General features: G+C 53.3%; 5 protein-coding genes and 1 long non-coding RNA gene across 19 annotated transcripts in view; 5 read left to right on the forward strand and 1 right to left on the reverse strand.

The window, feature by feature from the left end:
• Positions 1-15,351: 15,351 nt before the first annotated feature.
• On the forward strand, positions 15,352-47,291 carry SPIRE2 (spire type actin nucleation factor 2). 11 transcript variants are annotated; one of them, XR_011499103.1, is made up of 16 exons: positions 15,352-15,721; positions 26,907-26,950; positions 31,466-31,822; positions 34,350-34,430; positions 34,535-34,699; positions 35,202-35,288; positions 35,547-35,670; positions 35,779-35,948; positions 36,581-36,770; positions 38,226-38,365; positions 39,337-39,436; positions 40,730-40,864; positions 40,976-41,043; positions 44,565-44,860; positions 45,854-45,969; positions 46,242-47,291. XR_011499103.1 is itself a non-coding variant. In XM_070500701.1 (15 exons), the coding sequence occupies exons 1-15, from the start codon at positions 15,451-15,453 to the stop codon at positions 46,437-46,439; spliced, it is 2,211 nt and encodes a 736-aa protein (XP_070356802.1). In that variant the 5' UTR covers positions 15,353-15,450; the 3' UTR covers positions 46,440-47,291. The 11 variants fall into 11 exon arrangements, 7 of the variants coding, with proteins under 7 accessions (XP_070356805.1, XP_070356804.1, XP_070356802.1 ...); XR_011499105.1 differs by having other exon boundaries at positions 15,353-15,721; positions 44,833-44,860; positions 45,854-46,006; XR_011499104.1 differs by having other exon boundaries at positions 15,353-15,721; positions 44,833-44,860.
• Positions 39,109-50,188, reverse strand: LOC139042393 (uncharacterized). Of its 2 annotated transcripts, XR_011499107.1 has the most exons (3): positions 50,049-50,186; positions 44,712-44,847; positions 39,109-39,399 (listed from the first exon to the last, which is right to left on the reverse strand). It is a non-coding gene; the product is annotated as an uncharacterized lncRNA (long non-coding RNA). The 2 variants fall into 2 exon arrangements; XR_011499108.1 differs by lacking the exon at positions 44,712-44,847 and having other exon boundaries at positions 50,049-50,188.
• A 21-nt stretch (positions 50,189-50,209) lies between these two features.
• On the forward strand, positions 50,210-80,227 carry TCF25 (TCF25 ribosome quality control complex subunit). Of its 2 annotated transcripts, none has more exons than XM_044761470.2 (18): positions 50,210-50,401; positions 62,243-62,407; positions 63,401-63,475; positions 64,211-64,329; positions 64,917-64,982; positions 67,664-67,746; positions 68,919-69,049; positions 69,506-69,605; positions 70,431-70,524; positions 71,669-71,761; positions 71,881-71,986; positions 73,609-73,768; positions 75,634-75,721; positions 76,451-76,609; positions 76,737-76,827; positions 77,395-77,520; positions 79,515-79,587; positions 79,916-80,227. In XM_044761470.2, the coding sequence occupies exons 1-17, from the start codon at positions 50,210-50,212 to the stop codon at positions 79,557-79,559; spliced, it is 1,893 nt and encodes a 630-aa protein (XP_044617405.1). In that variant the 3' UTR covers positions 79,560-79,587; positions 79,916-80,227. The 2 variants fall into 2 exon arrangements, with proteins under 2 accessions (XP_044617405.1, XP_044617404.1); XM_044761469.2 differs by having other exon boundaries at positions 77,395-77,474.
• Positions 80,228-84,756: 4,529 nt separating this feature from the next.
• MC1R (melanocortin 1 receptor) lies at positions 84,757-86,617 on the forward strand. The gene has a single exon (XM_014836533.3). It carries the CDS (start codon positions 84,904-84,906, stop codon positions 85,855-85,857), a length of 954 nt encoding a protein of 317 aa, XP_014692019.1. The 5' UTR covers positions 84,757-84,903; the 3' UTR covers positions 85,858-86,617.
• A 2,332-nt stretch (positions 86,618-88,949) lies between these two features.
• Positions 88,950-97,858, forward strand: TUBB3 (tubulin beta 3 class III). Its single transcript, XM_014836532.3, has 4 exons — positions 88,950-89,241; positions 94,970-95,078; positions 95,545-95,655; positions 96,452-97,858. Exons 1-4 carry the CDS (start codon positions 89,185-89,187, stop codon positions 97,525-97,527), a joined length of 1,353 nt encoding a protein of 450 aa, XP_014692018.2. The 5' UTR covers positions 88,950-89,184; the 3' UTR covers positions 97,528-97,858.
• A 7,469-nt stretch (positions 97,859-105,327) lies between these two features.
• The window catches only part of DEF8 (differentially expressed in FDCP 8 homolog), a 15,777-nt gene continuing 11,400 nt past the window's right edge, over positions 105,328-109,704 (forward strand). Inside the window, exons 1-2 of one of the 2 annotated variants that reach the window (XM_014836522.3) lie at positions 105,328-105,506; positions 105,644-105,842. In XM_014836522.3, the coding sequence (XP_014692008.2) occupies positions 105,748-105,842 (95 nt within the window). In that variant the 5' untranslated portion in view covers positions 105,328-105,506; positions 105,644-105,747. Of the gene's footprint in view, positions 105,507-105,643; positions 105,843-108,309; positions 108,418-109,704 lie in introns of those variants that run through there. The other variant, XM_014836521.3, reaches the window with a different exon arrangement.

The following is a 109,704-nucleotide window of genomic DNA, read 5'->3' on the forward strand; positions in this document are numbered from 1 at the left end:
AAGACTCTTCAATAAATGGTGCTGGGAAAACTGGACAACCACATGTAAAAGAATGAAAGTAGATCGTTATCTTTCTCCATACACAAAAATAGACTCAAAATGGACCAAAGACTTGAAAGTAAGACCTGAAACCATAAAACTTCTGGAAGAAAATATAGGCAGTACACTCTTTGACATCGAGCTTAAAAGGATCTTTACAAATACGATGTCCACTCCGACAAGGGAAACAAAAGAAAAAATAAACAAGTGGTACTTCATCAGAAGAAAGAGCTTCTAGAAGGCAAAGGAAACCAAGATCAAAATGAAAAAACAACCCACCAACTGGGAGAAAATATTTGCAAATCATGTATCTGATAAGGGGTTAATCTCCCTAATATATAAAGAGCTCACACAACTGAACTACAAAAAAATAAACAACTCAATCAAAAACTGGGATATGAACAGACATTTTTCCAAAGAAGATATACAGATGATGAACAGGCACATGAAAAGATGCTCAACATCACTAATCATCAGGGAGACGCAAATCAGAAATACACTTAGATATCATCTTACACCTGTTAGAATGGCTATAATCACCAAGACAAAAATAATAAATGTTGGAGAGGTTGTGGAGAAAAGGGAATCCTCATCCACTGCTGGTGGGAATGCAAACTGATGCAGCCACTTTGGAAAACAGTATGCAGATTTCTTAAAAAATTAAAAATAGAAATACCGTATGACCCAGCCATCCCACGACTGGGTAACTATCCAAAGAACTTGAAATCAACAATACAAAGAGACTTATGCACGCCTATGTTCATTGCAGCATTATTCACAACAGCCAAGACGTGGAAGAAACTCAAGTGCCCATCGACTGATGAATGGATAAAGAAGATATGGTACATCTATACAATGTAACACTACTCAGCCATAAAAAAAAAGACATAATTGTCCCATTCACAGCTACATGGATGGACCTTGAGGGCATCCTGTTAAGCGAAATAAGCCAGACGGAGAAAGACAAAGACCATATGATTTCACTCATATGTGGAATATAAACAAACTTACAGACACAGAGAATAATTTAGTGGTTACCAGGGGGAAGCGGGGGAGGGTGGGCACAAGGGGTGCAGGGGCACATTTATAAGGCGTCTGACAAATATTAATGTACAGCTGAAATTTCACAATGTTATAACCTATTTAGACCACAATTTAAAAATTTAAGCAAACAAATAAAAAGGAAAAGCTTGGGGTGGGAGCTAGGGCCTGCTAGGAACCTTGTTCCAGGCAGCTGTGCCCTGCCCCTCCCGCCCCAGCCAAGCCTCTGACAGGGACCAGAGACCACACCAAGAGCTGCCTGTTTTAAGCACCTCATAGATTATTTGAGGGGAGTTTATGAAGCTTTGGAAAATTGTATCTGCTTGGCCATGAGTCACCCTGAGAAAAGCTTTCCTCTCTTAATTTCCCCAAGCTGCTGACTGGGATGGAGCCCTGATTATTTTAATTACTTTAATTGGCAGTGAAGCCGGACTTGCTCATGTTCTCCTAATGCTTGCCAGACTCCAAAGTGCAGACACAGCAGGGCCATATTCTTGGAAATCACTGAAGAAGTGATAAAAGAGCTCTGTAGAAATCGCCAGCACAGGGAGCAGCATCCATCTAGCAGGTGGGAAGGACACTGTGCTCAAACCCTCAAGCAAGTTTCGGACCCCAAGGCCACCACGCCTGCCAGCCCGAGGCATGCATCTTGCCGGCCCAGGTTTCATGCTGTGGATTACATCATTTCCGGTCATGCAGCAGGGCCAGCGTGTGGAGTCAGTGCCCACTTTCAGTTTCCCGTGATAACACCAATATTCTGCATTTCCGTCCTTAGAGGTTGTTGTGTAGGAGAAGAGCTGGTGGAAGGTGTTTGTGCTGCAGTGTGACTCTTAATCAGGAAGTCTAAGGCATTAGAGTTGGAGAAGTAGAATTCGTAAGATCCTCTCCTGTGAGCACCCAGACCACTCAGGAGGGAAAACGAGAGAAAGAAAGCCTTCGAGCCTCAGTTTCTCATTCGTAAAACTGGCCTGACAGATGCTCGCAAGTGTCTGTGGGAAGGACCAGGGGTCCTGCTGTTGTCTGCACGGGCAGAGGTGTGTGTGTGAAAGTCCAGAGCCCGTGCCCAGGTTAACAGTGACCTCTAGTGCCTGATCTGGACCTGAGGGCTGACTGAGACCTGCCAGGGAGATGCGAACTGAGGAGACCTCTATTCACCCAAAATACTCCTCCACAAGGGGAAGAGCTGGGTTGGGATTTCCTCACGTCTCCACAGCCCAGCCTTTGGCAAAAGGCAACATCTGTGCTTCCACATATTCTTCCTAGAAGGATCCGTCTCTAGGAATGGTGTGGGTGGGTCCCACGTCACAGCCACATTCAGGAGCTGCGTTGCTCCAAATTCCTGGAGTACGACAGATGAGAGGGGAGATGGAGCTGGGAATTGGGAGAGTCTGTGCTGAAATCCACGCAGCTCAACTAGAGAAAGCCACACCACAGAGCTTGGCATGTCTGTACACATACACACCGTTTCAGCTAAATCCTGCTGTTCTCTCCTCCTCTCAGCAAAAGTATTCATCAATGGCAGCAGCAAACAGGAGGACAGGGGACCTGAATTAGCAGCAAGGCAGTAACACAGAAATGCTGGATTCCCCAAAACCAACTGCTCGACAGACAGATGCTCAGAAACTGTCTGCGAAAGGAGGCAGAGAGCCCAGGAAAGGCTTGAAATGGCCAAGGTGGGTGCCTTGCTCTGAATAAAGCTAACCAAATGGGAAGTGAGCCACGGAGGGAGAGCTTGTTCTTCTCTCCCTTCCTTTTCTGAGTCCTACAGAAGCAGCTGTGTGTGAGAGAGAAAGGAAGCCCCGCTTGACCTTGAACTTTTAGAGGGACCAGTGCTACCCACCTCGCCCAGAAGGTAGGACTGTTGTTGCTGGTAGCCAAGGGACCATTTTGCACTTCAAAGACACAGAGTTTAGCAGCAACACCGAATGCTGCATCAGGCCCTGTGTTGAGGATGGGGTCACAGCCCACCTCGGTTATCAGAAGTGCTGCCTGGAAATGGGAAGGTCTGGCTGTAAGTCTGAGCCTCACTCACAGCAGCCGGGAAGGTGGAACCCCCCCACCTCTCAACATAAATCCAGAGCACTCAAACTCTGACCCCACAGTGCCCTGTTCTTGCTCCACACCTGCGTCTTCTCAGGTGCAGCACAGCAAGGAGATGCGAGATCCTTGTTTCAAACATGGAAAGGACGTTTCCTCCATTACAAAAGTAGTGACACATGCTTATTGACAAATAAAGTTAAAGGTACAGAAAAGTACTGATATTCCCACAATCACACCCAAAGACCCCGGCAGTATTTTACTGTCCATCTTTCAGGCTTTCTCCTTTGCAAACACTCTTTTTTTAACTGCTGCTTTATAGTCTGTGTTTCACCCACAATAATTCATGGCTATCCCTGGCAATGGAGTTATCACATCCTCTTAACTCCTTTTCAATTGCTTCATGGTATTGTAAGGCGATGCCCAAGGTGATGCAGCCGACCCTTAGTGCCGGAATGTCAGTCGGATCCCTTTTTATTTTCCTTGGGAAGCGAGCCTCTTGTAAAATGTTAGTCCTTCCTTGAGGACTGCAGATCTGTCTTTATCTCCTTACAATAAATTCCAAGTAGTGAAATTGCTGGCTCAAGACCACACACACACATTAATATTTGCGTTTTACTTTTTGGCCGTACAGGATACTTCCTAGTGAGAACTCAGGCATGCAGTTTGAGAAGTGCCGCGTCACAAACCCAGTCTCTTGTTTTCCCTGCTGAGGCCCTTAGTCATGGGGTCGCAGACTCCCTCACAAAATCCTGGGATTCAAGGATACAGAATATTAAAAATATGTGTATTCAAGAGATTCAAGGGTCAAGGTTTGATAAAAGTAATGTTTTTTTATTGGTTCATCCAGGAAACTCTTGAGTAGATTGGCTTTTCCGTCTTTTTCTCTCGTTTCTTTCTTTACTTTGAGCGCATGGTGGTGAGGAACACAACAATTACTGAGACAGTTTGGGGGCACAGCCCTGATCCACACTAAGGCACCAGCAGCTGTACCCACTATAGGGTTGAATGGGGGCCCCCAAAAGACACGTTCACGTGCTAACCCGGAACGTGTGAAGGCGACCTTATTTGGAAACAGGGTCTTTGCAGATGCAGTTAGCTAAGGCTCTTGAGATCATCATGGATGATCTAGATGGGCCCTAAATCCAATGACAAGTGTCCTCATAAGAGATGGAATAGAAGATGACACAGAAGAGAAGGGACCATGTGATGATGGAGACAGACTGGAGCCATGCAGTCCCACGCCAAGGAATTTCCAGAGGCTGGCAGAGGCAGGAAGGAGCCTCCTCTAGAGGGAGTGTGGTCCTGCGACACCTGGATTCCAGCCTTCTGACCTTCAGAACCAGGAGAGAATAATGTCTGTTGTTTCAAGCCACCAAGTTTGTGCTCATTTGTTTTAGCGGCCCTGGGAAGTTAATGCCCCACCATTGCTCTGTAATGTTAACATAGTGAAAAGGACAACAACACAGTATTATCGTGAAAATGACTTTGACATGACAGATGTCCTGGGTGGGTCTCAGCACCTCGAGGAGTCTGTGGCCACGTGCGGAGGCTGCTGTCCCAGCACAGGGTCAGCACTCTTTTCTCTAAAGGGCCAGAGGGTAGACAGTTCAGGCGTGTGACGCATACAGCCTGTCACAGCTCCTCCACTCTGCTCCAGCAGTGTGAAACAGTCACAGATAATACGCAAATGAGTGAGTGTGGCTGTGTTCCAGTAAAATTTGTTTACAAAACAGGCAGTAGGCGAGATGTGGCCATGGCCCACGGTTTCCTGACCCCTAGTCTCATGAAAGATCCTTCTACCAGGAATCAGGAAAACTAGACCCCATCCTGGCTCTGCTGTGAATTCACAAAGGGTCATGTGGTCAGTCTGTACCTCACTTCTTCACTTATCAAATAGATAAATTATAATACATATTCTTCCTCCTCACAGGGCTGCTGTGAGAATAAAATGAAAGGATAGCTGTGAAGTTATTGTGAATATTTTAAAGCATTAACCACATGGTAGGTCAAATGCACATGGGAACAGTTGCACACGCAAATGCACCTTATGCTCATTCGGCACCTTGTGAATGACTCCTCTTAGGTGCAATCCCTGCTCTAGGTCCTGGCGATGCACCAGTGAAAAAAGCAGGCAAAAGTTCCTGCCCTCGGCAGGTTTACAGTGTAGTGGGAGGAGAGAGACAATGAGTAAGAAGAAAATATGTCAGATGACATATGGAGAGTGCTATGAGAAAAATAAAGAGGGTCTGGCTATTAAGATACGGGGTGGGAAGCAGGAAGGAAGGCCAGCATCCACCTGTGCCTTATAAGCATTGAGAAGACCTTGGCTTCCATGCCACATGAATGGGGCCACTGCGGGGTGCATGCCCTGAGTGATGCAGCTTGTTGAATGTAAGCGATTGTAAGGAGGCAAAGTCAGGACATAGAGGCCAGTCAAATAGACTCTGATGATTATTAGGCACAGGATAGGGGTTTGGACCAGAGTGGTGGTCATGCAGATGGAGATAAGTGGTCAGATCTGTTCCTACTTTGAAGGCTTGTGTGCCAGGTGACAAAGAAGTCCAGAGTTTTTGAACCTATCCCATTGGAAGGGTGGAGATGCCATCAACTGAGAGGAGAAGACACTGGAAAGGGGACTTGAGAGACAAGAACAGGAGAAGACCAGGGTTTGAATCTGGGCGTGTCAAATTCAAGATGGAGCTGCCAATGGGCAGTTGGTTATAGGAGAGGGACGTGCACATGCACACAAACACACACACACCCAGAGCTATCCCTCATTATCCATTATTGCAATCCTTAATCCTTCTGCTCAAAAAAAAGATGAAGAGAGGATACCCAATTATTTGAAGCACACCAAACATGTCACTGTGATGCACCCAAGTGACCCCGTGCTGGGTGAGCCCTTCTGGTGGAAACAGGCTGTAAGTCAGGATTTCCAGAACATCAGTCATTCATGCGCCTTCCCAATGTCCACTGAGAGTCGGCATTATTTAGGGACTATTTCTCTTTAAATTAACTCACTTCTTAAAAACCAAAATCTAAAAGAAAACTTTATATACCAATATAAACAGAAAGCCAATATTCTCATGGATCATAAATGCCAGCAATTTAAAGAAATGTGTTAAAAATTTGTCTTTGTTTTGGAATACTACTCAGCCATAAAAAAGGACAAAATCATCCCATTCGCAGCAACATGGATGGACCTTGAGGGTATTATGTTAAGCAAAATAAGCCAGACAGAGAAAGACGAACTCTGTATGACTCCACTCATAGGTGGAAGTTAACATATAGACAAGGAGAACTGATCGGTGGTTACCAGGGGAAAGGGGGAGATGGGGGGAGGGCACAAATGGTGAAGTGGTATACCTACAACACGACTAACAATAATGTACAACTGAAATTTCACAAGGTTGTAAACTGTCATAATCTTAATAAAAAAATATCCAAATGAAACATGGAAAAAAAAATTTGTCTTTGTTTCACTTGCAATCACCTTGTGAGTTTCACTTGCATCTAGGATGTGGAAAGCTGGAAAGAGCGTAGCTCCTCCGTAAAAACAAGAGAAGAACAGAGAAAATGCAAAATAACATCTTTGCCTGAATCCCTTAAAAGCGAATAGCCTAACATCTACGGAAAGACAATGCCTCCAAGAAGTGGGGTAGGAAGCACTGGCCCACCTGCAGCTCCGCGTGGTCTTCACAAATTGCTAAAGGCCAGGTGTGGCCTAAGGTGGGCATACAGAATCCCTGGGAGCTTCAGAGGCACACCTCCACTAGGAGCTCATGAGAAAGGCCATGACAGGAGCGCCTGAGAAGGTCTCCCACAGAACTCACACCTGCAGAAGGGGAGCAGTCCCCTCCACCAGAAAGTCATGAAGCCCACTGGGACCCTTCTCTCCTGTGAAGCAAAAGCCTTAAGACACTGAGGGTGGGGGGACCCTGCTGCCCTCGGAGTGAAGGTGCAAACCCATTGTACTAGGCGGTTACAGGAAAAAACGCTGTCCCCTGGGGGATGAGAGGACACCCACACTGTGCCCAGACCATTTGGGGTCTCCTACCACCAGGGCCAGAAACTCTCTCCATACAAGAACCACCAAAGATGCAAGGCTGCCAAGATGCAAGTTTGGCTGCCAAAAGGAGGACCACTGAGAGAGCTCCACCCCCAAGATCCAGAACAAAGAGTTTGTCTAAGACTGAGGCTGAATTAGGACAACAGGAAACACCCCCTCCCACCACCACCAAGCTAACAAGTACCTAGTGAGAGCAACAGCAGCTACCGTGGGAGCTGAAGTGAAAGTGTGGAGAGAGATTTCCAAGGAAGGCTGTAAGCTGAGAGTGAGCATGTGCACTGAGAAAATCCCTGAGGCAAGCCAGTCCCCCCCACAGGCACAAGGTGATGCTGGAGGAATTTGCAGATGGTGTACAGAAGGCAACCACAGCAAGACTGAAACCCAAATCCAGCTCAACTTCTGACTAGATTGACTCAACCTCCCCCACTAATGACAGAGCAGAAGATGAGGCATAAACACTGTTGACTTCAGACTCTCCCGGCCTGCACAAAGTGCTTGGCATTCAATGAAAAATTATGAGACAGACAAAAAAAGTGAGAAAAAAAGTCAATCACTCTTAGACAAGGCAAGTAACAGAACCAGACCCAGACGTTGGAATTATCAGGGAATTTAAAATAACTAATTAATGTGCTAAAGTCTCTGATGGAAAAGGTGAACAACATGTATGAAGAGATGAGGAAATTCAGCAGATGGAGGAAAACTATGAAAGACATAAAGAACATGGCACAGAGATAAAGAATGGCTTCAATGGGGCCATCAGCAGGCTCGACAGAGCTGAGGGAAGACAGGAATTACCCAAACTGAAAAGCAAAGAGGAAGAAAAGTTTAGAAAACAAAAAAGAAGCATCCAGGAGCTGTGGGATAGTATCAAATGGTGTAACACACATGTAATAGAACCCCCAAAGGAAGAAAAAGGAGAAAATAGTGCAGAAAAAAGATCCGAAGAGATAACGGCCAAGAATTTTCCGAAAATAATGAAAAACAGCAAATTCCAGCTCCAATAATCTCTGAGGACACAAAACGGGATAAATATGGAATCAAACACCCCCCCCACACACACACACATATTCAAACTACTGAAACCAAAGAGAAAGAGACAGAAAAGCATGCAGGCAGCCAGAGAAGAAAGGTGCTTTAAATGGAGAGTAACCAAGAGAAGACTGACAGCAGGGTCATCGCTGGAAACACGCAGCAGAAGAGGACGCAGGGACATGTTCAATGTGTTGGGGAAAAACATCAACCCTGATTTCTATACCTAGCAAAGATATCTTTCAAAAAATAAAAGCAAACTCAAGACTTTTTCAGACATGCAAAAGCTCACAATTCATTACCAGTAGACCCACACTGCAAGAAATGTTCAAAAAATCTAGCTCTTCAGGCAGAAGGAATGTATCAGACAGAAACTTGGATCTACACACAAAAAAATGAGATCTCCAGAAATGGATAAAATGAAGGTAATTATAAAATCACTTTAAGAGATAATAGTCTGTCTAAAGCAAAAATAGTTGCACTGCTTTGTAGGTTTATTGCATATGCAGAAATAAAAGCATGCCAGCACTAGCACAAGGGATGGGAGACAGGAACTTGGAGTGTACTGTTATAAGAGTGATGGAACAAATTAATTGTGGTAGTGGTTACACGACTGTGTTTGTCAAAAATCATAAAAGTGCACATTAAAATGGACAAATTTTATTGTCTTTACACTTCCATTAAAAATTTAACTTTCCGGGGCTGGCCCCGTGGCTGAGTGGTTAAGTTTGAGCGCTCTGCTGCGGCGGCCCAGGGTTTCACTGGTTCGGATCCTGGGTGTGGACATGGCATCTCTCATCAGGCCATACTGAGGTGGCGTCCCACATAGCACAACCAGAAGGACCAAAAACTAGAATATGCAACTATGTACTGGGGGGGCTTTGGGGAGAAAAAGCAGAAAAAAAAAAGAAGATTGGCAATAGCTGTTAGCTCAGGTGCCAATCTTTACAAAAAATTATCTTTCAACTGATTCAAATAAATATAAGGAAGATCATAAAACTTCAGAAAAAATCACCTTGTGACTCCCCGGAGGGATTTCTAAACATGAACTGGTGTTGAGAATGTGTGAATGGACAGTTCTTCTCTAGTAAGAGATTCCATGGGGTAGTTTGTACTTGTCGATTTTCAACATCCCAGAAAAGGAGGGAAATGGTTCTGTTGCAGAACACGTTCCCTTCAGGTGAGGGCACAGAGTAAGGTGACTACAGCCCGTGATTCCCGGAGTGTCCTGCAGCAGCCTCAGCATCGCCCAAGTACCATTAGTTATGCAAATTCTTGGGCCCCACCTCAGACCTAATGAACCAGAAAGTCTGGGAGGGGTTCTAGACATCTAGATCTTAACAAGACTGCCCGGGGATTCTGATGCCTGACAACGTGTAAGAGCCGTTGCTCCAGGAACATAAAATAAAGAATTTTGAGGATCTGTAAAATTCAAGTGCAATGTTTAGGATAAAATTAATTTTACCCAAATGGTCAGGGTTGTCACTCCAAATGTATTGTTGCTTTTCTGACAAGGTAGGGATTGGGTCTATTTTATTCACTGCCATATCCCTGTCAATTAGAACACTGTCTACCACTTAGAAATGGATCGATAAATACTTGTTGATTTAAGTAATTTTTAAACAGAATCTGTAGTTCAACTTCATTCTGATAAGAGAAATGAAAATTAAGCCATTTTTCACCCGTCAAAGATCCAAAAGTTTGATCACATTCTGGGACTGGGGCTTGGGGACGTCGAGACCCTCAAACATTACTAGTGGAAGCAGGAGTGGGTATGGCCTCTGTGGAGGGAGATTTGAGAATACTTATTAAAATAACAAGTTCCTACATCCTCTGACCCTGCAAGTCCATGTCTGAGAATTTACACTAAACACACATAAGAGGACAAGTATCCACTGTGCTCCTGCAGTCGAGGCACTTGCGACAGCAGCGGTTAAGCCAACAGGATCCCATGCTCAGGAGCTTAGCAACGTACAGCGTTATTTACTCGAGACTGGGAATGACCTACATGCCCCCAGTAGGATATGAAGCTGCACAGAAGAAAGCAGAAGCTCCTTACACACCGATGAGTGAAAAAGCAGAGCATGGACAGGGTGTATGATGTGCTGCCCTCCGTGTAAAGAGGGGATGTGTCTGCTAAAGGCACACAACACCTCGGAGGGATAAGCAAAACCAGGCACAGTGACTGTCTCTGGGGCCAGTGTCGGGGGGAAGATGTCTCAGTTTATATCTTTTCTTCCTTTGAACATCAAACAACATCAAATCAGCCATTATTTCCATAATCTTACAAAGTTCAGGCCTTTGAGGCCAGCCCATCGACTGAGATGGGATGTCAGCTGTGGGTAAAGCTTCCTTCACTTCAGGCTGTGAGAAAGCTGTGGTACCACCAGGGGGTTCATACAGCAGCCACGGTCTGAATAAGACATTTGGGAAGTGTTCGACTCGTTTTTAGCCACCCTACATCACCTGTTCAAAATATAAGTAACTTCAGACTTTGCGAACGGCCTCCAACGTCTCCAGTGGGGAGCACACACAGCGTCTTCTCGGCGTCTGGTCTGGAGCTCCAGGGTGAGCACTGGCCTCCAGCGGCTCTCTCCTCGTCCTGTCCACACAGGATGCTGTCCCCTCCCCTTTCCATCACCTTCTGGGTTTTCCTTCATCATTCTGGCTTAGCTCTGGGACCTCGATGTCCCGTCCTGGACTCTGGATCTCTGTCCCTCCTCTCTCCACGTCTCCTCTATCACCAGCCTAGAAATCTCACAGCAACACCCAGTCCCAGGGCGCCGCCCTCGGAGCTGTCCTGGGCTCCCTTTCAGAGATCAAGAACAGCCTGGCTCTATCTGGCATCCCTGGAGATTCATGGCCTTTATCATTATCCCAAAATAAATCTAAAGCACAAAACCATGGCCTCTCAAGTTTCAGCTTTTCCTCCCGGAACCCTGAGCTCTGCCTGGCTTCAAGGAGCATGACAAAGAGGGCATTCAGGGGCCTCTGTGTCGTGGCAGCAGGGGGCCTGGCCGCTCACTGCACTCGGTGTGCACAGATCCGTTGGGAGGAGCCGACCTGTTTTCAGTCTGGAGTGGAATAACGAAAGCGTGAGTTGCCGGAACCTCTTTACCCAACTCACCACAGGTGAGGCGGCTTGGCCCGTGTCTAGGGGAGTCGCCGGCCTTGGACCTTAAATTGTCTTAAACCCAATTTCCCATGTGCCTGACTCACTCTGACCTTATCCCAAAACACTCAGAGTGTTTTCTCGATGCCACCTTGGACCCTGGAGCCCTGCATGTTCTCTCCTGGGATCATCTAACTGTAATCCACAGTGCGCCGGGGGTCCAGCCACAACGTCTCCCTTTGGCCTCCAGGAGCCTAAAATTAGGATCCTCTAGCTTCTGTGTCTGCAAAGATGCTCAGAGGTATGATCCCTAAAACTTGATAATCTAGCCAACTGCAGTTACGAGCCACCCACCCCTCTGATTGTATTGCTGTGGTGTGGACATGATCTGTAGTTTCCTCAAAGCATCGGACACGGAGCTTGGGAGAAAACAACCTACAGGTGGGCTCCTGAACCATATCAAGCACCTGTATCCCTCACCCACCTGCAGCAACTGTGTTTCCTTCTGCCTGTCTCCCCCTAAGAACCGGGGAGGGGAAGGAGGGACCTGGCTGGGGTTTCACTGGTCTTCCCCAGGCATAAGACATCACTCCCAGTGCTCAGCGAATACATGTGAGCAGCCTACACCATAGCTGAATATTTTGGAAACATCTTTGCTACTGGGATAACTTGATAGAAGTGATTCTTCAATTCCAAGCCCTGATGGATTAGTCATTGCACTAAACATTTCTATTCTGTCCCCAAACACCACCCACAGTGGCTGATGATGTCCCTTCCCTGGGTCTTCCCAATTTACTGGAAATGAAGTTTAAAGAACATGTTTTTAGGAGTAGGCTGCAGGTGATCCCATAATTGTACAAATAACCTTGATCCAAAGCTTTCCAAACTGAGTTAGACTGACTCGATCAATTTCTGCCTTGAGTCTCAGCTCTCTCTCTCTCTCTTTTTTTTTTAAGGAAGATTAGCCCTAAGCTAACATCTGCTACCAGTCCTCTTTTTGCTGAGGAAGACTGGCCCTGAGCTCACATCCATGCCCATCTTCCTCTACTTTATACGTGGGATGCCTACCACAGCATGGCTTGCCAAGCGGTGCCATGTCCACACCCAGGATCCAAACGGGAGAACCCCGGGCCTCCGAGAAGCAGAATGTGCGCACTTACCCGCTGCGCCACCGGGCCGGCCCTGAGTCTCTTTTCTAACAGTTGGAAATACACTGCTTTATTTCTAAAATCCAAGTGGCAAGTTTAAGTTATGGAAGAACTAGCACTTTTGATTCTGATGCTGTGTGTTGCATACTCTGTGGACAAATAGCTGAATGTTTTCACCCTAGTGCCATTTCAACAGGGACAGACCCCAATTCCCGTCTTAACCAGGAGGTGCTTGCTCTGCGCATGCGTAAAAAGCCGGTATCTGCTCTTCCCTTGGTGCGTGTAGCCCAAGCGACTGCCAGTTTACCCACATGAGTCCTTATGGGAAAGGCTTGATCTGATTTAATATATTGGCTAGACTTTCTAATCAAAAGTATGGGCAGTGCTTGGTGCTCCCGCACAGGCAGCAAATGATTCTCTCGACTCTGACTGGTGACCAGTAGGTGGAGCTTGTCACTGTACCCAGAGCTCCCACCAACCAGATCAGAACCTAGCTGTCCAGTTGCTGGAGCCATGGGCCAAGCTGGCCAGTTTTCTCTTCTAGTGGGTTCATGTTTCAGTTCTCATTATTGGCTTAGAAGCCGCTCTAGGGCTCCCAGGCTGGAAGGCTGAAACCCCTCTCGCTTCCACCACCACCCTTAGGCAATGTGGGGCTTGCTGCTAACCTTAGATCCATTTGCAGGTCTCACTGTGTGGGGAAACAGTTTCTAGGAGCATCTAGAAAGCTGACCAATGCTTCTACCTCTGCATTTTGGTCTAGGGGGGCAAAGTCTCTGAGACCAAGAGATAACTAAGTAAAACCTAACTTTCAAAATTTTTTAGTAACACCCCAGTGTTCTAAATCTTGCTGGCTGATGTCCTGGAAAGTGTGCAGGGATCCCTGAAAAAATGATGATCAATGCTGGCTCAGAAATGGGTTTGTACCCTTACACAGGTGACCTCAAGGGCCACTGGGTCAGCCAGGTGGGAGGCATCACCAGGTCCTCACCCAGGACAGTGCTCATCCAATGAGATGCTAAAACCATGTGAACAGTTAGGGAAGTTTGAGGCCCTTTGAAGAAAAGGGAAGGTACTTCTTGCTGCAACCCAACCAGCTTCCAATTAGGGTCATGCCACTTTCTGCTCTGTCCACTCACTGCTGAGGATGCTCCCAACACCCAGGAGGGGACGGGCGACTCCGCCTAACGTGAGGACAATGACCCGAGTTTCTGATGAGTTGGTGGTGAGACCTTCTCGGCCAGAGGTGTTGGCAATGGAAGCCTTTATTCTCATGGAATCTGAAAGCAGAAACCACCCCTTGTGTGGGCCCCTGGGGAACCACCTCTCCGCGGCGTGGGGGTAAGACAGTGCTCCAGATCACATACACTGGGCATTGTGTGTGAGTCAGGGACTTTCCTTAAGCCACCGTGTAGACGTTATTGCTCCTACATACTAAGAGTCCTCACTGAAGGTTTCTTGCTGTTGCTGTTGTAAGGCAGACCTTGACATTTCCACTTACCTCTCTGATAACCTCAAGGGGGTAAAGATTAGACAGGAAGATTAACCTGAGTCCCAGGTTCTTTGCACAATTTATTCAGGAGATAGCATATCTCCCCACACCCCCATGTCCAATTTTCTTTCTACAAAGTGCCCCTGCTCTCGTTATTTCTGCCTGCATAAGCTTGGAGAATTCAAAGTTGCCCGGCTATTGAATATGAAAACTTTGGGCACAATTTGTATTTATCACACTCCTTTTTGTTTGAAGATTAAAAATCCAGATGGGATCATCTGACAGCAGGATTCCAGGTGACAGCCTACACTCCTCCCCAAGTCTCCTTTAAATGAGGTGAAACTGCTGTGGTTTCTATACCCAGGTGTTCAGAATCACTGGGGAACTTTAGAGTCCCGAGTTTCACCGCAGTCCTGACACAGACTCTCCAGCCGTGGAGAAATCTCGAGGCATCTGCACTTTGCTCCCCAGGGGACCCAGGGTTGGGACCCATTGCTTTATTGGTGGTTATTTTCCGACTGCATTTTGGCCCTGTTGTTCTGACCTGGTACAACTGTGGCTCAAGAAGTCTCCGGATCAGCCTGAATAACGCTGCCTGGGGGCCGCGGCGCTGTGGAGGAGCGAGCTGCGCCTCTGTGCATTCTTCATGCAGACACAGAAGCATTTAACGCAGGCATATGGCTCCACTAGAAAGGGTCATTTATTAAGTGCTTCATACCGTAGGGTCTCCCTTGCTGCCATCACCCTATAGTAATCTCTTGAGGTCACCTTGCCAGCTCGCCTTCCACAGAGACCACTGTGGGCATCATCCGTGTGTGTGTGTGTGTGTGTGTGTCCGTGTGGGGGGGATGATTCACAGGCCTCCTGGCTCCCTCTCGCATTCCAGTGTCAAACGTGCCCGAGGCCCCGCAGTCACTGCAGCGTGTCTTGTGCTGGAAGCGGCCTAAGTACGCGTGTGGGAGCCCGGCGTGGGCGCCCGCCGTCTGGGTTTGCCCGGAGCGCCGGGGCTGGGAAAACCGCGTCTCTCTGCACACCTCCCTCGGAGCGCCCTGACCCCCCCCCAGCTCTGCGCCCCCTCCGCCAGGCTCTGTGGCCCCCCAACCCTCCCACCCTTCGCATCCAGCCCTCCCCACCTCCCCAGCCCCGAGCCCAGCTCAGCGTGCCCCCAAGCCCTCCCACCCTTTCTCTCTCCTCTCCTCCCGATTCTGTCCCACTACCAAGCCTAGCTCTGCGCCCCGCCCCCGTCCCGCCCGGCTCTGGTCAGCCCTACCCTCCCTCCCCTCCCCAGCCCGGCTCCGCCCCCAGCCCCTCCCACGCGGGCCCCGCCCTCACCTGCGGTCTCACGCGGGGCGGGGCCGCCCGACGATGACAAAGCAGCGGCCGCGGCGCGGGACCCGCCCCCCGCGCTCGGCGGGTGCGTCGGCCGCCCCGGCGCGCTGTTATGGAGATGGGCCGGGCGCGCCGGCGGCGATGATGGGCGGCCATGGCCCGGCCCGGCGGCTCCAGCGGCGCGGCGGCCGCGGCGGAGCGAGCGGGGGGCGCGGGGCGGCCGGAGCCGTGGGAGCTGTCCCTGGAGGAGGTGCTGAAGGCCTACGAGCAGCCCATCAACGAGGAGCAGGCGTGGGCCGTGTGCTTCCAGGGCTGCCGCGGGCTGCGGGGCGCGCCGGGCGGCCGACGGCGCATCCGGGACACGGCGGACATCCTCCTGCGCAGGGACGGCTCGGTGGGCGCGCGGCGGGAGCCCGGCGCCGCGGGTGAGGCTGGGGCGGGGGTGTGGCCGGGCGCTTGGGGCGGCGTGGTGGGGAGCGCGGGGGGCTGGGCCAAGGCCCTCAGTCCCGGGAAAGGGGCTGCGACCCCTCTCTGCCCTCCCCTATGCCCCTCCTCTGCTAGTTAGGAGTCTCCCCCCTCCGCACCCTCCCTCCGGCTGGACCCGGAGCTCCCCCCCAACCCCGCACCCTCTCTCTGCTGGACCCGGCGATCCCCCCTCCGCACCTTCCTTCTACTGGACCGGTTGCCCTCCCTCACTCTCCCTCTGCTGGACCCGGCGTCCCCTCCTCTGCACCCTCCTTCTGCACCCTCTCTCTATGGACCCGGCGCCCCCTCCCGCACCCTCTCCTCAGCCTTCTCTCTCCGTGAGACCGGAAGGCCCTTATCCGCGTTCTACCTTTTCTGGATTGGGACACCGGCCCCCCCACCTCTCTGCTGGACCCAGACCTCCGTCCCTCCCCCCTCCTCTCCCTCCCTGCCTCTGCTGGACCTAGGAGTGCCGCTCCTCTCCATCCTTCCCTCTCCCACCTGATAGTCCCCTCTCCCTGTCCTGGACCCCGCCCCCTCCCCCCCAGCACCACCCGTCAGGAACCCATTTCTAACATCAGGGCCAGCTGCTCTCTTGCCTCAGAGGAGAGGGACTTTGGCTTGATGGCTGAGCAGTACCTTCAGTGGAGAGACCAGATTCTGCCTTTCCTGTCTCCAATTCTCCTAGCCCCACCTGGAGCTAGTTCCGTCTGCTTTGTGGGTCTGCAGCCCTCAGACTTTTCCACCCAGTGGTTCAGGGCGTGGAATCCTTGTTGCGTGGTAACTGCAGACCTGTGCCTTAGGCAGAGTCCTGGTTAGGCTCTTTTTCCTGAGTATGAGGGAGAGGAGGCCGGGGCTGTGCCTCACTCGGAATCCCGGCTGGATTGCCACCAATTTCCTGGGTTTAAAAGAGAGCAGGAAGAACGTTTAAAATTTGGAGACAACTTGCTTAGTTTTTCTGCTCTTAATCATCAACAAGAACCAACAATTAAGCTTGAAAGGTATCTGAAGTCTATTCAGAATGGTGAGTTTACATGATTTTTAGACTCTTTCTTTAAAAAAGTGTTATTTCTTCCCTGGAGAACCAGAGTTGTGGTATGGAGCTCTGCTGATATTAGCCCAGAAGCTGGTGTCCTGTGGGGAGACTACTGTGTGTGCTGGAGGAGGGCTGGACTCCAGCCCTGGGAGCTGGGGGTTTGCAGAGACCCTCGGGGCAGCCTTCCCAGAGGACGGGGGAGGCCCCGGCAAAGCTAGACAGAAGTGACAGCAGCCTTGGTACCAGGACCAGTCTGCTGAGCCCTGCCCAGGGACCGTCGCTGCATTTCTCTGCTAGTTCCTTCTCGTTCCTGTGCCCTGTTGCCACCGCCTGCTACACCTCTGCCATACACTTGTGAGTGACTGTATTTTGCACAAAAAGTACCAATATATTTGACAGGTTTAACACAGTAACAGTTGGCATGTGAACGGTGTTATTCCCATTTTACATTAGGGTGAAGTCTTGCCCAAAGCCACACAGAAAGTGGCAGGATTTGGAATCAGCATTCATGCTCTTTTTTATTCCTTTCTTTCTTTCTTTCCTTTTTTTTTTTTTTTTGCTGAGGAAGATTTGCCCTGAGCTAACATCCACTGCCAGTCTTCCTCTTTTTGTATGTGAGCCGCCACCACAGCATGGCCAGATGAGTGGTGTAGGTCTGTGCCTGGGAATCGAACTTGGGCTGCTGAATCAGAGTGCGCCGAACTTAACCACTGGGCCAGTGGGGCTGGCCTAGCACTCATGCTCTTAATGCCCATGTTCACTCTCTCCAGAGGCTGGGCTGGGAGCACTGTGCATGATGGCCTCATCGCACCTGTGGGGCCCTGGAATCTGCATGTTCACAGAGAGCTTTTCTCCCGAAGCTTTATTTTCCTCCTTAAAAGCCCATCCCTGCACTCCTCCCCATCCTTAGAGACAAACAATATGACCCAGGGTCTGGCTCCTGGCACCACAGAGTGGGACAGAACTATAGGGGCCTGCCTGGTCTGACTCTCTGGTTTTAAAGGGGAAACTGAGGCTGAGGGTGAGAAGTAGTTTGCCACCAGTCATAAGCAGCTGGTTAGAACTGAGGGGTCCCTGTGTCTCTCTAACTGTGGGGGAGTCAGGCTGTGTTTCTTATTGGTACTCTCCAAAACGTATCAAGAGGGTTGTCCTCGGGAGCAGTGTCATCTGGTTCTGTCCACCTCGCCAGCCCCCAGGGTTTATGGCCCCTTCTTCCTGCTCATTGCAGACCCAGCAGCACTTCCTGCTGCCTCCACACTCACAGGTCCATGGAAAGCCAGGCTGGTGCACAGCTCATGGGTGGCCACTCTACCTTGATCTTTACAGGGAGGTGGCAGCCCGTGACATCAAGGAGCCCAATTTCGTTTTCCATTCTATATGATCTTTGGTTTCTATTCATAAACGTGTCTTGTAAAGGTGGATGAGGTTTATGACTTCCTGCCTCTTTAAAGATGAAGAAAAATACATTATCCTGAACTTTCTTTTCTGTTCTTGTTGAGCTTTCGTGAATCAGCTGAGCCTTTGGACCAGCCATCTCCGTAGGTGGCTGACCCCACGTTTCTCTAGGACCTGAGTGACTAGCGAATTCACTGAGAGATGCTTGCAAATCTCAACCGGGAAAATGTTCACACAAGCCCTCGGGCCTCGTCCTCCCTTACAGAGTTCTGGTAAATCCAGGTGTTAAGTAAATGTTTAAAGTGACCTTAAAGAAATCAACAAAACTGAACCATACTTGGGGGATGAATAATATTATCTTAGCATCCTGGTGGGAGTACTTCTCCCCCTCTTCCAGCTAATTGGGGAAAACTGACTAGAATAAACTTCCTGATCTTAGTCTGAAGACTTCTTCAAAACTGCTTGAAGCCCCTCGTTTTATTTAAAGTGGGAAAATGGAAAATCTGTTAACGTGGAGTTATTTTTGAGGCCATTCTTAAAACCTCCTGATGGGAAAAGGATTCTTTTTTTTTTTAATTGCAGCAAGAAACGCCGTCACTGTGTGCCGTGTGTGCTGAGGCAAACTAATTCCTTAAATGCGGTGTGGTCAGGGACCAGGTGACCCTTGAATGACCTCCAGGGCGGTTCACCCCAGGAGAATGTCTGCTCCCCAAAGCAGCCCTGGCTGTCACCTCACTGGAGAGAGCTTCGCCCTTTCTGCCTACTGCTGGTGAAGCAGCCTCTCCTGCAGGCACCTGGCTGTCCGGCAGGAAGACCCCCTCGGGCAGAAGGCTGAGTGTGGGTGGGAGCGTGTGCCGTCATCATGTGAGCTGGGAGCGAGCCTGTCCCTGTGTCTCCCTTCGCCTCCCCCTTTTCCATGCTGCTTGGGCTAATTTACACACTGCTCTACTTCTCTGATTTTTTTTCTTGTCAGTTTTGATGCTAAAACTTTCCACAGGCCCCACTCTTCACACCTGGGTGCCTCCCATGACCTGTCCACCAGGTCGCACCTGCCCCTCCAGCCCCCCTCCTGCTCTTCCCTCTGTGCCTGCAGTTCTGAGGCCAGCTGCCCCTCCAGGCACCCAGAGCACTGGCACCTGTCTCCAGGGGAAGGCTCCCATGGGTGGCTCCCCGTTGCAGCCCACTGCTCCTGGATGCATGGCCTTCCCAGCATGCCTCATTTTGCAGGCCTGAGTTCCAAACACAGAAACGGTGAATAGTCTGTCCCGTGTTGGATTGTGATGTCCCTTGTGATGTCATGAGCTCCATGGGGCCGAGAATTTTTCTTCCACCTCTTTACCACCAGCCCAGCAGCTAGAGGAACAGAGCAGTGTCCTACCTGTGCCCCTTATCCTCCTCTGTAAACTGGGGTGAGTATGGCACGTGCCCGGGGGAGGAGTGAGGACTGGTGAGGGAACATCAGTACGGAGCCTGCATTCATGCTGGGCCCACGGCGCACACATGTGCACAGACACAGACAGACAGACAGACAGACACACACACACACACACACACACACACACACACACAGGTGCCGCCGCCACCACCAGCATTCTTGTTTCTCTGCTACTGTTACTGTGCATGTCACTGGAGCCGTCTGTCTCCACTGCATACACTCCTTTGTCTCCTGGCCCAATGTGTCCCCTCCCAGGGCTGAAGTAGGATTCAGGGCCACAGAGGAATGTCACTAGAGCACAGATGTTCCAGAAACCTCTGTGTCCTCTGGGTTCTAGGCACTCTAGCTGGACTCACTGGGTCGGTGACAAGTCCCCTCCTGAGTCTCCTGAGACTGGGGACTGTCCCTCTAGCTTGCCTTTATTTTTCTAAATGTTTCTCCATAGGATGAATGTGTGGGTGAGGGTGGAGTGGCCGTGTCCAGCTGTGGTGTCCCTGTCACGTTGGGGAGAAGTGAGAGCTGGTTGGAAAGATGAATCCTGCTGCCAGAGGGGAGGTTATTTCCCGCCCCCGGGATCTCCTGGCAGGTCCTTCCCACGTGGCTTCTCGGCTTCTTGTGCTTCTTGACTCCCCACCAAAGCTGCCGGTGTCACCCACCTGGCCGTCATGCAAGGGTCCTCAGTGCTCTGTGAGGGTTACCCTCTCAGGACGTGGTGTGGACATGAAGCTGGGCCACCAGGGACAGGCGCACACTCTGCCTTCCCATCGGGGTGACAGCAGGTAACGTCTGCAGGGTGCTCGCGGGAGAGAAGCTGCTTGGCGTCGGCCCGCTCTTGTTCACGCCTCTGATGAGAGAGGCATTGTGACGATCCCAGTTGTCCAGAGAGAAAACTGAGGGTCACAGGGGTCAAGTAGCCGTCCAGCCCCCTGGGGATGCAGTGGGGGCAGGGCTGGGGGTGGACTCAGCCGGCTCAAGCCCTGCTCCCCACTGTCTGCCTGGCCTTGGGAAGGTGCTTTCGCTTCTGGGGGCCTCGGTTTTGTTCTCTGAAATGGGAGGGACAGGAGCAGCTACCTCAGGGGCTGTGTTAGTGTCTGTGAAGCCATGGGACATGCTGGCACGGGGAAGCACTGGCTGCTGGGATGGCAATGAAGGTGTCCTCATCCGGCTCCTATGTGCAGCCCATCTTGATCCCACTCAGGATGCAGCACCTGCAGGGAATGGGCCCAGACCAGGGTCACAGGTCGCAGGCCCTGGAGAGGGTGGGGCGCTGCACTGTGCACCTGGCCGAGGGCCTGGGCACCTGCTCCCACGCGTCTTTCCTGATGATGTAAAATGTTCTGCATCCCAGAGGACATCCGAGTACTCCCATCCCGGAAACGGGGAGCGAGGGCTGGGGGTGCTGCGCGGGGCAGGGGGGAGTGGCGAGGGCCTGGCCAGGGTGGGTGCTGGGAAGGGCGGCTGTCTGTGTGACTGTGGGCTGGGTGTGTTTGCATTCCCCGTTCAGTCTTGCCTCTGAGCAAGGATTACCTCACAGGAAGGCAGTCCCTTGACGAACTGTGTTCTCTTTGGAGATGTCTGTGAAACTGCCTGTGCCTGGGGTTGGCCATCACAGATGACCCCCGGGGAGGCTAAGCCTGTGTCTGGTCACCTGCCCCCGACCCACCCGCCCCTTCACACTCACACACCCTGTGTTCGGAGGGGCTTGGATTCTTAAGAAGAGGTCCCTGTGGCTCACAGGGTTCCAGCCCCAGCCTCTCTGCCAACTTCCTCCCCACCCCCAGGTCTTCATGAAGATGGCGTTGTCTGTTCCCTGTGACCGCATCCACTGTGCTTTTCAGTTTGGCACCAGTGGCTGAGCCGTGGGGGCCAGAGGTATTTGAGTGGCTCCCACAAAGGGAGCAGTGTGCACACTGGTGGCTCCAGGCTGGGAATGTGGCCATTTAGGCAAATATGCCAGTGAGTATTGGCTGCAGGAAGATGTGAGAGGTCCGCTCTGATCCTGTTAGATGCCTCAGAGGGGTTTTGGCCTCCAGGTGAGGCCCAGTCAGGGAGGAAGGCTGCCTGGGAGTGGCATCCTGGTAATTCGGCAAATCAGCCTGCACTGAGTCCAGTGCGTGTGGGGGACATGCCTGCCACTGCCTTCAGCTCTGCCTCAAATCCCCTTCCATCACTGTCAAGCACACCCGTGTCCACTCAAGGGCATGTGCCCTGTAGCCTATCCTGGAGATTGGAGAGTGAGAGAAGGTGGGACAGTTGGAAGCAGGTGTAATAGTTTCCTTTGGCTGTGGTAACAAACAGCACAAACCTACTACTTAAAACAACACAAATTTGTTCTCTTACAGTCGGGGAGGTCAGAAATCCAGGATAATCTCTTTGCCTTAAGGCCAGCTGATTAGCAACCTTGCTTCCATCTGCCACCCCGAGTTCTACTTGCAACGTGACATACTTGTCCGCAGGTCCTGGGGATTGGCGCGAGGACAGGTAGGTGGCCCTTCTTCTGCTGACCATGGAGGGAAGAATCACGAATGGAGTGGACGCTGTTCCTCGCACCTGGATTCCACCTCTGCAGCTCAGCAGACCCCGGGTCAGCCTCAGTTAAAGACAGATCCACGGGGCGCAGGGTCCCACCCTGTAGTGTCTGATTCTGCCCAGGTCTGGGGTGGGCCTGTGAATCTGGACTTCTGACCAGTCCCCAGTGGTGCCGAGGCTGCCGACCCAGGACTCAGTCTGGGGCCCCTGGGCTACTGTGCGTGGATTCCCTGGGCCACACCCTCAGAAGGGGCCCCCAGTTCTTGCTGGAACACCTCCAGCGCCAGCATACTCATTCTATCTTCAGGTAACTTGAATGGTCAGTGAGGGGAACAAGTCGTGGTGTGGTGTCAGCTTCAGAGCCAGGCTGACTGGGGGTTGGATCTCAGCCAGGTGACCTTGGGTAAGTTCGTCACCCTCTCTGGGCTGCGTTGTGGGGCAACAGCAAGGACTAAATGACATAGTCCCTGAAAAGCACCCAGGAAGCCCAAGTGAGCCGTCATTAGCCGAGGGAGGAGGAACACTTCAGTGTGTAATGCACCACTTCTGACCCTCGGCGGGGTCTCCCTGGGGCTGTCCCCGAGAACGCCGGCAGGGGTGGGTGTGGAAGTCCTGCAGGAGCAGAGGAGCGCTCACCCTCCCCTCCCCAGAAATTTGTGAAAAAGCAGAGGATCAGCTGAGGATTTCTTGTTGGGGGTGTGTGGCCATTCTCTGGCCAACACGTGCTACCTGACTTGGGTCTCCACTGGAAGTGATCCCACGCGTGGGGGTCCCAGGTCCTTGCCTGCGGGAGGAGGACGCCACGCCCTGTGGGTGCAGCGTGAGTTTATGGAGGAGCAGGTGGCTCTTACCACAGCCTGTCACCATGGGCAGTGGCGGAAGTGAGGTGGAGGAAGAAGGGCACGCGGCAAACACACGGATGCCTTTGACCCAGAGAGCCCTGTGTTTGCCAAGCAAACACTCCGCCTCCGTGGTTCTGAGCGGGCCTTTTCCCTCGTGGCTTCGGTTTGCCTCTGCGCTTTCAGCAGCTCGTTTCTAGAGACCAGTGCTTGGTCTAGGACATTACTTCAGTTTTAAATTTGTTTCTTGATGATGAAACCACTTTTTATTGATGACTTACTCGGTGCCCGACACTGTGTGTGTTTTCGTTTAATCTTCACAATAACCTGTATGGTAGGTGATTTCCCTGTTTATAAGAGGGCTCTGAGGAGATTGGAAAAGCCAGTAAGTTGCTCTAAGCCACACAAGTTGTCTGATTCCAAAGTCTGTGTTTGCTCCAGACCGCAAGCTCCTGCCTGAACTGAGTGAGCAGGGTAGATGCCATGCTCTCTCTCTCACGCCCCGCCCCCCCCAAATACACATTAATTTCTTGACTCCATAGCACACCCCATGCTCCAAACTCAGAAAGTGGGAAGGGAGTGCAGATGGAGAGTCTCCTGCCAGCTTCCTCACGGTGGGAGAAAGCCTCATGCGTGTGTTTTGTGTGTGCACCGGCAGGCAGGTGACTGTTGCCCATTCTAAACACGGGGTTGCCCGCTGCTGTTTCCCTGAATAGGGGGCTCAGATCATCTCATTGCAAAAGGACACCTTCTTTTTAGTGCCATCTGTGCCCCTTGTGTGGACGTCTCCATGTCTTGAGGGGACATTATGTGCCCCCGATGTGTCACATTAGGAAGGGTGTGACGGTGGGTGGTCTTGCGGGTGTCGAGCTACCTGAGCTCACCTAAGCGGACCTGCTCAGTCAAAAGGTGAGTGGGGGTGTAATTTTGAGAGAGGTTTCAAGTTGCCTTCCTTGGGGTCGTGGCCATTGTCCACCAGCACTGAGTGGGGCTGGCATCACCACAGCCTGCAGGGGCCTCAGTCTGCCTGCCGGCCCCCCCCACCCCTGCCACCTGGCCACACAGGTGCTCCTGAGGGCCCTAAGCCTGAGTCATGGAAAGGCTGGGGCCTCTGGGCTGGAGGGTGGACTCTCCCCTTTGTAGTTTTCATTCATTGTCAGTATTGAAGAACCCTGGGGGGGTGCAGCCTGGGGGAGCTGATGCTGTGGCTGGCCTCCCCCAGAGGTGGGAGGGACTGAAGAGGGGAATCCTGGCTCCTCCACAGCCATTCCGTGTCCTGACTCCAAGCCTAAAGAGAGTTGGGCAGCATGCCGTCGGACTGAGTCTGGCCAGGGGCCCTGGGGTCCCACTGCCTCATTGTCACCCGGTGGCCTTGCTCTCTGCACCCTTGCAGGGCATCATGCCCTAGGGAGCATGAGTGAGGCTTGGTAGGTGTCGTCTGTGTGCAAGTGAAGAAATGAGGTCAGAGAGGCAAGACCCCCAGAGTCATCCCCATAGGTGGGTAGGAATCTGGCCTGAACGATGTTCCTCATTCCTACCCCACCCCCCTGGGCAGCCGGGGACTGAAGCTGCCAGGTAACCCTCCTCCCACCACCCGCCTGCTAGGCATGTGGGAGCACTCCTCTTGAAGCTGCTTGGGGCACTCCAGGCTGCACAGTCTGCACAGACTTCTCTTCTCCAAATGAAATATTTCATCTTTTACTACCATAACACAGGGTCATTTCAAAGCAGACTCCCTAGCATCTTGATTTCTCCTCTTTTGTTACTTTATACAAAAGAAACCAGAGTAGCTTTCCTTTTCCAGTACATCTTGGTGAGGATGTACTTCCCTGCAGGGAGAGAGGAGCGCCTAGTGGGGTGACGCGGTGGAAACCAGGTGTCCTGGTTCCGGCTCCCAGCTCAACGCAGCATCAGCAGACCGAGTGAGGCCCGTCAGGCCCACTGTCTCCCTTTGCTTCTATCTGGGTCTCTGCTCGCCCCTCGACAGAATTTTTCAAATAAGCAGAATGTCGTTTGCTCAATGCTATGTGACTACATGGATGACAAACTCATGGTGGCCACATGCAGTTACACCTGGTTATTCCAGGCTGGAGGGTGAGGAGGTGACTGTGGGATCTGGCAGTGCTTGATGGGGGTCCCAGCTCTGACATTCATTAGCTGTGTGGTCTTGGGTAAATTTTTCAATCTGCCTGACCCTCAGTTCCCTCATCTGTAATGAGGGAGTCACGGAACCAGCCTCTGGGAGGTGGCTATGTGGATTGAAGCCATAACAAATCATTTCTCGGTTTTGTAGCAAAGAGCTCTGTGCAGAGAGCCGGGCACAGCCTCAGTCCGCTCTGAACCTCCCCGAGGGGTGGCTTGCGCATCAAACCCCAAAGACTCCCCAAGTCCTTGCAACTTGGAATACAATTAGATTCATGAAGGCTTACTTTGTTAACATATGGACTGTTTAAGCCAGGGATAAAACCATTAAAATTATTCCAACCAGAAAGCTTCCCACTGACTGGAGGACTCCACACACCTGTGCTGTCTGTGAAGGGCACGAAGGGTGGGCCACCCTGCCCCTCCTGCTTGCCCATGGGGACGAGGCAGGGCCCTGGCCCCTTCCAGGAAGCGCCTTTGTTCTGGGTCTGATTTCCTCCCCCTTCCATTGCCTCCATCCAATCATAGCACAAAATTTATTGAACGCCCCACATGAGCCACAGTGTGCTGCTTGCTGCTCTCTTTTTTATCAACTCTGCTGATGCTGAGAGTGGACTGTGTTCATTACTTTAATGGCTCAGCCCCACACACGCTCCCTTCATCTTGGCAATCTTCCTGGCTCTTGATGGCATTTTGAAAACATTTGCAGAGTTAGCAGGTTCACTTAGCAGAGAATTTCATGGTTTGTTTTTTATATCCCATATTATTCCAGAAAGAATTTAAGGCAGCTGAGTTGACAGCCCAACACACTTCTACCTGCGGGCTTAGTTCAAGGAGCTGGGAGGAGTGGGTGGGTTTGTGTGTTATCCAGCCTGGCATCTTGGGGGGCCGCAGGGGGCAGCTTCTAGAGTGACCGGAATACAGATTCTGGGGTCCCCCATGCTGGCCTCACCTGGCACCACCACTTACCAACTCTGACAGTGTGGGGCAAACACGCTCACCCCCATGGGCCTCTGTTTCTTCCTCTGTGAAATGGGTACCAGAACCACCCCCCCCCCCCAGGTTGTATGTGCGTTGCATGAGTGAGCGCTTGTGAACGTGTTAGCTCAGTGCCATGTTTAATAATAAACATGATAAAATACATAGAGCCCAATCTAGCACCTGGGCTTCAACGGGGGACTGTGATTCTCTCTGGGGGGAGACCCCCAAATCCAGAGGTGGTGGCCAGATGCTGACTTACCCCGCTCAGCTGTTGGGGCAAAGTCTGTCGTCTCCTGTGAGCCTGAGTTTCCCGTCTGACTGCTGTGACTCAGAGGCATGGCCTCAACCTGAACTTCAGACCAAGAGGTCTTTCCTGCAGACCTGCTGAGCTGCCCTGCTTCTTTCTCCCTCTCCCCTCCACCCACGCTTCCCAGGGGCAGGACTGGCTCCATGGCCCTATTGGCTGCTCCCTCTGGGCCGTCACCTTGGGTGTGACTGCTGTGTGGGATGGGCAGGGGGGCTGTCTTTGCCAGCTGACCATCAGCCCCCTGTGGGCAGGATCTGCGTCGCTCTCCTGGCCCCTGCACCAGGGGGCGTCCAGCCAGAGCTGGGTCTTGTAAGCGTCTGTCCAAATGACCAGTGTTTCAGCCTGTCATGAGCTTTCTGGTTTTCCGATGGAGACTGGGGGATGCGCTGTGTGTTCTGAGGGGAAGGTGGGTGGGCATCCTGCTGGGCGGGTCCTGGGGTCCTGAGGTACGGTCTTGACCCCCTGCTCTCTTCTCTTGCAGAGCCCACAACAATGGTCGTTTCACCCGCCAGCTCGGAAGCCCAGGTACTTTTAAGATAATTTTTAAGTTTATCTGATACATATTAAAGCTTAGAAAGCATATATACAGTTGTTTCTGTGAGCCGGGACACACATAAAGTGCTCAAAGGGCTTCATCGGAGAGGCTTGATGAAGAGATTATTCTCAGAGGGTGGGCAGGTGGGGAGAGAGGGCCCATCAGGCTGGTACGGAGCCCTGAGAGCCTCAGGGGGCCTGGAGGGGAGGGGAAGAGCTGATAGCCCACCTCGTTCTCCCCTCCCCTCACTTCCTGGCAGTGCCTCCCACTGAGCAGAGAGACGAGGAAGGTGATGTCTGCAGAGCCAGCCCCTGGGCAGAGAGTGTCAGGCGGGGGCGGGTCTGGGAGGCCAACAGGAAAACCAGCCAATGACCAATGCCCGGGACCCCACCCAACCCAGAGCTCCGACCTCCCCAGTAGGACTCCCTGTTTCTCTGCCCCACCTGCCCACCCTCAGGTAATTTGTCCTGAATTTGATGTTTATCATTCCACTGCCTTTTAAAACAGCTTTATGCAAATATGTATTTATATACTAAACACAGTGTTATACCAAGGAGGGTGGGCATAGGCCCGAAGAGGCTGTCTCGTCTGTTGTGGAGAACTTAAAAACAATAATAAAACCATTCCAAACTTTTCCTACTTTTTCTTATTACCACGTGTGGGCAATTCTTAATCAGGTCAGTGATGAGACCCCGCTCCCGTCTGGGGCAGATGCTCTGCTGTTTGAACAATGCCCGGCTCAGGCTTGCTGTGAGCTCTGGACGAGGTGTGGTGCGACATGGTTTTCTGGAATCTGAGTGAGGAAAAAACAATAATGTGTTTTCAGGACTCATCTTCATCACTTTCACTGCTGCACCAAAGTCTGCATAATTTATTTATCCGAAGCCCGGGGATGTCCCCTTCGCTCTCCGACAGCGCTCCTGGGGCAACCCTGCTGCCGAGCCCCCGGGGACCTGCATTCACCACCTGCCCTACGTTATCGATTTGAAACTATTTGCCAGGAACTTTATATGTGGGGGTCCAGTCTGGACCATTTTGCCCAGAGGCCCCTAAATGAACCCCATAGCCCCACCCCAGGAATCAGGGCAGGGGCTAGCTTGTCGTGTTTACTGGATTCCCACCATTGGCACCCAGCTGACGCTGGCCTGTGGCTTCCGTTCTGCTCTCGTCCCCTTCAGTTCCGCGGGAGGGTCCCCTGGGCTCACCCCCCAGGCCGGGGCTGCTGGTTCCCACGTTTCCATGGGCAGGCAGGGCTGGAGGTTCTGAGACCTGGCTGGCTGCCCGGGTTTTCCTTATGGGAAAGCAAGTGCCCTTTGTCTTCCTGGGAGAGTTTCCAGTGTCTCGGGCTGGGGCACAGAGAAGCATTTAGTGGAGCAGCTATCAGATGAGAGGCTTGAATTGGAATTAACCCTTTCCCTGTTGTGCTGCTAGCTCAGGCCAGCAGCCGGGAGAGAGGGAGAGGGGCAGCGATGGCCCGGGGCTGCTCTGCACTGCCTGGGGCCGGGGGAGCTGCCTGCTGTGCCCTCTGTCTGTGCTGCCCGTGCACTAGAGGGGTCGTGATTGGAGAGCCCAGGTCAGAGCCTCTACTGGGGTCAGCAGGGGCTCTGGGCAGACCTAGAGTGGGTGTGAAGGTCCCTTCCACCATTATCTCCTTCCTGGCACCTACCTCTGGTCCAGAAAAAGACTGACAGGAATTCGTGTGAACTGTGGCTCTTGCCAGCCCAGTAATCTTGAGGGACATTGGGCCGCTCTCTAGAGAGCCCCTTGCCCCGGGGACTCCACCCAGCCCTGGCCAGGGCCTGTGGTCACCTATCAGGTGTGACCAGCCTTTAGGCCTTGGCCTGGTGCCCTCTGATTCATGATTCTAGGGTGTGACTCGGAGCTGGATCTGTGACCCTCGCCTGCCTAAAGCAGAGATAAGACAGCCTCCAAGGATGGACCAGGATTTTGCTGACTTTAGGCTGGAACTTTGCTCCCATTGGAGCCCTGCTCTTCCCACTGGTCCCCTTGAGCCTGGGCAGACCGCCCCCCTCCCCCCCAGGTCCCCTGCAGGCTCTCCGTGTTTCTCTAAGGCATTTCCGAAGGACAGAGAAGGGCTGTTCTTGTGCCCCGTCCCCTGCTGATGCTGGCTCTGCTCAGGCAGGTTCCCCTGGGCTCCAGGTGGTTAGAATGTAGGAAATGAGAGGAGAGGCAGAGGGGGACCCTGAGGCCAAGTAGACAGGGGAATGGAAGGTGCCCTGGTGAGGGCATGGCTCCATCTGCCACGAAGCAGCCTCACACCCTGGCACAAGGCTTAGGACACAGGCCCAAAACACACCCAAGTCCTGTTACTGAACCAGTTTCGTTTTGCCTGCTGCGCAGCATGCCCATCATCAAGACGATGAGTTTGCAGCAGAGAAAGGGTTTATTCACAAGACAGCCAAGCGAGGAGACAGGAGAGTAAGTCCCAAATCTGCCTCCCGAAAATGGGGATTAGGGATATTTATGGGAGAGGGGCAGGTGGTTGGAAGTGCAGGGTGGATGCCTGGAGGTGAGGAGGAGTGAGGGCACTGATGATCCGCGCCAGCACAGTCAGGCTTCACGGCTCTGCACAGGACACGTGTTCACGGAAGGGTGGCCTTAGCAAGATTTGGGGTGGAGTTTTTGGCCCCCTGACATCGAAAGGATCACCTATCGGGCATTCTCGCAGACCCAGTTGATGAGTCAGTGGTCTTAACCGGCCTGAACTGGATAAGGGGTAGACTCTCAGTTCCTGAAAAACAACTTAAGCACCTGTTAGCACAGTGCCCCAAGTGTCGGAGATGTGTCTCTGGGGTGGCCTTCAGTGAGGTATTACCCAGCTACTTCTGCAGACAGACAGCTGGGTATGGTTAAAGCAAGTCGGCCTCGTTTCAGTCCCAGGACCAGCCTGGCCAGTTGCTAGCTGCAGTCGAGTGACCTGACATTCTGTGCCTCTGTCCTCTGCCTGTGAGACAAGAGGTTATCTTGTGGCTTGCTGCAAGGGGAAGTGGCAAAGGGCTCAGGGAGTACCCGCCGTAAGAAGAGCTGTTGTCATTTTTGCGTGTACATATCTTTTGTGTCATCATCGTAAAGGGAAAAATGAAAGCCGTTTAAAAGACAAACACAAGGGCTATGCAAACTAGAGGCGGTGTCCTTATCATTGCCATGTGTTCAGCTGATCCCACACGGCACGTCCCTGTCCCAGCAGGTCTGACCATCGCAGGGCCCCGTGCCCATGGGCAGGGAATGTCAGGGTGCCGGTGGCAGTGGAGCAGAGGAATGTCCTCCATGTAACACTGGTCCCCCAGATGTTAACGGTAGTCCATGGAAATAGGGTTCCCTGGCAGGTAAACTGAGAAATGCTGAGTCAAGAGGTCTCTCTACTTCGGAATCACAGATTTTTAATGTGCTAATGCGCTTTTTTAAAAACTTCCTATGGAGGATTTCAAGTGTATACAAAACAAACAGAATAGCATTGTGGACCCCCATGTGTGGCTCAGCTGCCCCAGTTACGTTAAGACAGCTGTTCCTAGGGAGCCCCACCCTTTCCCCTCCCCCTGCTCAGGTACAATTTTTTTTAGGTTTTTCTTTTTCAAGTTAAATGTACATATATTATTATTTACATGCAGTTTAAAATATTGTAGTGAGGGGATGTCATTTTTTGTAAGTTCAAGTGTCAAACTTTATTACGTACAGTTAAGCAATTATTCCAGCCCCATTTATTGAACAAGCTAGTCTTTCTCCTTTGATTTAAAATATACTGTTATATTACATAAAGAGCTAATATTTAATTAGGTTGTCTATTTTTTTTTACATCAAGTTTATTGGGGTATACTTTACCTTCGATGAATTGTAACAAATGTATCACCGTAATCATGAATATAGACCTTTCCATCGCCCCAAAAGTTCCTGTGCCCCTTGCCATCGCTACCCTGATCCCTGGCTTGGAACCACTGACCTGCTTTTTGTGGCCATAGATTACACTTGTGTTGCCTAGAGTCTCATATAAACAGAACCATGCACCATGGAGCCTGTCTGGCTTCTGCACTCCGAGTTGAGTGTGTGTGAGATGGGTCCATGCAGCTCCATCGCTTGCACTGCTGCCTGGGGTCGCTCTGTAAGGATGGGCCACGTTTGTGTATCATCCACGAGCTGAAGCCATGTGGCCAGCCCAGGTGTGGGCCCTAGGGCATTGCAATAGGAGTCTTAGGGGATGCCGTTCTTCCTCACTCCGGGTTAAATACTGGGAGAGGAGCTGCAGTAAATGATGTCTGATTATGGGAACACGCCAAACTGTTTTCCACAGTGGCTGTGCTGTTTGCGGAGCATCCTGTTCACCCTGTGCCGTGTTTGCTTGTCCCATGGTATATCCCTCTGGACAGACAGCTGGCTGTTTCCCTTTCACTGTCAGAAGCCTGTAATTCAGGCCTGGCCCCCGCCCTGCCCGGGCCCCTTGCTTCGTGGGGGCCCAGCCCCTGGTGACTGTCCGGGCCCCTGTCCTGCAGATGGTGCAGTCGCTGGGCTTCGCCATCTACCGCGCGCTGGACTGGGGGCTGGACGAGAGCGAGGAGCGCGAGCTCAGCCCGCAGCTGGAGCGGCTCATCGACCTCATGGCCAACAACGACTGCGAAGACGGCGGCTGCGGGGCGGCGGACGAGGGCTACGGGGGCCCCGAGGAGGAGGAGGAGGCCGAAGGCGGGCCCCGCACCGTGCGTACCTTCGCCCAGGCCATGCGGTTGTGCGCTGCGCGCCTGACCGACCCCCGGGGTGCGCAGGCCCACTACCAGGCCGTGTGCCGCGCACTCTTCGTGGAGACACTGGAGCTGCGAGCCTTCCTTGCGAGGGTCCGGGAGGCCAAGGAGGTGAGCAGAGCGAGGGTGTGCTAAGGGGGTGGGGGGTGCAGGAGGGCATGGGGGTGCTTCCAGGAGGCCAAGGAGGCCGGCGTGGGGGGCGGGGCGCGGGATGCGGAGCACGTAGAGGGAGAACGGGGCAGGAGGGGCGGCGTGCTCAGGTGATGAGCAAGGCGGAGGGGTCGCAGGAGGACTGGGAGACGTGAGTAGGTGCCTTTGTGTGCCAGTCCAGAGCTGGCGGCGGGGCGTGGCCGTCCGTTGCCTTTAGTGCGTTGGTCCTACAGGGAGTGGAAATCCTCAGTCCGGGCTGTGAATAGCGGTAGCTACTGCCTGCGCTCTGGGGTCACTGTCCTAAACGCCTTATAGGTTTTAACTTAACCCTCACACCTTCGTAACCGGTTTTGCACAGGAGGGCACTGAGGCTCAGAGGCCTTAAGTAACTGGCTCCTAGCGTCTTGGCCCCATGACATCACTCCTGTTGCCTCTAAGTTACTAATCTCCCTGACCCCTGTTTACATCTGCAAAGGGGGCTGTGCCTCCTGCCTCCTGGCTTACTCCTCCAGGTGCCGGTTCCTTCTGAAAATAGGACGCTAAAGGCAGCCGCTTCCTGTGGCTCAGGACCAAGCACAGTGCTCAGTGTGCTTGGAGCTTTGGGGAGGTAGGCAGTTGAGGGAGAGAACACTTGCCAGGTGTTTGCCCTGCCAATGACAGTCCGATGTTGCCCTCCACCACCCCTCTGTGGGTATCTCCCATTTTACAGAGGAGCAAATGGAGGCCCCAAGTCACAGAACTAGTACAGGGCAGAGCTGGGGTCTAACCTGGCTCCCGCGCTGGCCTTCTCCCCCAGGGCTGTCCTGCCTCTTTTGGTCCCAGAGTTAGGAGCTGACAGTTTTCCTCTCAACTCTCCAAGCCTCTCCCTTGGAGGGAACTGAGGTGTTTCCTTGAAACAGGGGTCTTGGTGCACAGGGACCCTGCCTCCCATCAGCATTTCACAGATGAGAAGATGGAGGCTTCAGAGAACTTGGGGAATTTGCTCCACTCTCTCTTGTTTAAGTGGCAGAAGGTATTTTTGGAATTAACTGAGTCCCTCTCCTTGGCATCTCGGAGGTGTTCTTCCAATGACGTTAATGCTGTGTCTTTCTTGCTCTGAAGTCATCTGTTCTATTGCTAAGATCAGTTCCCTACCCAGACAATGGGAGCTCTTTCTTCAGAGGAGCAAACAGCTCTAGGCTTCCAGCAGTTTACCCAGGATGAGTTCAGGGAATTGGTGGTGGGAGGGAGTGAGAGGAGGGTCTGTCAGTGGGGCACAGCTGGGCCGGCTTTGGGCAGAAAGAGCCTGCTCAGGGACAGGTATAGACACTCCAGGAAGAATGGGAGACCCACCCTTCACGCCCTTTGCCCACAGGGACTGCCAGGTCACACACAGGTCTATTTTTAGAATCACACTCCTTGTGCTGCACAGAGACTTGGCAGCATTTTCCAGAGCGTCCCAAAGCGGTTTGGCAAGTGGCTTGGGCGAAAGCCAGGCTACCCAGTTCTGTCTTATTAGGGGAGAGGGGCTGGTGCTAAAGGGCACATGCTTCTCCAGTGGGGGGGGGGGGGGGGGGGGGTCGGTGAGAACGGAGATCCAGAGAAACGAAGGCAGCCAATCTAGCAGCTTCTTCCCAAATTTTCAGCATAGAACAGTTACCTGACAGCCCCTGACATCCTTCTTGGGTTCTCACCACTTCACAAAATATACATCTCTGTTTCCCAGGACTTGCCACCATCTACCCACCACTCACCCACCCACCTACCACTCATCCACCTACTCACCCATCTATCCATCCATCACCATCCATCCACCACTCATCTATCCATTCATTCATTCATTCATTCATTCAACCAATGTTTAAGACCTAGCATGTGCCACACTGTGCTAGGAGCCAGCACTATTAAGATGAGAAAAACAGAAACAAAACATGGTTCAGACAGCAGTCAAAGCAGCAGATAAATGTGGATGTCCAGCTGGGATCCTGTGCGGAGAAGGGGCCGTGGGTGTTCTGATAGGGGTGCGTGTGGCCTGGGCGAATCAGCTAGGGGAGGCGCTCCTGAGGAAGTGCCCCGTGAGCTGAGATCGACAGGAAGACGAGGAGCTCTTCACAGATGCGGGAGAGCCAGGTTGCCAGCCTGCGTCTGCTGTCTGTGGGGGATACAGCATCTCACTGGGGCGTGTAGATCAGGTGAGAGAAGGGGGTGGGTTCTCTATAACCAGAAGGTTCTATATGGGGGCTCAGAGGGTGTTATGCCCTCGCCCTGCCCTCACCAGGGAGAAGCTGCCAGAGAGCCAACGGGAAACCAAGTGCCCCATGTAGCTCCAAGGCTGACGGCTTGGTTTCCCCTGATCTCTGAGCCCCAAAGCCTTGGCCTAAATGCCCCTTGTCCTTTTTTAGCTGGTTCAATAGTAGCCTGTGTGGTAAGGAAATGTCCCCAGATGGACAGACCAGCAGGGGGCCCACATCCCATGGCTGCCATTCTCCCACCTTCCCTGGACTAACAGATGCTGCAGAAGCTTCGGGAGGACGAGCCGCAGGCAGAGAAGCCGCTGGCAGAGCTTGACAACCTGGGGCGCACGGACTGGGTAAGACGCGGTCCCCTCCTGTCGGGACACAGACGGTTCTGTGCCTGGAGGGCCCGTGGGAGCCCTACCGGGGCTAATGGCATTTTCATCTCCTCGGGGCCCAGGCCCGACTGTGGGTCCAGCTCATGCGGGAACTCCGCCATGGGGTGAAGCTCAAGAAGGTGCAGGAGCAGGAGTTTAACCCCCTGCCCACCGAGTTCCAGCTTACGCCCTTTGAGATGCTGATGCAGGACATCCGCGCCAGGAACTACAAGCTGCGCAAGGTCATGGTGAGCTGGGGAGGACCAGCCCGGAGCCTCCCTCCCGCCGCCAGCTCAGGAGTCCCTGCTCTGCGTGCCACTGCCCAGTTTATTCGAACATGAATAAAGCAGATGGCTCACGGTTGCACTGGGAACACAGTGTGACAAGGGCAGGGAGAGGGGATGTGGAGGGTTCTGGAGGACCAGAGCCTGCGAGATTGTCCCGTTCAGTGCTGTGTGGTGCTTGCCATGTGCCAGCATTGCTCCGAGAATTTTAAACGTGTGAGTTCACTTCATTCTTCTGACAACCCTGTGAGGCGGGTGACCTTGACCTCCATTTCCACACAAAGAATCTGAGATGCAGGGAAGCTGGTGGTGGCACCAGGCTTTGGAGGCCACAGCTGCGGCCTGCGAGGGAGGACGGTGTGAGGCCTAGGCCCTGTTCAAGGCTGAGTGAGCCCCTCCTGTGGCCCTGGCCCCAGGAGGCAACCCCTGCCCTTAGCCTTGGCTGCCTCCCCGCCCTCCCCCACAGGTCGATGGGGACATCCCTCCCAGGGTGAAGAAGGACGCCCACGAACTCATCCTCGACTTCATCCGCTCGCGGCCTCCCCTGAAGCAGGTACCAGCTCTGCACCTCCTCCCTTCTCGCCTGCCCATGCGAGGCTGCCTGGAGTCTCCACTGAGGGAGGCGGCAGCTGGCTCTGGGATGGGTCCCGCCCAGGAGCACATAAGACCTCCTGTCCCCTGCTGTGCCGGTTACTGGTGGGCCTGGCTGGTCAGGAGTACTCCTCAGACAGGGCTCCTCCCTAGCTCAAGTGTGTCGTCCATGTCGTGGCCCCACTGCCCCTTCCAGCTAGAGCCGCCATGCCCCTTGCAGGTCTCCGAGAGAAGGCTTCGCCCCCTACCTCAGAAGCAGAGGACCCTGCACGAGAAGATCTTGGAGGAAATCAAGCAGGAGCGGAGGCTGCGCCCAGTGGGGGGCGAGCGCTGGGGTGGCCGGGGTGAGCGTGGGACACCCCTCCTCTTCCTTTCCCGCCCTTTCCTTCCCCTCCCTCCCTCCCCTCCTCTCCGTCACTGTCCTGCCCTGCCCCACCTCCCTGCCTCCCCAGGGTTTGGCTCTCTGCCCTGCATCCTCAATGCCTGCTCTGGGGACATCAAGTCCACTTCCTGCATCAACCTGTCCGTCACGGATGCTGGGAGCAGCGCTCAGCGCCCGCGACCCCGGGTCCTGCTCAAGGCGCCCACCTTGGCTGAGATGGAGGAGATGAACACGTCTGAGGTCAGAGCCCACAGATTCCTGAAAAGAGACCTGGGAGGAGGAGGGGGAGGGGTGGGCAAGAAGGGAGAAGGGGCCCAGCCAAGCCGGGGCTCGGCATCCCACCATGTGGGGCATCCGCTGCTCAGGGCTGCGGGCAGTGCCCTCCTTTGAAGCTGGTGTCCTGCTGTGGGGCTGGGTCTGCCCTGGGAGCAGCCATGGCAGGGCTCAGGGACACTTTCCCATCTTGGTGGCTCAGAAGGGTGACTGGGATAGTGGACATGTTCCTGCAACACAAAAAGGGCTGAAGTGGAAGTGCTCCATCACCTTGGGGCCAGGAAGCTGAGCAGCCCCCTGGTTGATGTCCCTGCCTGGCTCCTCATCCTGTCCTCACTGCCCTCCGAGTCCAGGGACAGTGGCCATCTCAGTGGGCTCCACCTGACACCATACCTGTCCTCTATAGGACTTTCTGGAGGCCTCAGGCAAGGGTTTGGTTTTGAGGCACTTGCCTTCCACTGCCCAGAGGCTGGTCGGGCTGGGCAGTGAGCAGAGCACGGCCCCAGGACTCTCTGTGTCCTCTGTCTAAGTCCAGGGACGGACAGAAGGGACTGGTGGGCAGAGTGGTTGGGGCAGGGTCGGGTCTGATGTGTCCACAGGAGGAAGAGTCTCCGTGTGGTGAGGTGACACTGAAGCGGGACCGCTCCTTCTCGGAGCACGACCTGGTCCAGCTCCGGAGCGAAGTGGCCTCTGGCCTGCAGCCAGCCACTCAGCCCCCAGGAGGGTTGGAGCCATCCCGGCCCCGCGCAGGCAGCGTGCACGCCTGGAGGCCCAGCACCCAGGAGCAGGGCAAGTGCTGCCTCTCATCCTTTCTCCCTCGAATCTGTCCTGCGGGCGCGTGTCCTGTGGCCAGGGCCCCATTGTCTTCTGAGCAGGCAGCACCCAGTGGGTGCCGGAGCTCAGCCTGCAAGAAGGTGTGAGAGTTCAAGCCCAGCCTCGCCTCGTCACCTCAGGCAGGCATCCCCACTTTAACTTGAAAACGTTTTTTATTAAATTAGTAATCCATATTCATTGTAAAACATTAGAAAAAACTTTAAAAAAATTCCCATGATTCTATTACCTAGAGATAATTAGTAATATATTGGTATATAGAAAAAAAGCTGGATAGATGGATGGATGACGGATGGAGGAAGGATGACTGATGGACAGATGGATAGATGAATGGACAGATGCATGGATGATGGATGGATGGATGGATAGAAGGATGGATGATGGATGAAGGACGGATGACAGATACACAGACAGATGGACAGATAGATAGACGGAGAGGTAGATGGATGGACAGATGGGTGAATGGATGATGGCTGGATAGATGGCTGGATGATGGATGACAGATGGATAGACAGATGGATAGGTGGATAGACAGATGGCAGATGGATAGACGGATGGATGATTGACAGATTCTTCTAGTCTTCTTTTTCTGTCAATGGAAACGTGTCTACAGTGAACCAGATGGGCTATGCAGCACACACCACTCTGGAACCTGACTTGTCACTTGAGATTTCTTGTGAGCCTCCTCCTTTCTCTGTCAGTCAGCACAGAGGCCCGAATAACTCTCCTGGTCACGCACTTCGTTAGTCCCACTGTTGTAAGGGCTGTGCTCCATGAACTGCAGATACGACATGGGGTTGTCAGCCCACCCACTGCCTCCCACCAGACACAGCCAGGCCCCCTTCTCTGCCCTCATGGTCACCTTGAGCCATGCTCTCGCTCTCTGGCCCCTCTCAGGATGGTCCCACTTGATAGCTATGACTCACTCTCTGGTGTGAAGAGGTCTAGGCCAGGTCAGTTCCACATCTCGCTGTCTCCCCTGAACTGTCCTCCAGACTCAGAGACCCTGTGGAGGAGGCGAGTCTGCCGCCTCCTCCTCTGTCCTTCTCTGTCCTTCGGGGTCTCTGGTATAGTGCAGCATGTGGGACCAGTGGAGGAGGAAGGACTTCTTACGTGGCCATTGCTGTCTGTGCTTTGCGTGGCCTGCACTGCTGGCTGCAGCATGGGACTCCCAGTGTTGGCTCGTTCATGGGGCTCTGATGTGGGGCCCCTTCAGGGGTCCCTTGGGCCTGCCCCACTGCATGGGCCCCTGACATGGGTGACACACTCTCTATTTGACCTTTTGCTTGATTATGCCCCCACCCCACCCATTTCCTGCCTGGCAGGCTGTCTCCCTTGTCCCCGGGGCACAGCCCTCCCAGACCAGAATTATTGCCAGGTTGTCCTGACAGGGCTTCCCTGCTCGTCTTCCAGGTTCCTTCCCTGTGAGCGTCCAGTCCCAACCTGACTCCAGCCCCCTCCCACGCAGTGACCTGGGCTCAAGGGAGGAGGACAGGCCTGAGGAGGGCAGGCAGGAGGCCTCTGAGGCCCCAGACGCCCATCACCTGTGGCTGGTGAGTGAGGAGGCGCTGCCATGTAGGGCATCTGGGTGGGGGCCTCCTGGGCGCTCATCTTCTGCCTCCCCAGGACCAGGCCCCAGCATGTGTTCTGGAACTGTGGTGGCTCCCTCCGGGGCTGTGGCTGGGTCTGTGCTTGAGCCTGTGTCTGGAGAGCTTGGTCTCTGCTGCCACCTTCTGGGCTTCTGGGCACTGCAGCCTCTGGCCAGAGAAGGACCTGGCTAAGGGGACAGTTCTTAGTCCCATCTCTGTGGGGTTAGGACCGATGAGAAAGCTGGACGTCTTGAAGGCAGCATGATGCGACAGGAGAGCGTTTCACTGGGCTGAGACCTTGACTCCGGCCCCGCTCTGCCACAGTGCTCTCACCCTCTCCGTACCTTGGTTTCCTAGCTATAAATTTTGTCTGACTCATCACTGTGAAGAGCTGGCACTTGCTGATGTTTTGAGGCCCCCATTTTGGATGTGAGCCTGGGTGTCTGATTTCATCAAAGGAGTGGAAGAGCCTGAGGCCGTGGTGGCTCTGGGGTGTGTGGAGGGCATTCCTGGTGTGTGCGTCCTCACTGCTTCGTTGAAGTCTCATCAAGAGGCTCAAATGAGGACAGACATTAAAATGCTTTGAAAGATAGAAGTGCCACATAAATGTAAGGCAGTGACACCATTCGGTTCCTCCCTGAAGGGCAGGCTTCTGCTTTGAGTTCTGTCTTCTCTATTGCTGCATGAAAAGTTACTCTCAAACTTAGTAGCTTAAAACAATAAACATTCATTATCTCACACCATTTCTGAGGGTTAGGGGAGTCCAGAAGTGGCTCAGCGGGGTGGTGCTGGCTCGAGGCCTCTCAACGGGCTGCAGCTGGGGTGTCAGCAGAGGCTGTGTCTCAGCTGAGAGCTGGACTGGGGCTGGAGGAGCCACTTCCAAGGTGGCGCCTCACCCAGCTGTGGGCAGGAGGCCTCAGTTCCTCCCCACGTAGATCTCCCACAGGCTGCTCGAGTGTCCTCCGACATGGCGGCTGGCATCCCCCAGAGCACGTGGTCTGAGAAAGAGCAGGGCAGAAACCAGTATCTTTATGAGTAAGTCTCAGAAGGGATGCATTGTCATTTTCATTTTAATCTGTTCCTTACAAGCGAGTAACTGAGGCCCCCTCAGGGGAATGGAAAGGCTCCCTTCTGGAGGAAGGGGTGTCAGGGAACTGTGGGACATATTTTAATGGCAAGGCCCATCAGTGTTTTTTCAGCAATCTTGAGTGTGCTTTCTGAGAGATCTTGCTGTCAAACGTGGGATGACCTCAGTGACCTTGTCTCCGCCCTGAGCACATACTCATAGCTCAGTCTGACGAGCCGCCTGCTGGTCTCTGCACCCAGCATGAGACCTGCTGGCCACCAGTGCAGTTAATGTAATGTCTGTAAGGTTGAGAGTGGGATCGTTCAAACATAAACAGCACTGTCAGGCTGCTGGATACAGAAATCAGAGGCCACAGGACCTGACACTCCAGGCCAGAATGGAGAAGAGCACAGGGGGGTCTTGACCCTCCCCGAATGCCGCCCACCAGCAGGTGTTCAGCAGCCCTAAAGAGGATAACCACTGAAAACCCGAAACTAAAGACACTGTGCAGCCTCTGTCTCTGTGGCACCCTCACAGACCAGGGCCCCCGACGCCTCGGGATCTCGGGAGCTGGCATTTTTAATGCTAGGTGCCAGGCATTGTGCCAGTGGCTTTACATGTGATGTCAGCAGAGTCGAAGGACAACCCCCTTTATAGAAGAGAGACTTTGAGAGGCTGAGGAGTCGGGACTCTGCTAAGCCCTGGGGCAGAACAGGGTGTGCTCACCACGGCGGCCCAAAGGCCAGGCAGTGGTGATGAGTAAGACACCTGCTGCCTGTGGACAGGCAGACACAGAGCCCCATGGGATGTGAGCGCCACACGAGGCCGTGTGCAGGAGGCAGCTCTGTGCAGGATCCCCGGAGTGGGGAAGTGGGCCTGGGGAGCCCAGCTCGGTTTGGTTGGCTACAGTGGGGAACACGGTGGGAAGCAGATGTTTCAGGTCTGGGGCACTGTGAACCAAGGTGGGGATGGTCTGAAGGGGAGCCTAAGGAAAGGGTCACTGAGGGGCTGGGGGCAGACTGGATGGTGGGCAAGGCCACGTCACAGGAAACCTTGCCTGTAGCACCAGGGCACCATCAGAGAAGGTATGGGGAGCATGTCTGGCTCCCAGGTATGGATGAACTGAAGAATAGGGCATTTTAAGAAGTCTCTGGGCTTGGGAACACTGAGGTCAGGAAGATGCCAAGTCCTCAGCGGGGAGAGGAACTTGTGAAGGCCTCCTGAGAGGCCTCAGCCCTGAGGGCATGAATGACCTGCCACAGGAGTTCAGCCACCCTGTGGAGAGCCTTGCCCTGACTGTGGAGGAGGTGATGGATGTGCGCCGTGTGCTGGTGAAGGCCGAGATGGAGAAGTTCCTGCAGAACAAGGAGCTCTTCAGCAGCCTGAAGAAGGGGAAGGTGAGGCAGCCCAGCCTGTGGACAAGAGCCCTGGGTGTGGTACAGGTGAGGATGGGGCTGGACCCAGTGAGCTGGGACAGAACTGGGCTCTAACCAGGCCTTTCCTTACAGATTTGCTGCTGCTGCCGTACCAAGTTCTCACTGTTCTCCTGGCCACCCACCTGTCTTTTTTGCAAGAGGTGAGCCTTCTGTAAGCGCCTTGGCTGTGAATTAGCATGGGAGGGAGGAGGAAAGAGCCTCTAGGCCAGCACTGTGTAACAGAACTGTCCTTGATTGTGGGGATGTTCCATCATGCACCATGGCTAGTGCAACAAAGGAAAAGAATTAGCTTTTAATTTAAAGTTTAATAGCTAAGGGTCTCCCACTTTCAGCCAAGGTGGGGTAACAGGCACTAGAACAGGCACCTTCTACCTGAAACAAGCAAATAAATAAACAAATAAACCAAGGAACATGAAACAATGGTTTTCAAGACACTTGATATCAGGCAACAAACAGGAAGCAGACAGGGTGAGTTCTGTGACTGCCCCAACTGCCTGGAGTTTCTAGGTCATGAGTCAGAGCCTGCTCAGCTCCTTGAGCAGGAGGAGGTAAAGCTGCGAACCCAGGGAGACCACAGCAGCTCGAGTTCTCAGTGCAGATTTCCAGAGGGAGAGAGCTGTCCACAGAGCAGGCCTCAGACCGGCAGAAGGTCCCCCTCAAGTATTCAGCAGAGTACTGATCAGCACATAGATGCAAGAAAGTTACTGAAGGCTAGGGAAGAATCGTCTGAAGCAGGGAGTGGTGAATGCCAGTCCATGAGCCAAATCTGGCTCACTGCCTGTTTTGTAAATAAAGTTTTATTGGAACACAGTTAAAGACATTCATAGTTCATTTAGTCACATCTGAATGTTTACTATCTGACCCTTTACAGAAAATGTTTACTGACCCCGTGCTAAAGGCTTAAAGGAACAATATTAGGAATGGTGTCTGTTGCCACCAGCCATGGTGGAAATGCAACGTGTGGGCCACTGAGTGGAATACACAGAAAGTCTTGTCTCACTAGTGGGAATAAGCACTCCTAGACTGAGCATTGCTCCAGACCTAACCAAACACAAAAGCAAGACCCGAAAGGAGCAAACTCTTCCCAAGTACCTTAACTGCTTCCCAGATCAAAGCTCAAGAAGAGGAAGGAAAACTGTCCGGCACCCAGCAAGATGAGACACCTGGCATCCAACCAAAGATTATCAGGCATGTCAACAACCAGGAAAACATGACCCATGAGGAGAAAAATCAATCAAAATCACCCAGAATGGGTGCAGATGTTAGAATTTGCAGATAAGGACATTAATAGTTTTGAACTGCATTTCATATGTTCAAAAAGTTAGAGACATGGAAGATATAAAGAAGACACAAATCAAACCTCTAGACATGAAAACTAGAATGGTTGGGATGAAAATTGCACTGGATGAGATTAATGGCAGATTAGACATTCAGAAGAATGTGCAGAAGAAAAGACTAGTGACCTTGAAGAGAGCAATAGAAACTGTCCAAAATGAAAACATTGAGAGAAAAAAGAATTAGAAAAATGAAAAAGGCATCAATGAGCTGTGGGATGACATTAAAAACCCTTATAGAGGTGTAATTAAAGTTCCCAAAGGGAAGTGGGGGACAGAAAAAGTATCTGAAGGGATAATGACTAAAAAGTTTTTCCAAATTTGATAAAAAATATAAACCCACAAGAAACTCAATGAACCCCAAGCACAAGAAACATGAATAAAATCAAACCAATGCGCATAGTAATCAAATTGATTAAAAGCAGTGATAAAAAGAAATTATTAAAATCAGCCAGCAAATAAAGACATGTTATGTACAGAGGAAAGACAAAGATGACTGCAGATTTCTCGTTGAAACAATGCAAGCAACAGCTTTAAAGAAGAAAAAAACTGTCAATCTAGAATTCTATACCCAGCAAGAATATCTTTCAAAAACAAAGGCCAAAGTAAAGACATTTCCAGAAATACAAAAGCCAAAAGAATTCTTCGCCAGCAAAGCCATAGAAACAAATGTTACATGAGGTCCTTCACATAGAAGGAAAATGATACTAGATGGAAATCTGAATCTACTCAAAGGTATGAAGGACACTAGAAGTAGCAACTACTAAGACAAATATATAAGATTATTTTCTTATAACTCTTTAAAAGGTAAACCAATATCCACCACCCAACAAGGTAAAATTCAATGTCTGGCATCCAATCAAAGATTACCAGGCATGCAAAAAAAAAACAAAAAACAAAACACATTAGTAACAATGTATTGTGGGGTTTATAACATATCTATAAATAAAAAGTATTGTAACAGTAGCATTAAGGGGGGGGGGCCAGGTAAATTGGAAGTATGCTATTGTAAGTTTCTTATACTCTACATGAAGTGGTAACATATTTGAAGATACACTGTGTTAAATTAAAGACATATACTATAAGCCCGAAAGCAACCAGTAAAATAACAAAACAGAGCAATAGCTTCTAAGTCAAAAAGAAGATAAAATGGAATCATAAAAAACACTTGATTAACACAGGAGGCAGAAAAAGGAAAAGGGAACAAAGAAAATTTAGGACAAAACAAATAGCAAGATGATAGACTTACGCCCAACCATATCAGTAGTTGCATTAACTCTAAATGGCCTAAACAACCCAGTTAAAAGGCAGAGTTTCCCAGATTGATTAAAAGAAAGCAAAGCTCTCTGCTGCCTACAAGATATGCACTTTAAATAAAAAGATAGGAATTGGTTAGAAGCAGAAGAATGGAGAAAGATGTACCATGCCAAGACTAGTCTCAAGAAAGCTAGAGTTGATATATTAATATCATACTAAGTAGACTGCAGAGCAAAGAATATTACCAGAGATAAAGGAGTTCATTTCATAATGAGAAAGGGAGGAAATAATAATCCTGAACATTTTCTACACCTAACAACAGAGATTCAAAATACGTGGAGCAAAAAACCTGATAGAACTGCAAGGAAAAACGGATAAATCCACGATTATAATTGGAGATTTCAGTACCCTCCTCTCAACAACTGATAAAACTTGTAGACAGAAAAACACTACGGATATAGAAGGTTTGAACAACACTATCAACCAACTTGATCTAACTGACATTTACAGAACACGCTCCCCGACAACAGCAGAATGTGCCTTCTTCTCAAGTGCACGGAGAACACTTACCAACATAGACTATATCCTGGGTCATAAAACAAGTCTCAAAAATGTCAAAGGATTCAAGTTATACAAAGTGTGTTCCCTGACCACAACAAAATAAAATTAAATTAACCCAGAGGTTTGTTGATGGGGCATCCACGCAAGAGAACAAGGTCCCTTGTTCTAAAAAGTGAATTTGGACGATTTGTACTAATGTAGAGTCGTCCCTGATGTATCTTTATAGAATAGTCTGCATAATACCCCATTTCATTTATTTTTATTTCAAATGTATATTTTTGTTAACGTATGCTCAGACGTGGAGAACGGAAACTGCACTGCTGGCAGGGGTCATCTCTGAGGATGTGCCTTACAGGGGAGGAGTCCTCTGTCTAAATTACAGTTCTCTCTAATGTTTCACTTTTTAAAACAAAGAAGGTATTTCCTTTTGAAATCATGTATGGGGAATTAAAAAAAATGTGACTCTCTGCTTCAACCTGAGCATCTCAGCTGAGGCCCCTCTGCCCCAGACGCTGCTTCTCTGGCAAGGCGTGTGAGGCACAGTGCGGACCAGATATTCTGAAGAAGGAGCCGTGAGAGGCAGAAGTATTTTGCGTGTAGAGCTAAGCAAAAAGAAAAGCAAGATTTGGGAGTGAAATGAAAGAACACTGAAGTACCCGGGGTGAGGCAGAGGCTGAGGTCAGCTGGCCTGTGTGCTGGTGGGACATGGAGGCTGGGCACCAGCTCTTTCCTCGTCTCCTCAAGCTGATGCTGCTCTCCCTCTTCTCTCCCTTCCAGAGCGGTCTGCGCTTCCTGTAGCATAAAGGTGAGGACCACATGAAGTCTGAGCGAGGCCCCAGGGGTCTGAGGTGTCCTGCAGCCTGACTTGACTTGTCTGGGGAAGGAGGGATGGTGCGGGGACAGAGGCCCTGCTGTCTCCTGTCAGATGATCCCACCCTCACAGTCACCTCCTCTGTCTCCCTCCTCTGGGCAGAATCCATCCTACACTTTCCAAGACTGCAGTTTTTGAAGACCGTTATAGGTGGCCTTTTTTTTTTTTAACATTCCATGTTAGTAGGCCAGTGCCAAGGAACCCTTCACTTCCCTCTAAAAGACCTACCTTCTGACACTGCACCTTCCTTGAGTGTTTTTGGAGGGGTTCTTTAGCAGCTGGGGTGTGGGTACATGCAGGCGTGCACAGAGGTGAAAGAACTGTTACAGTTAGAAGCATGTCACCTCATTACGCCTCAGCCCAGAAACAAGAATCCGCTTAAGAGGGATTTTTGCCACCACTATTTTCAAACCCTGCCACTTGGCTGTGGAAAAACTCCCATCTCATCAGTGTTAAGTGTATATTGCACACAGGGCATGATGCTCGATCTGTGTGGCACGAAAAGGCAGTCATGCTCTGAGAAGTGCCTCTGCAGGTGAGCAGACGCAGCGGGGCGTGTAGCATGCCAGGAGGTACGTGGCTTCAGGCACCAGGCAGCATGTGGGGTCAAATGGTGGTCTCTAGGCTCACCTCTTAGGAAGAAGGACCTAGCTGCCCAGTTCTGGAAAAATTGGCCATGGAAACCCCATGAATAGCTGCGGAGCATTGTCTGATAGAGAGCTAAAAGAGGAAAGGCTGGCACCACAAAGACCAGGCAGGGCTCTGCTCTGCTGTCCACAGGGGCGCTAGGAGTCGGGATTGACTTGATGGCACTGACAAGGCTCACCCCTGCTGCCACGCAGGACCAGGGCAGGTGGCCAGTCACAGGGGTGGCGAGTGTGCCTGGGCTGTCTCTGTGGGACAGCTTTGTCCCTCTGTGTGTTGTAGATGAAGATGCCTTCTAAGAAGTTTGCACACATCCCCGTTTACACGCTGGGCTTTGAGAGTCCTCAGAGGCTGTCAGCTGCCAAAACCACACCACCATCGAGGAGAGACGTCTTCCAGTGCGTTCCTTTGCCCTCTGCTGCTGTCGCCCTGGTGGTCAGGCACTGACAGTAACTTGGAGCTGGGAGGTGGTGGGGGGTTGCTGGGACCCCTGAAGGAAACAGAGATCTGAGACACAGATATCTTGGGGGGCTCCCGGGGTTGAGTACTGTGAGATGGAAACTGAGCCAGGTGGTCAGCTTTTGCCAGGATGAACTTTGCATGGCACATTCATTCCCAAAATGTGTTTGCCTGATGGGGGGACATCCCTGACAGCCCTCTCCCACCCCAGATCGCTGCAGGGGCCTCAGTGGCGGAGTGTGGAGGAGGAGTTCCCACACATCTATACCCACGGCTGCATCCTGAAGGACGTCTGCAGCGACTGTACCAGCTTTGTGGCAGACGTGGTGCGCTCCAGCCGCAAGAGCGTGGATGCTCTCAACACCACGCCGCGCCGTGCCCGCCAGACCCAGTCCCTCTATATCCCTAGCACCTGGACTCTTGACTTTAAGTGATGGCCCTTGGCCACCCCAGGCACCTGGCTGGAGGCTCTTCAAGAGGCCAGGCCTCCAGGGAGGAGCCAGGCTAGTCCTGGACCAGGCTGAGAAACTGCCATCCTGAGGCCAGCCTGCCCCCTGGATTGTGCATGTACATATATACATAATAGATACATTTATATAATATATATAAACACAGCCTATATATTTATATACGTGTTTCTGACCCCAGAGTTCACTTGGGGTCAGGCTCACTCCAGGACCCTCCCTGGGGGAGGGCTTCCTCCTGGGATTCCTTGGGTGGGGCAGGGAATGGGCTGGATTTCTCACGCAGACAGGAAGGAGGGCACTTTGAAGGTAGGGCAGAGGATTTCAGGTGGTGGGGCTCTGGGGGAGCCCCCTGCCCCATGTTGTTCTTTCCTCCAGCCCGGGGATGAGAACACAGCAGCTTCCCCTCCTTGTGTGGACATCCAGGCTGGACCAGGGCGCTTGGGTCCCCAGGTGGACCGGAGCACCTGCCTGCGTCTGCCCTCTCTTAGCAGGGACGTGGGCTTCGGAGGCCCTGGGAAGCCTCGGAGTGGGCTGAGATTCTCCTGGCAGGCGGCCCAGGCATCCTACCCTTCCATTTGGAAGGTCTGAGGCACAGCTCACTCCCTGACCCCTGCCGGGCATCCATGCCCCAGCCATCTGCCACACGGTTGGCGTTGCCCTCCTCACACACCCGGAGGTCCAGGATGGTGCTGGCCTGAGGGCCTTGGCAGTGCTTGTGTCCTGGTACAGGGAGGCGCTCTGTAAATTTGTACACACAGCCACTCTTGGCCTAATAAAGGTGGTCTCATCTCCTGTTTGCGGTGTGGACTGAGGACTGTCAGCGCAGCAGTGGGCACATTCTCCAAGGGTGGAAGCCGGGCTCTGAGGGGCCACCTGCCCTCTGGTGCATAGTCAGGATGCCCATCACGAGACAAGGGTGCTCAGGTGACTCCCGTCCTCAATGCCAAACTTCATAATCTGGTCGTCTTGGTCCTACGGCCAGCAGGGCTGCATGTGGGACAGCAGCTCAGCCTGCTGCCTGGGGGCCCTTTGGCCTCATCCCCAGGTCTCTATTCCTGCCCTCTGAGCACATGATTCCCTCAGGGTTCCCAGGGTGGGGGCAGCTGCACCCTGCTCTTCAGGAGAATGGTTAGAGGAGCACCTCTGTGCTCTGCCTGTCCACATGCGCCTGGGAGGTGGCTTCTGTTGTCATTCCACCTTACAGATGAGGAAACTGAGGGTCAAAGAGGCAAGGGAATTTAGCCAAAGATACACAGCTCTCCTGGACCTCCACCCAGGCCTATTGGACGCCAGGCTCTAAAGCCTGCCACACAGGGACAGGGCCTGTCACAGGCAGGCCTGTGGGAGAGGATGCTGTCATCAGCTGGGGTCCAGGACATGCAGTTACACATGCTTAGGCCAGCCAGTAGAAACACGCCAGCTCCTAGCACTTGCCCTGAGCAGGCAGTAGTAGTATTCCTATTTAAAACAAGATAACAGGCATAGAGAGGGTAAGGAAGTGCCCCGGTTGCAGAGCCAGCAGTGAGAAGGCGAGCACCCCTGCAGCCCCCTTCACAGGCAGACGCTCCTGTGAGGTGAGCACCGTTGTCATCAGTCTCCTAATTCCACAGGTGGGGAAATGTGCAGGCTCACACTCCCAATGCGGGGAAGCTGGGGTTCTAATCCACACAGGAGGACTTGGAAACGAAAGCCCATCCTGAGACAGCTGGGCTGAGCTGAGAGGGGTCCCCACGAGCTTGAAGGTGAAGTCAAGAGGGAGCGTTACTGCCTCTTCCATCTTCTCACTGCTGGCCTCACCGCCCACTGACCCCAGGTACAGAAAGCTGTAGGGTCAGCCCACTGAGCCAAGCCTGCCTCCACCCCACCTGATTTAGCTCTTGACTCATGGAAGTCACTCACTCCAGAACTGTTTACAACCAACCCTTCCTTGCTGAGGACTAGGCCTGAGGTGGTGTGGGGAGACGCATGTTCAAAGCTGCCTGTTCAGGGAGGTCACCACTCAGGCTGGGCCTGAGGCCGCATCCCTCACGGTGTCACGTGGCCGCTGTCTTGTGGAGCATAGAGTAGAAAGCAGCTCCAGGCTGAGACTCCCCAAGTTTCCCTTCACAGGCAAGGCAAGGAGCCTGCATAAATTGGTCACACCACTTGACCAGGGGTGACACAACATCTATTTAACAACAAGCCTGCCCCTCAACAATCAGAATGGACAGGAGTGGGGTGTCCTGGAGGTCCCGCCTGTGCTGTGCTGAGCATAACCCTTTAGTAGCTGGATTGTGGAAGGGGCTGTTCTAGGGAACTCTCCAGGGGGGTGGGGGGAGCGGGACATGTGGGGGCCTTGAGACAGCCGGTATGTGCCATTCAGTGTGAAGTGCTTCAAGATCCTAGTGACCAGTACAGGCTGACAGACCAGCCACGCACACATGTACACACACGCTCCCTCCCTCTCTCTCTCTCTCCCCTCAACTCCCAACCTAAGTGAGGAACACTCAGACTTATGAGGGGGAGGGCTGGGGTGGAGCTCAGGGGTCAGAGGAGAGGGATCCCAGAGGCCATGACCCACCCTGTCCCTGCCTCCTCTTCTCAGTCCTTGCCAGTGGCCTTCCTCATCTGAACTCTGCAACCACAGACCAGAATGCAAATCCATATCCTACCTGGGCCAGTTACTTTCCGAGTTCTAGTTTATTTACCTGTAAAAGGGGGAACACCTATAGTACCTCCCAGCAGTGCCTGGCCTGGCTCCACAGTGAGAGCCATCCCCACACCCGAGGTTGCCCCCTCCTCTCTCTGTCACCGTGGGAGGGACCTTCACGCCACAACATCTTGCTCTTGCATTTGGACCTCTGCAGTGAAGGGGTCTCAACCCTGCCTGCACATTTTAATCCCCTGGAGAGCTTTTAAGAAATATCAATGTCGGACCCCACCTCGGAATTTCTATGGGTCGGTCCTTCATCTTTTTTGCAAAACTCTCCCTAGGAGGTTAGGACGCACAGTAAGTCACGGTGGCGAGCCTCCGCCTTACACCACGGATTCCCATACTAGATGTACGGGAGAATCACCTGGGGCGTGTTAATGACAATAAAAAGCAAACTCCCAGGACGGTCCTTTAAGATTCAGTTCCAGTCTATCCTGGGCAGGCGGTCGTCCAGAAATCCGCGGTTCTGGGGAGCTCCTCGGTTTGGATGCGCTCACTTCTAATAAGGAAGGACCCGTCCTGCCTGCAGCCGCTGGGGCAGGCTGAAAGCAGTCCAGGGTCCCTTGAGGCCCCCCCAGGTCTCAGTTGTCACCTGCGCGCTGCCACCCGGGACGCCTCGCAGCAGCGCACCCACCTGCGCGCACCCCTCCTCACGCGGCCCCACCTGCGTGTCCCTCCCGCCCCACGGCGCGCACTCGGAGAACAAGGTCTGGGCCCGCTGTGGGTGGCTCGGAGCCTGCGCAGGCCGCGCCGCGTCCCAGCTCATCCTCAGTCGCCAGCACGCCTCCCGAAGACCGGGAGACACCCTCCGCGAGGAGGCGCCCAACTCGCGCGAGAACTCGCCCCGACGAGCCCTCACCTTCTCTGACGCGACTGGTGACAGGAAGTTCCGGAAAGCCACAGCGCGCAGACGCGACACGCCAGACTCGCGCCAGCGCGCCGTAAGTGCGCAGGCGCGCCGGCCGTCTCTTTGCTGCTCTTCCTTCTCCTGTCTCCAGACGTCAGCGGCCGTTGGGCCCTATGTCGCGCCGGGCCCTCCGGAGGCTGCGGGGGGAACAGCGCGGCCAGGAGCCCCTCGGGCCGGGCGCCCTGCAGTTTGCCCTCCGTGATGACGATGATGTGGAAGAAGAAGGGCCAAAGCGGGAGCCCGGTGGCCAGCGCCCCCGGGGCGCAGGGAAGGAGGGCGTCCGAGTTAACAACCGGTTCGAGCTGGTGAGGAGCAGGGCTGCTGGGGTAGGGGCGGCGGGGGGGGCGGTGTGCGGGGCGGGGCTTCGCGGGGCGGGACCGTGACGTCACGAGGCGGGGCGAGCGCAGTGGGCGGTGGCATGAGGCGGGGGCGGGGTCAGGTTGGGTTGGGGCCCGCGGTGAGGAGGGCGGGGCCATACGTCCAGGGGCGGGGCGGGGGGGGGTACAGGCTGCAACAGAGTGGGCGTGGTCATGCCGTTGAGGGGCGGGCCCGCAGCGCGGTGGGCGGGGCTTCACTCCCAGGGTCTGGGGGGACCCTTCTCTTGGTTTCAGGGTTGAGCATTCAGGGCCTTGGCAAACATTCCCGTTTACTCCTCACAGCCCAGGAGTTAGTGTCCCCCCATGCAGGTATCTGGCGCAGAGAAATAACAGTAGATGCAAATTGAAGGAATAAATGCCCACTGGGCCTCAGTCTGCAATTTTGCATGCGCGTGCCTTATCTTATGCTCCCTTCTATGACCTCCCTGTGCAGGCAGGTAACGTGTCTGTTTTGCTCATCTTGTGTCCCCAGCACCGTATACCCGACGCATAGTAGGGACTCAGTGGCTGTGTGCCAAATGGTTGAAAGAATAGCAGTAGGACTGAAGATCAGGGAGAAACCAGCCACGCTTTGTAAGCCTTCTCTTGATCCCGCAGTTGCTCCCAACTTTATATGAAGTTGGCAAGTGAAGGAGCCTATTGTAGGACGGTGGGGAGTGTGGGCCGCCAGCCTGGGAGTTTGTTTAGAGACTGTTGACCTTCCCTGGTGAGGTAAGAGACAGCCAGCATCACTGTGGTCTCTGGTGGGGATGGGACCCACGTTCATTCTTGGAATTCTCCATACTCTCCGCCGCCTCCTCTGATCCTCAGACAGAAAGTAACCCCCTTTCCTCTACTCCGTTTATTATCATTTATTTCTTTTTAACCTTTTTTATTAAGGAAAATGTCAAACATATACAAAAATAGAGAGAGTAGTGTGGGGGATATGCCTGTCACCCAATTCCCACAATTACCCACATGCAGCCAGTGGTGTCTCCCCAATTCTTCGGCCACGTCTTTCTTTCTTTCTTTTTGAGGAAGATTAGCCCTGAGCTAACTACTGCCAATCCTCCTCTTTTTTGCTGAGGAAGACTAGCCCTGAGCTAATATCCATGCCCATCTCCCTCTACTTTATATGTGGGACGCCTACCGCGGCATGGCTTGCCAAGCGGTGCCGTGTCCACACCCAGGATCTGAACCTGCGAACCCTGGGCCGCTGAGAAGCAGAACATGCGAACTTAACCACTGCGCCACCAGACCAGCCCCCTGCCACATCTTTTATCCTTAGATTTGCCAGTCGTTTTTCTCACTTCTCTCAAAACACCCAAGTCTTCTTTCCAATCCTCCTTGTTAACAGTCTGAAATCAGTTTGTGCTGAAATGGGCCATTTTCCTGGACTTTTTATCAGGTAGTGCTTTCTCCACCTTCCCACATCTCCCAGGTTTAGTCTTGAACGACAGGAACTGTTATTTGGAGGACATGTACACATTCTGGACACTGCTGCCACGTCAGGTGATTCTCACAGTCTGGGAAGGAGGTCCTATTGTGCCCTTTGTACAGATGAGCTAGTGCATGACACCTACACTGTAAGTTGTGGCTTTCTCACTTAAAACATGTACTCTTAACCTGCCATGATACTCGTCTCTGAGGCGAACTTGATGTTTCTGCTGAGGAAGATGGGAGGATAGTGGACAGGGGCAGGGTGTTTGGGAGGGATGGGAAAATGGCAGGTGCTTGTGTGTGTGGATGGAGAACAAGGGTGCTGCTGTGAGCCTCTCCGTGACGTCAGTCAGGTCAGAGGGCCCCGAGGGCTGCAGGGCCCAGAGCGTTGCTGTCGGTGTATTCCTTCTGCTTTCTGACAGGATGTTGATATCGCCAGCTCAGACCTCCTTCCTGCTCTCTGGTTCATACCGCCAGCTCAGCGTCTGTCTCCCCTTAGATGTCTCACAGACATCTCGAACTCAGCGTGTCCAAACATTAACTGCCCTTCCGCTCCTTCAGCCTTCCTTGTCTCTGCTGAGGGCCCTCCATCCTTCCCGCAGCCTGGAAGGCGTCTCCGATTTTCTCTCACACACCACGTGCAAACCATTGGGAAGGCCGGTGGTGGCTCCAGGTGCAGCCCCTTGAGCGTGACCGTTGCCTTTGGTCTGGATAGTCACCGTCCTCCTACCCAGTCCCACTTTTGCCCCAGTTGCTCTGCAGTCTGTCTGAGCTCAGGGGCTGCAGTGGTCCTGTTAGGCACACGTCTGATCTCAGCCCTGCTTGCCTCACCACCCCCAGTCAGCCCTGTCAGCTCCCCCACCTCATCTCTTTCTCGTCTTGCTCTCTCTGCTTCAGCCACACTGATCTCCCTGTGCCATCCCCTCTGCCTGGAACACCTTGTATTCAGATGTCACGTGGTTCCCTCTCCTCCCTCAGGCTTTGCTCATGTGTCACCTTCTCAGTCTTGCCTACACTTCTCACTTGATTTAAAATTACAGTCACTCTTGTATTCCCATCCCCTTTCTTCTGCTCTTTCTCCTTTTCCCTAGTAATTATCACAAAAGATACCGTACACATTACCTGTGTGTTCCTTTTGTTTTGTGTTGCTTGTCTCCTACTGTTGGAGTGTAAGTTTTGTGAGGACAGAGACTTTGCTGTTCCCTGACGTGTGCTCATCACCCAGAGCAAGTCTGGCATGCAGTAGGTATGCAGAACAGTGACTGCAGGAGTCAGCATTTCCTCTAAGACCGGCAGTTACTGTCTCCAGCCAGAGTGTGTGTCCACAGGCTTTGGAGTCAGAATGACCTGGGTTTGAATCCTGGCTCCACTTCTTTGTAGCTGTGAGAACCTGGACAAGATACCTAACATAAACTTCAGTTTCCCTGTTTCTTGGGGATGATCCTATTTACCTCATGGAGTTGTCATGAGGAGTAAATGAACTAACTTGTGCAACCTTTAGTCCATGCTGAGCACATGATCCGCACCCAGTAAACGTCGATGTTAACAATGTTGAAAACCAAGGGAAGGGTGCAGTGGCACTTACGTGGAGACACGTCACCCTAAGTGGTTTAGTTAGAAAGGTTGCTGGGGCCAGCGATGCTCTCCTGGGAAGGGGGAAGCCGAGCAAGAAGACACCCTCCTCTGTCACTCTGTGGCTTTGGCTGTCCTTGTTGCTGGCTCTTGGGTGAGTTTCTTTGGCCTTAGATTAGAAAACATCATTCCTCTTTCATTCAGAGTGGATTTAAAAATCAACTTTATGGAAGTATAATTTGCGTATAAATGCACCTGTTATAAGTATATAGTCTGAGTTTTGCAGCATAACATACTGCGCAGCCATTAAAGATGATGTTGTAGAGTAGAACTTCTTAGTATTTCTTGGGCCAAAGACCACTTTGACAATCTGATAAAAATCACATAAACACACTTTTAAAAGCTATCAGGATTTATTCTATAGCATTAAAAAGTTTTGCCTCTGAGTAAGGAAGATCAGTCTTTTACAGAGAATTATGTGTGTATGTCTCTCTGCTTTTATGTACAGTATAGTGGCCATTCCCTGAAAGTAACTGAAATAAATCTAAATTGTGCAATCAAATAAAAAACAAACTTCTTCCAAAATAAGTTTCAGTGATGAGGCTGCTGTTGTTTGACTGAAATAAGGACTTGAAATTGTTCAGTGATCTTTGACTTGCCAACACATGTGTCATCATTATCTTTGATATCCCATTGATTTTGATCCTTAGTTTTAATGACAGCAAGAGCAAAACCCCAGATTCACATTCACAAACACGTTTAATAACAGATGGTATTAGAACTATGTATTTTGTTTACTGGTCAAGGATTACCATAATTTTCTAAAATTCTTCAGGTCAAAAATCAAATTACAGGGGCCTGGCCCAGTGGCACAGTGGTTAAGTTCACACGTCTGCTTCTCGGTGGCCCGGAGTTCACTGGTTCAGATCCTGGGTGCAGACATGGCACCGCTTGGCAACAGGCATGCTATGTAGGTGTCCCATGTATAAAGTAGAGGAAGATGGGCATGGATGTTAGCTCAGGGCCAGTCTTCCTCGGCAAAAAGAGGAGGATTGGCAGTAGTTAGCTCAGGGCTAATTTTCCTCAAAAAAAAAAAAAATTCACATTGCTTCATTTCTTTTGTCCTCAAGTCTGTGAGATTATCTTCAGCAAAGTTGCCATCATTAATGCTTCTTTGATCAAGGAAAGAATTATGAATCCATATTCTAATTGTGATGTTAAATGAACAGTGAAAAAAAATGTCTGCTGTGTTTCCAGACATCTGCCGGTTTCTGCTTACAAATAGGTGAAGTTTTGTCATTCTTGACTGCAGACTGGAGAAGCACTTCCTTCAGTGATGTGAAGTTTTAATGGCTTCCCTCTTTCAATGGGAAAAATAACTCCTTTTTTCTCCTTTTTTCAGCAGCACTTTTAGTGGTGCCCATGGGGCCCTAAACTGAAAAGCTTATTTTTGGAGAGCTAAAAACAATCTCTAAATAAACCAAGCAGTGGATGAATAAAAACAAAAGTAAGATTTCTACTTCTAGCCATGGTAGAATAATTGGTACTAGAATAGCCTTCTGGCCATGAACAATATAAAACTGAGCTAGAGATATAAAGTAACAGTTTTCAGATATTAGGCAAGAGGTGCTGAGGTCTGTGACCCTGAGGGAAGAGGAACATGGTGAGCCCGCTGACCTGGCCTTCTCCCTGGAGGCACTTTTCAGAGAGCAGCACAGGGAGGACAGCACAAGAGAACATGGTGGTGGCACTGAACTGAGGAGGCAGATTCGACTTTGGGTCCACTGAGGAGCTGGAGTTCCCGGGCTGGGGTGCTGCGGAGAACGAGTTCCAGAAATCTGCTTCCAGTCTTCAGCTCAGTACTCAGCTGTGTTGGGCAAAAAACAACCAGAGGGGAAAGGACAGCTCCCAAGACCATGAGATTAACTGGGACGGGAGCTCACAGGGTCTGGGAGACTCCTGACCAGCCAGAATGAAAGGGCCTCACTGGGAAGCCTGGGGTCCAGTAGAGGCTCCAGAAAGGCCGCTCCTTAGGAGAGGACGAAAGTCACTCTGCAATAAAGAATGCTCTAGACCTGTATTAAGAAAGCTTAGAAATAAAGTTTGAAGGGATGGTGCTAATATGTAAATAAATTGACTGCCTGCCTGAATGAATTTTAGCATTCTATTAAGGAAAGGGACACAGTCCAGTCACTCAGCAGTGTAGCACACGGTGAGAAATCACCAGGCACTCGAAGGACCAGGAAAATGTGACTCATAACCACCTGGAAATGACAGATGGTAAATTAGATGCAAACCTAAGATAGCATATAGATGTATTCAAGGACTTAAAGAAAATTGTGAACGTAATGAGGGAAAACAAGGAATTCCAATAGAGAAATGGAAGCTATAAAAAGAGCAAATTCTGGAACTAAAAAATACAATATCTGAAATGAATAATTGACTTGATTGTCTTAATAGCAGATTAGACACTAGAGAAGAAAAGATCAGTGGTCTTGAAGTTAGGGCAAAGAAACGATCACAACTAACCAGAAACGGGAAAAGATTGTCTCAGTACCTGTAGGACAGTATCAAACAGTCTAATGTGTCTGTAATTGGAGTAGCAGAACAAGAGAAGAGAGACAGGGGCTGGCCCCGTGGCCGAGTGGTTAAGTTCACATGCTCCACTGCAGGCGGCCCAGTGTTTCATTGCTTCAAATCCTGGGCGCGGACATGGCACTGCTCATCAAACCACGCTGAGGCAGCATCCCACATGCCACAACTAGAAGGACCCACAACGAAGAATATATAACTGTGTACCAGGGGGCTTTGGGGAGAAAAAAGGAAAAAAAATCTTTTAAAAAAAAAAGAGAGAAGAGAGACAAGTGAAGAAGAAATAATTGATGAAATGGTAGAAAAATTCCCAAACATCATATAAAATAAAACCCCAAGGATTCAAGAAGTTTAATAAACCCCAAGCAGGATAAACATAAAGGAAACCATGACAAAGTAAATCATAAATTGCTGAAAACCAGTGGTGAAGAAAAATTATAAAAGTAGCTGGAGAAAAGAGGCACATTATCTACAGGAAAACAGTAAGAATAGTTGCTGACTTCTCATCAGATACAGGGCAAGGCAGAAGACAGAGCAGCATCTTTAAAGTGCTAGAAGGAAAACTTAATTTGGCATTCTATATCCAGTGAAACATTTTCCAAAAACTGAATCAAGAAGAAAAAGAGGGGCTGGCCCCATGGCCAAGTGGTTAAGTTCGTGCACTCCACTGTGGCGGCCCAGGGTTTCGCTAGTTTGGATCCTGGGCGCGGACATGGCATTGCTTGTCAGGCCACGTTAAGGCAGCATCACACATGCCACAACTAGAAGGACCTGTAACTAAGATATACAACTATGTACTGGGGGGATTTGGGGAAATAAAGCAGAAAAAAAAAAAGAAGAAGAAATAGAGAATCTGAATAGACCATTCACCAGTAAAGAGATTGAAACAGTAATCAGAAACCTTCCAAAAAACAAAATTTCAGGATCAAGTGGCTTCTCTGGAGAATTCTACCGAACATTCAAAGAAGATTTGATATGTATGCTTCCCAAACTATTCCAAAAAGCTGAAGAAGACAAAATGCTTCCAAACTCATTCTATGAGGCCAACATTATCTTGATACCAAAACCAGACACGGACAACACAAAGAAGGAAAATTATAGGTCAATATCGCTGATGAACATAGATGCAAAAATCCTCAACAAAATATTGGCAAATCAAATACAGCAATACATTAAAAAGATCATACGCCATGATCAAGTGGGATTTATACCAGGGATGCAGGGGGTGGTTCAACATCCACAAATCAATTAATGTGATACACCACGTTAACAAAATGAGGAATAAAAATGTCAAGATCATCTCAATAGATGCAGAGAAAGCATCTGACAAGAGCCAACATCCATTTTTATGATAAAAATTCTCAATTGAATGGGTATAGAAGGAAAGTACCTCAACATAAAAAGGCCATATATGACACACCCACAGCCAGCATCATACTTAAGGGTGAAAAACTGAAAGCCATCCCTCTGAGAGGAGGAAGAAGACAAGGGTGCCCACTCTTGCCACTCTTATTCAAAATAGTACTGGTATTTTTTTATTTCTCCTTTGATATCTTCATTGATCCAATGGTTGTCCAGTAGCATGTTGTTTGGTCTCCACATATATGTGACTTTCCCAGCCTTTTTCTTGTAGTTGATTTCTAGTTTCATAGCATTGTGATCTGAAAAGATCCTTGATATGATTTCAGTCATCATAAATTTATTGAGGCTTACCTTGTTTCTCAGCATATGATGTATCTTTGCGAATGTTCCATGTGCACTTGAGAAGAATGTATATTCTGCTGTTTTTGGATGGAATGTTCTATATGTTAAGTCCATCTGGTCTAGTATGTCACTTAAGGCCACTGTTTCCTTGTGCTTTCTGTCTGGATGATCTATCCATTGATGTGAGTCGGGTGTTAAGGTCCCCTACTATTCTTGTGTTGCTGTCACTTTCTTCCTTTAGGTATGTTAATAGTTGCTTTATATCCTCTGGTGCTCCTGTGTTAGGTGCATATATACTCATAAGTGTTATGTCCTCTTGGTGGAATGTCCCTTTTATCATTATATACTGCTCCTCTTTGTCTCTGATTGTCTTTTTTCTCTTGAAGTCTGCTTTGTCTGATGTACGTATGACAACACCTGCTTTTGTTTGTTTGCCTTTTGCTTGGAGTATCATCTTCCATCTCTTCCCTCTGATCTTCTGTTTGTCTTTAGAACTGAGATGTGTTTCCTGGAGGCAGCATATTGTTTAGTCTTGTTTTTTAATCTATCCAGCCACTCTTTGTCTTTTGATTGGAGAATTCCGTCTGTTTACATTTAGAGTGATTATTGACAGATGGGAGCTTAATGTTTCCATTTTATATTTTGTTTTCCAGTTGTTCTGTGTTTCCATTGTTTCTTCTTTGTATTTTTTTTTTTTTTGGAAGATTAGCCTGAGCTAACATCTGCCACCAATGCTCATCTTTGGGCTGAGGAAGACTGGCCCTGAGCTAACATCCGTGCCCATCTTCCTCCACTTTATATGTGGGACGCCTGCTACAGCATGGCTTGCCAAGCAGTGCCATGTCCGCACCCAGGATCTGAACTGGCAAACCCCGGGCTGCCGAAGCGGAATGTGTGCACTTAACCACTGCGCCACTGGGCCGGCCCCCTCCCTTGTATTTCTGACTGCCATTTCAGTTTGCTGGTTTTCTGTCAGGGTTTTCTCAGTTTTCTCTTTATTTAGGATTTGTGACTCTGCTCTGATTTTTTTTTTAAGATTGGCACCTGAGCTAACAAGGGTTGTCATTTTTTTTTTCCTGCTTTTTCCTCTCCAAATGCCCCCAGTACGTAGTCGTATATTTCAGTTGTGGGTCCTTCTCGTTGTAGCATGTGGGATGCCACCTCAGTGTGGCCTGATGAGCAGGGCCATGTCTGCACCCAGGATCCGAACCAGCGAAACCCCGCACTGCTGAAATGGAGCGTGTGAACTTAACCACTTGGCCACCGGGCCAGCTCCCTCTGACTTTTTGTTTAGTGGTTAACATGAAGTATGTATAAAAGATCTCATGGGGTTGGTCTGGTGGTGTAGTGGTCAAGTTCACTTGATCAGCTGCAGTGGTCCAGGGTTTGCAGGTTCAGATCCCAGCCACTGACCTATACACCACTCATCAGGCCATGCTGTGGCTGTGTTCCACATATAAAATGGAGGAAGATTGGCATGGATGTTAGCTCAGGGCCAATATTCTTCAGCAAAAAGAGGAAGATTGGCAACAGATGTTAGCTCAAGGCCAGTCTTCCTCATACACACACAAAAAACTCTCAAAGATGAGATAGTTCATTTTCTGATAGCCTCTTATCTCTCTTAGCCTAAGCAGGTTCCATCCCATTCCTCTTCCCTTTCTGAGTTATCATTGTTACAAATTGTTCTTTTCTGTGTTGTGAGTTTGTGACTAAATTCACGTGTTTATAGTTATTTTTGATGCTTTCCCTCCCTTAGTCTTTTATGTTATAATTAAGTGTTTACTAACCTATTCTGATATAAAGCTGCAATTTTCTGATTCTACTTATTTCATTGCTAAAGGTTTTTTAAACCTTTGCTTTTTAGATTCAGATAGGAGGGCTCCTTTCAATGTTTCTTGTAAGGCAGACCTAGTGGTGATGAAGTCCCTCAGCTTTTGTTTATCTGAGAAAGCTTTTACTTCCCCGTCATATCTGAAGTATAGTTCCCCTTGATAGAGTATTCTTGGCTGAAAGTTTCTGTCTTTCAGTATTTTGAATATATCATTCTGCTCTCTTCTAGCCTGCAAGGTTTCTGCTGAGAAATCTGCTGCAAGCCTGATGGGGGTTCCCCTGTAGGTTATTATCTTCTGCCTTGCTGCCTTTAATATCTGTCATTGACTTTTGGCAGTTTTAATGGTATACGCCTTGGAGAAGGTCTTTTTGCATTGATGTAATTAGGGGTTCTACTGGCCCCTGTACTTGTAAGTCCAGTTCCTTCCCCAGTTTGGGAAGTTCTCAGCTATTATTTGTTTGAACAAGCTCTCTGCTCCTTTCTCCCTTTCTTCTCCCTCTGGAAAACTTATAATCCTTATGTTGCTTTTCCTAAGTAAGTCGAATATTTCTGGAAGAATTTCTTCATTTTTTAAAAATCTTAGTTCTCCTTCATTCTCCACCTGAAGGATTTCTATATTTCTTTCCTCTAAATCACTAATTCTATCCTCCATAACATCAGGTCTATATTTCATGGATTCTAGATTGCTTTTTATCTCATTAATTGTGTTCTTCATCTCCACCATTTGTTTTTTTTAGAGTTTCAATCTCTTTGGTGAAGAATTCCTTCTGCTAATTAATTTTACTCCTGAGCTCATTGAACTGTCTTTCTGAGTCTTCTTGTAACTCGCTGAGTTTCTTTATGGCAAGTACTTTGAATTCTCTGTCATTTACACTGTGAATTTCTGTGATGTCAGGATTGGTTTCTGGAGACTTGTCATTTTCCTTCTGCTCTGAAGTGTTAATACAGTTCTTCATGGTGTTTGGTTAAAGTGATCCTTTGCTGGGGCATTTCTGGTAGTGTTAGGTCACATATTCCACCTGCCACTGCTCGGGGGGCAGGAGCTGTTTTCTGATCCTGTCCCGTCTGCTGGAAGTTGTGCTGGTAGGCATTCTCTGTGTTTGTGCACTGGCCACAGCTGCTTAGCAGGTCATGCACACACATGCAGGTGGGGCCTCTGTGCTCTGCCACTGGGTCACTCTGGTGCGGGACCAGTGCACTCAGCAGGAGACCAGCTAAGCTAGTGCACTAGGTGGGCGGGTGGGGGGGTGCTTTCTGTCATGCATGGGCCAGCTCTGTGCTTGAGGGAGGCTCAGCAGAGCTGCTGTGCTTGGTGGGGGCAGCTTCATGGGGCTGAGCCGCACCACTCGGTGGGGAGCGTTCCCATGGCCAGGGCTGCTGCAACACTGAGTGCTCTTGCAGGCTGGGCTACAACTCCAAAAGTGTTCAAGTGGGCCGGGCTGCCCCCACCTCCTCTTATAGTCCCACTGGCCGCTGTTTGAGGACTCAGGACCTAGATCATTATCACTGGGGAAGGGGAGGGGTGCACTCACCTAGTTTCACTGAGTCTTGGGGATCCAGCCCACCTATCTTCAGATGCACGGCTGCAAGGATCTCTTGGACGTCCTGTTGTGCTGTGCATCGAATCCTCTGCTGGTTAATGAATGGTCCATGCAGTTGTAACTTAGAGGGGAGAGACAAGGGAACAATTTACTCTGCCAAGATGCCTATGTCTGACCATGTAGCTTTGTTTATTTATTTTTGGAAGTCTATTTGTTTACTTATTTTGGATCTTTATTTATTTTTGTACCATGTTGGGTCCATCAAGTCTGGTTTATGAAGCATGGTTGTTATTGTTCCATGTTGGTCTCTTTTATTTGTTTATGCACTTATGAGCTGAAGGGCCAGCTGGTACCCACCTCTGCTCCTCCCTACCCCCGTGCCCCCATGTCTCCTCCAGGTGTGAGCATGTGCAAGTCTGTGTTTAGTGTGTATGAGCATGTTTAGTGTGTGAATGAGCATGTACAAGTCTGTGAGTGTTTAGTGTGAGTTTAGTGTGTGAGTCTTCTGGGACTCTCCCTTCAGCACTGTGTTCCTAAGATTCATCTGTGTTGTGTGTATGAATGTGGTTCATTCCTTTTCACTACTATATAAGGTTCCGTTGTGTGGGTTATTTTTATTATTACCTTTATTATGAGGAACCTGTTTGTAGATAGGTTTGTTCTCAGGTGCCTTCTTTTCCTCCAGTTTCTTCTCCTGTCTGCTACCATAGAGCTGAGCCAGAGTCCACAGTAGGGGGAAAGAACATTAATGCACTGGCTGAACATGTGTGTTTACAAATCTTTTCCCTAAGGGGGTACTCGGTAACTGGGGATAAGTTGTAGTGTTCGGAGATTCTTCATTATGTCGCTCAAAGACAGAGATGCCATATGGCCACACGGCGCCCATCACCCTCTGAAGTGCATTGACTGAAGTCGCCCTGAAGATGAGCACTGTGACACTGCTAGCACCACAGACCTTTGTGCTCCTTCCCTCTGTGACCTCAGAGTGACCTTGAGCATGCCCATCGCCTCCATTCTGCTCTCCATTCTCACACGCATTTCGGTGTTGCCACTTAATCAGTGACTAGGATGCACATGAATGACCCTGTGCTCTCCCATCTGTTTTTCCAGATCAACATCGAGGACCTCGAGGAGGGACCTGTGGTGAACGGGGAGAGGTCTGATTGTCTGCTCACAGACGCTGTGGTGTCGAGGAACAAAAGGAGGTCCCCGAGTGGAAGCACAGAAACCAAGAGAGATGGAGAAGCAGCTGACAGGGCAGCGCTCCCCGAGCAGGTGTGGGGCTGTGTGGTGACAAGGAGGGGCCAAGCCACACACACTCTCTCCTGTCATTTTCTGGGTTCCATTTTGCCAGTTGCCCAGTTTCTCCCAAATTTTCTTGGAGGCCCACATCAGATTTGCATGAAATCCTCAAGACTCACGGTGGCCATGGAGGGAGCCACATTCAGGGTCCCCCAGACAAGCTTCCCTGGCTCGAGAGGTGGTTCCCAAGTCTTGAGAGAGTCTGCTCTGGCTCAGCGGGGTGTGTGTTCCCTGTGATGGTGCATCTGAGCTCGGGTGGGTGGACCGAGGCCCTGGGGGACAAGCTTCCAGGAAACATATGGGTCAGGTTGGTGTTGGGGTGTGGCCGCAGTGCACCACGGCACAGGAGAGGGCCCCTCAGGACTCACTTATTCAACAAGTCCTTATTGTGAGCCTCCTGGGCTCTGGAGACGAGTCTTCGCCCTCCAGGGATCTCTGGTCGAGGGGGTGACACAGGCGTGGAGACCTGACTGGGCTTGGGGTGGTGGGGGCTTCCCTGAGGAGCCTCCACACTGATGGAAGGAGGTGGCCTGGTAAAGGCACGAGAGGGGTGAAGGCAGAGGGCCTGCAGGGGTGGGGGACTGTGGTGCAGAGCCCTGTCTGTGGGGTGGCTGTGTGGCGGGGAGGGTGATTGCTGAGGTGGAGGATGAAAGCAGAGGGCAGACGGGCAAGTGGTCAGAACCCTGGGAGCCATGTCGTGAGGTCGGGGGAGCCCTGAGGTAGTCAGGAGGGGGTGAGAGAGGCTGCCTGGACAGCAGACCTGAGCACGACAGGGCGGAGCAGAGGGGAGGAGCCGCAGGAGGGGCATGTTGTTGGAGAGAAGTGGGTGCATTCACAGGAGGTCCAGAAAGGGAAGACGGACGCCAGGCCACGTCCTCATGCCCGTCTGCAGCTTGCTGCTCTAGTTCTCAGGGTTTCAGAGTGTATCATCTCTTTCCATTGATTAAAATGTGCTTCTTTTGTTAGTCTAATATAAGTGGCAAACTCCGAAAGAAGAAAAAGAAACAGAAAAGTAAGAAAAACGCTACGGGAGAAACTTCGGTACGTGGATCTGGCTGATTTCCTCTCAGTTCTCTTCCGGCTGTTTTTCGAAGGCAGTTCATTTTTATTTGATATCTTGATTCCTTCCCTTAGGAGGATAACTAACTCAGGGGTCAGGGAAAACAAAAACGAAAAATTACTAAACCAAATTTTGCCCCTGTGTCTGTTCCCTTCTTCCTGGAGGGTCAGAGCCCCTCTGGGCTTGCCGTTTCCCAGCAAACTGTCGGAAATGACGCTCTTTGGACGGCGCGGTCCCTCCTCGTTCCGCTGCCCCTGTGCGCTGACCTTTTAGTGCTGACGGCCTCATTTGGGAGTGAGATGTAAAGCTCTCTCAGGTGCAGCCTGTCATCAGAAAACATACTTCCATTATTGCCCCGGTCCTCTGCAGGAGAGTCTCTTCTCCTGAAAAGAGGTTGTAACTTGGTTGCCGTTCACAGTTCGCAGCTCAGTTACCTGAGGAGGCGAGCACACCTGTAAGATGAGGTGTGTGGGCTTGTGATTCAGTAGTTCAAGGGTCCCTCTGGCTCTGTGATTCTGTCTGTTGTAGCCTTCCTCTATGAAGCATCTTCCTTTTTACTAATGGTAGGTGCAGTCCACGGTGTTTGGATTATACTGTCTTTCAGGAACTAAACATAATATAATACTTGTTCATCGTAAAAATAAGCCATTTGTTATTGTTATAACATTTAAAATAAAGTCAGTGTGGTGATTAATGTGTTGTTTTTGGGCTTTTAGGAGAATGGGCTGGAAGATATCGACCGGATCTTAGAGAGGATTGAGGACAGCAGTGGTTTGAACCGCCCGGGCCCGCCTCCCCTGAGCTCGAAGAAGCACGTCCTGTATGTGGAGCACAGGTACCTCTGTCCCCGCCTGCCTGTCACTGCGGAGACTCCGTGGCAAGGGAGAACGTTATTATAAAGAAGAAGAAGAAAGAAACGCACTATCTTTATTTAAAAGTGCCAGGAATTTCTTATCAAACATATAGGAAATAGAAGAGAGGAGAAAGAAAGCAGGGAAATTCCTCCCTATTTCTAGGACCTTACGCTAAGCTTTATATATCTGGGAATGCTCTTAAACTGTGTTAAAGTAAGATGCCGTCCGAGGATAAACTCCATCTCTTGTTCTTGTAGAGGCTTAATGAAACCCTGTCCCTACCACAGAGATTGTTGCCAGCATTAAGAAAGAAAAGGCCCTCTTTTTCCTAAGTCAGTGAAGACGTCTTGATCTAGTCTCTGGCCTTTGGCTGCTCAGCCTCAGCCTGAAGAGCGTTGGCGCCTCAGCCCCGGGTCGGGGGGTTTGAAAGAAAGCAGGCCTGCAAGCTGTCTTTCAGGCCACCATAGCTGTTCTCCCTGCTGGGTTTTTATGTCACTTTCTAACATTTCCAGAATCTTTGGAAAAGAACTCAATTTCATTTTTCCTTGTAAAATTTTCACTTCTCTAGACACTTGAATCCAGACACAGAACTGAAAAGGTATTTTGGTGCTCGAGCTGTCCTGGGGGAACAGAGGTAAGGTCAACTCCAGCTTTTCTCAGTTGAAGGGGGCGGGGCGTTCTCCGAGTCAGCTGAGAGCCCTGGGGAGGACACAGGAGACGCTGAGGAGGCCGGTTCTGAGGGCTCCGGAAGGGGCCCCGGGGACAAGTGGCTGATTAACCTTGTCCCTGGCCATCGGGCTCCGTCCCTTACACTGCCTTCCCTAGTATGTGTGTCGTAGTTTTACTAAGATTCTGAAAGCCCTTGAATTTTTAGTTTTTAGCCCTGAAATCTTAATTTTTGCTCCTCAGTCAGCAGCAAGACTAACATGGAGTTTAGGTTCTGAGAGAAGTTTGATCTCTGTTAATTAATAGTCCCTAGTGCTTGGCACCTGCTAGACATGATGGGAAATGCTGAGTGTGAGGGTCTGTTTCTGGGACTTTCTGTGGGAGCTTTCGCACCAGCCAAAGATTTGTCTTTTCAAGTACATGTTCGTTGTGATTACAGAACTAAATGCTTATACAATTCCGACAGTTCAGAACTGTCTCCTTTGGCCCCCAAAGAGGATGTTACAGGCAGTTTGCTGTGTCTGCCCAGGGCCTCTGCGCACACGTCCTGTGTGCTGGTCTCACGGCCTGGTTTGCACAGCTGAGTTCTGAGCAGTGTTTTCCACAGCCTGGTGTCCCGGGGAGGGCCCTCCCTGGAGCCAGTGTAGCTTGTGTGTGGGCTGCAGTCCTCTGCCTCTGCACAGGCATTTCTAGTGAAATCTCCCAGGAATGGGTGTTCCCATGATGAGTTAGTGGTGTTCACTACCTTACACCCACCCACCGTCGCGGCCCTTCTTCCTCCTGTGAGCTACACAAGGTATGGGAGGTTTGAAAGTCGGTCATGATGTGTAGATGGGAAGTCCTGATGCTTGACCCCTGTCTGATTGTGAAGAAGGCTGGGGAAATTTCACCAGTTATTGGCTCACTTCCCTTGTATTTCTTGTTTGCTCTTATTTTGCTTTTATTTTTGTGTTTTGCCAATTCTTGATATTTTTGCCTGTTCTTATTTCTGTGCAAATTATGGTTATTAATAGTAATTAGTTAATAGTAATTACATTTATTGTTTTTATGGTGCTACTGTACTGATGTGTTTCTTTAAAAGTTTGTCTTACCAAAGGGCCTCCTTGAGCAGCTGTGGTTCCCTCCCTCCTCATTCTGCTCCTCGGAGACTGACTCACCTGCCTCTGATTGTCATCTTCTCTGGTCTCAGAATCTCCAGATCACACGTGCACTACTCTTTCTTGGGTTCTCACATCTGGACCCTCTCTGCTAGCATCCTCCTCTGACGGGCCTGGCTCGCTCACCTCCCTCTGTCCCACTTCCACTGCTCTGCTGGTGTCTGCTCAGCCCTCGGTGCTGGCCCCCCTGGGCAGTTCAGGCACCTCAGTCCAGTCTGTTCTGTATGGACAGCACACTGCAGGGCTGGGCCAGGGGATGCCATAGACAGGGACGGTTCCAAGCATCCAATGACTTCTCCTTTTTCGCTCTACCAATTGACCAGAATCACCCCACATTTTAGTTTCCTTCAGATTTTGACTGTGCTCTCCTTATACAGTTGGTTTTTCTCCTGCAGTTTTGACTTTCTTTTTTTAAAGATTGTATTTTTCCTTTTTCTACCCAAAGCCCCCCAGTAGTTGTATATATTTGTTTTAGTTGTGGGTCCTTCTAGTTGTGGCATGTGGGGTGCCACCTCAGCATGGCTTGATGAGCGGTGCCATGTCTGTGCCCAGGATCTGAACCAGTGAAACCCTGGGCCGCCAAAGCAGAGCACGTGAACGTAACCAGTCGGCCATGGGCCTGGCCCCAGTTTTGACTTTCTTTTTGGGAGAGAAACATGCTTTTTATCCTGTTATGACACAATCCAGTTTCTTGCTCTTTTTTTTTCTTAATGAAATAGTTCGGATTATGGAGAAATTATAGAGAGTAATATACACAGCTCTACATGCCCATCACTCACGTAGGAAGCAGAGTGTCACTGATAGAGCAGGACCCTCCGTATGACCACGACTTGGGGTGGGCCTGGCTCCTGCAGCAGTGACCCCCAGACAGCAGAGCCTTGGGCCCGGGGTGGGGGTGCATCCATGCCGCTGTCTGCAGGGACCCAGGCTCCCTCCCCTGCCTGCTTGTGCCCCTCTGTCCAGCTGCCCTTCTTCCAGCAGTGTGTCGACGTTGGTGCACTGAGGCCCTCCCCCAGTTCTCTCCATTGTCACCACTTTTCCCTTTTCACACCCTGTTGATGTGTTGGTGCAGCCTCAGGAGAGGGGAGGAGGTGAGAACCCACCTCAAGGCAGAGACGGCCCCTGTCCTCTGTGCTCAGCCGGTGCTGTGTGGTCCAGCCTGGGCCCCCACAGGAAGCCTGCTTGTTTGCTCTCATTCTTGTCTTTATTTTAGGTTTTCAACTTGTTTCTTTTACCTTTCCTGCCACTTTGCTGGACTGTGAGCATGCTGGCTTCCTTTTCTCTTTCTCTGGTTTTTCGGTTGTCTGGATTACAGTTTGCGGTTCTGTCTGGCAGTGCCTACGTTCCATTGTTAGCACTGCGTTCTGTCCTTGTCATGCCTGTGGACGTGCTGCTGCTCGACCCCTCTCCCTGCGCCGCGGTTTTGCTTCCACAGGCCTTGCAGAGGTCAGGCAGCGAAGGTAAAGCTGTGCCCGTGTCCTGTTCTCCCCAGGCCACGGCAGAGACAACGTGTGTATCCCAAGTGTACGTGGCTGACGACCCCTAAGAGCACCTGGCCCCGGTACAGCAAGCCAGGTGAGGGGCTGCTGGAGCTGAAGGGGTTTGCGTGGTGGCCAAGGCCGGGCACTGTTGGGGTCCGTGTGTGTCAGGCCTGGCGCTTCTCTGTCTGTGCGAAGCGAGTGTGCAGGGCTGTGATTGAGTGCACTGGCATGGGGCTGGCGGAGAGACCCAGGTCTGGGCACACACCGCCAACACCAGCTCATGTTTCCGACCACTGTGTTTTAATGCTGTGGGTACTGTACCATTGGAACCAATCAAGTTCGTTTTTAAAGTGTGATATTTTATACTTTGTTGCAAACTGGTAAGTACACATAATTTAAAGAAAAACAGCAACATTGCAGAAAGGCCTGGGGTGTGGAGTCAATGTCCTGTTGGGGTGATTGGCAGCATGGCGTGGAGGAGCATCTGAGAGCCCTCGGATCTGGGGCCCAGGGGTCCTGGGGGGCAGAGGGTGGGGGCAGGGATACTCACTGTGAGAGGCGCCATGAGCCCTTAGCCTCTGCCCACCACTGTGCCTGTGGGTTCTGCAGGAGCCTCGTGTACTCAGTAAGGACACAGAGGGCAAGCTCTGGTTCCTGGTGGGCATCTTTTGTCCCCGTTTTCCTTTGCCCACCTTCCTAGCAGAAGGCCCTGAGCACGAGCAGAGATGGGGGCTCACTGGCCGTGTGGTCCTGCGGGGCTTGGCTCTGGCGGGCCATCCGGAGGGTGAGTCAGGGCTGCCCAGCACACATACCTGTTTCACGAAGGCACTGCAGGGAGGCGAGTTTGTGAGGTCATCAGAAGAAACTGGACTCCATACACCCAAAGTCAGGCATGAGGAGCAGAGAGACGGTGCCTAGTCATGGGTTATAAGTCACTGTCACCTCGGAGGCCTGGCTGTGGCTCCTGCGCTGTCTCCATGCCCACCTAGATAAGCTAGCAGGGGGCTGTGCCTGTCCTCGTCTCTGTTGTCCTGGGGCATCAGTGCTCCATCCACGCTCCTCAGGTGAGAAACATCTATAAAGGACAAGACTAGACAGGATGCAGTGCCGGTGCAGACTGAGCCATGGGCAGTCAGCCCGGGGTGTCCTGGGACCACTCTCCAAGGGCTGGAGCAAAGGCTCTGACGTGGTGACTCGAGTTACGTGCGCACAGAGGGTCCTCGCCAAGAACGCTGCGAGCTAGGGCCTGACAGGCACTCCCCCTAGGTCTGTCGATGCGGCTGCTGGAGTCCAGGAAAGGCCTCTCCTCCTTTGCATTTGAGCACAGCGAGGAGTACCAGCAGACACAGCACAAGTTCCTGGCTGCTGTGGAGTCCATGGAGCCCAACAACATCGTGGTGCGTGTGTCCCCACGGGAGGGGCTCGCCCAGCCTGCGTCCTCTTTACTAGACCGGCTCCCCAGGCCTGGGTCCCAACCTTTGCTCACTCTGGCCAAAAGCAGCTTATCCTCTTGGCTCCTCTGACCCCCAGTGTACACTGGGTCACAAGGGTCATGGTCCAGGGCAAGGTGATTCTGAGTGCTCCCCATTGTCTTCCGTGTGGGGAACGGGGTTTGTTTCCTGGGTGAGAGTGCGAGTCAAGGTGGAGATGCCTGGGCATGCAGAGTCCCGAGCTCCACTTCACATCAGGCCAGCACCCTGTGAGCTGGGGGTGTCGTGAATGTTACCTCTAGTGGTAGTTTCCCCACCCGAGGTTTGAATGCCTGAAGGGCATGCCCAGGGCCTGCCGCCTTCCCTGATGTGTCCCAGGGAGGTCCTGCCGACAGCCCTCTCGGCTCTCTTCCTCACCTATAGGTTCTGCTCCAGACGAGCCCCTATCATGTCGACTCGCTCCTGCAGCTCAGTGACGCTTGCCGGTTTCAGGAGGACCAGGAGATGGCTCGAGACCTTGTAGGTAAGAGACTGAGAGACACCCTGCCCTGCTGTTTCCACAAGCCAGTTGTCCCTTCAGTCAAAGAGCATCTCAGAAGCTGACATCACAGGTGCTGTTTTATAAGGTAACAGGGCTGCAAATGGGTTTGCCAGGATATTTTTTCAATAACAGCTTTATTGAGATATAATTTACATACCATAAAATTCTCCTGTTTAAAGTGTACAATTCATTGAGTTTTAGTATGTGCCAGACTTCTACAGCCTCCTCACCCCTGATTCTAGATCATCACTTACGAAAGAAACCCTGACCCATCAGCTGTCATCTCCCTACCCCAAACCCTGGCAACCGCCAGTCTGCCTCTCTCTCTGGATGCTTCTGTTCTGGACATTTCCTGTAACTGGAGTCATGTACACCTGTCTCTGGCTTCTTCCATTTACCATAATGTCTTCAAGGTCCCATGTGTGACAAGGATGTCAGCACTTCATTCATTTAACAGTTGTGTGAATGGACCACGTTCTCTTCATCCACCGGCATTTGAGGGACGCTTGGGTTCTTTCCATGTTTCTGCTTTTGTGAATTAACTGCTGTGGGCGTGCGCATTTGGGTTTTGTGAGGACGTGTGTTTGCACTTCTTTGGCTCAGACCCTGGTGTTGCCAGGTTGTATCTCTGTGGTTGAAGTAAGCGCACAGTGGTGCCACTGATCCCAAGGTCACGTCCGTGCCCTGCCACTTTCCAAAATCCTAGTTCCATGACTCCTTCCTTCCAGAGCTTCCCTTGTTGCGAGGCGCGGGGGCAGGGCTGCCGTCACTGCGCAGTGGTGACACCTGCCCTGGTGTCTGCCGCAGAGAGAGCACTGTACAGCATGGAGTGCGCATTCCACCCCTTGTTCAGCCTCACCAGTGGGACCTGCCGGCTGGACTACCGCAGACCCGAGAACAGGTGAGCCAACAGCCCCGGGGGTTCACGGACACTCATACTCACTGCTCTTTCTCTTGTAAGTCTGCCGAAGCTGTCATGGGTGACATGAGTGCTAGTGGGTGCAGTGGGGGCAAGTGGCACGGGATGTCCACAAGGGGTCCCACTGGCAGCTCGGACCATAGTGTCTTGCTTTGTTGAAAGCTTGAATGCAGGAATGCTGGGCTGAAGGACAGATGGACAGATTGGGCTGGTCTGGTGTTGGCGCGTCCACGTCAGACGTGAGCCTGATAGGCCACGTCACCATGGTGGGGTCTAACAGTGTGTTTCCTGACCCTCTTCACCTGCACTGAGCAGGCGTACATGTGACACGCTTTTCTCGCAGATCTTCTTCCACCTTGAAGCCCCTGCTCTGGCCTTGGCCCTCATCAGCTCAGGCCTGCACGGCGCAGCAGCCTCCCTGCTGACGGCACCCACTGGCCTCCTGCCCTTGATGTGGTCTTTAGGGCCCTGGTGGGGTGGCTGTGCCCTCTGTCCAAGCTACCCTGTGTCCTCCTGTGTCTCCAGCTGTCCTAGGTCTTCTCCACTGTGGGATATTTCCCCTGCCCTGGAGGCCATCCTGGGTCCCAGGGCACGCCAGCCCCCACTGCCCAGTGTCCTGGGTCTGCACTGTGTCCTGGGTCTGAATTTTCTCTACTGGTTGTGTTTGTGTTAGTTTTGTCTCCCTAATTCTTAGTTCTTGAGACGGGTTATAAAATATTACTGTTTCCAGGCATTAATAGGGCAGTTGGCTGTTGATAAAAATAACAGTCCACCAGGACGATTTAAGTCACAAGACTTTATGCATCCAGCCACAGTGCTGCTGGCAGCTGTTGAAATTTGTGGATAAAGAGAGATCATAATTACAGCAAGTGATTTTAACTCTTTTTGCTTAAATGGTAAATAGTAAAAAACAAGAAGATAAAGGTTTCAATTAACAAATTAGGTTGGTTTTCTATACGTGGACACACATGTAACTGCAAACAACAAGCAGAGCGTCGCCTTCTCTGCAGACACAGGCACATTCACAGTGATTGGAGGGTGGACACCATGCTGGATGGGCTCCCGGGAGGCGTGGCCTTACCGCCGTGCTGTTGCTCTGACTCACGAGGAACTGTCTTGGATCTAGGAGCTTCTACCTGGCCCTCTACAAGCAGATGAGCTTCCTGGAGAAGCGCGGCTGCCCACGCACCGCGCTGGAGTACTGCAAGCTCATCCTGAGGTGAGTGTCCTGGCCACTGCGCCGCTCACTCAGGGGCTGCGGCCTGCGGACATCTGCCCCGGCCCACTCTGGGTTTTGTCTCCCTCTGCCCTCCTTGGTCACCATGCTGCCTCTGGAAGCCTTGAACCCGACGAGGACCCCCTGTGCATGCTGCTGCTCATCGACCACCTGGCCCTGCGGGCACGGAACTACGAGTACCTGATCCGCCTCTTCCAGGAGTGGGAGGTAGGTCTGGGCGTGGGCTGTCCCACAGGGGCCACGTCTCTCCTGCCTGTCTTTGTCCAGAGTCCCTCCCATGCACTGCAGGGATGGCTCTGCGATACCATGGCGAGGGCCAGGGCAGACTGTAAGTGCCCTCTTTTGTCTCCCTTCCCCTCTGCGTACACATGCGTGGAAAGACTACTGTGAGGTGGGGGGGCCCTGTGGGGCTCGCACAGACTGTCCCGTTGGAAGGCCGATGATGCTAGAGAGCACGTGTTGGGTTCACGTGTAAATGTGCGCTGGAGTCCCAGAGCCACTCCCCATCAGGGCCCGACACCAGGACGCTTTGGTTCCCCTGCCACAGGTGCTCATCGGGCCTGAGACTGGGCACGAGAAGGGGCGTCGGTGGTCTCATTGGTGACTCTCAGAGTGATTATGTGTAGAAGTGGTGCCTTGTTAGAGATGCTGGGTGAAATGCAATGTATCAGCATCTGTTTCACCTGTCTGTAATGCGGCTGTCAGAGCTGTGAGCTGACAGGCGCACTCTCATCGTGTGCCTGTTGGACGGTGCCGTCTCGGAGGACACACAGACCCTGCTCGGGCCACTCTCACAGGGGGCAGGTGGCGGAAAAGCAGGTGACAACATTTTATTTTATTTTTTCCTTCTTCTTCTCCCCAAAGCCACCTAGTACGTAGTTGTGTATTCTAGCTGTCGGTCCTTCTGGTTGTGCTCTGTGGCACGTCACCTCAGTGTGGCCTGACGAAGGGTGCCATGTCCACGCCCAGGATCTGAACCAGCGAAACCCTGGGCCTCTGAAGTGGAACGCATGAACTTAACCACTCGGCTGCAGGGCCAGCCCCTTTTTTCTTTATTTCTATGCTTGAATTTTTTCACAGCACATGTTTGTGAATAATTGAAAAATAACTATGTAAACCTTTGACTTCTATATCATTTGGCATGGCTGCCCAAGGAGTCCCGCCTCTGGGGTCTAGTTTACAGAAGTTCCTGGAGCTCACAAAGACGCAGCTGCAGGGAGCCCCCACAGCCCTGCAGGCTGCAGAGGAATGTTTGTGACAGTTTCTAAGCTTCCAAAACTCTATGGAGACTGTGATGGGTTGACTAGAGAAAGTGTTGTTCTTCATGTGTGTCTGTATGTACACATGTGTATACACTTGTAGAGAAAGGCAAGAGAATGCAGGGCAGTGTGAGCAGACTTCCCTGGGCGGTGGAGTCGAGGCTACGCTCCTCGGTGTGGGTGGATTCATACCCTCTGCGCTCCGCGCACAGAGGGAGTGCTGCCTGCCTGCTTCTAAAGCTGAGCCATCAATGGGGGTCCGTCTGTCTCTCACATTTCGCATCCACTGCCTGTTTCTCCCTCCGCCACCTCCCAGGTCCCTTCGCTAGCTGCTGCAGCTTCACTCAGCCAGCTAGGCTGGTCCCCACACCTTCGAGTCCTGCTGTTTGTTTTTTCTACACAGAGAAAAGCTCCCCGGATGTAAAATTGAGTGATCTTTAAACTGTGTAAGAGATGCCTGCAAAACACTGTGCTTGTCAGGGGTTCATCGAGCGACATCAGAGCGTCTGAGCTTCACATCATTTCCTCTGCCACCTTGAAGCCCCAGCCTTTGTTTCTCACCCATTGTAGGCTCATCGGAACCTGTCCCAGCTCCCCAATTTTGCCTTCTCGGTGCCATTGGCGTATTTCCTGCTGAGTCAGCAAGCAGACCTTCCTGAGCAGGAGCTCAGCTCTGCGAGGGAAAAGGCCTCTCTCCTGATCCGACAGGCGCTCACCATGTTCCCCGGAGGTGGGTGTGTCCTGCCAGCCCCCCAGCACACGCGCACACGTGTGTGCATGCGCATGGGTCCCAGCACACGCCCTTCACTTCCAGAAAGGCGCGTCCTCCAGCAGGGCCTTCAACCAGCTGCGCTTACAGTTTGAAAGCTGAAGTGAGTCAGAACTGACTTTGGTCTCAAACTAGCTTGGGCTTTTAGGCTGTCTTTTTTTTTTTTCTTTGAGGAAGATTAGCCCTGAGCTAACATCTGCCGCCAGTCTTCCTCTTTTTGCTGAGGAAGACTGGCCCTGAGCAAACATCCATGCCCATCTTCCTCTACTTTATATGTGGGATGCCTGCCACAGCATGGTGGTAGGTCCACACCCAGGATCTGAACTGATGAACCCCGGGCCGCTGAAGCAGAACCTGTAAATTTAACCACTGCACCACCAGCCCAGCCCTAGGAGAAGTCTTTTGATATTGACAATTTGTTTAAGAAAGACTTACAGTCTGAAGAAAATGAGGCATTTTCTAGAGGAGAGGGAAGTGAGCCAGCAGATGTCAGAGGAAACAGGGGCAGGAGGACCCCAGTCAGCAAACTAGGCTTTATATTCTTCTCTTCAAATCCTTCTCACTGGTTTGAAGAACTCAGAGATGAGGTTGTCCTGAGGCCTTGCAGTGGGCCTCCCAGCGCCCTCCGCTCCCTGAAGCTGCACGTCGGTCGGTGTGCAGAGAGGCCTGCAGCTCATCTCCTGCCACAGCCAGCGACTTGAAGCACATTCTCAAAGGTGTCTGTGACCCGAGGACAGAGCCCACCGCCCCCGTCAGGGTCCTTCCACCATGTACAGCTTCACAGAGGGCTGTGTGCTGGGGATGGTTCGTGTAGAGGAGCAGCTTGGCCCTCGATGCCCCCCACCTCAGTGAGCCTCCTGCTGGCCAGGCCAGGCGGGAGGAGGCAGCCATAATTCCCCTCCTGGGAATTTACATCCTAGGGCAGGGGAATGTGGCGGGTGAGGTGGTGCTATGTGCTAGAGAGAAGGAAGCAGCCAGAGGAGGGCTGAGCCATGTTGCTTGAGGTTCCCAGCAGGCTCCAAGCGCTCCTTGTGTGTCTTCCCCCTCCATCTGCACACACACAGGGCTGCCTGGAGGTGTGAGGGAAACTGACCCTTCCCCAGCAAGGTGCATGACGTTAGAGACAAGGGCCGTGAGGGGCGCTGGCCGTCTGTGCCAGGGAGGGATTGTTTGTAGCTGCGTGACGCCTGCCCTGTGGAGTCTGCACACAGCTGGTGTGTTAGTCCCGGACTCAGCATCACTTCCTCAGTCCTCAGGTTCTGGAGTGTGGGTCGGGGGCACCCCTTGCACAGCAGAACCGTGGGGCCTGCCTGTTGACCCAGAGGGGTCCATCTGCTTTTCTAAGAAGCCACATGTGTGGGGTCACAGGGCTGGGGGCCCCGTGCTGTGTCTCAGTGGGAGCCCGGCTGTAGCTGTAGCCCATCCCTGGGACGTCACTTGGAAGACGATTCTCCTGACAGACATGGCTGTGGGGGGAAGCTCTAGCTGCTCAGAGGGGGAGCTGCCACAGGGGGCTGGGGTGGGCTCTGCCTGCACCCCACTAGCTGGCTCCCCTGAGCCTGTGGGTGAGGTGTGTGGTCTTGATGACTAGAACATCCAGGGCATGTGCTTGGGGGCATCCTGGGGAGTCCTCTCAGATGCAGATGGGGCCACTGGGAGGCAGCAGCACAAATAACCCCCTCCAGGATGGCAGAGGCCCCTCGGGCTCGTGTGGAAGACCCAGGCTTACCTTGGGTGTCCAGCCTCCTCCCTCGTGTCAGCCTGTCAGTGACTGCGGGAGTGACCAGGGCTTGCCCCATGCGCCGGGGCCTCTGCTTCCTCTGCAGTCCTCATGTCCTTGCTCGAGTACTGCAGCGTGCGGCCTGACGCCGCTGTTGCCAATCACCGCTTCTTTGGACCCGACGCTGAGATAAGGTAAAGACTGGAAGACGCCCCGAGGGGACGAATGCCATGGGTGCATCGTGGGGGTACCCTGTGGGACAGAGGCTGGGAGCCACTTGAACTCAGACGTGAAGTCCACAATGCTGCTGTCACTGCTGTCTCCTGCTGCTAGGAGGGTCCTGGCAGGTGCCCTCTGCAGGAGACCTCAGCGGCAGGATTGTCCCCACTGCGGGAGGGCTGGCTTCCCTCGCCTGGGAGGCACAGAGCTGACAGGGGTGTGTGCAGCTGCCACCTGAAGCACGAGGCTTCCTGGTGAGGTGCAGGGTGGCGCTTGGGGCCACCATGCTAGTATCTACCAGGCGAGTTTATCATTGCTACAGTCTTCAGTGTGGTCCCCATGTCTGTATTGGCATGCATAGCCTTTTTCAGATTTCTCTTAAAAAATAGAGAAAAATGCATGATGCGGGAGCCAGCCACCTCAACCCATGTTAGTAGACCAGCGTGCTCCTCCACTGTCTGTGTGCGCACAGATCTACATGCTCTTGTTCTATTCCACATTTCTGTTAAGAAACTCGTACTTACTAGAGAGCATACAACATTTAGAAGTGAACGCCTGTGCCCCCATCCCAGCGATCACACGCTCCCAGCTGGCAGCCTCCTCTCACTCAAGGCTGCGGGCACACCCTGGGCCCCCGTGGGTGCCAGCGGGCGCATGGAGGCCTGGACCCAGGAGGGTCTGCTTACAGGCCCTGCTCCCCATAGTCAGCCCCCTGCCCTGAGCCAGCTGGTGAGCCTGTACCTTGGGAGGTCACACTTCCTCTGGAAGGAGCCTGCCACCATGAGCTGGCTGGAGGAGAACGTCCGCGAGGTTCTGCAAGCAGTGGATGCTGGGGACCCCGCTGTGGAAGTGTGTGAGAGCAGGTGAGCCTGGGAGCCAGGGGCCCGTGAGGAGAACAAGGCCTGTCGGCTCGGGGTTGCTGTCAGAAACATGGGAGCGGATCCAGCGGGCTCCCTCCACATGCTGCCCCTTGTTTCCCCTGGGCCCTAGGCGGAAGGTGCTCTACCAGCGCGCCCCCAGAAACATCCACCGCCATGTGGTCCTCTCTGAGATCAAAGAAGCTGTTGCGGCCCTGCCTCCGGTAAGGAAGGGGGATGAGAAGGGAGCCTTGTTTGAGCTGGTCACATGTGTGGCCATCCTGCTGGCCGCTCAGCCCCCGGGGGGTTGGGGTCATGTGCAGAGGTTCCTCCCCTCGCAGCCTGGGTTTGGTACTTGGCATTTTGAGAGGCGGAGCTGTGCCTGTGCTGTCTGTGAACTTGTGGAGGCTCAGAGCAATGACCCAGTGGCTCAGGGCCCTGCAGCCCTGAGGTGGTGGGCGCTGCAGCTATTTGGGGCGAAGATCACGGCAGGTGTGAGCAGGGCTCTGTGTCTCTGTGACTCCCCACCACATGCACACTTTTCCTGCGGGTGTCGTCCTGATGCTCTGAGCAGGCAGAGTGAGTGTCCTGGTGGAGGAAAGGCCATCCTACCCCCTGCCCCAAAGTTCTGAGGATGTAAACACAGCCTCGTAGCAAAGGACCATTTCTGTCTGACTGACCGGCTCCAGCAAGGGCCACTCCAGCTGGAACCAGCTGAAAGGCGGCTCGAGGAGGGCAGAGGCTCAGCAGCAGCGCTCTGTTGCATCTCCGCTCTGTGTCCCTTTCTGAAGGATGTGACCACACAGTCTGTGATGGGCTTTGACCCTCTGCCACCTGTGGACACCATCTACTCCTACGTCAGACCAGAGAGGTACCTCTCCGCCCCCGCTTTGCTCCTTTGCTTGTACAGCTCTGAGGTCAGTGCTCCGGGGCTCCCTGGGACTCACTGCCCCTCCAGACACAGGCCCTCAGAGCAAAGTGTGATCTGGGGCCCTGTGCTTTCACTTACTTGTCTAATGCAGCAGCATTTCTGTCAGGTTCTGTAGCAGGTGCTGGAGATGCTGTGGGAAGCAGAAGTACGATACCACCTCTGCCCTTGGGGAGCGTACAGGGTAGTGCGGAAAGCAGATGTTACCTAAGAATCTAGAAGTAGGTATAAAAAGGAAACTGCAACAAGGAACTGCTCGGAAAGAGTGGTGGATAAGACTCTGAGATGAAGAAGCGGTTACACTGAAACGTGAAGGAAGAATGTGCCTTAGCCACGTAAGGAGAGTGGAAAAGTTGCTGGCATTCCAGCAGGAGAGTCAGCACGAGCAGAGGCGCTGTGCAGGGAACAGCACCTTCAGAGAATGGAAGGAAAGTCCATGTGGCCAGGCCAGGAGGATGGGGCCATGGGGCAGCAAAGCCTGAGTCTGCAGGCGGCCAATGAGCGTGTGGATGGCTTTCAGAACTGGGTCATGGAAAGCCTTCTCTTTCCTCGTTCTGGTCTTCACAGCTGAGTAGTTGCCTTACTAGAGCCCATCACCACAGTCCCAGATCTGGAAGAGGCGCAGACAGACTTCCCCATTTAAGGGAGCACGTGCTTTCTAGACCTCAGTAGAACACAGTTTGTAGAATGAAGGCCTCTTTTTTCCCCTCTGTTTTCAAACATTAATTTATTTTCATTGAAGTATAGTTGACGTACAGTGTTAGTTTTGGGTGTATAACATAGCGATTCAACATTTAATACATTACGAAATGGTGACCACAGCAGGTCTAGGACCTGTCTGTCACCGTGCAGGTTTATTACGACACTGTTGCCCGTGCCCCCGTGCTGCACATTACGTCCCTGTGACTGACTGGCTTTATCCCTGGAGCTTGTCCCTCTGAGTCCCCTTCACCTGTTTGGCCCAGCCTCACCCCACCCCCCTCTGACAACCGCCAGTTTGTTCTTTGTATCTATGAGTTTATTTCTGTTTTGTTTGTTCATTTGTTACGGTATTTGTTTTTTTCTGTTTTTCTTGCTAAATTATATAAGTTGGATTGCATGTTTATAGGGAAGTAGTTCCCAGTTAAATTCTCCAGTAGGTTAAGATGAAAATTATTATGTGTCAGTGCATTCAAAGAAAGCTGACACATGGGACACGGTGGCCCTGAGGGTGGGTGTCAGACTGTGACTAAGCTCGTCCCCTCTGCTCTGCAGACTGGCAGCCCTCGCCCCCAGAAGGTCTGCTAGAGCTGGGCTGCAGTACCACATCTCACCAGGAGGGGTCTTAACATGCCCTGGAATCTTCTCTGTATATGACCAGTTTATATTCCCTCCACTGCTAAGTGCTGAACACCACTTTGAAACTACAGCCCTTCTTTTTTTTAAAGATTTTATTTTTTTTCCTTTTTCTCCCCAAAGCCCCCCAGTACGTAGTTGTATATTCTTCATTGTGGGTCCTTCTAGTTGTGGCATGTGGGACGCTGCCTCAGCGTGGCTTGATGAGCAGTGCCATGTCCACGCCCAGGATTCGAACCAACGAAACACTGGGCCGCCTGCAGCGGAGCACGTGAACTTAAGCACTCGGCCACGGGGCCAGCCTCTACAGCCCTTCTTAAAGCAAGGCACCTGTCCAGTGGCAGATATGTGGCTTGGCCCTGGTGGGCCCTACTTTCCACATGGCTCACCAAGCCAAATCTGAAGGGCCTGCCCCCCACTGTTAGGGCCTGAGCAGTCTCCCTGGGTCCTCTGGTGTCCACAGCCCATCCCAAGCTGATCAGAGTCTTGGCTGCTTACCCATCTGTGGGAGCCCAGGGCCCCAGCTCAACACCCCCGTCTTCCCAGCTGCTGCTTGGGACTGCCTTCCTCTCCCTACCAAGGCAGGGAGGGGACACGGAAATGTCAGCTCAGCTTCATTTTCTGACCTTTCTTGACTTTCTTTTTCAGGCTAAGTCCCGTCAGCCACGGAAACACAATCGCTCTCTTCTTTAGGTCGTTATTGCCAAATTACACCATGGAGGTATGTTGAGCACATCTTGACTACCCCTGCTGAATGGCTTCAGGCGGGTCTATCTTGGTGTGAACGTCCAGGGTCTACTGAGGCCAGCACTGCAGCAGTGTGGGGGCAGCCAGGGACATGCCTGCCGAGGCTGTAGCTGCCAGCTTGAGCTGAAGCCCCTTAAGTCAGTCCGGCTGCTTGCTCCCACTCTGGGCCTAGCCTTGTCAGATGTTGTGTGTTCGGTTTTTGGGAGCTTCTTTCCTTGACAAGGTCGTGGGCAAGCTGGGGTGGGAGCGCTGGGCCCTGGGGCCCAGGACAGCCCCTGCCCAGATGTGTCTCACTGCTGCAGGGAGAGAGGCCGGAAGATGGAGGGGCTGGGGGTCTGAACCACAACCAAGGCTTGAACAGGCTGATGCTGGCCGTGCGAGACATGATGGCCAACTTCCACTTCCACGACCTGGAGGCGCCGCACGAGGACAACCCCGAGGGAGACGGGGAGTGGGACTGAGGAGTGGGACTGGCCGGCGCCGCTGCCCCCAACGCTGTACAATTATGTTCCTGATTTCTGTTCTGGTCTGAATTGGCCAGTTCCCTGAAGTAGAAATGCTGATGTGTCGTCCACCTGCCTCTTCTTTTTCTCCTATAAACATGATGGGTTACATTCTGCGTGGCGTGAGCTCTTCCTTCCCAGGGCTGGGGTCAGTGCCCAGTGCAAGGCAGGTGGGTCCTGGATCTGCACAGCCCCCCAAGGTTTCCCAGGCGAGAACATGAGCCACGATCACACCCCGAGCCTGAGCTCTGGCAAGTGCTCCCTGCCGCTGCTCTGCCCTCCAGAACTCAGGGCACAAGCGTGGGGAAAGGGTCCCACAGCCTCCAGTGCAGCATCTCTGCTGCACGCCAGCATGTGCTTCCAGTTGGCACCTGGAACAGCCTGGCCTGGGGCAGGAGGGGCTGGCACTGGGTCCTTGGACTGGACACCGCAGACAGTCCGTCCTGTCTGACCCAGTTGTCTCAGTGGAACACTTCAGGGCAGCACCAAGTTGGAGGGGAAGCCTGAGAGGTAGGTTCTGGAAAGGATGTCCTGGCAGCTCGGGGATGTACATGGCAGAGATTAGGGGGCATTTGATCTGGGGGTGAATGGAGCATGCAGGGAGGGCTTGTTGCCTGGGTGGGTCCTGGTGCACTTGGTTGACAGCTCAGAACTACTTGGGACTGCCCATGACCGAGGAACCTGTTTGATTCTGGAAAGATCCAGGACACCAAGGTTTTGAGCTGCCCCAGGGATCCTGTCCACGAGGCGCCCTCCTGGTCCCGACCTCCTCCCCAGAGGTGGCAGACATGGGTTGGGAGGAGGTGCTGTCCCTATGTTTCGGGGTAGAATTGGCCCCAGGCCAGTCATCTGTCAACATCCGTACGAGTCCTGGTCCATCAGCCTGTCTCCTAGGAAGTCCCCAATGGCGTCCTTGTCATTGATGTGGAGTCACCTACCGGGGACACCTGTGAAGTCATCCTTTCAGCAGATCCCAACATGGGGGCTCCCAGTGTTTGGGGATCAACAGAAGCCTCTTGTTTTAAACACCCGTGGCAAGGACAGCACTGCAGACGTGGTGAGGTTGTCCGTCTTTCTCACGCACACCTCAGTCTGTGCCGCCACAATGAATTGGTGGGTCTACCCCAGCTCCCAGGATCGAATGTGACTGAGATAATCCACGTCTGTCTCAGATCCACTGCCCTACTTGGGTGGCCTGTGATGCGCTTCAGCCAGTGAGACAGGAGTCTGCTGGGGGTCTTCTGGGAACGGGTTTGTTCTCTGAACACAACGGGAGCAAGGAGAGCTTGACACTCTGCTTCTTCCGGCCTTAAGTACATCCAGGTGGGGCGTGACGTCTGGAGTTGCAACAGCCACGCAAACAGGCAGGAGTCGGCGAACTTTAAAATGAAGAGCCAGTGTCGTCAGGATGGTGACATGGAGAGGCTGGGCCCACTGCTCGCCCCCCGCCGGCTGTCCCAGAAAAATGTGAGGCTCAGTGCTCAGCCGTGCTGCTTGCATGCAGGTCCTGTTTCTGGTGGAGATGAGACAGCAGGTCCTTCTGGTGGACACCAGCTCTAAAGGCTTGGCCTGCCACCCAGTGTCCAGGCAGAGTGAACCGGCTCCTCCAGGCCCGTGCCACCCATGGGCAGGATGGCTAATGGGTTGTTGGGCCCAACCTCAGGGTCTGCAGCCCACAACGTGGGCACACAAGCCACCGCCTCCCCGAGTTCAAAGGCAACTAGCTGGCCCTCAAACCAAGACAGGATGACTCAGCTCTGGGCCAGGCCTTCCTGAGACCCACTGCGACGAGGGTCAGGAGGGGCATGTACAGTCCGCATGGCTACCCATGGGGCTGTGTGCCTTCGGGCTGGCCCTTGGGGGCCTCCATGAAGGAAGTGGGGCCAGGGGCCAGAGGCGGTGACCCCCACCTCCCTGGTGTGGCTGTGGCTGTGGCTGGACGCAGGCACCCTCCCCGACTTCAGGGAGAGCTTGTCATGCCCCAACCCCCCCAGAGCTCACTTACACTGTGAACGCTTGTGTATTGCAGGCTTACTCTGTGCCTGCACTGTTCTTGGTGCTGGTGACACAAGTGCACAAGACTGCGGGGGTCCAGCACATCATCTCATGGTGGCACCTGCTCTGAGGGGACAGTATGTCCACTGCCTGTCTCCTGGCCATTCCTCACTCAATCTCTCCCAGGGGCACTGGAGATCGAGTTGACATAATAGGCCTCTGGAATCTGATTTCATTTAGACGCTGACCCTATGACCGTAACTCATCACAAAGTTGACTTTCTCCAGCTCAGTGGTACCTGCTGTCCTCGCTGTCCCCTCACGGAGTCCCCAACAGGCACCTGCAGTGAGAGCCAGATGAGGAGTCGTGAGGCCTCCCCAGGAAGAGGGCTGTGGTCGCCTGCCAAAGGCTGCCCAGTTCTCACGCCCTTTGAAGTCAGACTGGGCAGGGGGGCTGGGGTCAGGCACGTCCATCTCAAAGGCTTCATTTATGGAGCTGGAATACTAACGTCCCTGAAATGTGGCCACACAGAAGCTGGGGGCAGGGCACTGCTCGCCCAGCAGACTCTCAGTCAGTGCCCCAGAGGTGGGAGGTGGTCTGGAAGGTGATCCTCGGCAATGGAGTGGGATGCAGTGGGAGTCCCAGGACTTGTGTGGCAGGCACAGCCGAAGCCACCTTGCCCTGCCATGGCTCTGCCTCCTGATCATGGCCTGGGACCTCCTGCTTCCTGTGGGCTCCACCAGGAGGAGAGAGTGGGGGGCAGACAGCTGGGGGAGGTGTGCGGTGCGGGCCCATCCTGGGCCTGTTCCTGTTGGAGCTGTGGCGGGGCTGTCCTTTTACCCCTGATGTGGGGAGTGGGGGGCTCACGCACTGCCAGAAACAGGCAGAATCTGCCACAGCGGAAGATGTGCCTCCGACCACCCACTGCCACTCCTGGTGTCACCCAATGGAAACACGCGCCTGTGTCCACCAAACACGGGCGAGGATGCCCAGCAGCACTGTTGGCAACAGGGAGACGGAGCACCGAACTTGAAGGGTGTCCGTTCCTCACCAGCCACCACACAGCCTGAGGACAGGGTCCCGCTGCATGTGACTGCAAGGGTCTTGGAGCTGAGCAGGGAGACCAACAAGCTGAGCCCCGTGTAGGAATTTCCCAGAGGAAAACTAGCCCACACTCAGTCGGGGGCTCCCTGGGGCAGGAGGAGAGGTTCGGGTGCAGTTTACGCTTTTTTGACTCATCTGGGTGCTGCTCTCCTGGCTGTGTTCAGCGTGGAGCATCACCAACCTGCACATTTATAATTTATGCCCTTTACGTATTGACATACTTCAATAAAAAGCACAAACGAGGCAAGGGAAGGAAGAGCTTTGTAGGGTGTGCAGACCTGAGGAATGACTCACAAGTGCGTGTAACACATGTGGGCATGTGGGCACTGCCCATCAGAGGCCATCTGACAGTCATGGGTGAGGGACCGACTTCAACAGGCAGATCACAGGTGCGGACACTTCCCAGACACTGAGACCTCCCTCAGAGCTCCCTCCCGGCTCCACCTCCACCTGGCTTGTGTCTGACTTTGAACAAGCCATTGCCTTTCTTGCTGCCTCGTCTTCCCCACCTGTCAAGGGAGGAAGAGTTCCATCCCCCCACCTCCGCCTTCAAAGGAGGGTTTGTCCTCTGTCTGAGTGAGAAAGTGCTGGGAGTGAGGCCAGCTTGGTGCCCGGGGCGGTTCCCCACCGCTGCTTGGCTCGCACAGTGCCCCACGTGGCTGGAGACAGAGATCTGCCCTTGAAGTGGTTCCTGCCTCTGCCGGTGGTGTGCTCCCGCAGAGGAAATGGGGCCGTCAGGGAAGGACCGCAGCTCTGTCCCCATCCCTCCCCCAGGAGGAGTGTGAGCACAGTCTCTTTCAGCTGTTGTGCCAGGATGCCCTCCAGCAGCACTCAGCGAAAGGGGTGGAGGTCTCTGGGGGCTGGGGTTGCCCTCAGTGAGCACCTAACATTGGGTGGGGGGTTAAGGCTGAGGGCTGAGAGTGGACAGTCAACAGCCAGTGACTGTTCCTGAGGTAGAGCGGAGTCAGGCAGGCTAGGGGATCAGGGGTGGCTTTAAGGAGGAGGTGGTGTTTGAGATGTGCCTGGAGGAGGGTTAGAAGTCTGGGGCAGGTCCAGAGGAGGCCACACCTGGAGCAGAGGCCCAGCTGGGAGTGCTGGTTGGCTGAGTACAGGGAGGCTGGGAGTGCAAAGGGGAGATGTCCTGCTGTGTCCAGGAGTCTGGGGACCCGGGGAGCCCAGACGGTCGTGGGTGCCATTTGCGCCACTTGGTGGCAGGAGGGTGTGTGGGCGCTCTGATGGTGCCTTCCCGGGCACCCGCCCATCATGTGACTGCCCTCAGGAGGAGGGGCTCCATGGAAGCCTTTAAAGATGCTGAGAAAGGCTCCATTCTTCCCAGTTTCCCCAACCCACCCCTGCTCTGGGGAGGCAGGAGGCCTGGCAGGCCAGGAGGCAGCAAGAGCTAGAGATGTGCGGACCTGAGCAACAGCACCTCCAGGGAGAGGCCGGGAGGTGGGCTGAGAACCCAATGAGACGCCAGAGCCCAGAGGGTTGGTGCCACAGAGCTTGGGTCTTGGCTGGGAAGTGACCAGACTCTGGTGGAGAGGCCAGGTTCTCTGGCTGGGCCACGGTTGGGCCAACATTTTTCCAGCCAGGGAGAGCGTGAGTGTGAGGGCGGCCCTGCGGGTGGCACCATGAGCTGAGTGGGACGCCTGGAGAGTGAAGACCCCTTCCTGCTTCCTAGAGGGACTATGCCTCTGCAGGGGCCCCAGAGGAGGCTGCTGGGCTCCCTCAACTCCACCCTCCCAGCCACCCCCTACCTCGGGCTGACCACCAACCAGACAGAGCCCCCGTGCCTGGAGGTGTCCATTCCTGATGGGCTCTTCCTCAGCCTGGGGCTGGTGAGCCTAGTGGAAAATGTACTGGTGGTGACTGCCATCGCCAAGAACCGCAACCTGCACTCACCCATGTACTACTTCATCTGCTGCCTGGCCGTGTCCGACCTGCTGGTGAGCATGAGCAACGTGCTGGAGATGGCAATCTTGCTGCTGCTAGAGGCCGGAGTCCTGGCCACCCGGGCCTCGGTGTTGCAGCAGCTGGACAACGTCATTGATGTGCTCATCTGCGGCTCCATGGTGTCCAGCCTCTGCTTCCTGGGCGGCATTGCCGTAGACCGCTACATCTCCATCTTCTATGCGCTGCGGTACCACAGCATCATGATGCTGCCCCGTGTGTGGCGTGCCATCGCGGCCATCTGGGTGGTTAGTGTCCTCTCTAGCACCCTCTTCATCGCTTACTACAACCACACGGCTGTCCTGCTCTGTCTCGTCACCTTCTTTGTGGCCATGCTGGTGCTCATGGCAGTGCTGTACGTGCACATGCTCGCCAGGGCGTGCCAGCACGCCCGGGGCATCGCCCGGCTCCACAAGAGGCAGCACCCCATCCACCAGGGCTTTGGCCTCAAGGGTGCCGCCACCCTCACCATCCTGCTGGGCGTTTTCTTCCTCTGCTGGGGCCCCTTTTTCCTGCACCTCTCACTCCTTATCCTCTGCCCTCAACACCCCACCTGCGGCTGTGTCTTCAAGAACTTCAAGCTCTTCCTCACCCTCATCCTGTGCAGCGCCATCGTCGACCCCCTCATCTATGCCTTCCGCAGCCAGGAACTTCGAAAGACGCTCCAGGAGGTGCTGCTGTGCTCCTGGTGAGGGGAGGGGAGCCTGCGGGCCAAGGCAGAGGGCTGGGCAGAGGGAGGTGGTGACATCAGGGGGCTCGGTTCCTGTGTGACCGGGGCAGTCACTTGCCAAAGAGGGTGGCCTAGATGATCTCTGAAGGTGTGGGTGCACGGAGCCTCTGGGGCCAGAGGAGGAACGGCATGAATGTCCAGGAGCAACTGTGGGAAATGGAGGTGGCTAGGGAGATAGTGAGGCCACGGCCACCAGGGGCAGGCCCCAGGCTCCTGGACAGAACTTCTGCCCACCCCTGAGAGCCTCAGCTCCACCCAGAGGCCAGGCAAGGACCCGCCCGCTCCCACACCCACCTTTGCTGCTGACTCTCAAGACTTGTGCCCCCGCCCACCCACTGGGATGTGAAGTGTCTGTGTTGGCAGAGCAGCAAGAGCCAATCAGAACTGTTGTTCCCAGTGAGGGCCTCAGGAGAAGCAGCTGTGTGACCAGCAAGACCCAGGCTCCAGGGCTGCTTCAGGAAGAAGTGGGCTCCTTCTTGGGTAGAGGGACCATGTTAGCTGGCGCCACGGGTGGCAGGGGAGGGGGGTGTTGATCTCTTCTGAGACTCAGTAGTGACTGGAGAGCTGGGGGCTCAGCCTGCCTGTCTACATGCCCAGCAGACAGCGCTGGTCAGTGCCTGCTCAGGCTGAAGCAGAGGCCATCAGCTGGAATCAGTGACCAGTAGGTAGGGTATTGGGGCTGGGAAGCAGTCTGGTAATAAATGCTGTGCTTGGCGCAGCCTCATCTCGATCTGTCTCAGCTCCTTCCAGAAGATGCTTGAAGCTTGAGAGTGGAGGAGTGGGGGAAGGACAGGAGCATGGCTGGGAGTGATGGGGGTGGGGGTAAGTCCCACAAACCAGCCAGAAAGCACAACTGGCCTGTCCAGGTGAGAACGCACCTGAGGGGAGAGACTGGAGACCTCGATCGCACCTACTCTGACCCTGCATCCTTGCTTCCTCTCTGTGGTGCAAACCCCAGCCCGGAGCAACTGCCATAAGGAGCAGCAGCTGCCCTTCCCCAGTCTCTCCATGGTGACAAGACTCAGACGCTGTCCAGGCTGCCTTCAGCTGCAGCAGAAGCAGGACCACTATGACCTATGTGTGACCTTGGCCAGAGCATGACCCTCCTCTGTGTCTGCTCTGAGGTGTCCCCAGGGGTCCACAGAGCTGGGGGGACCAGGGGCTGAAGTCTACTCTCCCCCGGCGCTACCCCTCTGGGAGGGGGGTCAGTGTTCAGCCAGCCCCCAGAGGTATTTGAAGCAAGGCCTCCCAGAATGGGGTGAGGCTGTCCAGAGGCTGCAGGGGGTATCCAGACCCAGGTCCCGGGAGAGTGGGCATCTGGGTGGACTATGCTACCTGGGAGGCTGCTGGGAGCCCTGGGGTCTCACTGAGGAGCCACCTGGTTTCCTCCACAGTCACTGAGCACACAGTCGACCTCTTCCCTGGCACAGGCTCAGTGGAGGCAAAAGCGGTGATGTCAGCCAACTCCGAGGCAGGTCTAGTAATGCCTGCAGCCCCCTGCAGCCAGCCCCAGCTCTGCCTCAGCCAGGCCCCACTCCACCCATGCTGGCAGCTCCAGCCCTGACTGCTGGCATCTGGGCCGGGAGCTGGTTCCCGGCAGGGCCAGCCTTTGCTGGGAGACAGGACGGTGAGTCAGCCTTGAGCCCAGCACCAGAGCCCTCTGGGGATGGAGGGGGCCTGGCCCCGTGCCATCCCGCAGGGAGGCAGGCTGGTGATGGGTCCTGGCTGACAAGATGCTGCAAAGCTTCTTTGCTCAGACAGGGAGGTGCAGCCAGATCCAGGGAAGAGCCAAATGCTCACTAAGGACCCCCTGAATGGGGACAGGGAGGGGCCCCAGGTGGCCAGAAGCCAGCCACAGAAAGCCACATCATGGACACATTGTGGGGGAGGGGCATCTCTTGAGAACAAAAGACCCATTTCTAGACTTGCCAAACTGGGGAGCTCCGGGGGGAGCGGGGAGAGGGGCACAAACACAGTCACACCACGCCAACAGGCTCCTGAGCACACAGACTGGACACAGGCACGCCCATGGGCTTGTTCAGCTGACTGCTTGTCTAACGTCCATATACTGTGGCTGAGACCCTTCATGGAAGATTTTGTTACTGAATTATCAGAAAGACCTTATTATAAGGTGGTTTCACATTAACGTCTAACGCCAGGAGAATATTAAGCCAGTGGTATATGTGCATGTGGCACAATGTCTGTACTGCAGGTCCACTTCACTCCATCCCCTCTCTCTTTCCCAGTTTTTCCTCAAGAACCCCTGCCTTAGGTGCACACCATCTCCCTACTACGTAGAAACCCCCACACCGCGTTGTGTTGGCCTCATGTGGACCAAGAATCCAGAGGTACCGATGTCAGAGAGTGAGTCAGACAGAAACCACTGCCCACCATCCCCCACCCCCTCGGCCCCTGGCCTCCCTTGTGTCCTTATGACAATTCCTGACACAATATTCATTGAGCAGTGGCTACAGGCCAGGTGCTGTGCCTGGCAGGGTACAAAGCATCCCCACATGCATGGTCCAGGTGGAGCCTCACTGCAGCTCCCTGGGGAAGGAGGGGCAGGTGGCACCCCCACTGCAGAGCACAGCGAGACTCAGAGCTGCCACAGTCATCTCCGCTGCCCTCCTGTGCCCACAGCCCTTCTGACTCAGACGTTTCTGCGCCCTGCCTCATACTTGCTTTCTCCTGGGGGTTCACTGGCTGCTGCAGCCTCTTTCCGCCTCCCCCACCCCTAAGGGATCCAGGAAAGCTTAGAGTACCTTATCTGTCCGTTCATGCTACAGACAGGGAGCTGGGAGGAGTCCATCTTGGCCTTTCAGGGTGGGAGATGGGGTTGGCCCCTAAACCGGTGTGGGGAAGAAAGACCCTCCTTGCAAAGCCGCGGGGTGGGGCTGCCGCAGGGGCGGGACCCCAGAGGGCAGCCGGGGCCGGGTTCGAGGGCCAAGGGGGCTACTATTGTCCTCCCTGGAGCCCGCTAGCCCCTCCTTTCGGGTGCGTGGGGCCCCCAGACCCCGCCCGCGGGGCCCTCAAGACCGGGTGGCGGCGGGAGGTGGCGGCGGGAGGAGGCGCCGCATCGCGCTGCCGGGCGGGGATGCGCGGTGCTGATGCTGCAGGGCCGGTGCCGCATTCTGCGGCGGCGACCCCCGATTGGCCGCGCGCGGTGACGCCAGGCCGGCGGCGGGCGGGGCCCGGCCTATAAGAGCCGGCGGCTGGGGCAGCCGACCCTCCGCAGCCAGCCTCGGCCCGTCCGCGCGCTACCCGCAGCCGCCAGCCACCCGCACCGAGCATGAGGGAGATCGTGCACATCCAGGCCGGCCAGTGCGGCAACCAGATCGGGGCCAAGGTGAGGCTGCGCGCCGCCCCCACGCGCCGGGCCCTGCACCCCGCGTGTCCATCCCGAGCCAGCCCCAGAGGGAGGGAAAGCAGGGAGGCGCCGTGCGCCCCGAGCCGCGCTTGCGGCAGAGAAGCTGAGAACAAAGGAACAAGCCGGCCCCGCGCCGGGCAGCCGGGACGGCGGGGACCCCGCCCTGCCTCTCCCGCGCCGCCTTTCCTCTGCCCTACCGGGGTTACCTCGGGTCTGCGGAGCGCAGCGCAAGTCAGCGGTTTAGCTCCATCCGCAGCTGAGCCCTCCTCCACCGGCCAAAGCAGGTGCAGGTGGGGGCGCTGCCTGGGCGTGGCCCTCTTCTTTGGGGCTGCAACTTAGCCTTGAGCAAGATGGGTGGGGTGGGCAGGTTTGGGTGGGGCTCCCCCCTCAAAGCCATAATAATTCTCTCTGCCCTCCCTCTCCCACCCTCCGAACAGGATGTCCTCCAATGCCCCAGACCCGCCCTCATGCCCCCAACCTCGTTTTGACAACCCTCGGCTTCCTGGCCCCACCCTATTCCTTTGTTGGGGGAGGGGTTGGGCCCGGACTCGGGGTGACCTTGGTCCAGCACTGGACCCTCCTTCAGCACAGCCCCGCCTGGGCAAACCCCCTGCGGGGTTGGACCGCGCCCACCCCTGGACCGCCGCGTCTGGGGGTTGGACGTGGGAACAAAGCCTGGCACCGGGGGTGGATCGCCGCTCGGCCCCTCCCCTCCATTGTTAGTCCACCTCACAGATGTTGGGACTCAGGCGGGAAAGGGAGGGGGTGTAAAGCCCACCCGAACCCAGGAAGCGAATGTCACGTACCCAAGTCCGGGTGGCTGTCCCTTGCCCAAGGTCACAAGCAAGTGCGAATCTGAGCCGCGCTGCGCTGGCTCGGTCCCTGCGGTCGCCCCGCGCGGGGCTCCGACTGGGTGGGGCCTGCTGCCCATAACAATGCATGGAGGGGGTGGCTTTGTCAGGACCAAGGCCAGGCACCCGGCCCAGGACGGTGTCTAGCTGGCGCTCCGAAGGAGGCGGTGGGAGGAGGCAGGTCCTGGAGGGGAAGGGGCCGAGGAATGGCTTCCTCTGGAGGCTGTTGCCATGGAAACCAGGCAAGAACAAAAAGCTAATTACAACGGGGCTGGGGCAGCCACGTGGCTGACATGTAAATTGCACCTTCACTGTAGGGTGGAGGCGCCTGGATGGGAGGGAGTGTGGGAGGGAAGCGGGGAAAACTCCCTAATCACCCGAGGAGACAGCTGTGCCTGCCCGAGGCCGGGGCCTGGGGGAGGGGTAGGCCTGGTGGAGGATGGTCTCAAATCAAATCAAGGCTCCTGGGGCAATTGCTCACAGCTGCCCTGGCCAGGCAGGAGGGGCCAAGGGCTCGTTAATGTGGCCACAGGGGCCAGCCCTGCCCTGAGCATCTGCTCCTCGGAGGGTCAGGGGTCACTGTGGGGAGGGGGGCAGCCCTGATTCCTGCCTGGGCCTGGGGGAGTGATGATCCAATCGTGTCCCTCCTCCTATGGCTGGGCCTAGCACACATGGGCAAAGGCAGGTCCACACCCGCCTCAGTGGGCGGGGACAGGGCCGGGTGCTGGACAGTGTCCTCTGCAGAGATTTTTTGCTGCTTCTCAGTGCTGTGGCCCTTGGGTTTGCTCATTACTTTTTATTCCTTTTTGGTTAATTTTCTTGATTTATGTTTGTTTTTTAAAATTAATATCTGATTCTTTTTAACAATTGAAACAAGAAAGAGGTGGATTTTGGGGGGAAGATCTTCCTTTCCCACTGCCACCCTCTGTGGTGACCAATGGAAGTGTTAGACGGTTTCCTTTGGGCCTCCCTGCCCTGGAAAGTCTCCAGGGACCAAACTGGAAGAAAGTGCTTAAGGCCTCCAGGCCAGGCCCCAGGTTGGGTGTAGGGTGTAGGGGGATTTGCCTGCCCAGGAGCTCAGCATCCTTCCTGTGGACTGGCAGTTCCTTGGCCATTTTCGTTTCCTGTTCCCATTATGCTTGTGGGCTCCCTGGTGGGGGGAAAGCAAACTTCTCCTGCCCATCACAGCGCGGCTGACTGGGGTGGGCAATGAGGTGCTCTCCTGCCTGCGGGTCCTTGAATGGTGCCTCTGGCTCAGCTTGACTAGCTGCTGCCTGCCCTGGGGTGGGGCCTGGCTTGGGGGAAGGAGGGAGGTCAGGGCGATCCGGGGCTCTCCTGAGAGGTAGCATGATGTCATTTCGTGATGACTACCCTGTATGGGTCTCTGAGCCGGGTGCACTGCCTCGAAGGAATGCGGTGATACGAATATTGCCCTTCCCCCAAGGATGAGAAAACTCGATGCCCGGGGAAGTTGAGGCCCCTGCCTGGGAGGGACAGAGCAGGAGTTTATGGATACATCAGGATGGACGGGACCCTCCCCCCGCCTCACCTCCCAACAATGGGGTGGATGAGTCCAGGGACCCCACCCTCCTCCCTTAGGGGGCAGGGCCTCCCTGGAGCCTTTGTCTGTGCCCCTTCCTCTCAGCTGCTGGGTGGGGCCTTGGAGGGCGGGACACTGTACCCACAGCCAATGGGAAGAGGGATTTCCTGGTTTTTCTAGCACCGCCCCCTCCCCAGCCCTTCCTAAATGGGTCACGGTGAGCCCTGTGCAGAATGCGGAAAGGCCTGGGGTCCTGGAGGGTCCTAACGCCCATGAGTCGGACAGCCCCATCTCTGGAGGGCCCCGCCCGCACCCCGCTTGCCTCGTGCCCGCCCACCGCCTCCCGGGCCCTGAGTGCGTCAGGCAACGGGTCAGCACCACGGACAGGGCCACGGGTGCAGGGCCTGAGGCGCCCCACAAACCCAGCCCACACCAGGGCGTGCGAGGGGAGATGGGGCCTGAACCCTGGGGCGCACGCACCATCTGGCAGTGTTCTCATCTGTAGTGATGACCAGAATTATTTCTTATTTAATTTGAGAAGTTGTATTTTATTATTTGTTAAATGTTACATAATATACTTTACTAAGATATTTATTTTTTTATTGTATTTTTTTTAAAGATTGGCACCTGCGCCAACATCTGTTGCCAATCTCTTTTGTTTTTTTTCTTCTCCCCAAAGACCCCAGTACATAGTTGTGTATTCTAGTTGTAGGTCCTTCTAGTTGTGGCATGTGGGACGCCGAGTCAGCATGGTCTGATGAGTGGTCCCATGTCTGTGCCCAGGATCCAAACCTGCGAAACCCTGGGCCACTGAAGCAGAGTGCAAGAACTTAACTACTAGGCGCTGGGGCTGGCCCGATACTTATTATTTTAAATTACAACTTTTATTAGTTTTAACTACAGAAGTGATTATTAATATACTCTCAGTCTAAAAAATTGGAACATTACCAATAAAGGCTAAAGTGTCTATTTAAGAGGCTCACCCCCGGCAGCCCCTCTCCTGTCAGGAGAGCTTCATTTTCCATTCTTTCCAAGCTTTCTGTCCATGTGCAGCATCCGTTGTGAGGTCGCCTTCTTCACACTGTCCGGCGCCTTGTGCCCTGCCCTCAAGGAGTTGTCTTGAAGATCTACTCAGACGAGTGATGTTCTTTTACTGTGCCACAGTATTCCGAAGTATATTGATTTTTAAAGTTATCTTTTGTGGCATAATGGTTAAGTTCGGTGCACTCCTCTTCAGTGTCCCGGATCCACACGTTTGGACCCCGGGGAAGGGACCTACACTCATCAGCCGTGCTGTGGCAGCGACCCACATATGAAATAGAGGAAGGCTGGCACAGATGTTAGCCCAGGGCAAATCTTCGTCAGCAACAACAAAAAGTCACCTTGTATTTTTATTTGTTATCCATGCACATGGCTTTACAAACTTAAATAGGATCTGCTCGTGCTTTTATGTGTTGGGCTACTTCATGTGGGGACCATTATCATGTCTACTTTACAGATGAGAACACTGAGGTCTGGGAGGTGGAGTCACTGTGCACACTGGCTAGTGCTGGCATCTGCACCCTCTCTGGTCTGCACCCACTCCTGGAAGACCACACTTTCCATAGATGCATTCCAGAGAACTTTCCATAGACGTGTTGATGGTACTCACTCTCTCCTGGCCCCTCAGTTGCTGTCTCGAGCTCACTCCTCCTCTCCAGGGGCTTGGGTATCTCTGAAGCCAGAGGTTTGGAGTGTCCCAGGGCTGTGGGGACCAAGACAGCCTCGGGGCAGAGGAGGGCTGAGGGAGCCCCAAATGCCTCAGTGACATTCCTGTGTGTTTATTTTTTCTATTTACAAAATAAAGACACACTAATGCAAAAAGAAGAAAACTTAGCAATGACAAAAATGCACAAGAGAGGGGAGTCCAGTCACCCCCTCCCTGAGAGGTGACCCTGACGACAGTCTCTGGATGAGCTGCTGGACTCTGCTAGGGGTTTTATGGTAATGACGCTGTCCATACTTTTCAGCTTTTAAAATATGTTTTTAACTAACTTTTTGTGAGAAGTTGACGTGTATGTGACAAAGAATTCCAAAAGAACCAAAGGGTCCTCAGTGAGAAGAAGTCTCTCCCAGACCCAGACACATTCCCGGCACAGCTGCCTGGAGCAGTTTTGTGTCAGAGGCATCGATACCTACAAAAGTGTGTGCAAACTCTCTTCTAACTGCTTTTTTCACTGCGCAGCCTTTTGCCAGCACAGGACTCACATGTAGAAGCCCATTATTTCTTGAGGCCTCCGCACCCATTCATCTTCTGAAAGTCACCCCAACCCTGAGGAGCAAAGGGGAAGTGCCCTGGGAAGTCACCCAGTGTGTGACCAATGGCCTCCTGCCTGCGTGGGCCAACTGTGCTCCACGACAGCCCGGAGGTGCCTCTGGGGTGAGGGCAGCTCTGTGCAGCCTTCCCTTCACCCAAGGAGTGTGCTGATAATTCCACACCTCGCTCTGCAGGCTCCACACCCATTCTCATGCTTTGCACAGATTAACTTGCTTTATCACCATAATGACCTGTTATTGTTAGGCCCATTGAACAGAGGAGGCACAGAGAATCTTCAGGACCTGCCCAAGGTCACACAGCTGGGAAGGGATGGTCTGGCTCCTGAGTCCAGGTCCTGCTCTGGCTCTCCAGCCTGGTGGCAGTCAATGGGGGCAGGCTTGAGAAGTTCTGAGCTTCCTACCTACTGGGGAGCAGGTTAGGTGGCAGCAGGCAGGGGGAGTGTGGGCCTAGGGCATGTGCATGGATAGGTTAGGTGACTCTGGCCCCTGTTGGCTGAGGCTGATGATGTGCTGGACTCTGTCACTGGACATCCTCTCCCCTCTGACACTGCGGCATGCATATCCTGGACTCTGTGTCTGTCACTTACTGTGTGCGGCTCAGTTTCCTGCAGCTCTGTGCCTCAGTTTCCTCTAAAAGGAATTCCTTCTAAAAGAAGGAATGATAAAAACCACTCCCAGAGGGTGTTTATTGCTAACCCCCTCATGGAGGAGTGGACTGTCCCAGGTCCCTGATCAGGAAGTGCGGAGCTGGGTCCAGGGGCCCAGGTCTGTGCCAGTTGAGTCCTGAACCACCCTGAGGGCTCCGTGGACGTGCATATTTATTATGACGGTTTTCTGACAGATGACAGAGTTTGGAGGGTTTTTGCAAAGTCACTCAAAGGGGTTCGTGCAGGCTTTGTGTCCAAGCCCCTAATCGTACACACAATGTCATGAGGCCAAGACAGGGAAAGGGTCTGGGGGACAGTTACAGCTGCCTGCTGACCCCTCTTTCCTCCTGCAGTTCTGGGAGGTCATCAGCGATGAGCACGGCATAGACCCCAGTGGCAACTATGTGGGGGACTCGGACCTGCAGCTGGAGCGCATCAGCGTCTACTACAACGAGGCCTCTTGTGAGCCCCACCCGCCTGGCTCCCCCTGGGTGGTGGTAGGGGAGGACGGAGATGCTGGGACCGGGCTGGAGGGTGTAACTTGAGACTCACAGAATAAAGACAGGAGTTCCCAGTGAGAGACAAATGGCCATGAGACACCTGCACAGTCCAGGGGAATGGACAGGGTCCTGAAGGCCCCTCGGGAGGCCCATGGGAGGGTCCAGAGCAGGGTTACTTGGGAGGCATGGGCAGGGGCTATCTAGCAACTGTTGTCCATAGCAAACCTGCCTGCATGGACATGGGATTCGTTCCTGGCTGTCTGTGGTATCCACCATGCTCCCTATTTCACACAAGGTTCCAGCCCCTCTGACCCCACGGTCTGAGCTCTTAGAGTGAGCACATGAGGCGTGCAGGCTGGGACAGGATTTAGAGGGCAGGAGGAGCCCCTGAGTTTCTGTGACCCCATAACCCGCCCCTCTCCCCTCAGCTCACAAGTATGTGCCCCGGGCCATCCTGGTGGACCTGGAGCCTGGAACCATGGACAGCGTCCGGTCTGGGGCCTTTGGGCACCTCTTCAGGCCTGACAACTTCATCTTCGGTGAGTTTCCCACACACTGATGGTGGACCCCATTGCAGGCAAACCCAGGTCAACAGAAACAAAAGGGCACAGTCACCCACCGCCGTGATCTCACAGGGCAGGGCTGGTCTCCCTGCTTGCAGCTGGCAGTGGAGGCCTAGAGCATGGGCTCTGTGCAGCGAACAGGAAGCACCCATGTGTTTCGAGCAGAACAATGTGTAAAACAGAGATTGAAGCTTACAGGATCATCAGAGAGCTGATAGGACAGAAGCTGGGGCCTCCAGAGGTCCAGACACAGCATTGGTGTGGTGTCAGGTGATACTTATGCCTGTGACTCTGGTGGCAGGGCCCTGGGTGCTTGCACAGCAACAGGAAGAGGGTCCCACCCCAGTTCTGCCTTCTAGAGCTCAGCACTCAAGTGATGGGCACCGATCCACCTCCAGACCCTGAGCTGCAAGGGATTCTGGGGGTTATAGTTTCCACTTCCAGCACAGCCAGCCAGAGGGTGGGTGGGCCGGAGGGGAAGGCTGACAGACTCCCCCAGGACCCTCTTGGGTGGCATAGAAGGAGCTGTAATTCCAGGTTCTCAATTCCTGTTCAGAGCCCTTAACACAGGACACTCGGCAGCAGGGTCCCCAACACGCAGCGTGGCTGCTGTGGAGGACAGTGGAGGCAGTGAGGTGTGGGGGTCCCCACTAAATAGAGGATAGAGAGGAAACAGGCACAGGGCTTCCACAGTTGCCCTCTGGGATGGGATGTTCGGGTGGGCTCAGGAGATCTGGCCTCATCTATGTCGCCATCCTCTCCCCCTACACAGGTCAGAGTGGGGCCGGCAACAACTGGGCCAAGGGCCACTACACGGAGGGTGCCGAGCTGGTGGACTCGGTCCTGGACGTAGTGCGGAAGGAGTGTGAGAACTGCGACTGTCTGCAGGGCTTCCAGCTGACCCACTCTCTGGGCGGGGGCACGGGATCCGGGATGGGCACACTGCTCATCAGCAAGGTGCGCGAGGAGTACCCTGACCGCATCATGAACACCTTCAGTGTGGTGCCCTCACCCAAGGTGTCGGACACAGTGGTGGAGCCCTACAACGCCACGCTGTCCATCCACCAGCTGGTGGAGAACACGGACGAGACCTACTGCATCGACAACGAGGCCCTCTACGACATCTGCTTCCGCACGCTCAAGCTGGCCACGCCCACCTACGGGGACCTCAACCACCTGGTGTCGGCCACCATGAGCGGTGTCACCACTTCCCTCCGCTTCCCCGGCCAGCTCAATGCCGACCTCCGCAAGCTGGCCGTGAACATGGTGCCCTTCCCCCGCCTGCACTTCTTCATGCCCGGCTTCGCCCCACTCACTGCCCGGGGCAGCCAGCAGTACCGGGCCCTGACGGTGCCTGAGCTCACCCAGCAGATGTTTGATGCCAAGAACATGATGGCTGCCTGCGACCCCCGCCATGGCCGCTACCTGACCGTGGCCACCGTCTTCCGCGGCCGCATGTCCATGAAGGAGGTGGATGAGCAGATGCTGGCCATCCAGAGCAAGAACAGCAGCTACTTCGTGGAGTGGATCCCCAACAATGTGAAGGTGGCCGTGTGCGACATCCCGCCCCGTGGGCTCAAGATGTCCTCCACCTTCATCGGCAACAGCACGGCCATCCAGGAGCTGTTCAAGCGCATCTCGGAGCAGTTCACGGCCATGTTCCGGCGCAAGGCCTTCCTGCACTGGTACACGGGCGAGGGCATGGACGAGATGGAGTTCACCGAGGCCGAGAGCAACATGAACGACCTGGTGTCCGAGTACCAGCAGTACCAGGACGCCACGGCTGAGGAGGAGGGCGAGATGTACGAAGATGACGAAGAGGAATCCGAGGCCCAGGGCCCCAAGTGAAGCAGCTGGAGGGGTGTGGCCAGGGCCAAGAGGTCTGTCCCCCAGAGCCATGTAGCCACTGACACCGCCCCCCACCTTGCCCCCACCAGCTCCAGTCACATCAGTCTGGGCTCCCAAGTGTTTGTTCTCTGGTGGTTAGGGCATCCCCACCCGACATGAGTCTACCCAGCTCTGTCTTCCTATCATAGGTCATCTCTGTTTTTGTGTCTCTCATTTGTCTCTCTGCTTTATCGTCCATTCCAGGCCTGATGTTTTGTGGTTTGTTTTGTTTTTTTACTCGTTTGTGTTTATATTTTGGGGGGATACTTAATAAATTTATTGCTGTCAGATACCCCTGCTTGGTGCTGGAGATTTCTTTTTATTATGAAAAGAGGGTCCAGAGGGGTGAGGAGGGGCAGAGAGAGAGGTCCCCATGGGGGCAGGGCAAAGGGTCATTGTCTCCCAGGCTGGTGGCTGAGACGGGCTCCTGGAGGTGGAGACTTGAGAAGGAATGAGCCATACCTGGATGAATCCTCGCTCTAGAACCCCAGGCAAGCTCTCTCGTGACTTGGGAACAATCTCTCGTCCCCTACAGGATGACTTGCTCCAGAGCTTTCTTTTGGCTGATCTGTGTGCTGAGCATTTGAGGCAGGCAGCCTGGGACCCAAATGGGAAGCAGGCCCTGGAAAAATGAGGTGTGTGGGAGGGTTGGGGCTTGGTCCCTGGGAAGGGGCCAGTGGGGGTCAGAGTGGTGCTCAGGCACAGCCAGGGCAGTGAGCCACGTGCTGGCCTCATGCGCCCCCTGGTGGCTCCTTTCTGTGGCTACAGGGCCCCTGCTATCCAGTGGCTTGGGCACCTGGAAGGTGCTAAGCTGGCCGCCTGCCTCCTACAGGGAAAGAAGTGGAAGCCCAGGGAGGCGCTGCCTGCCCAGGGGCCCATGGTTAGCGTGTCTGGAGCCAGATGGACCCAGACCCCTCTCCACTCAGCCTCCCCACTCCCCGCTCCTCAAAGCCAGGGGGTCTCCTCAGTCTGACTCCCCCAGGGACATAAAAAGTGGCTTCAGTGCAGGTGGCGCCAGGCACCCCACCCTTCTATGTGGATATCTGCAGAGAAGGGAGGCCAAGGGGACTGCTGGCCCGGATCTGGACTTGGGAACCTGAGCCCCAAAAAGGCCCTAGTCCTGGCCTCTGGCCCTCGTGCACGCTGGGCTCGGGGTGCCCTGAGCAGCAGAGAAGTGCCTTCTAGGAGCTGATGCTCCTGGGCACCTGCTCCCCACCCCACACAAGAAGCGGCTGGGTCACAGCACAACTGTCCGGGCCACGTGGCAAATGGGGATTTGAGCCCTGCCCCAAGTCCCAGCCGCTGGGTCCTCACAACCGTGTAGTGAAGGAGGCTGGACATCCACCAGGGCTTCACAGGGCTCCACACAGTTGGAGGCAGTGGGTGTCCAAAAGGGTTTGGTGACCCAAAAAGAGTTGAGACACCTGCCCAGTGTTGACAAAGGTCCTCCCGGCTCCTAATACCCACAGGTGCTCATTCTGGGCCCCAGGTCCACGGTCTTCCCGGGCCATCTCCTGGGGGCTCAACCCATAGACCTCATTTAACCTCCACAGTGAAGCTACGAGGTACATCATTATTATCCACGTCTCACAGGCAAAGAAACGGAGAGGTAAGGGCATTTGCCAGCCAGCAAGCGGCAGAGCCGGGAGTCTGGCCCAAGGCTGGGTACCTCTCTACTTTGCTTAAAACGGCCAAACATCGTCCTTCCCCCCTCAGCACCCACACCCATGAGAACTGCATCTCTGCTCACGTTGCCCAGATGGGCCTGGCCTCCTTGGGCCACCCTTCCTTCGTGGAGCTGGTTTCCTTCCTTCTCCCCCGAGACCTACAGCCAGACTCCCGCACTGACATGCAGTGCAGACTGCTGGTGGGATGGGGGAAGCAGGAGCAGGAGCGGCCCTCCCGGCCGCTGGGACCCCTCTGCTGCTCCGCAGAGTTCCTCTCCTGTGGGAGCGGCTGCTCCTTCTTTCTGCCACCTTCCCTGCTCCTTCAGCTAGTCCTCCCGGAGCTCCAGTTCCCCTTTCTTATGAGGAGTAATTTAGTTCTCTCCTGTTCTCACCCTCCCATCACAGAAACTGGAGCAGAGGCAAGCCAGCCCTGCGTTCTACATGAATTCCTGACCCACAACATCCCTGAGCACGATGAGGTGGCTGCTGCCTTGTGCCAGGGGACTCCAGAGCTGTTACGCAGCGATGTAAAATAGGAATGCCATGGAAAGTGGCTAGAACAGCGAGTGTCCCATAATAGGGGCCGTGAGTGTGGCTCTTAAATGTATCTGTTATTATTAGGAGGGGTTTGTTTGCAAGGACATGTGGGCATGAGGGTGCAGGAGAAGCCAGCTCAACAGAACCTCCTGGAAGGGCTCTCACTGGCCTGACACCATCTAGTGTGAGTGCCCCTACTGGATGGCGTTTTGGGCCAGCCATCTCATTGGCTGCTTTGTCCTCAGGTCCACTTGTCCATTTTGGCCTGGGTGAAGGGCCGGGCATGTCAGACCTGGGCCCCCTCCTGGTCCTGATGGAGGAGGAGCCCCAACCCTCCTGCACCCTCTGCCTGGCTGGTGGGCAGGATGTGCTTAGGGCTGGGAGGGGACCTCACACCAGGGGTGGTGCTGCCAGAGCAAACACAGGATGCCCAGGTAAGTGACATTTCAGATAAACAAGTAACATTCCACTTGGGGCATGTCTATACAAGCAACTATTTCTTAGTTGCTAAATCCAGGAGACCTACAAAGCTGGGCCTATGCCAGGGGCCAGGCAATCTTGACCTCCTCACTCCGTCCACTTATTTGCTCCTCACAACAACCCTGTGAGGCAGATGCTGACAGATGAAGAAACTGAGGCACGGGACAGGAGAAACTGCCCAAGGAGGCCCAGCTGCAAGTGGTAGGGCCAGTTTGAACAGAGGAGATCAAGGGCCGCGTCATCGCCATTCCTACCTCCCCTGGGGACAGCGGCAGCCTGAGAAAGGGTTGGTGAGAGAGGGTTGAATGGAGATGACCCTCAACTCTGCCCCTCTCTGTGTGGCCAGGTCACTTCCCACCTCGAGGGCACTTTCCCCAGCTGCAGAGAACAAGCCCTCCGTGCATTTTAGAAGTTGGAATTCCATATATGTTCACTTGAGAGAAAAGACTTCTGCCCTTAAAATTCTTTGAAAATCGGGGCTGGCCCTGTGGCCGAGTGGTTAAGTTCACGCGCTCCGCTGCAGGCGGCCCAGTGTTTCGTTAGTTCGAATCCTGGGCGCGGACATGGCACTGCTCATCAGACCACGTTGAGGCAGCGTCCTACATGCCACAACTAGAAGAACCCACAACGAAGAATACACAACTATGTACCGGGGGGCTTTGGGGAGAAAAAGGAAAAAATAAAATCTTTAAAAAAGAAGGAAACCAAGCACTAGAGGCTTTGCTTTAAAAAAAAAAATTCTTTGAAAATTACTTGCTTAAATAATAAGAACTGCGAGTACACAAATTGGATGGTGATGAAACCCAGCCCTTAGAGACCACCAGATGCAGCTGCCGCTGCCACCAGAAGTGTGGGTGGGTGGGTAGGTCCCCCCAGAGGAGGAGCCAGGGCCATGTGGGCTGTGGAGGAAACGTGTGGAATTAGGCAACACCGAAATGGAGTCAGTCACCAAGGGCTGCATGTGAGGATGTCCACTTCGGACCAGGACTCAGGAGCTGACCAGGGCCCCGTTTCCTAGGGAATGACAAGTGAAAGCAGATGTGAGGTATTGGTGCAGAGCCCCCAACCTGAAGCTTACACCTAGGCCCCTCTGGGTCAAGTGGCCACATGGCTTAGACGCTCCAGGCAGGATCCTGCCGCTTGCTGCCCTAGTATGATTGCAGACGACATTCCTCACAGACTGCAAGCTTCAAACACAGGGCTTCTCCACCTTGCACCTGCTATGGAGCGCATGTTTGTGTTTCCCCCAAAATTCATGTTCGACATCCTAATCCCTAACGTGATGGCATTAGGAGGTGAGGCATTGGGGAGGTGATTAGGTCATGAGGGTGGAGCCTCGAGAGTGAGATTAGCACCCTTATAAAAGAGGCTCCACAGCTCCCTCACCCTCTGTCCACTGTGTGAGGAGACAAGGAGATGACCCTCAGCGGCACCGGACCAGACTGGCACCCTGACCTCGCTCTTCTGCCTCCAGCACTGTGAAAACCAAATTTCTGTTGTTTGTAAGTCACCAGTCTATGATCCTTCATCGCTGCACCCTGAAAGGACTGAGAGAGAAGCCTCAGTGCTAAGGTACAAAAGCCGTCTTTACAGTCTCCCCCACTTGGTCTGCGAGAAGCACTCAACCGAGATGACGCTGTTTACCATTCCCGGCAGCTCACTCAGAAGCGGCTGGTCCAGACCTGCTCTCCATCTGAGCAAACGGAGGCTCGCAGGGCTCACCAGCCAGCAAACTTGTCACAGGGGCCCCTAGGGCGGTGGGCATTGCACAGCGGGCTCTGCCGGCAGCGTTTGAAGATCCAGCATGGCAAGGCTGCTCCCGCCGCACTGAGGCCAAACATGAGTGGTCAGCCATGCAGCAGGACTTCTGGCCCTGGAGCCAATATGGAAGCTTCCGTGCATTTTTCTATCTCCTTCTCTGAGGGTGTTTGAGGACTGGATTCTCATCCAGCAGGAATGATTTGTAAGATCAGTTAAAGCCTAGCTCCAGGATTCCTCCACTTTCCAGAGTTGGTCATACATCTGACATCCTTCCAGTGGCCCTGGGGATACTTCAGTTTTCCAGGATGGCGTGCTTGTCACAGGAAAATCCGAGAACAAAGATTAACAAAAAGAGAAAACACCAGAGTCACTCGTGGTTATGTGAACATTGGGAACCGGGCAGTGTGCCCAGGGAGATGGGCATCCAGGCCCCTGCAGCCCTGCCCTGGCCTCCAGCTTTGCCCTGACTGTGGGGGTGAGGGGTAGGGCTTTTCATGTATGGCACTTATTATGTTGAACTAATTTCCATCTATTCCTAGTTTGTTGAGTTTTTAACATGCTGGGGTGTTGAATCTTATCAAACACTTTTTCTGCATCTATTGAGAGGACCTGTGATTTTTATCTTCAACAAATGGTGCTGGGAAAACTGGATATCCATATGCAAAAGATTAAAATTGGACCCTTATCTTTCACCATTCACAAAAAAATCAACAAAAAATGGATTGAAGACTTAAATGTGAGACCTGAAACTATAGAACTCCTAGAAGAAAACAGGGGAAAAGCTTCGTGACATTGGCCTTGGCAATGATTTCGTGGACATGACACCAAAAGCACAGGCAATAAAAGCAAGGAGTAACAAGTTTTCATCAAACTGAAAAGCTTTTGCACAGCAAAGGATATAATCAACAGAGTGGAAAGTCAACCTATGGAATGAAATAAAATATTTTCAAACCATCTATTAGATTTCCAAAATATATAAGAAACTCCTACAACTCAAAGGCAAAAAACAACTTGCTTACAGAACGGGCAAAGGACTTGAATAGATATTTCTCCAAAGGAGACATACAGATGGCCAACAGGTACATGAAAATGTGCTCAACATCACTAGTCATCAGGGAAATGCAAATCAAAATCACAACGAGCTATCACCTCACACCTGTTAGGATGGCTTTTACCAAAATGCAAAGGGCAACAAGTGTTGGCAAAGATGTGGAGAAATTAGAACCCTTATGCTGTTGGTGAGAATGCAAAATGGTGCAGCCACTATGGGAAACATTATGGAGAGTACTCAAAAAATTAAAAATAGAGCTATCGTATGATCCAGCAAACCAACTTCTGGGTATTTATCCAAAAGAATTGACATCAGGATCTCAAAGAGATATTAGCACAGCCATGGTCATTGCAGCACTATTCACAGTAGTCGAGATATGGAAACAAACCCAATGTCCATTGACAGATGAATGGATAAAGAAAATTTGGTATATACATACAATGGAATGCTATTCAGCCTTAAAAAAGAAGAAAACCCCACAATATGCAATGACATTGATGAACCCTAAGGACATTACGCTAAGTGCAATAAGTCAGACTCAGAAAGACAAATACTGCATGATTCCACTCACAGGAGGCACCTGAAACAGTCAAACTCATAGAAGCAGAGAGCAGAACGGTGGGTGCCAGGCCAGGGGAGGGCAGAGCTGCTAGTCAGCGGGTATAAAGTCTTAGTAATGCAAGGTGAGTAAGTTCTGGAGATCTGCTGTACAAAATTGGGCCTACAGTTAACAAGGCTGTATTGTACACTTAAAAATCTGTTGTGAGGGTAGATCTCATCTTAAGTGTTCTTACCACAATAAAATAAAATTTAAAATGAAAAAAATTCATGCTGCTTCTCTGCTCAAAATCCTCCATGGAGAGACTGACTGAGGACATCAAATGTTGGTGTGGATCCAGAGATGGAATTGGAATCTCAGGAATGCTCAGACCAATGGAAATGTGAAAGGGCACAACCACCGCAGGAAAAGTTTGACAGACCCCCAGAAATTTAAACACACACCTAACATATGATCCAGCCATTCCAAGCCTGAGTATTTACCCAGGAGAAGTAAAAGCAGACCCCACACAGACTTGTACACGAATGTTTACAGCAGCTTTATTAGTAACAGCAAACCCTGAACACAGCCCAGATGTTCACCCACAGGTGAATGCATAAAGCAGCTGTGGTCTGTCCACACCATGGAAACCTACTCGGCAACAAGAAGAAACTACTGACACCTGTTTTGACATGATGCGTCTCAGAATAATCAACCTGAGTGAAAGAAGCCAGACAAAAAAAGAGTCCCTGTGATAAGATTTCATCTCTACAAAATCCGAGGAAATGCAGCGTAGCAACAGAAAGCAGATCAGTGGTCTCCTGGGGACAGAGGTGGGGACCAGGAGGGAGACGGTGGAAGGGCACCAGCATGATGGACAGGTTTACCATGTCAGCGCGGTCGCAGTTTCTCAGGTGCGTGTGCCTGTCAAAGCTCATCGGACTGTACACGTGATGTCAATTATACCTCAGTAAAGCTGTTAAGAAAAAATGAACTTCCACTGGCTCCCATCTCACCAAAAATCAGAGCCAGCGTGTTTATAAACGGCCCCCACCCTCTCTCGTCTCCAGATCTCCCCTCTCACTTCTCCTTTCACCAAACTCCGGCCACACAGACCTGCTCTCTCTCTGCAGGGACACTGGGCTCTTTTGGTTCCTCAGGCCCTTTGCACTTGTGGTTTCCTTCTGGATGTTTTTTTCCCAGCTCTTCTGTGGTTCTCTCCTTCTTACCCTTTGGGTCTTGGCTTGAGGATGATGTCCTCCTCCCCTGACCTTGGTCACTACCCTGTGACCCTGTTTATTTCCTTTTCAGTGCTCATCACATCTCCTATTAATTTGCATCTTTGCTTATTGTCCATCTGGCTCCTTCAGGGCTGGGACCTTGTCCGTCTTCTCACCACTGCGGCCCAGCCTCAGCCAAGGCCTGGTGCAGCAGACACTGATTCAGCTTGACAACTGGCACTAACACAGGTTAATGGAGTGGGCCATCTGCCAGGTGGAAACTTCGTCCTCCCAGGGCCAGCCTCACTCGGGGACCCATCCCTTCGTCAGTCCGTGTAACTAAGCACCCACCGTGTCCAGGCACTGTGTCCAGGCCCTGAGGCAGTGAAGAAAGCAAACCAAAGCCTTGCCTGCAGCACTCAGTTTCCGTGGGGGGAGGGGGGCAGTGGAGACAGACAAGAAGTAAAAACGCACAAGACACAGGACATCAGGCAGGCACGAAAGTAATAGGACAGAGCAGCAACGTGGAACTGCAAAGCAGCTACTGCAGATGCCGGCTTCTCCAACGCTCGACCCCAGCCTCCACTGAGCAGCCCCCTAACCTCCCATGCCTCAGTTTCCTCCTCCATAAGATGGGGTAGAACGACAGCGTTTCGTCCCTCGCCAGTTGTGAAGGTCACGCAGCGGTGAGCGAGCACAAGCAGCTGCTACTTGCAACCTGATTCCCTCTTCCTTTTTTTTTTTGCTCTCCACCACTTTTTTTTTTTGTAAATTAACTAAGACCAATTTCTTGTTTAAGAGTTGTGGTTTCGATTCGAACCAGGACTTTTGTGATTCCGGAAAATCTGGGAAATGCAACCCCACGCCAAACCGTCTTGAACAGGCGGAGGAGGCGTCACCCCTTCCCAGGGCGCGGGGGCGGTTGCCATGAGCCTCCGGGCCGCGGGCGGCAGCAGCGGGCGGCGGCGGCCGACACTGGAGCGAGCGCGGCGGGGACGATGCAGCGGGCGCGGCGGCGGCAGGTGAGCGGCGGGCGGCCCGCGGGCCGGGGAGCGGGGGTCAGGGGGGCTGGTGCTCGGGGCCGCTTGGCCGCCACGCCCCGAGCTCGGGGGCCCCTTTCCCGCCGCGAACGCCAAGGGCGCAGGGGCCGAGGGACCCGCCGGAGGCGGGATTCAGACCGCCGGCTGGGACCCCGGCTGCCCGGTCCTCAAATGGGTGCAGGGGTTGTTGGTGACCTCAGCTGCCCCCCACCCGACTCGGGCAAGGTTTAGCACCCCAGATGGGAGTGGCCTCCCCAGGAGACACTGTCACCGCCTCGGGCTGTCAACCCTGCGCTGTCTGTGGGACCCATAAGGCCTGCGTGGACCCCTATGGCTTTCCCACCCTCCACGGATGCTGGGCCTCTCTGAGCCTCAGTCTCCTCATCTAGGAGACGGGCAGGCGTGGTGGGAGAGACCTGCCCCTAACCACATCCCCAGAGAGTATGCCTGTTGTTGTGGGTGAAGGTGGGGGAGCTATGTTTTGGAGTGGCCACTCTGCCGAGGCCTCAGGGGCAAGCAAGCCTTAACGGACAGTAACGCTGCCCCTGCTCCTGGAGGCCTCCTTCCAGGTGTGAGCAGATGGGATAAACCTTCTTCCCTGCCCCCTCCAGGGCGAATTCTTGTGGCCTCGGTGGCGGCTTGGGTGGTAACAGGACCTCTTGGTGGCCATGCCACAGGCAGGACATGGCGGGCTGGTTTGGTGCATCGGGAGCACATCTGAGCTTCAGGCCAGCACCCCTCCGTGCCCGCAACACCCTGGGCTTTATTCTGAGGTTTCCTTTAATTGCCAAGTCGTAGAATCCTCTCACCCATGAGAGGGGCGGTCTCTGGAGGAGGGCAGTGGGTGGAATAGTGAGTTTCCTTCCTTCTTGGTTTCCACCTTCCTGCCTGTTCCTCTCTGTGGTCAAGCCTGAGTTCTGGGTGCAGAGTTCTCTGTGAGGTGAACCTGGAGGGCTGCTGGGGTGGCTGTGTCCCTAGGCCCGTGTGTTTGGACATCAGGTGTCTGCCCTCGGCAGCCCCAAGGGAAATATAATTCTCCAACCTGGTAGGAGAGAAACTGAGGGGGAGAGAGGTCAAGTGAGCCCACTCGTTCATTCCTCCGTGGCCTCTGTGTCAGGCCTGGGGCTGGCAGCCCATAGAGAAGTGCATGAAGATGCTTCTTCCCGGGAGCTTGCAGACTGTAGGGGACCTGCTGCAAAGAGTGGCTCCTCTGGCCAGATTTTACAACGCTGGAAAGTTTCCAGGGAGAGACCCCTGGGAGTGGCTCCTGCGGTCCCTCAGCGCTGGGCCGGTTGTCAGGCAATGACAATGACAGTTGGGTCTCCAGCAGCTCTGGGCTTCACTGCCATATACAAGCACTTCGTGCTTCCACCCACCCTGAGAGGGAGGCGTTCTCCCCTAGGTATGGGCGAGAAATAGGGAGCTCATCGCTGGGAGAGCCAGAATTTAAATCAATCATAATTGATTCTTAATTATGATAGTAACAATGAAAATAATAAGTTGTAGCTGATATTTATTGGAGGCTTACTTTGTGCTGGCCAGGGTACTCAGAACTTCATGTGAACTAATCTTCACAATAACCCTACACAGTGGGTACTGTTATCATCCCCATTTGAAACACCAGAAATCGAAAGCAAAGAGAAGGTTAGGCCTTTGCCCAAGGTCACACAGCGAGGAGCTGACAGAGCTGGAATTTGAATAGGTCCAGTTCGTCTCACTACAAGGCTGTTGGGGTGTTCAGTCAGGATCTGTTTTGGCTGCAAGAGACAGAAATCCCTCACCCAATGACAGTTGTTTCAGCAGAAGTTTATTTCTGTCTCATTTGAATGAAGCATAGGGGTGTGCAGCTCAGGGCTCCGAGGTCACAACCGGAGGTGGCTGGTCCAGCTCCACCCATTATATCTGCATTCCAAGAGGCAGGAAGGGCTGCAAAGGGGCAGTCCCTCCTTTTTAAGAGCAGTTCCCAGAAGTCTCATGAGATCTTTCTGTTCACATCCCATTGGGCAGAATATAGTCATATGACCACATCTAGCTTCAAGGAGGTGGGAAATTATGTGATAAGCCAAAAATCAGAGTTCCACACTGTCAAAATAAAAACAGACCTGGACAGTCATTAAAACAGTAAAAACAGGTTTCATTCAGGACTACTGCAGTAGGGGAAAAGAGACCTCAGTGTAGAACTGAGCTCAGCTCCAAACACAGCACACGGGCAAGTGGGTGTTTATGCCAAGGTGCAGGGCGGGGTTGGGGGGTGGAAAATTGCTAGGAGGAAACATCGGGGGGAGGGGGATTCTGGCTAAATGGACTTAACAGGCTGCTTACTGAAGGCAGGCCAGGTGGGCAGACATCCCCTGGGGGATGGTGGGGGGTGAGGAACCCCATCAGATATGAGGGTGACCAGATAGCAGGGTGGGGGTCTCTTGCTAAACCGACGTAGCAGGGTTCTTGCTAAAACTGGATTTTACAAGGACGGACACAGAAGGGCCTCAGAGGAGGTTCAGGACCTGGCTGCAGTCTGGTTGAGCAAAGAATCTCTGTCACTACTTGCGAAGAAGGGGTGAGTGAGTCCTGGAACTGCTGGATCTGCACTCTGCGTGCGTCCTGGGACACTGGCACCTGCCATCTGGGGAGGGGAGGCGCTGGGCAGCAGGGACTGAGCACCCTGGTGAGCTGCCCAGAGCCATCAGGTCAGGAGAGAGAGGGGGACTGGAGCCCATGGCACCTGTGTCCTCCTGTTTTGACCCAGAGGCAGCCAGTCATTGGGTGCTGGGCTCTGCCAGACTGGAACTCCCAGCCCACATGCGCACCACAGAAGCCAAACAGGCAGGACAGCTCCCACTGGGGGTGTGGGAGTTCCTGACCCAGGGTGGAGGTGGGGTGACCCTGGGCAGGGCTGCCCCGTCTGGGCTCAGTTCTCTTTCTTTTGCATGAGGGGTGCCGATAGGAGTCACAGGGTTGTCTTCTAGAATTACAAATTATTTCAGGCTGTAAACAGGTATAGAGAAAGCATGATCAACACCCAGGCTTACCATAGAGCTTTAAAAAAAAATCTCTGACTTCCTGTGAACTCATCTCCTCTGCCCTGGAGGCAGAGAAGCTGAGGAACGTGGCCCAGCTGGTCAAGTAGGGGGACCTGGGATGTTAACCCTCCTGTCAGGAGGCATCGGCCCAGTGTATTCTGCAGTTTGCTGACCCCCCCAGGGAGGGGAAAGGAGGCGCTTCCTGCCTGGATCCAGGGATCCCGAGGTGTGGGGCCTGCGCACTGACTCCTGAGGCACTGACTCACATGGGGCATTGGTGGGAACCCAGGCAGTGGGGTGCCGGCCTGGCCTACGTGATGATTAAATAGCATTCGTGGATGCTTCTGGCAGGGATCTGGAGCTCCATGGGGCTCCAGGAAGAGGGCCCTGCCCAGGGCCACACTGTAGGCCTGGGCCCTGGCATCAGATCGAGTGTTCAGCACTGTGCCCTCTGATGGTCGTCACTGATGTTCTGCTCAGGGGCTGTGGTTTTGGGGTGCTCTCACGGGAAAGGAGCCCTCAGGTCAGGGTCCTGGGTGGTGTGTCTCATGGGAGCAAGGGAGCTGTTCCTCCTCAGTGGACAGTGAGGGTGTGGCTGGAATGGTGCCAAGGGAGCCAGTGCTGGGAGGAGGGGGGGGTCCTTTCCCCAAGAACAAGTCCCTCTCCTAGTCCTGCTTGTGTCATCTGCACGACGGGGGTGGGTTGGATGTCACTGCTGTCACTGAGGGGACACTACCAGTGGGGGCCTGGGCGAGGGGGCTGAGCTGGTTTGGCAGGGTGAGGATGGAGGCTGTGGTGTGGCAGTGTTCCACCCAGCACCTCCC

Source organism: Equus asinus, chromosome 28, assembly GCF_041296235.1.
Source record: "Equus asinus isolate D_3611 breed Donkey chromosome 28, EquAss-T2T_v2, whole genome shotgun sequence".
Lineage (NCBI taxonomy): Eukaryota > Metazoa > Chordata > Mammalia > Perissodactyla > Equidae > Equus > Equus asinus.

What these genes read in the sequence shown, in the direction of transcription:
- TCF25 (XM_044761469.2), top strand. Translation starts at nt 50,210, where the DNA reads ATGTCGCGCCGGGCCCTCCGGAGGCTGCGGGGGGAACAGCGCGGCCAG. An exon ending in GTCCTGTATGTGGAGCACAG is followed by an intron (nt 64,330 to 64,916) that starts GTACCTCTGTCC and finishes TCACTTCTCTAG; the next exon opens with ACACTTGAATCCAGACACAG. An exon ending in GCCCCGGTACAGCAAGCCAG is followed by an intron (nt 67,747 to 68,918) that starts GTGAGGGGCTGC and finishes CACTCCCCCTAG; the next exon opens with GTCTGTCGATGCGGCTGCTG.
- MC1R (XM_014836533.3), top strand. Translation starts at nt 84,904, where the DNA reads ATGCCTCTGCAGGGGCCCCAGAGGAGGCTGCTGGGCTCCCTCAACTCC.
- TUBB3 (XM_014836532.3), top strand. Translation starts at nt 89,185, where the DNA reads ATGAGGGAGATCGTGCACATCCAGGCCGGCCAGTGCGGCAACCAGATC. An exon ending in GCAACCAGATCGGGGCCAAG is followed by an intron (nt 89,242 to 94,969) that starts GTGAGGCTGCGC and finishes TTCCTCCTGCAG; the next exon opens with TTCTGGGAGGTCATCAGCGA. An exon ending in GCCTGACAACTTCATCTTCG is followed by an intron (nt 95,656 to 96,451) that starts GTGAGTTTCCCA and finishes CCCCCTACACAG; the next exon opens with GTCAGAGTGGGGCCGGCAAC.
- SPIRE2 (XM_070500701.1), top strand. Translation starts at nt 15,451, where the DNA reads ATGGCCCGGCCCGGCGGCTCCAGCGGCGCGGCGGCCGCGGCGGAGCGA. An exon ending in GCAGCCTGAAGAAGGGGAAG is followed by an intron (nt 40,865 to 40,975) that starts GTGAGGCAGCCC and finishes CTTTCCTTACAG; the next exon opens with ATTTGCTGCTGCTGCCGTAC. An exon ending in GCGCTTCCTGTAGCATAAAG is followed by an intron (nt 44,861 to 45,853) that starts GTGAGGACCACA and finishes TGTGTGTTGTAG; the next exon opens with ATGAAGATGCCTTCTAAGAA.